Source organism: Myotis nattereri, assembly GCF_964212035.1.
Source record: "Myotis nattereri genome assembly, chromosome: 19".
Taxonomy (NCBI): Eukaryota; Metazoa; Chordata; class Mammalia; order Chiroptera; family Vespertilionidae; genus Myotis; species Myotis nattereri.
Window position 1 is genome coordinate 13,447,664 of NC_138095.1, and position 107,462 is coordinate 13,555,125.

At 52.0% G+C, this 107,462-nt stretch overlaps 6 protein-coding genes across 7 annotated transcripts; 3 read left to right on the plus strand and 3 right to left on the minus strand.

Annotated features, from left to right (window-relative positions):
- Nucleotides 1–19,571: 19,571 nt before the first annotated feature.
- ZNF74 (zinc finger protein 74) lies at nt 19,572–29,926 on the minus strand (the record flags this gene model as incomplete). Its single annotated transcript, XM_081113728.1, has 6 exons — nt 19,572–21,823; nt 21,974–22,141; nt 24,175–24,270; nt 24,708–24,834; nt 29,421–29,503; nt 29,893–29,926. The coding sequence occupies 6 exons, from the start codon at nt 29,924–29,926 to the stop codon at nt 20,481–20,483; spliced, it is 1,851 nt and encodes a 616-aa protein (XP_080969854.1). The 3' UTR covers nt 19,572–20,480.
- Nucleotides 29,927–35,152: 5,226 nt separating this feature from the next.
- Nucleotides 35,153–37,211, plus strand: FAM246C (family with sequence similarity 246 member C). Its single transcript, XM_081114038.1, has one exon. It carries the CDS (start codon nt 35,179–35,181, stop codon nt 35,881–35,883), a length of 705 nt encoding a protein of 234 aa, XP_080970164.1. The 5' UTR covers nt 35,153–35,178; the 3' UTR covers nt 35,884–37,211.
- Nucleotides 37,212–38,656: 1,445 nt separating this feature from the next.
- On the minus strand, nt 38,657–86,502 carry DGCR2 (DiGeorge syndrome critical region gene 2). 2 transcript variants are annotated; one of them, XM_081113600.1, is made up of 10 exons: nt 86,117–86,502; nt 70,096–70,218; nt 60,470–60,595; nt 57,267–57,477; nt 55,042–55,118; nt 52,358–52,534; nt 48,208–48,411; nt 44,231–44,383; nt 43,021–43,257; nt 38,657–41,500 (listed from the first exon to the last, which is right to left on the minus strand). In XM_081113600.1, exons 1-10 carry the CDS (start codon nt 86,193–86,195, stop codon nt 41,244–41,246), a joined length of 1,644 nt encoding a protein of 547 aa, XP_080969726.1. In that variant the 5' UTR covers nt 86,196–86,502; the 3' UTR covers nt 38,657–41,243. The 2 variants fall into 2 exon arrangements, with proteins under 2 accessions (XP_080969726.1, XP_080969727.1); XM_081113601.1 differs by lacking the exon at nt 70,096–70,218.
- Nucleotides 86,503–89,721: 3,219 nt separating this feature from the next.
- LOC308535065 (testis-specific serine/threonine-protein kinase 1-like) lies at nt 89,722–90,849 on the plus strand (the record flags this gene model as incomplete). Its single annotated transcript, XM_081113763.1, has 1 exon — nt 89,722–90,849. The coding sequence occupies one exon, from the start codon at nt 89,722–89,724 to the stop codon at nt 90,847–90,849; it is 1,128 nt and encodes a 375-aa protein (XP_080969889.1).
- Nucleotides 90,850–95,552: 4,703 nt separating this feature from the next.
- LOC308535239 (testis-specific serine/threonine-protein kinase 2) lies at nt 95,553–96,659 on the plus strand (the record flags this gene model as incomplete). The annotated part of the gene is made up of 1 exon (XM_081114039.1): nt 95,553–96,659. The coding sequence occupies one exon, from the start codon at nt 95,553–95,555 to the stop codon at nt 96,657–96,659; it is 1,107 nt and encodes a 368-aa protein (XP_080970165.1).
- Nucleotides 96,660–96,754: 95 nt separating this feature from the next.
- ESS2 (ess-2 splicing factor homolog) lies at nt 96,755–107,155 on the minus strand. Its single transcript, XM_081114066.1, has 11 exons — nt 106,988–107,155; nt 105,612–105,780; nt 105,418–105,519; nt 104,548–104,717; nt 104,319–104,436; nt 103,900–104,033; nt 102,992–103,094; nt 101,760–101,869; nt 99,541–99,656; nt 97,599–99,043; nt 96,755–96,989 (listed from the first exon to the last, which is right to left on the minus strand). The coding sequence occupies exons 1-10, from the start codon at nt 107,120–107,122 to the stop codon at nt 98,764–98,766; spliced, it is 1,437 nt and encodes a 478-aa protein (XP_080970192.1). The 5' UTR covers nt 107,123–107,155; the 3' UTR covers nt 96,755–96,989; nt 97,599–98,763.
- Between the last annotated feature and the right edge of the window lie 307 nt (nt 107,156–107,462).

Below are 107,462 nucleotides of genomic sequence, written 5' to 3' on the forward strand. Positions count from 1 at the left end.
AGCCGGAAACTCTCACCACCTACCCCGCTGGTCCGGGGGTGTTGGGGGTAGAGGGAGGAAAGTGGGCCTGGCCCAGAGCCCTGGCTGGCCTCAAAGGCAGTCCTCCCCTCCTCCCCGCCCCTCCCCACACACACACTCTGGCCTGACCGTCTATCTTGCCATTTGTCTCCCAGTGTCTTCACTGATCTGGCCTCCTAAGGGCCCTTGCACAGCTACGGAGCCTTATTTCTCTGTGGTGCCCACTGTCCTCCATCTATCTGAACTTCTGTCTCCCTGCCTCTGCCTATTGGGCCTCTTTCCCAGCAATTTGGATCAGGAGATTCTGCCAGGATTCTCCAACCACCTCCCACCCCCGCCCTGTGGACCACAGCACCACAAGAGTCTGACCAATGCTGGCACCTCAGAGATCTCACCTGGCAATTCTCTGGCTGGATACCACATTGAGGTCAACTTCAGTGACCCATACAGGGACCCAGCCATCTGAGTGGGGATAGCCTCATGCCACGGGGGGGACATCTGGCAGGGCTGGCATCAACACAGTCAGTCTCTGCATCTGGCCTGATGAGGCAGCACGTGGGCTCCATATCCAGGACACGCTGCTTCCCTCGGGCCAGCTGGGTATCCTCCCAGCTCTGGCCCTGCGGCTGGCTGGCCTCTGATCCATTTGGGCACCGGGCCATGCTGGCTGCTGGGGTTGAGAACACAGGTTCAAAGTCTGCCCGGAGGAGCAGATGACCAGCTGAACCTGAGGTTAGGGCAGTGACTGAGGGGGTGGGGATGGACAGTGCAGTGGCTCAAGCCACACTCTGGCTGTAACCCCCTCACCCCTAGTTAGCTCCATCTCTTCCTCTCCCCCCGGCCTGGACCAGTAGTGGTCACATCAACCAGGCCTTTCCTGGGGTCTCGCCTTCCCCTGCCCTGGGAGACTTCCAGGTGTTCCAGACCCCAACCTGCAGGAACCCCTCTGTGGAGGGGCGCTTCCTGAACTTTCGGCTTCCAACCCTTGCCACTTGCCTCCCTGCTGGTCAGATGCTGTGGTCTGTAGGCCAGGCAGGACCTAGGCCGAGAAGCTCCCCCCACACAGGATGACCCAGGTGGCCATCTGGGGAAGGAGCTGCTGGGACCCTTCAAAACCCCCCTGTCCGACATGCACTCCCTCCCCACCCCCTCGGGCCTGCAGCAGTGCCAGCTCCCAGGGCAGGCGCCACAAAAGGAACCGCGGCTGCTGGAACCTCCGTTGCCATGGGGACCAGGACCACAGGGCCCACATCTGGTAGCGATTGAGGAGGAAAAATTATGAGTCGTGGAAAACGCAAATATTTTTTGTAGCACAGAGCACAAAGGAGCGGGAGGAATGTGGGACTGGAGAAGGCCTGGGCCCAGCCGGTTCCAAACAGGGACGCAGACACACACAGACAGTTACACACAATGCCAGGCTCAGAAATGCTGAGACACCCACAACACAAACACCACCAGACCCACAAAAACACTGAGACTCACGCACTGCAGCATATACCCACACATACAACGAAACTCAAAGAAATACTCCTTCGCCAACACAAACACACAACCTACCACACACAGAAACACATCATGCAACTCTGCACACACACACCAAATGAATCAAGCACTGGGACAGACATGCACTGCAACAAGCATACATGTACGACCTGCCCACAGCAACACAAAGAGGCATCATCACCCCGCAAGACACACACACAGTCCAGATGATGCGCAGAACAGAAGAAAAGGCTCCCTCCACAATGCACACGATGTTTTACAGATACAGGAACACCAGGAGAGATGCTTGCCGCAGGGCACACACACACACACACACACACCGTGGGCCACAGGGAAACCACAACACAGGCACAACCCTGCAGCACACACACACACACACACACACACACACACACCACGGGCCACAGGGAAACCACAACACAGGCACAACCCTGCAGCACACACACACACACACACACACACACCATGGGCCACAGGGAAACCACAACACAGGCACAACCCTGCAGCACACACACACACACACCATGGGCCACAGGGAAACCACAACACAGGCACAACCTTGCAGCACACACAGACACACACACACACACACACACACCATGGGCCACAGGGAAACCACAACACAGGCACAACCTTGCAGCACACACAGACACACACACACACACAGCTCAGACTCACAGAAGCACCAAGAAGCACTCACTTTGCAATTACATACACCCTCCACCAGAGACACCCGGATGGACATGCTGAGTCACCTACACACATGCCATAAGACAAACAGAATCTCCGTGCAACACATATACACACCACCAGATCCATAGGAACATGAGACACCTTATAAACACACATTTCCTGATGCAGAGATACATAGAGACAGTCACACCAAGAAACATACACAGCCCACAACAAACAGAAACACAGGAACAGATAGCCAGCCTGCAACAGCCACACAGCCCACCAGACCCAACTAAAGGCTGAGACGGGCCCTCACTCTGAAACACACACGCATGGCTGATGGAAACAAAGAGATGAGTTCTGCACATGCACAGCATGCCTCCAGACACGCACAGTGGAAACACACAATCCACCAAGCACTCAGAAACTGACCATAGTGAAAGTTTCCTGAGCCCCACGCGTATATTGGGACGCAGGAAAAGCAGCGATGGTTGGGAGATGCCCCCATTCTTCTGTGCTGTGAGAAATGGCTGGGCCTAAAGGATCACTTTGCCCTCACTCTTCCTTGTGACTCCTTGTTTACCTGCCAGAGAAACCCAAGCCCCTCCTTTCCTTGCAGATGTTCCTCATTAATGAACGTTCTTCCTGTTACCGTAGCCTGAATAAAATCCTCTCCCCGAGTGTCTGCTGCATCCCCCCCCCCCCCGCCCCAGTTCTGGGGCCTTGACTTGGTATGGGTTGAACCTGGCCCCTGGGTCCCTGTTCATTCCCTCCAGGTAGTGGGCCTCTTGGAGGCCTCGTGTGCCACTCCTGACTGCCAGCCTGGACCTCCCCTCCCCGGGCAGTCCCACTCTGGTCCTGTGCTCTGGGCTCTTGTTCGTCATTATAGTTAGAAGTGGATTTTCATTCTTTTTTGAGGACTTGCTGATTTCTGGTACCAGATTCTTTCAATTTCATGATCTGACCGCGTGGTCTTTCCTCTGTTAGTCTTATCTGTTTGTGTGTTGTCTGTTTTGAGCTTGAATCAATTAAGAGTTTATACCCACTGGGAAGATGAGTTGGAGATGTGGCCAGTGTATGGAAAGAGTTGTGGCCCTGACCGGTTTGGCTCAGTGGATAGAGCGTCGGCCTGCGGACTCAAGGGTCCCAGGTTCGATTCCGGTCAAGGGCATGTACCTCGGTTGCGGGCGCATCCCCAGTGGGGAGTGTGCAGGAGGCAGCTGATGGATGTTTCTCTCTCATCCATGTTTCTAGCTCTCTGTCCCTCTTCCTTCCTCTCTGTAAAAAATCAATAAAATATATTAAAAAAAAAAAAGAGTTGTGCTGCCACAAAAGTTTCTTTGCGCTCTAGCAGAGAGGCTGTAAGATGAACAGGTGAGTGAGTGGGTGCCTTTGACATGAACAACAATCGGTACACTTTGGTGACACTCACCCGGATGCTTGGCAATGCCTCCTTCGAGGACAGGAGTATATGGGTGGGGTTAGGAGAGCAGAGGTCTGGGAAACAGAGAGCCAGCCTTGAAAGACAGGTGAGGTTGGGGCCCACGAGGAGGAAGAGGAGGGTAAGTGGGAGAGGAAAAGGAAGTCTAGGTGGAGGGGACATCTGATGGGGTACAGTGGGGCGTGAATCAGGGATGATTGCACCTGGGATCATCATCAGGGACAGTCCATCTTCTAGTGAGGTCCCATTGCAGGGCTGCGGTCACTTGGTTTAGTCAAGAAGTTGGTTAGTGCCTGGCCAGTGTGGTCCAGTGGTTAAATGTTGACCCATGCACCAACAGGTCACTGATTCAATTCCCAGTCAGGGCACATGCCCAGGTTGTGGACTTGATCCCCAGTGTGTGTGTGTGGCGGCGGGGCGGGGCGGGGGGGGGTGAGGCTATTTGCTCTTTGTATTGGGCTTGGAGTTGCCCAGCTGTGAAGCAAGGAAGGCTGGTGCTAGTGCCAGTTGTGAGCCTTTTATTAATAGGTTTGGAGTATGCTGTCACCAGCTGCAGCTTGTTTGAGAGATTTTAGCAAAGTCTGAAGCCTGAGCAAGGACAGACCATTCATATGGAAAAGCTGCTGCAAATAGCTTGGGTGGGGCTGCAAATTGGATGGGGCAGGATTCAGGGAATCCCCAGAGCAGAGCAAACAGTGTGCTCCAAGCTGGTTGAGACTCAAATATGGCTGCCAGTCAGCCCTGCGACAGGGGAGGTCCCAGCACAGGAACAATGACCCCTGCAGCACCCCTGTCTGGGAGAAAGTTGCCCCATCCGTGTTCCTGAGCCTAGCCATGAAGAGCCAAGCATAGCCCCAAAAAGCCGAGCTAACCTCAAAGAGCCGAGCCAACCCCAACGGGCCGAGCCTAGCCCTAAGAGCTGAAGCTAGTCCCCAAGGGATGACCCTAGTTCCTAAGAGCCATGCCAAGCCCAAAAGAGCTCAGCCTAGTCCCCAAAAGCTGAGCTTAGCTCCAAAGAGCCGAATCTAACCCCGAACAGCTGAGCCCAGTCCAGAAGGTCAGAGCCTAGCCCCTAAGTGCCTAGCATAGCTCCAAGGAGTGCAGTCGGGGCCTGAAGAGGTAAAGCTAGTCCCCAGCAGTGACCCTAGCCCCGAAGAGCCCTACTAGCCTGGAAGAGTTGAGCCCAGACCCAAAGGGCAGAGCTGAGACACTCAGAGGTGAACCTAGTCCCTAAGGGCCGAGCCCAGTCCTGAAGGGTGGACCCTAGGTCCCCAGAGCTGGTGCTCAGTTACGGGATGTTTTACCTCATTTGATTACTTATAGGAGTAGAGAGGTAGGCTTGGCTCTTCTGGGCTAGGCTCAGCTCTGAAGAGCCCAGAAAATCCAGTTCCTCCCATATGTGTCTGGGTCCCCCAGATGCCAGACAATCCCATTTCTCCCCATATGTGTGTCTGGGTCCCCCCCGAGCCACCCAGTGCTGGAGCTTGGAAGAAGCGAGACGGTGTAAGTTTGTGCTTGGGCCCTTTAAGAGGAACACTGGGATTCCAGCAGCCTCCGTGTCACTCAGCCACATCCCTGCTGGTTTTTACAGCCTGAAGTTACAGGGACTTCTCTTCCCAGGGTTCCAGAGCTGGTGTGGGCCTGGGACCCCTTGCTCCTCACGGGCAGCATCCGCAGGGACAGGGATGATCTCCCTCCTGATTTAAAAAAACGCCACCACCCTAGCCGGTTTGGCTCAGTGGATGGAGCATCAGCCTGTGGACTGAAGGGTCCCAGGTTCAAATCTGACCAGGGGCACATGCCTGGGTTGTGGGCTTGATCCCCAGTGGGAGGTATGCAGGAGGCAGCCGATCAATGATTCTCTCTCATCATTGATGTTTCTGTCTCTCTATCCCTCTCTCTTCCTCTCTGAAATCAATAAAAATATTTTTAGAAAAAAACAACAAAAACGCCACACACTGGTGCCAGATCAGCCCATTCTGCCCCTCCACCCCTCCTATCAGTCTCGCTGTGCTTTCTTCTTTACTTCTCTAGTTGTAGGACTTCCATTCGGCCAGCTTTCACGCGGTTCTGAATGATGGCTCTGTATTTTAGTTGTAATTTTGATGTGGTTGTGGGAGGCATTTACCTTTGCCACCATCTTGGTTCTCTGATAGCTTATTTCTTTTTAGCAAAAAGAAACAATTCCTATTCCATTGTCTTGATGTACCAGTTTACTATCCATTCACCTACTGAAGGACATCTTGGTTACCTCCAGTGGGTTTTTTAAAAATATATTTTTACTGATTTCAGAGAGGAAGGGAGGGGGAGAGAGAGATAGAAACATCAATGATGAGAGAGAATCATTGATTGGCTGCCCCCTGCACGCCCCCTACTGGGAGGTCGAGCCCATAACCTTCTCATGTGCCCTTGACTGTAATTGAACCTGGGAGCCTTCGGTCTGCAGGTGATGCTCTATCCATTGCACCAAACCAACCAGGACTCCAGTGGTTTTTTATTAATGGTCTGACATGCATTTTGAGAGGAGAGGTGCAAGCATAGGTCAAGAGACCTTACAATGGACATTTCTGATACATGTGCTGCCTTCTGTGGGCTGGCCTCCCGAAGTCTATTTAGAACAGCCAATAGGACTGCCTCCCAACACTGTAGAACCGGTTGCCCACCAGGTGGAAATGGAACAACGGTGCCATCTAGCGGTTGGCCGTGGCAGCACAGTGAAGAGCCCAAATAAGCCTGGTGACAGGACAGCTGTGATACAGCTCTCCTGCTGTCAGAGGGGGCCCCCATCTGACATGGTGTAGTGTGGACCAGTTGCTATGTAAGCCTCTCACTGAGGCACAGAGCCTTGTACCTCACCATAGCCCATCGCCTCTCCATGCTCTGTGCAGAAGTGACCGCTGAATCTCCCCAGGAATGTGCTCCCTGTGGGCAGTCAGGTAATGAGTGTTGTACCCCTTCTGGTCCCAGCATCACAAATGCATGTGGTCAGCCACAGGAGGGGAGGAAACTCAGCCACAACGTCAATGAGCCCAGAGGCCCACACTAGGCTGGGAGCAGGGGTCACCTTTAGCAGAATTGCTGAACAGTGATTCCCATCATCAGGCCCTCTAGGAAGGCCCCAAGGGAAAACACTTAGGTCAAAGTTGTTGTTGTGTGTGTGTTTTTAAAAATATAATTTATTTCTTTAGAGCAGTTTTATTTATTTTTTTTAATATATTTTATTGATTTTTTTACAGAGAGGAAGGGAGAGAGATAGAGAGTTAGAAACATCGATGAGAGAGAAACATCGACCAGCTGCCTCCTGCACATCCTCCACCGGGGATGTGCCCGCAACCCAGGTACATGCCCCCGACCGGAATCCAACCCGGGACCCTTCAGTCCGCAGGCCGACGCTCTATCCACTGAGCCAAACCGGTCTCGGCTCTTTAGAGCAGTTTTAGATTCACAGCAAAGTTGAACAACAAGTAGAGGTTCCTATAGCCTCCCCCACTATCTCTACCTACAGAGTGAGACATTTGTTACAACCGATGAATCTACAGTGACACATCATTATCACTAAAGTACAGAGTTCACATTAGGGCTCACTTTTTTTAAAAAATATATGTTTTTATTGGTTTTAGAGAGGAAGGGAGAGGGAGAGAGATAAAAACATCAATGATGAGAGAAAATCATTGATTGGCTGCCTCCTGCACGCCCCCTACTGGGGATGGAGCCCATAATCCCAGGCATGTGCCCTTGACCAGAATTGAACCCAGGACCCTTGAGTCCACAGGCCGACGCTCTATCCACTGAGCCAAACTGTCCAGGGCAGGGCTCACTTCTGGTGGTGTCCATTATATGGGTTTGGACAAATGTATAATGACAAGCCCACCATTACAGTATCTACTATGTGGACCCTGTCTTTTAACTGCCCTAAAAACCCTCTGTGCTTTTCCTACTCATCCCTTCCTCACCGCTAACCCCTGGCAACCACTGATCTTTTTACTTTCTTCATAGTTTTGCTTCATGCCTTCACGTTTCCTCCATGTCTGTCTCTGGCTTGATAGCCCATTTCTTTTTAGTGCTAAATACGATTGCAGGTCTGGGTAGCGGTGGTCACAGCTCTACCGCAATTCGTGTTTCTGGCGAGAGAGCAGCGATGTCTTTCTACCGTAGATTCTTTTCACTGCGATACCCCCTCACCAGACAGCACCTGGTGAAGGTTGGGGGAATTTGCGGGTTTTATTTAAAAATTGGTCTGAAGGTAACAGGACCGCTCACCTGGAAATGTTACTGAGGGAAATGATAGCACTCTGCTGCTGAACTTTTCCAGGGGGGAGCGACCTCTCATTTCACTACACAACTTTCAGCTGTGACTCTCCACATACCACGTCCGTGGGCATTTGGAAATCACTAAAAAGCCAAAAGAAGACCACGACAATCTTTGTATTCCCTCCACCAAAAGTTTTTTTTTTTTCTTTTTGAAAGGAAGGTCTCCTGGTTATACCACCTGGGGCACATCATTTTATTATTTTTTATTATTTTAAATACATTTTTCTTGATTTCAGAGAGAAGAGAGAGGGAGAGAGAGAGAAACATCATGATGAGAGAGAATCATCCATCAGCTGCCTCCTGCACGCCCCCCACTGGGGATCAAGCCTGCAACAGGGGCCTGTGCCCCTGACCAGAATCAAACCTGGGACCCTTCAGTGTGCAGGCAATGTTCTATTCACTGAGCCAAACTGGCTAGGGCCCAAAAGTTTTTTACAAAAAGACTTTATGATCTCTTAATGGAAGGCAGCTGTAACAAAGCAGTCACTAGCCCAGCTCTAGAGCGAGCTTCCTTTTGTGGAAAAATGAAGGAAGGTGTTTCAGTTTTTAAATACCTGGGTTTGCTATCTGTTGAAAAGTATGTTTCTGGCCCCAGCATCCAGATTTACAGTAATCAAGGTACTCAGTCTTTTCTGAAAATAAATGTGTAGTCTTGTATAAAAATAATAATAAAAATAAATAAATACTACTGCATTGTCTGGATGTACCACAGTTTATCCATTCACCTACTGACAGGCCTCTGGGCAGCTTCCAAGTTTTTGCAATTATGAATAAAGCTGCTATAAATATCCACATGCAGGTTTTTTTATGGACATGAGTTTTCAACTCCTTTGGGTAAATACCAAGGAACAGGATTGTTGGGTTGTAGAGTAAGAAAGAATGTTTAGTTTTGTAAGAAACTGTCAAATTGTCTTCCAAAGTGGCTGAACAATTTTGCAAACAGCAATAAATGAGAATTCTTTTTTTCTTTTAATCCTCACCCAAAGATATGTTTATTGATTTCAGAGAGAGCAAGGGGGGAAGGAAGAGGGAGTGAGAGGGAGTGGGGGAGAGAAAAAGAGAGAGAGAGAGCCCTAACCAGTTTGGCTCAGTGGATAGAGCATCAGCCTGCAGACTCAAGGGTCCCAGGTTCGATTCCTGTCAAGGGCATGTACCTTGGTTGCGGGCACATCCCCAGTGGGGGGTGTGCAGGAGGCAGCTGATCAATGTTTCTAACTCTCTATCCCTCTCCCTTCCTCTCTGAAAAAATCAATAAAATATACTAGAGAGAGAGAGAAAGAGAGAGAGAGAGATTGTTTCCTTCCCACCTTATCACTTAGCAAATTGCAAATTTCAGGGGTTTTAGGAGCTCTTTGCCAGAAAGAGAGCAAAGACCAAATATATACTTCTTATTAAAAATCACAGTGTCACAATCAGGGGTGAATTGAAATAAAGTCAGATTTTGTTTTTTTGTGTGTTTGCTGCAAAAAGCTGTATAGTTTCCATGTGGTCCAATGCATGGGAGTGGGCTTCAGGGCGGTTAAAAGAACGGCTAGGGGTTTTCAGGGTGAGGCTCAGGCAAAAGCCAGGCACCAGGGGATGCAGAGGGGCCCCTCAAAGGCCTCTGGGCTCCACAGGCTCCTGGTGGTGCTTGGGGGTGAGCCTTTCGAAGAGACACTCGCCCAGCCCAGCCTGGGGGCCGCCTGCGGAGGTGAGCCAGGTGTTGCCCATCTTCTTGCTGAGCTTCACCTGCTCACCCAGGAAGTGGTTCTCCCGGAAGTCACAGAGCTGAGGGTTGTTCGGACAGATCCAGGGCCCGCAGCTCCACAAGGGCCTGGTTCAGGTTCCTCTGCGAGGCCACGGCGTCCTGAGTTTTGGCCACTCGTCCTGGGAAGGCCTCAGCACATCCTGGAAGAGAACGCGGCCACCTCGCTGGTTTTGCAAATTCAAGAGACGCTCCGTGCCCTCACGCTTCTTCTCCGCCATCTCTCGGAAGCAGTGGCCCACGCCCCGGAGAGCTACATGGTTGCGGTGGAAATAGCAGCCCCCAGAGAGGTAGGTGTGGGAGCCGCAGAGGCAGGCTGGCCAGGCGGTGCACCGCAGCCTCCACCTCGGTGGAATAATTCTGACAAATTTGGGAGCTCGTGGTTGTTGGGCAAGGAGTTAAGGTAGATAAAAACCCGGTGTGTTGGCTGGTCTCGAAGGTGGTTCTGAAGGTGGTGACTGGATGAGACGCTGGAGGGTGGTCGGAGGCTGGAAGGAGGGGTGTCCCTGGGTCTGTTCCGTCCAAACACTGTTGAAGAGGAGACAGAGCCGGGACCGCCGAGGGCACTGCCAGATTTTGTTTTTGATGTTTGACTGCTAACAGTGGTCAAGTCCTCCTTTCCTTCTGCCCCACAGGCACTCCCATGGCTCCTGTGGAGCTGCAGACCGGGACCCCGGCCCCCACCCAGAACTTGCCCTCATCCCCACCCAGGCTGGGCTGAAGGCTGACGCACACTTGTCAGGAGCCGCTTGCGCCCACCTGCTCTCCAGAGTCCGTTGCGTGATTAAGAAGCTTCTTTCGGCCATAGCCCCGTGGTCAGCAAACCGCGGCTCGCGAGCCACACGCGGCTCTTTGGCCCCTGGACTGTGGCTCTTCCACAAAATACCGACTGAAACGTCATGGCCCATGCGCAGAAGTCAGTATTTTGTGGAAGAGCTACAGTCCAGGGGCCAAAGAGCCGCGTGTGGCTCGCGAGCCACGGTGTGCTGACCACTGCGCTAGCCAGTTTGGCTCAGTGGATAGAGTGTTGGCCTGAGAACTGAAAGGTCCCAGGTTCAATTCCGGTCAAGGGCACATGCCTGGGTTGTGGGCTCGATCCCCAGTGGGGGACTTGTAGGAGGCAGCTGATGCATGATTCTCTCTCATCATGGATGTTTCTATCTCTCCCTATTCCTCTCTGAAATAAATAAAAATATATTTTTTTTAAAAAAGAAGCAGCAGCTTCTTATGCCCTAACCGGTTTGGCTCAGTGGATAGAGCGTCGGCCTGCGGACTGAAGGGTCCCAGGTTCGATTCCAGCCAAGGGCATGTACCTTGGTTGTGGCCTCATCCCCAGTGGGAGGTGTGCAGGAGGCAGCTGATCGATGTTTCTCTCTCATTGATGTTTCTATCCCTCTCCCTTCCTCTCTGTAAAAAATCAATAAAACATATTAAAAAATAAAAATAATTAAAAGAAGCTTCTTTCAGATATTCCTGTTGTGTGAAATGTCATCAGCCTCGACAGCTGACCTATTAATTGGAAGCGAGTCCATCGCATTTTCATGGAGTGACCACAAAATAACTGCTGAACACTTGTCATGGTCCAGGCTGGGACTGCCAACTTCTGAGATCTTTTTTTTTTTTTTTTTTTAAATATATTTTTATTGATCTCCAAGAGGAAGGGAGAGGGGGAGAGAGATAGAAACATCAATGATGAGAGAGAATCATTGACCAGCTGCCTCCTGTATGCCCTCTACTGCGGTTCGAGCCCACACCTGGGCATGTGCCCTGGTTCATAGGTCGATGCTCAACCACTGACCACACCATCCGGGCCTGAGGTCTTTCTTCTCTTGCTCTTGGTCACGGAGTGAATTGGTTCCCCACTTCCTGGATGAGCTTGTGGTGAGTGAATTGGTTCCCCACTTCCTGGATGAGCTTGCCTGTTGCGCTGAGCTGTGTTCTACTTGCTGGTCCCTCCTGAGCCTGTTATGTATTTACTAGAGGCCCAGTGCACGAAATTTGTTCAAGATTAGGCCTTCCTTTCCCAGCTTCCCTCTGGCACCCGGGACCTGGGCTTCCCTCGCAGCCCTGGCTTCGTCCGGAAGGTCGTCTGGAAGGACATCCAGCCCAATTAGCATATTATGCTTTTATTATTATAGATGACCTGAGTCGCTCTGGGGTAAGAGTACAAGATTAGGGCCCCCTTCTCAGCATAAGGGGTCAGGGAAAGTCTCTTACTCTGTGTTGGTTGTGTGTCTCAACCAGGAGTGACCCCCATTCTATAGGGCACTCAGGAAAACTGGTATCCTGTGCAACTCGGGACCCCTGGGTGGTGGCTGTGTAGTGTGAAGACCACCAGTAACCAGGTGACATGCTGGCCCATACTCTTTTTAAAAATATATATTTTTATTGATTTGGGAGAGAGAGAGAGATAGAAACATCAATGATGAGAGAGAAACATTGATCAGCTGCCTCCTGCACACCCCCTACTGGGGATGTGCCCGCAACCAAGGTACATGCCCTTGACCGGAATCGAACCTGGGACCTCTCTGTCCGCAGGCCGACGCTCTATCCACTGAGCCAAACCGGTCAGGGCCCATACTCTTTTTTAAAAAATATATTTTTATTGATTTCAGAGAGAAAGAGAGAGGGAGAGAGAAACATCAATGATGAGAGAGAATCATTCATCGGCCACCTCCTGCGCACCCCCTATTGGGGACTAAGCCCACAACCCAGGCATGTGCTCTTGACCGGAATCAAACCCGGGACCCTTCAGTCTGCAGGCCAACACTCTATCCGCTGAGCCAAACCGGCTTCGGCATGGTCCATACTCTTAAGAACAGATGGCTCATTGGGACCCTACTCGGCCTACATGCCTTTGCAGCTGCTGCTCCCGCCCATACCTCTGCTATTTCCAGGTCCTAATTCTCAACATAAGTGAAAATGTGCGAGGTGTCCGGGGACACCAATACTTATAAAATGGCCCAAATGTTTCCCACTGGGCCCTCCTAGAGGGCAGAGGACACGTGGGCAGGAAATGACTCCGCAGTCCTGGGTTGCTCAAACCCACACATTCCCAAGACTGGCCTGTTTTCAAGTTACCACTGAGCCTCTGGACTATTTATTCCACAGCGTTTGTGTGCCTGAGGCCTTTGCGATTGGAATCTGTATCCTTTCATGGTAACAAACTGTAGCTGCTTCCGAGTCCTGTGAGTCCTAGTGAATCATCAAGCCTGAGGTGGTTTGGGGACCCTGACACACTATAAGCGATGGGATCACTATAAAACATTCCAACCGTGACTATGGGTCCACTTCCGTGCTGCTGCAGATAAACATGCTACAGGGAGTCTCTGCTCCCAGCCTCAGTCCAGGGCCCCTAAAGCCATCTCTAATAATAAAAGCATAATATGCTAATTAGACTGAAAGTCCTTCCTGACAATGTTCTGGACGAAGCCGGGGCTGCCAGGGAAGCTGGGTCCTGGGTACCTGCCGGCGGCCAGAGGGAAGCCTGGGTCCCAGGTGCTGGAGGGATGCCTGGGTCCCGGGTGCCAGAGGGAAGTTGGTCCCGGCAGCCGGGGGAAGGAAGGCCTACTTTTGCACGAATTTCGTGCATCGGGCCTCTAGTCTATATAATAAGAGCCTAAGTGACCATTAGGGCTATGATGAGCATGGACCACCAGGGGGCAGATGCTCAATGCAGGAGCTGCCCCCTAGTGGTCAGTGCGCTCCCACAGGAGGGAGTGCCGCTCAGCCAGAAGCTGGGCTCACAGCTGGCCAGTGCAGCCGCAGTGATGGGAGCAGCAAGCCAAGTGGTAAGGAGCAGTGAGCAGGCAGGCGGTAAGGCGCGAGGGGCCCCAGACTTCGAAAGGGATGTCCAGCTGCCAGCTTATGCCCGCTCCCTGCAGGCAGACATCTGCGGAGGGCTCCCAGACTGTCAGAAGGCTCAGGCCGGGCTGAGGGATTCCCGCCCTCCCCCCCCCCAGTGCATGAATTTTGTGCACCAGACTTCTAGTAGTAGTAATAATCCCCATGAGGTCTGTGTGACCTAATCCCGATGGTATTGACCGGACTCCCTGCAGGAAGATGCGTGCTACTGTGAGCAGTGGGAGAGGACGCCCCGGAGCCAACTCCAAAACCACCTCCAAAAGAATTCCACAAGGGTAGGAAACCAAACCAGAAACAGACTTCTCTGACTCAATTGGAAAGTCAAAATTTTATTGGGAGAACTGATGCAATTAGACCATGAAAACGGTGCTAGCAGGTTCTGTGCCTAAGTGACCTTGGCTCTGAATGAGCTTGAACTTCTGTTGAGAGGTGCAGTTTGGTCTGTATATCTGTGATCCTCAAGTAATTCCAGGGCCGCTGGACGTAGGGAAGCGGATGTGCAGTGTCCGCCTGCCCCCACACTCACAGGAGTGATGCCTGTGTTTATTCTCGCTCCAGCAGGTGCTCAAGACATGAAAATAGCCCACCTGCCTGGCCAGCGTGGCTCAGTGGTTGATTCAATTCCCAGTCAGGGCACATGCCCGGGTTGCAGGCTCGATCCCCAGTGTGGGGTGTGCAGGAGGCAGCCGATCAATGATTCTCTCTCATCATTGATGTTTCTCGCTCTCTCTCCCTTCCTCTCTGGAACAAATAAAAATATATTTTAAAAAGCCCACCCTCTTCTAACCCTAATTCCTACCCCACCCACCCTCTAAACACCCTAGGCAGCGTCCTCTTTCCTATCCCCCCAAAACCCCACCCCCAACCCTAACCCTCATCCTAACAAGCACACGGACGCTTTGACCTCCGGACAAGGCAAAGCGCCTCTGGTGCCAGGAAGGCCCCTGTGCTGCTTGGGGAAGGGAAGCCTGAGAGGCAGCCAGTGGCAGTCTGTCTGTGGCTGCCCCTGGCACCTGGAGGCAAACTGGCAAGAAACGTGGTTTGTTGCCAAACCCCAGAATCGTGGGGGGCCTGGCTGGGACAGTACGTGTGTTCTCCCTCCTGCTTGTCAGGACAGGACAGCTTTGGTCAGGACAGGCAAGTGTCATTCTGGAGCAGAGTCCTAGGGAGAGTGGTGGACCTGTACGTTACTGTTCAAAGTGGAAACTGTTCATTGTACTGACTGCAAGAGAGAAGTACAGTGGGGCCTTGACTTATGAGTTTAATTCGTTCTGAGACCGAGCTCGTTAAGGAGCTCGTTAACTCAAATTACTCTGTCAACTCAATGCAAACAATCGGCGGAGAGACAGCTGGTATCTCAAAAAACTCGGTAGTCGGGACACTCGTAAGTCAAGGCCCCACTGTACTTGTCGTTTCAATGATTCAGAGATGACAAGTCCGTTCTAACCCACCACCTGGAAAGTGACAGCACCTGGTGCATCTCCTTGCTGTGCCCGTATCAGGCAGTCTTCCCAGCCATCATGCCATGGTCTGGGGGAGGCCCCACCCCACCCCCACACTTATTTTTATTTACCTATTTATTTATACTGTTTAATCCTCACCTGAGATTATATATATATATATATATATATATATATATATATATATTTAATATATTTTATTGATTTTATATAGAGAGGAAGGGAGAGGGATAGAGTTAGAAACATTGATCAGCTGCCTCCTGCACACCCTCTACTGGGGATGTGGCCACAACCACGGTAATGCCCTTGACCAGAATCGAACCTGGGACCCTTCAGTCTGCAGGCCGATGCTCTATCCACTGATCCAAACTAGTTAGGGCATGAGGATATTTTTTCCACTGCTTTTCTGAGAGTGGAAGGGAGGGGGAGGAGAGAGAAAAAGGGCAACATCTATGTGAGGGAAACACATCCATTGGTTGCCTCCTGCAAGCATCCCAACCAAGGGCAGGAAGCGAACCCACAACCCAGGTATGTGCCCTTGACGGGGAATCAAACTTGTGACCCTTTGGTCTGTTGGCCGACGCTCTAACCACTGAGCACACTGGCCTGGGCTATTTATTTTTTTAACAAGGGGGAGGACAGATCCCATGCATGAAGCCACTGAGGAGCTGGCGTGGCCCCTCCTCCTGGCAACGGTCACAGGTGGTTTATTTCCAGGCCAAACTTGAGTGAAATATTGGGCTCACTGTTGGGCAATTCTGCTTGTTGCACCCCAAGTTCTAGAAAAGCGAGTCCACACGTAGTAAACGATGCACCGTTGCTAAGTGGGGTTTATTCCAATAATACGAAGATGGTAAGTTAGAAAACCTCTATAAATTCAACTGTGTCTCCATAACAAGGAAGGAAACCCATATAATCATTTCTGAGAAATGCCAAGAAGGTTTGGTCAAATTCAGCATCGAATGCTGATTTCTCAAAGCCTTAACAGCCCTGGCCAGGTAGCTCAGTGGGTTAGAGCATCGTCCTGATACGCCAAGGCTTACAGGTTCAATGTCTGGTTAGGGAACCATGAAAGTATAAGTGGAACAACAAATCAATGTTTCTCTTCCTCTCCCTCTCTCTCTCTTTCAAATCAATAATTAAAAATCGTTTTAGCCCTAGCCGGTTTTGCTCAGTGGATAGAGGGTCAGCCTGGGGACTGAAGGGTCTCAGGTTCAATTCTGGCCAAGGGCACATGCCCGGGTTGTGGGCTCAATCCCCAGTAGGGGGCATGCAGGAGGCAGCCAATCAATGATTCTCTCATCATTGATGTTTCTCTCTCTCCATCTCCCTTCTTCTCTGAAATCAATACAGAAATATATATATATTTTAAAATATATTTTATTGATCTTTTAGAGAGAGGAAGGGAGAGGGATAGAGAGTTAGAAACATCGATGAGAGAGAAACATCGATCAGCTGCCTCCTGCACACCCCCCACTGGGGATGTGCCTGCAACCAAGGTACATGCCCTTGACTGGAACCGAACCCGGGACCCCTCAGTCCACAGGCAGACGCTCTATCCACTGAGCCAAACCAGTCAGGGCTGGAAATATATATATATTTTAAAATGGTTTTAGCAAACGGGGTCTATAAAGGTAATTCACTAATGTAAACAGTCAGGGCCAGGGGCTGGCATTCTCTGAATAGTGAAATACTAGCTCTGTTTCCCTCAAGTCAGAATGAACACCGGATGCTGTGCCAGTGAGGAGGGCAGCAGCTGTGCGGACTGAGGCTGTTTTTTGGGGGTTTTTTTGACGCGGCAAGAACTCAGGGAGCTGAATGTCGGTGCTGAAACAGTTGCTCAAAAATTTCATCCAAGGCCTAGGATCCTGTAGTTTTCCATTTCACCAGGTGTGGCTTCTGTCCATCGTCTCATGGTTGCAAAATGACTACCACACCTCCGGGCGCTGCATCCAAGTTCCAGGCAGGAGGGAGGAAGGAATAATATTTCTATCAGGAAAGCAGAGGCTTTTTCTTCGTCTCTGGCCGACCTCCACTGGAGCCTCATAGGACAGAACGGGGCCGTGCGACCACCCCAGCTACAACTGCGTCTTAGAGGCCAAATGTTCTGAGATGGACGCACATCTACCTCAGATGACCACTGTCCCCAACGCAGTGGTGCTCTGGAAGTGCTGGCCAATGTGCCTGTGTTTTTTCTTAAAGTTTTTTAAAAATATATTTTATTGATTTTTTTACAGAGAGGAAGGGAGAGGGCGAGTTAGAAACATCCATGAGAGAGAAACATCGATCAGCTGCCTCCTGCACACCCCCTACTAGGGATGTCCCCGCAACCAAGGTACATGCCCTTGACCGGAATCGAACCTGGGACCCTTCAGTCCGCAGGCTGACGCTCTATCCACTGAGCCAAACCGGTTAGGGCAGTTGTGTGTGTGTGTGTGTGTGTGTGTGTGTGTGTGTGTTTAAATTGATCTGAGAGAGAAACAGCATTTGTTGTTCCACTTTTTTATGCATTTATTGTTCGATTCTTGTATGTGCCCTGACCAGGGATGGAACCCACAACCTTGGTGTGTAGGGACGATGCTCTGACCAACTGAGCCAGCCAGCCCCAGCCCAATGTGGGTTTTAAGAAAAAATGAAATAAAAGGCTGCCTATATGGAAAGGAGAGGCAAGCTTTTTATTTCCAACTGATACGACTGTTTACCTAGAAAACCCAATAAACTGAGAAGCTGTTAGAGACCTTAGAGCAGTGGTTCTCAACCTTCTGGCCCTTTAAATACAGTTCCTCATGTTGCGACCCAACCATAAAATTATTTTCGTTGCTACTTCATAACTGTCATGTTGTTACTGTTATGAATCGTCATGTAAATATCTGATATGCAGGATGGTCTTAGGCGACCCCTGTGAAAGGGTCATTCGACCGCCAAAGGGTTCGCGGCCCACAGGTTGAGAACCGCTGCCTTAGAGTAACTCCGTAAAGTTGTTAGGTATGAAATAAATACACAAGAAGATATATATAATCAACAGTGGTCCTATATATCTTAAAACAAAAATACCTAATTTACAAACCCCACAAAATCAGAATGAACTTAAGAATAAATGTGAGAACACTTATGTAGAAAACTGTAAAATTTCTCTGATGGTTAGAGGTAGATTTGAATGACGTTATCTACCACATTCTTTTATGTGAAGACCGTATTACATGGAACTTCATTTTTCACAAACTAGTCAATTCTAATCAAAATCCCAATGACATATGCAGGGGCATGAAGAAGTTAAGTTCTGAGAAAATGATACCTGGCTCACCTGGAGGAACAGATAAAACAAGATCTTTTAAAAGCTGCTGAAGATGTGGATGTTAAAGTGAAGTATGGAGCTTCAATCAAAGGAAAGACAGGCCTATGAACGGTGAGGAATGCAATTCAACAACGATGCAGGGACCTTAAATTTTATATCCCAAATAGATAGAGGGTTAAAAGATAAATATAAAATATTGAACCAAAAATAGACTTAAGAGGTTTTCTAAGAGCCAAAGAGAAACAGAAAGGAAAAAAATCTAATAGACCTTATCACACAGAATTTTAAAACCTCTGTACATAAAAAAATGCAGTAACAAAGGTAGAAAATGTATGTGCTAAGGTGATATATACGAGTGTGTATATATTTATATGTATATATATATTAAAAAACAACGGAATAGTGGACAAAAGATAGGAATAAACAATTTCATATGAAAGGGGGAGAAGGTAGAAAAAAATGAATAACATTGTAATGTATCAAAATGCCAAATATGACAAGTGAAGCGATCGTGTGCTTGCTATGGTGCCCATATACTAAACAACTGGCACTTCAGGGCACCCAGTGGACAAAGGGCCCAGGACCCATGAAGAAGGTTTTGTTTCTTTTAAAAAGAAAAATTAGGATGATAACCATGAATCAAGCCTAGACTGTTATTTGTGTTTTCCCGGAGCAGATGTGATATAGAACTTTTCCTATTTGTCACAGAGAAGGGCCTCTGACTGCCAGGTGTCCCCGGGGACCGCACGACGCCAGGCCAGCTCACAGACACTCGGAGGCAGGTGATGGCGCACAGGTGCCCAGGCTCATCGCTGTGTCGTCACCGTGTCCTGAACAAAGACCGTCTGACGTCCACTCTGAACAGTGCCTGCATCCAGATGACGTGCAAGGACGTTCCTACTGGTTGGTTCCTTGGTAAGGGAACGTATTACTTCGCAAACACACAACCAAAAACATCCTGAGATGATTCCTTAAGCTACTCATTTCCTTTATCTAAAAAATTTCACTTCTAGAAATCTACTCTACGAAAATGCTAAAGTATAACCCAAAAATGCTCCATGAAGAATGATTTATAATAGTGAAAAAAATAGAAATAACCTCAACAGCCAACAAAAGACTAATAGAATACTATGCTTCCACTTAGAATTATGACTCCACAGACAGTGCAGTCACTTGGAAAAAAATTCTACGCAGCTAAGCGGGGGTGGATTAAAATGACATATCTACTATGTTTAAAGTGATGAAAACAGAAATAATGTATCAAAGTGCGAAATGCAGCTTTATTAAGAATTATGGGTGTTTTCTCTCATTTATTCCACATTCTCTGAGATGTGGTTATCTTGCCTCCATAATTTAGAAAGTATAAGAAAAAGCATTTCATAAACTAGAGTGCTCTATACAAATGTCAAGTATTATCACGGAGAAGGCCTCTTATACTTGCTGAGAACTGAGTAGAAAGAACATTAATTCCAGATGAACACGGTCCTCCTGTCCCTGCAGGGAACGTGGGGATGGTCTGGGGGCTTCTCCCTCGGGGTGGCACTGATGAGCTGAGCCTCCTGGTGTGAGGGGAGGCCCCGCAGGGCAGCCCCAGCCTGGGGGGAAGGTGCGCTTCTAGGCCCATCTATCCGGACACTGCACCCACCCTCCCCGACCCACCGGGCTCTGCCTGCCACCGTGGGGCCGGCACGTCTGATGCTGACTGTGCTTCGGGGACGTGGGTGCGGCCTCTAGCGAAGGACTCTGGGTGGAGCCACTTGTGAGGTGAGTCCAGGAAACCCGCTTGTCCCCAGACTCCCGCCTCTAAGAGCATCCTCCTCGCCAGCAATAATGTTTGCTTGGAGGCACTACTGTTCATAATTCTGGTTTAAAAAATTCTTCCTGTTATTCTAAATATCAGTCCATAGATGAAATTCTTGACCTAAGTCATGCCAGGAGCCTGAGGACATGATTGACAGACCTTTTATCTGCAGGAAAGACCTAATCCCCTGGTCAGTGACTCCCAAACCCACCAGAGGAAGCAGGACCCTGGGACATCAACCCCACTCCCCACAGGGCGTCCCTTCTCCGGGAGGGCGGGCCGCTCCTGGGAGGGGTCTGCTGCGGCACATACAGGAGTCCCTGTGCTCCCCGTTCCCGGGGAAGCGGCCAGGTGACAAGCACACCAGGCTACTTCCCAGGTTTGCTGCCCAGGGGCAAGTTCCTGCTGGCGGAGGGCTGAACCACACACAGGAGCTCTGCCACGTCCAGGGAGTTGACGGGGTCCAAGCCGCCGGCACCCAGCAGGCCGCTGGGAACACAGTATGTGCTCAGCAGACGCTTGTTGAGCTGGATGGCAAAGGGCTTCTCCTCGCGGTGTGTCCTCTGGTGCTCAGCGAGGTGGGTGCTCCAGCTGAACGCTTCGCCACACTCGTTACATTTAAACGGCTTCTCCCCAGAGTGGGTTTTCTGATGTTTAATGAGACAGTGGTTCTGGCTGAACGCCCGGCCGCACTGGCCGCACTTATAGGGCCTCTCGCCCGTGTGGATCCGCTGGTGCACGATGAGGGACGACTGGCAGCTGAAGGCCTTCCAGCAGCGACTGCAGTCGAACGGCTTCTCCCCCGTGTGGACCCGCTGGTGCACGATGAGGTAGGAGTGGGAGCTGAAGGCTTTCCCACACTCGTTGCACGTGAAGGGCTTCTCCCCGCTGTGGACCCGCTGGTGCACGACCAGGTAGGAGCGGCAGATGAAGCCCTTTCCGCAGTCCCCGCACGTGAAGGGCTTCTCGCCCGTGTGGATCCGCTGGTGGAGGGTGAGGCGCGACCGGTTGTTGAAGGCCTTCGCGCAGTCGCTGCATTTGAAGGGCTTGTCGCCGTTGTGGATCTTCTCGTGCACGGTCAGGGACGAGTGGCAGGTGAAGGCCCTCCCGCACTCGCCGCACTTGTAGGGCTTCTCCCCTGTGTGGATGCGGTGGTGCCGGGTCAGGTGCGTCCTCTGGTTGAAGGCCTTCCCGCACTCGCCGCACTTGTAGGGCTTCTCCCCGGTGTGCACCCTGCGGTGCATGCTGAGCAGCGAGCTGCAGCTGAAGGCCTTCTCGCAGCCCGTGCACTTGTAGGGCCGCTCGCCGGTGTGCGTCCGGTGGTGCACGTTCAGCGACGAGTGGCAGCTGAAGGCCTTCCCGCACTCGCCGCAGAGGAAGGGCTTCTCCCCGGTGTGGCTCCTCTGGTGCTCCAGGAGGTTGGTCCTCCAGGTGAAGGCCTTGCCGCACTCGCTACACCGGTAGGCCTTCTCCCGGGCGTGCCAGCGCTGGTGCAGGCTGAGGGCCGAGCGCTGGTGGAAGGCCTTCCCGCACTGGCCACAGGCGAAGAGCCCCTCCCCGGCCCCCGCGCTCGGATGCCTGTGGGCGTGCGGCGTCCTGTGTTCACTGGCCTGGCAGCCGTTTCTCCCCGGGCCGGGGGACAGCCTCGGGTGCTGGGAGACAGCCTCCGGGGACTGGCGGTTCTCGGTGCGTCCGTGAGGAGGCCCTCGCTCTGTAGGAATGAGAGTCCCTGTGCTCTGCTGGGTGGAGAGGGGGCATCCGAGGGGCAAAGCCTCCACAGACACCCCGTGTGCTGGCCGCTGCTCCTCTGTGGAACTCTCCCCACAGCTGGGGGGCCCGCACAGCCAGAGCACAGCCTCACCTCTTGACAGAGCGGCCGCCGGGCCCTCCCAGGCCCACCCGGCGCCTGGACCGAGGCCGTGGAGACAGGACCTCAGCGGCCCCTCCACCACCGACTCCGGTGCTGGCTCTTCCTTGTGGCTGCCCTGCTGCCGACACAGCTCCTTCCCCTCAGGCCGGGGCTCCCGCCCTGCAAGAAGCGGAAACAACGTTTTCTGTAAGCAGGCGAGGGGGGGCACTGGCACTGGCACTGAGGCACAGAGACCCACAGAGGGCGCTGAAGAGCAGAGGTGGGAGGGGCACACACAGGACAAGACAGGCAAACAGGCTGGTAAGAAGGGCAGAGGAGAAACAGGGAAAGGAGACCCCGAAGGGTCTCCAAAAAGAGCCAGGGGGTCAAGGGTCATGGATATGATTCACTTTTTAAAAAATATATTTTTTTGTTGACTTCAGAGAGGAAGGGAGAGGGGGAGCAAGATAGAAACATCAGTTATGAGAGAGAATCATTGATCAGCTGCCTCCTGCACACCCATCACAGGGGATCAAGCCCACAACCCGGGCATGTGCCCTTGACCGGAATCGAACCGGGGACCCTTCAGTCCACAGGCTGATGCTCCATCCACTGAGCCAACCAGCTAGGGCTACGATTCACTTATTGAAACATCTACGGAGAGACTGTTGTGTGTCAGAACCAGGTCAGTGCTGGCTGGGGTAAATACAAGTCCGAAAACCATAAATTTAAAATGTCCGTCCCTGGCTGGTTGGTTAGAGTCTTGTCCCAGTATGCCAAGATTGTGGGTTCGATTCTGGTCAGGCACCTACAAGAAGCAACCAATGAATCCAATAAGTGGAACAACAGCCTGGCTGGCGTGGCTCAGTGGTTGAGTGTTGACCTATGAACCAGGGGTCATGGTTCAATTCCTGGTCAAGGCACATGCCCAGGTTGCAGGCTCAATCCCCAGTGTGGGGTATACAGGAGGCAGCCGATCAATAATTCTCTCTCATCATTGATATTTCTTTTCTTTCTTTTTTTTTTAAAATATATTTTATTGATTTTTCACAGAGAGGAAGGGAGAGAGATAGAGAGTCAGAAACATCGATGAGAGAGAAGCATTGATCAGCCGCCTCCTGCACATTTCCCACTGGAGATGTGCCCGCAACCCAGATACATGCCCTTGACCGGAATCGAACCTGGGACCTTTCAGTCTGCAAGCCGACGCTCTATCCGCTGAGCCAAACCGGTTTTGGCCATCATTGATATTTCTATCTCTCCCTCTCCCTTCCTCTCTGAAATCAATAAAAATACATATATTAAAAAAATTGGTGGAATAAATTGATGTTTCTCAAGTTAATAAATTAAAAAAAAAGAGACTCATTTACTTCATACCCTAAAAAAAAAAAAAAAAAGAACAATTTAAATGTCCCATGTTTCAGAGGGGAAAAAGAACTCCCCCACCACTCCCACTCTGAAATCAATACAAATATATATATTTTTTTTAAAAAAGAAAAAGCTGAAACTGGTTTGGCTCAGTGGACAGAGCGTCGGCCTGTGGACTGAGACGTCCCAGGTTCGATTCCGGTCAAGGGCATGTACCTGGGTTGCGGGCACATCCCCAGTGGGAGGTGTGCAGGAGGCAGCTGATCGATGTTTCTAACTCTCTATCTCTCTCTCTTCCTCTCTGTAAAAAATCAATAAAATACATTTTAAAAAAAATAAAAAAAGAAAAAAATTACTGCCTAAGCGGTTTGGCTCAGTGGATAGAGTGTCGGCCTGTGGACTCAAGGGTCCCAGGTTCGATTCCGGTCAAGGGCATGTACCTTGGTTGGCGGCACATCCCCAGTGGGCGGTGTGCAGGAGGCAGCTGATGGATGTTTCTCTCTCATCGATGTTTCTGACTCTCTATCCCTCTCCCTTCCTCTCTGTAAAAAGTCAATAAAATATATTAAAAAAAAAATTACTGCTGTTTCCTGCCAACAGAAGGTAGATGTCTTTGCCTGTTTTCTTGCTATATTCCCAGCACCGTGTCTGGCACACAGCCAGTGCTCAAGGAATGAAGGAAGGGAAGAGGGAGGGTTCTAGAAGGGGCACTGAGCAGGTGCAGGTGGAGCTGGGGCAGTGGACTGTGGAAGGAAAAGGGCTGTGACGGGAGGGCCACATGGGGGGGGGGTAGGAGGGGTGCTGGGGCGGGGGCTCCACATCCCTCCATTGCACCCCCCTCTCACCTGGACGAGCCCCTCCCGGGACTTCTCTGGGCACCTGCCATGGTTCTTCGCCTCGTTCCAGATGGGAGATCACTTCTGGCTTACAGACCGGAGGCCCTGCTTGGGGGGGGGGGGGGGGGGGGAGCGGCATGGCTGTGGGCTGCAGCTCTCCCTCCAGAACCAGCGATAGGACAGGAGAGCCCCCGGACAGCACGAGCTGGCACTGAGAGGTGTGCCATCCCCGAGGATGGGGGTCGCAGAATGCGAACCCAAGTTGAGGCATGCATTCTGAGGAACCCATGGGTATCTCCACCCCCACCCCCCAATCTCCCTTGGAAAGCTCCAGGGCAGGTTGGGCTTCCAGGACCCTATCCTCCCTCTCCCTCACCCTCTCCCTCTCGTTCTGGCTCGCCTGTGTCCAGCCACACCTCCAGGCACGGATGCCAGTCGCACCACAGAGCCCACCCCCCACGCCAGGCTGGTGCGGAAGGGGACTCAGTAGTACCTGAGGTGTGTGCCCAGACCACAGGCTCCGAGCCTCGGGAGCCTCTTACCCAGGGAGAGAAGGTTCTGGTAGTTCTCCAGCATCACGTCCCGGTACAGGGCCCTCTGAGGAGAGTCCAGCTGCCCCCACTCCTCCTGGGTGAAGTCTACGGCCACATCCCTGAAAGTCACCGATTCCTGGGATGACACACATTCTCAGTCACCCAGGGCGGGAGGGACTCCGACTGGGTTCCTGCTTCTAAGGGAATTAAGGGTTAACCTTGGTGACCTTCTCCCAAGCCTGGAAGGTTGTGCTTAGACGTCATCGGTCATACAGTCCCACGTACACACCACAGCTGGGCCAGGGATCGCCATCTGGACCTGGCTTTCTGGACCCACAGGGCCCAGCTAGCTGGGCAGCCCCTGTGCCTGCCACGTGGACAGAAAGCTGCTGTGAGGAGTTCTGGGTAAGAATGTCAAACTTAGAGAACTTGAAAGAATAACACAAAGAACCCAGAAACCCCTTGCAAATCTCACCGCTGCCAAAGGCTGACCCTAAGGAAGCAAACCCTGTGCTTATCAGCAAGTTCCGAGCCTAAGAGACCAAAGGAGCCATTCCATGTCCTTCCTGCCTGCCCCTCCCTCCTTCCTACTGACCTCTGCTCCCCGCCCTCCCAGGCCTGAGTCCTGGCCCATCCCGCCTCCAAAGCCGGTCACTCTGGTTCCAAGTGTTACAAATGCCCCTAATGACTCCACCAGTACTCAGCCCTCAAATCCTAGGCTTCTACCACCCAGGGCTCCTCACCCGCCCTGAGCCTCCAGCTGTGGCCCCCAGTCTCCACACTCATGCTCCCGGCCCCACCCCACCCTGTCAGATAATAAGCTCTCAGGCCGCCACAGCTCTGCCCTCAGGCAGCAGACTAACTGCTTTTTTTCAAGATGCTGGTGCCACCGCTGCCTGGCTTTCCCGTAGCTGGGATGTAGTTACGTTAAACATAAGAGCGAAGGACGGAAGTCTGGTTCCCACCTTTAAGCATCTGCTGGGGAGTGTCTGGCGTGGGGCCAAGCTCCCGGGGCCACCAGACTCCTCGAGAAGCTCTGGATCCACATCAGCACCCAAGTCAGGCGAGGGGTGCAGACGGTCAGCCTTGAGAAGAGGCCTCATGCCTACCAGGAGCTTACCAGGTAGTCAGCAAAAGTGGGGACCCCTCTGGGGTCACAGGGGTTTGACCTTTAGTTCTAAAAATGCTTAAAGCCCTGGCCTGTTTGGCTCAGCGGATAGAGCGTTGGCCTGCAGACTGAAGGGTCCCGGGTTCGATTCCCGGTCAGGGCACATGCCTGGGTTGCAGGCTCCATCCCGTGTGGGGCGTGCAGGAGGCAGCTGATCCATGGTTCTCTCTCATCATTGATGTTTCTCTCTCTCCCTCTCCCTTCCTCTCTGAAATCAATAAAAATATATTTTAAAAATAAAAGTAAAAAAAAAATAAAAGTGGCTTATACTTTTTACTTTATTTGTTGATTTTAGAGAGAGGTGATGGGGGAGGAGAAAGAGAGAAATATTGGTTTGTTGTTCCACGTATTTTCACATTCGTTGGTTGCTTTCTCGTAGGTGCCCTGACAGGGATTGAACCCACAACCTTGATGGATCAGGATGATGCTCTAACCAATGAGCTTCACGGCCAGGGCAGAATACACATTCAAGTGCACACAGAACATTTACCAAGATAAACCACATTCTGGGCAATAAAATAGGTCTTAGTACATTTGAAAGAATTCAAATTATGCGAAGTTCCTTTTCTGACTACCACAGAATGAAATGAGAAATCCATCAGAGAAAGACATCGGAAAATCCCCCAAATGTCTGGAAACTAAACAACACGCTACTAAAAAATGCACCGCTGAAGAAGAAATCACAACTATTTTGAACTAAAAATAAAAATGCAACATAAAATTTGTGGGATGTACCTAAGGCAGTGCTTAGAGGGAAATTTCTAGCAATGAATGCTGTATGCAGAGAGAAGAGTGTCAAATCAATATCCAAGATTCAACCTTAAGAAATCAGCATACTGCCCTAACCAGTAACTTCTCTTAAAAAAAAAAATTTCCCCCTTTATTGATTTTTAGAGAGGAAAAGAGAGGGATGGAGAGAGAGAGAAACATCAATGAGAGAGAAACATCATCAATTCGCTACCTCCTGTACAACCCCCCGCCCAATGGGACTGAGCCTGCAACCCAGGCATGTGCCCTGACCCAGAACTGAACCAGTGACCTCTTAGTTCATGGGTTAACGCTTAACCACTGAGCCACATCAGCCTGGCAACTCCTAAGGATATTCTATTACACAATCACAGTGCCAGCATCACACCCCAAAAAATTAATATTAACCCTTTGCGGTCATTTGTCTACTCTCAGCCACCAAAGCTTTTTTACCGTTCCGGTCGTATGTCTGCTCTCAGCCACCACAGCAAGGAACCGTACGAATCTTAACTCTATTCATTCATGTATCCGTTCATAATTTCTCTGAAAGCTCTTGAGCGTCTAAGCGACCTTGTCACGAACCAAAACACTGCCCCGACAAATTGGAGATATCGAAACTCAACATAAACAAACGCGGTCGTTCCACACTCGCCATGCAAAACCCCGTGGCGAGTCAGTCGCCTTTTGAGAGTGAAGAAATCGACAAGCTTCGGAGATACTTCGCAGAATTTCAAATGAAGCTTTACAAATTACGTTTAACTGTAATTAGGCACTCTCGCTTGTTAAGATATTTCAAAATAATACTCCAAAATGGCAAAAAGAAAGTTACCGAAAGAAGTGTACTGCGAATCTGAAAGTAACAATGAAGAGTTTTATTTTGGCGCCTTGAATACTGACTCTGACGTAGAAAGTGATAACGTTTGTAGTGATTCTACTAGTAGTGACGTAGTTCCAAAAAAGAATTAATAAATCTTGTTTATCCTTCATAATCTTGTGTTATGTATCTCTGCTCTTTCAATGGAAATTAATTCCGACCAGTACGACACCCATGTCCAAATTTAATACGACCGCAAAGGGTTAATACAATATGACCTAAGATACAATCAATCCATTTTCAAATTTCCTCAACTGTCCCAAACTGCCTTTGATGGAATTTTTGGATCTGTGAGGCATTGAGAATCATGTATTGCATTTGATTGTCATGTCTCCTGAGTATTTTACAGAATTACAGAACATTCTAACACATTACAGAAGCTGGGCACATCTCACAATATGTGTTTGATAGCTATTTCTACCTGTCTGTAATCAGACCTCACCTCTTTCAAGTGGGAGGTTAACAGAATCACAAAATCCTAAAAAAGTCAATCCTCGCCCTGACCAGTTCGGCTCAGAGCGTCGGCCTGCGGACCGAAGGGTCCCGGGTTCGATTCCGGTCAAGGGCATGTACCTTGGTTGCGGGCATATCCCCAGTGGGGGGTGTGCAGGAGGCAGCTGGTCGATGTTTCTCTCTCATCGATGTTTCTCTCTATCCCTCTCCCTTCCTCCCAGTAAAAAAATCAATAAAATATATTTAAAAAAAGAAAAAGTCAATCCTCTAGAGTAGTGGTCGGCAAACTGCGGCTCGCGAGCCACATGCGGCTCTTTGGCCCCTTGAGCGTGGCTCTTCCACAAAATACCGACTTCTGCGCATGGGCCACGAAGTTTCAATCGCACTGTACGTGCGCGCCCGCACGTGGTATTTTGTGTAAGAGCCACACTTAAGGGGCCAAAGAGCCGCAGTTTGCTGACCACTGCTCTAGAGCAGTGGTTCTCAACCTTGGCTGCACATTAGAATCACCTGGGAATCTTTTTAAAATCCTGATTTCTGGGACTCATCCCAGGTGATTCTAACGTGCAGCCAAGGCTGAGAACCACTGCTCTGGACCTTTTCACTCCCCCACACTCTCCTTATCAACCGTATCCTTCTAAATACTATGATGGGTAGGGGTAGTGTAGGTGGTAGAACAAAACCCGAAGTCTCTAAAGAAGGATTTGGGTCCTGCTTAGCTGCAGAAGTGGCCCCAGAGCCAAATCCTTGCTGAGCCCCCAGATCCTCTAAAACTCCAGGTTTTACATGAGGCCCCATGTCAAGGGCCCAGTACAGAGGAAAAGCACACAGGGACACCCCCCCCCGACCATCACTCTTACCCCAGCACTGCCACACAGCCCTTCCTTTAGCTGTCCCACACCAGATTTCACACCAGAAAACTCCCCCAAGCAGGTCCAACCACCACCACCATCTCCTGGGTCTTCATGTGGAGATGAGCAAAGCGATCTCAATGTGACCTGCTTGCTGGAGCTCTGCTAAAACCACTCTTTGGAGCTCCTGGCACAGTGTGGGTCCTGGGCAACTGACCCCGCTGTCCCCCACCCCCCCCCGCCCCCATTGGACACCCCCTGGGCATCACCTGAAACTGTTCCCAAGCCCAGAGCTTCCTGAAGAAGCCTGCCAACCCTCTCCATAAAGAACAAGACGTTAAAAAGCAAAAACAAAAACAAAACCACCAGCCTTAGTTAGTTTGGCTCAATGGATAGAGAGCATGGGCCTGCGGACTGAACGGTCCCGGGTTCAATTACAGTCAAGGGCACATGCCTGGATTGTGGGCTCGATCCCCAGTGTAGAGCATGCAGGAGGCAGCCAATCAATGATTCTCATCATTACTGTTTCTATCTCTCCCGCTCTCTTCCTCTCTGAGATCAATAAAAATATATTTAAAAACAAACCAACCAACCAAGATGTTCAGAAGTAAGAAAAGACAGCCACTCACCTCAGACCTGGCTTCCGGGAGACCCTGACCCCATTTATCCTCTGGATTATGTTTGAGAAGAGCAGGGTCCCGAGAGGACAGAGCTGGGAAGGAGAAATGAGTCACGGGCTGTTCAGTCACAGCCCCCAGGTGCGCTGACGGAGCTAAAAACCACTCCACACCCGGCACCCAGGGCAATCAGAGGCGTCAGGAGCCACCCGCGCAGGTGGGGTGGGGATCGAGCCCCGGTTCGTGGCATAACCTGATACAGAATCGGGGGTTAATTCTGCCACTCGGCGTCAGACACTGCAGTTTAGAAGGAAAACACTGCCATTTCCTTCCACTCATCAGCACGCTCGACAGTGGGAACAAACGGCTGGGCACGGTGGAGGCAGCACCCCGACTCGGCTGGTGCTCTGGGGAACCAGCCTGACCTGTCAGTACCCTCAATGCAAACCCACAGGCCCACTGCCTGAAAGAGAGTCTATTGTACCTGTCTCCGGGGGCTTCGGGGCAGGGGTCTCCATGGCGGCCCTTGGCAGCGTCCCCCGGAGGCGTGGGCAGCTCTGCAGCCACCTGGGCCCCCGGCCAGGCCCAGAGGAGCGGGTCCTGCTTCTGGGGCTCAGGGACAGCGGCCCGTGGGGGAGCCCCGCGGGGTCGCGCACGCACTCCCGGCTGCACGGTCACACAGGCCCTGCGCTCCGCCGCGGTCGGGGCCAGGCAGGCTTAGCAGGAGCCCCGCACCCCAGGCTGCGCTCACACCCCATCGCCGCGCCGCACTCCTCCCGGCACCGCGCGCGGGGCCAGGTAGGCCGGGGGCTCAGCCACCTGGAGACAGTGGGCGCGGAGCGGGGCCGGCAGACGGACCCCGGGGCAGATGGACAGACTGACCGACGGACGGACACGCGAGAGAGCCAACCTGCCTCCCACAAAAGGACAAGGACCATCACAAAGGAGCAGCCTGGCGTCCGCCGTGGGAAAGTGCGCCTGCGCGGACCGGACGCGAACTACAGTTCCCCGGAACCTTTGTACCACGCAGACAGCGCACTCCACTTCCCAGAGGGCGTCGGGGCACCAGAGTAGCCCTGACGTCCGCCCTCCGAGTGTGTAGCACAGCCTTCTGGGCAATGTAGTTCCGGGGCCTGAAACCATGCGCTCCGGCCCCGCTCCACTCACCGCCCTCCATTGCTCTGGCCGTTTTTTGTGTTCCCCGGAGGCATGGGCAGATCTGTAACCACCTGGGCCCCAGGCCAGACCCAGAGGAGCGGGTCCTGCTCCTGGGGCTCAGGAACAGCTCCCTGCAGGGAAAGCCGCGGGGTCGCACACGCACTCCCGGCTGCACAGTCACACTGGCCCTGCGCTCAGCCGAGGTGCGGGCCAGGCAGCTCGGCAGGAGCCCCGCACCCCACACTGTGCTCACGTCCCGCCGCCACGCCCCACGCAGCCCGTCGCACACTCCTCTTGTGCACCAAGCGCCGGGCCTGTGGTTCAGCCACCTGGAGCCAGCGGGCGTGGAGAGCGGCCAGCAGGGAGGCCCCGGGGCAGATGAACAGACCGAACGACTGCTTCCCACAAAAGCAACAGCCACAAAGGAGCAGGGTGGCGGTCGCCACGGGAAAATGTGCCGGCACAGACCCGACGCAAACTACTGCCCCCGGAAGCCTTTGCGCTTCGCTCTCGGCCGACTCCATTTCCCAGAGGGCGTTGGAGTACCGAAGCTGCTCTGACGTCTCGACCCCGTAGAGCCTTCTGGGAAATGTAGTTTAGGTATCGGAAACCGTGATCTCTGGTCCCGCCCCCAATTGGAGTCGTTCCTAGAGAAAGGTGCCCTGAACGTGGAATTGTCCTTTAGGTGTGTGGCTTTCCTATCTGTGTTGGCCCTGGCCCACCTCCATCTCTGCAGGAAAGTCTCAGGTCCCCGCTTAGGACACTAGAGGTGGTGAGTGGGGCCATCAGTGGTGTTTTCCAGGGGCCTGCCTAGGGACCCTGCCCATTCTGGAGAGGTATTTTGGAACCCCCTATAGGGGGAGGTGCAGAGGGAGGAGGAGTTAAAGCTCCAGCTCTTCTCTCAGACCAGGTGCCTCCGAGCTCTCTCTCTCTCTCAAATCAATACATAACCATTTAAAAGACAGGCCATCTGCAGCTCAGGGTCCAGACAGCAGAGCATTCCAGAATAGATAGACCTGCTCGTTAGGTCATAGGCCTCCCCCTGCCACTGCATGTCCTCTCAGCCTCTGTCACCTCTACTGCCCTTACCATCTCCTGGCCAGCAGTCTCATTCTGGGATCTGAGGGGGGGGGGGGGAACACAGTCGAGGCAACAGGGGTTGCAAGAGGTGAGATAGGAAGGGACTAACCCAGAACTATATCCTGAGTTATGGCTCAAGCCAAACCTTCTGGCTTAGTCAGCTGAGGCCCTGCTATATGGCCTGTACTTTGGGAACCCAAAGGACACAGTAGCCTTCCCTTCTTCTTTTTTTTTGTTCAAATATATTTTTATTGATTTCAGAGAGGAAAGGGAGGGAGAGAGAGATAGAAACATCCGTAATGAGAGAATCATTGATCAGCTGCCTCCTGCACACCCACTACTGGGGATCAAGCCCACAACCCGATCATGTGCCGTTGACCAGAATCGAACCTGGGACTCTTCAGTCCACAGGCAGAGGCTCTATCCACTAAGCAAAACCAGCTAGGGCGCCTTCCCTTCCTTAGAGTCCAATGCCCAGGATCCAGGCCCTAGCCACGCAGGCCTCATCCGCTCACCCTCCAAAGGCCCAGCCAGCCTAACACAACCTAACAGGTGTAGTGGAGGAAATGGAGTTCTTTGGGTTCCTTGGGGAAATAAGTTTCTTGAGGCTCCCATGGAGGATGGGGTTTCGTGGAAAGCTTTTTTGATGATGTAACATTAAAGAGGTCTGCTTGCCCTGACCAGTTTGGCTCAGTGGATAGAGCGTTGGCCTGCGGACTGAAGGGTCCCAGGTTCAATTCCGGTCAAGGGCATGTACCTTGGTTGCAGGCACATCCCCAGTGGGGGCTGTGCAGGAGGCAGCTGATCGATGTTTCTCTCTCATCGATGTTTCTAACTCTCTATCCCTCTCCCTTCCTCTCTGTAAAAAATCAATAAAATATATTTTTAAAAAAAATAAATAAAGCGGTCTGCTGGAAGCCAATTCCAGCATGACAGCAGGGCTGAATCTGGGAATGGCTGATGGCATTTCCCCAAACGTGAACAGGATACATTAAATTGTTTGCTGCCAGACAGCTCAGGGCATCTTAATCTACATGTTATTGCCTCCTACTGGCCAAACACCTGAACAGCAGCCATAGGCTAATTCTCCCCAATCTGACAATGGACTCTGTATAGGAAACCCTGACCCTTTGAAGTGTATATCTCTGCCTCGCCTCAGGACAATTTGTGTTAATAAAAAGCATGGGGTCCTGAGCCGAGGAGATCTTAGTTTCCTTTAAACTAGGCTCTTCTGACCCCCAAATGCCTTTCAAAATTATATTTTGTCTCTGGACTAGTTAATCTACTCACAGCCTTCTCCAGATTGCTGAACCCTTCTAGATGCTGGAATAAGAGCCCCGGTAGGGGTTCCCCTCCAAGGTCCCATCTATGTCCACCCTTGCCTCTCCTGGCTCTCAAAGCCACGCCTGTTGTCTCCCACAGCCACATCTGTCAGCAAATCCGGAGTCTCTACCGAGCCCTCTCCCCACACTCCTGGCCTCCTTGTCGGTCCCTCCTGGGGACCTGAGGGGTCTCCTTCATTTCACAGAACAGAACTTAATTTGAGCTCAGAGAGGGCAGAGCCTACAGGTTGCACAGCCTGGATCTCACAGGCTCAGGAGGGAATCCAGGACTTTTGTCAGCAGTATTTTAATTACTGGGACAGAGGGCAAGGGATGGTTAATGAGGCTCCAGGGATCAGCTGAGCCAGATGCTGGAGGGCCCAGCAGGCCAGGTGACTCGGGAGGAATGGGGCCACCTGAGGGTTGACAGCCAAGTTCTCACCTCCTCTGCACCTTCCAGAGAGACAGGCTGCAATGAACAAATGAGTAAATGAATGAACTAATAAATAGGGGACCCAGGCCTCTTGGTTGGGGCCAGGCAGGTCTGCCAATGAATAGGGTCCACAGCACATCCCCCCACCCTACCGACACACACACACACACACACACACACACACACACAGCTGCATAGAGGCTAGGCCCCTGTAGGCGCTGAGATCCCAGTCCAGCCTGGATCTACGCCAGGCCCTTCCCATGGCACCCGAAGTCCTAACTAGCCCCTAGGGTGCAGTGAGAACAACATACTGGGTGGGGATACTGCCCACCAGGGGGGCCCACAGTGCACTGTCCATGGCCCTGCAATCGGCAGCATTGCACGTGTGAAGGCACCAGGCACCGGGGTGAGAAAGTGGTACAGGGTGCAGTGGTGAAGGGCTCCCATAGAAGATGGCAGAGACAGGAAGGGCAGCAGGGATGGCCATAAGGGCCTCAAGTGCCAGGTAGAGGAGGTACACTGGCTGCCCTGGGTGGGTGAGGGAAGGGGGGAAGAAGTCCACCCCATAGAGGACCCTCAGCCCTAGGCTGCTTCTCCCAGCTACTCCCCCATCCAACATTCAGCATGATTAGCATCACTGAGTACCACGTGATCCAGACCTGTGCTCAGGGACCCTTCTGTGGCTCCAGGTGGACCGAGAACAGAAAGCCAGTTAAACTGACTGTGAGAGATGCTGTGGGGGAGGGGCCTGAACTATCTGGTTGGTGTGAGGTGGTCAAGGAAGGCTGCTCAAGTGAGATGAATGAGATTGGCCAGGCACTTGGGGGTGGGGAGGACATTCCTGCCAGGAGAACTGTCCTAAGCAAAGGCCCAGAGGGGTGAAGGTTATTGGGTTAGAGGAGGTTTAAAAAGTGTGGCTGAGCCCTGACTAGTTTGGCTCAGTGGATAGATCTTCGGCCTGTGGACTGAAAGGTCCCGGGTTCAATTCCGGTCAAGGGCATATACCTGGGTTGCGGGCACATCCCCAGTAGGGAGTGTGCAGGAGGCAGCTGATTGATGTTTCTCTCTCATCAGTGTTTCTAGCTCTCTATCCCTCTCCCTTCCTCTCTGTAAAAAATCAATAAAACATATTTAAAAAAAAAAAGTGTGGCCGAACATAAACAGTGTGAGATGGGCTGGGACCTCCAGCGCCTCCTGGAGTTGGACTGCAAGTGTCCATGACAAGGATGGATTGCTGCAGCTGTGTGTGGGCTGTGGGGGGCAGAGCAGGGAGACAATAGTGGCCTGGACTATGCTATGGAAGGAGGTAGCTCGAGCCAGTGAGGAGGGCTGCTGGGTCCATGACCACACCTGCTCTCCCCTGACTGTGATGTAGAGGTTGTGAGCTCGGATCCTGACTCTGGTCTCAGCACCTGGGCTTCTGCAGCTCTTGCTCCAAGCCCTGTCACCCTGCCCAGAGGCTGGGCCAAGCCCTTGGTTGGGACCCAGGGACAGCGCGTGGGGGGGGCGGGGGTTGCACAATTACAACACCCGAAGCCGGCGCTGTGCGCCCCCCGCCCCCAAAGCCCCCTGGGGCGCTGCCACACCACACGGGTGTCGGCCTTGCCAGGGTTCTCCCGGCCCCAAGCAGGATCCCTCGAGGCCTCGGATGTCCCCACAGCAGTCCCGGGGGTCCTCTCCACCGTGTGTTGCTCGGGCCCCACGGTTGCTAGGCTGCGCACTGGGGCTCTGGCGAAGCTGAGCGCTGGTGTCGCTGGCGCTGGCGGCTACAGTGCGGATGGCGGCGGAATCGGGGCGCTCGTGGGCCCAGGCTCGCAGAGCGTACGGTGCCAGCGAGGCCCTGCGGCGCGGCGTGGACCGCCGGCGGGCCCCCGGACCCCAGCCCAATGGGCCGGGCCCTGAAGAAGCCCGCGCCCCAGGCCGCCTGGCTCGCCTGCGCGGCCAGCTCCGGGCTGAGACGGAGGCGCGGGCCACCGCCCCCCGGCTGCTGCGGCTGGTGGAGCGCGCGGGGGCCGCGGCGGGGGCCAGAGACGAGGCTGCCGGGGTGCAGGCGGACGCGCGCAGCCGAGGCTCTGTGTGCTCGGTGTGCGGGGAGCCACGCGGCGGGGCCACCTACCCGGCCGGCGTCCTGGAGGTGAGCGAGCGGCGGCTGCAGGAGGGCCTGGCGGCCGTGCGTGCGGAGCTGGGAGCGGGGCTCGAGGCGCTGCGCATGGAGCTCCGGGCGGAACTGGAAGCCCTGCGCGCGCTGCTGCCGCCACCGCCCCCCGCCCGCCGCGAGCCCCGCATCGCGCCCCGCGGCCCGGCCCTGCTGCGGGCGCTCGGCACCGTGAACGCCCTGGCCGCGGCCACCAGGCCCACGGACGACGCCTCGGACGGCCCCGCGAACGGCCCCGCGAACGGCCCCGCGAACCAGGCCCCTGCCTGGAAGAACCTCAAGAAGACGCCGGTGCCCCCCGGGGCCCCGCCGGGTGGTGGGGATTGAGGGTGGCCGCACGGAGGGGGAGCTAGGCGCAGTGCTGGAGGCCCCACTGGCGGAGGGGTGAATGGACAGATCTGTCCCCTCGTGGACCTGGCTCAGGGCAGCCAGCGATAACTTCTGGAGACCGAGTCCGGGCTGGAGGAGGCCTGGAGCCCCTTTTGGCCTCTGAGCTGGGGAATATTTGGTCCTGGGGCATGTCAGCCTCCAGGGAGAGCCTAGTGCTTGCGGCAGGTGGGGCCCCTCGGGCTAGGAGGAGGGGGTTGCAGGGTTTTTTTCCTTTTCTTTAAGGGTTTGGGAAAAGGCCGGGCCTCCATGCACTGGGACATGGAGTGTGACCACACACCAAGCAGCAGACACCGGACACATGGGCGGCTGGAACAGCGTCTCCTGGACACAGTGCCACTCAGATCAGTGTCACCTAGATAGACAGCCGCATTCCACAGGCACCAACTGCACAGCGGCCTGACTGGCCAGCTTCGCTCTACTGACCACCAAACCCGCCTCCCACAGGACAGCGCGGCTCTCAGAGGCAGCTGGTCAGCAGCCACACGGCAGTCTCAGCTTTGCTTTGGACAGCGACACCTAGGACCCTTACCCCTTCATTAGCCTCCCACAGGCAGTCACCTGGACGCCGGTGTCTCTTCAGAAAGTGTCATGTACACGCAGACTCCACAGGCTAAGCTCCCAGTGTCGTCTGGGTGCAGCCGTCCCTGTCACCAGGACCCACCCACCCAGGGCAGCCCTGCAGTAGAACATGGAACCAGCGCTTCTCCCCTCCTGGCCTCCAGGGAACGTTACCTGGAGTCTTCCTTTAACCGCTCACAGTGGCCTGGGGTCAGTGCCTGCTCATTTTTGAAATAAAATGCATAATCTTAGGCTTTAGCAGGTGTTGGTGTTTTAATCTATTTTATTCATTCATTCCTTACCTGAAGACATGTTTTTATTGATGCTTAGAGAAAGGAGGAGAGGGAGAGAGAAACATCGATCTGGCTGCTTTCTGTATGTGCCCCAACTGGGGATAGAACCCACAACCTAGGTATGTGCCCTGACAGGGAATTGAACCCACAACCTTTTGGTGCACAGGATGATGCTCCAGTCAGCCGAACCACCTGGCTAGGGCAGCTGGTATGTTTGGAACCTGCTAACGTTTCTCCTTTCATCTGACCAGGGATTCAGACAGCGTGTAGGTTGGGAGTGGGGGTGCTTCTCCCTCTGGGAGACCTGGGGGTTCTGGATGGGGCTCTGAAGCTGGCTGTGGTGGGGTAGTGGAGGGTCGCTTAGGGGTCTCTCTCTTGTCTGAATAGCATGAAGGGACGGTCAGCCCACATGTGAGCCGGTGGTGGAAGTCCCCACTGTAGGTATGTGGCCATGTGCCAGGAGCTCTTCGCCCTCTTTCCCTGTGGGGCAGTCTGCCTGCAGGTGACTATGTGGGGATGTGTGGCCCAGGTCAGGGGGTGGGGATCGGGGATTCAGAGTCCTGGTGCCCACCCTCCGAGTTCGCACACACCACCTGCAACACCGTGAGGAAGGTGGACGTGAAGACAGGGCCATGGTGCGGCTGCTGTAGCAACTTGGCAGGAGGCTGGTGCAGCCAGGCGGCCCTGTATGTGTTGGCCAGGTGGGCGTGGCTACATTCTGTAGGCTTCTGATGTGGGTCAGATGTGGGTCAGAGGGGCAGTGCCCGGGCAGGGCCAACAGCAGGGAAGAGGGAGTCTGGGCTCACCAGGCTCTGATACTAGGGATGCATGCCAGTAACAGTTGCCATTTCCTGAAGCTGAAAGCTTTATGCAACTCTCCCTTGCCCCCCATTAACCCTCCTAAGACTGAGAGCTATAAAGATGCCCATTTACAGGGACCAGGAGTGACAAGGCAAGGCCACCAAGATGGAAATCCAAGGGAGAAGGCACCTGGATCCTAGTGGCCTTGACTTGAGGGGCTGGGATGGGGAGGGCATAGGAGGGTCTCCTACACTGGAGCAGCCTAGGATACCCCAAGACCAGATGTCCTCTGACCAGCTCCCTCCACTGACCCATGTGTGATGGAGCTTGGCTTCACTCTGCCTCCTTTGGAGGACCACCCCCAAAACAGGTCGCCAGGAAGCCACAGCTGGCCCCCTTTGACCAGCCCAGGTCAATGAGGGGACTGGGTTTCCTCAGCGGTTGTGGAGAGGACCCCAGGCTGGGCCCAAGCCACAGTTCACTTTCCTGGAAAGGGAGGCTCTGATTTCTCCTTTCAGGGTGGCCAGGAGAGAAGGCAACACTTTCTGGAAAGGGCTCGGTGTGCCCACAGGTGTGACCATGACTGTGTGTGTGTGTGTGTGTGTGTGTGTGTGTGTGAGGTGGGGGATAGGTCTGCACCCTGCGCCTCTTTCCAATCCCCAGAGGGCTGGGCTCATCCCACTTTGGGGTACCCAGCGGAGCTGTCCTCAGCGCTGACAGCACCCAGGGTGCCCGGGACAGCCTGCCATCCCACTGATGTGTTCAGGAACGAGGGGCCACCTCCTTGAAGCTCCTATCCCCTCCAAGGGACTCACTGGTCTGGCCAGGAAGCTGGGTTAGGAAGATGAGCACGAAGACCTGCCAAAGGTTGAGTGCCCTGGGTGCCCTCTTGTCCCACGTCACGTACTAGGAAATTATTGAAAGGACCACTGAGAAAAGAAGGGACAGAGGGGTCTCAGAGCCCCAAGCCTGCCCCTTCCCCCATCTCCGCACCCGTGCCTTGGCTCCATCTTGGCCAGAGCCTCTCCCAACATGAGTCACACCAAGGACTGACTATGCCTCTTCCAGAACACAAATTTATTTGGCATTTGGATGAAATGGTTCTCACAGCATCTTAAGGATTAGTGCCAACATAACCAAAAATAAACCCAAACTAAAAACCCTTAGTGAAAGGAAAACATAAAAAACAGGCATTGAGACAATGTACAGATTCAACTCCCACCTCCATAGGCAGGTCAGGTCCTTGGGGAGGAGGCCCTCCCGAGGCCTTAGCCTGTCCCTCTGGAGGCCCAGTGTGCATCAGGTGGGGAGTCCTCTCACAGGAACACAACAGTCTCAGCCAGGGTTGGACCTAGAGCACAATCAGATCTTACAAAGGGTGGTGACTGGACAGGAGGCCAAGGTCAGCCAGACAGACCACAGCTTTCCCCGATGTCCTCACAATCACCTTCAAGCAGAGCTCAGCTCTGGGAGACTCAGTGGGCAGCCTTCTGCCCAGCCCAAGAATGCCAGTAGGCGGAACACTCTGGGCCCACCCTCTGCAGCCCCATGATCTGATTCAGGGCCCTCCCCTTAGTACCTCCTGCATGCCAGTCCCCAGCAGTCTTTCAGTCCGCAAGTTCCCCAGTCCCACACATCTAGTGCCAGCCACTGCCCTGTACACACAGCTGAAGCCTGGGCCAGAGACACTGGAATAAGGGGACCCGGTGCTGTGGGGGCCAGACCCTACAGGATTCCATTGGGGTGGTCATTTCAAAGTAGGCCCACTCAGGACCCTAACCCACAAGGCTGTGACTGCTGCTCTGGAAATTGGAAGCCCTGTGTCCAGCACACGTTGGAGGCACCACCCACTTCCTGCTTTGTTTTCAGGAGCCAGCATGGGCACATGTGCCCAGGATGCCCTTCTCCAAGTAGCAGCCCTCTGGCAAGGGGAGCACCCACTCTGGCTTCTGCGGGCCGAGCCCAAGGACAGGCAGTTCAGTGACAAAACTCACATCTCTGGTCAGCCTTGTGGGACAACTCAAGAACAAAACTGGTTTCCAACCAAAGTATGAAAATGTGCCTAGAACTGGGCTGAGCCTGTGAGGTCTGTCGTCAGACCACCATGGAAGCTCCCACTGAAAGCCAGCTCTCCCTGCTGCAGGCTGGTACAGAAAGGCTTAGGGGAGGACCAGGAGCTGGGCGGCTGGGTTAGGAAGATGAGCATGAGAACCTGCCTCGGAAGAGGCACAGACCTGGCCATGCCTCAGTGCCACCCAAGGGGCCATGTTGGCCCAGGAAATTGAAGATGGAGTTCCTGTGTACCATCACCACCTGCAAACACTTGGACATATACGTACACACACACACACACACACACACACACACACACGCGCGCGTGCGCGTGTGCGCGCGCGCAAAAAAGATCTAGACATTCAACGTAGAAAAGATATGGATGTGCTAAAAAATCGCACAGAACCCGCTTAATCTCCAAACCTCAGAAATGCTAAAAGCCTGGTGTCAGGAGACAAGACCACTGCTCAGGAGTAGGCAACAGGGTCCCTCAGTCAAAAGGCCCCTGAGCAGGGCACCCAGCACCCTGTGCTAAGGACAGGAAGGTGGCATGCAGCCACCAGGCACTCAGCTCTAGTGGTGGTGGTGATGTGCAAGAAGTGGACTGACTTTCAGGAGGTGGACACAGCCCAGGATGTTAATTTCAGCCACCCCTCCTCCCAAATAAACCTTTATGGCACAAAAGAGGGGAGTGGGGCAGGTCAGGTCCAGGGGCAAATTCAATAGGAGGGGGCTCCAAAGGGTAACAGGAGCTGGCTTAGCCCTCAAGCCCAGTGAAGGGTCCAGGGCCAGGACACTCATGCATGGCTAAGGGCCTCAGCCCAGCTCCAGAGCTGCCTCCTGGGGGGCCATGCACGGTAATGTTAGGGAGAAATCCAACAGACTAGGGATAGGGATTTCTGGCACAGAACTGGGCTTTGCAGAGCCCTGCTGGGAAGACAGAGTGGAGTTCAACCTCCTTCCAAGCTCTTAGGGTTTGGGCACCAGAGCTAAGACAGGGTCACCCTCGATGTTCAAGCTAGACCTGTGAGGGGCCATCATCAGAGCAGCCATTGGAGCAACTCTCAAGGCTGTCTGCCCGGAAGCAGACTCACTGCCCAGACAATCCTGACAGTCCACCAACACTGGTGCCGGAAGTGCTTCCTGGGCAGCGGCCAGCGAGGCACACTGTGGCAGCTCTGGGGCTTGGTGGCTGGGCAGCATGCTCCTCTGAACAACGTGCTGCCACGAGCAAGCCCACCAGTCTGGTGTGGTCTGGTGGCCTCCACCCAGGCCCACAGTACCTTCTTTGTTCCCTACTTCTGAAACGTGTGGCATGAACAAACTGCCATTCTTCTGTCATTTGAAAAGAAAAAGACAGTGACCCAAAGCTATGCATGTGTTTGAAGCCCTCAAGGAGACTCGGTGCAGGTGCTCGCTCCCTTGGGAGGCTGGCGCAGTCTCTACAAGCACGGGCACACCTACAGGGAGTGTGTGCAGCAGTGCAGCCGAGTCCAGGCTCACATAGGGCCCTTCAAGTCTCCACGGGAATCAGAGTTTCCTTGACAGCAAACAGGTGCTCCATGCCCCTTGGGGCCACGGGCTGGGCGTCCGTTACACCACGGTACTGAGGGAACTGCGGCTGTGGCGGCCAACTCCTGGCAGTGCCTCTGTGGCTGGGGGCGTCCCACTCCGGGCAGGGTCGGGGGGTACGAGCAGAATGCTGCTGCTGTCAGCTGAGTCTTCCAGGTCTGCCAGGGTGACCCCTGCAGAGGGCAGAGGCTGCTCCAGGCACCGGGGTGACGCACCTTCACTGTCACCATCCCCTGGGGTTGGTGGGCTGGCCTCTGCTGGCTCGAAAGCATCGTCATCTATAGGAGGAGACAGAGGGGTGTCAGCAGGGTGGTGGATGGGCCTGGCACGAGGCAAGAGGGGAGGGAGACAGAACTGGGGGACACTTCTTTCCTGAATGTTCCCACTGAAGCTGTGGCTCTGCTGTGCTCACCCCTCAGCCCTGCCACAGTCGCAGCTGTCACGGTGCAAGGTGCAGGCGGACAGTTATGAGCAAGCCCCAGTGCGTGGCTGGTACACACTTTGACAGAGTTAGGAGAATAAAGGTAGGGGACGAGGAAACCCTTTCAGATTCAGTGGGGGTTGAACCAGGACCCACGTGACATTAGGGCATTACTGGGCTGTAGGTGGGCAGGTGGAACAGTGCTCACAGTCCCGACCAGAAGCTGCAGCTGGAATATGGGAACAAGAGCACGAGAGCATGAGATGGGGCCCGGGCAGCAGCCCCGTAAACTGTGCAGGGGCCTGCAGACACCTCTGGTCTGACAGCGCTCTACAGCAGCCCATTCTTTTTGGCGTGCCTGCTCCTTATCACCAGACTCTTTCAGCTCAGGCATGGCACAGGGCCCAGTCTGTGTCCCTTGCCTGGCCAACTCCCCATGGGCCCAGCAGTCCTGCTGCCCTGCCCTGGGACCATTTGCTCCCCTGCAGCCTGGTCCATGGAGGCGCTGGGTCCCCAGCAGCATCCCTGGTAGGAAGCTTGCTCTACCCTGGTCCCCTGACAGCAGATGGCGACAACCCGTCCCGAGGGGTTAAATCCAAGTTTCTCCTGCCCACACAGACCGGGAGAGGTAGTAGCCGACCAAATGAACCAACAGCACACAGATCACAGCAGTGCTGGCCTCACGCCATCCTGCTGTGCTGTGTGGGTATGCAAAGAGCCAGCAGCCCTGGGGTGGGACACTGCTTGCAATGTATGGTGGGGGAATGTGTGTGTTACAGGGTAACACACAGGGAAAAGAGTGGGACATCTGCACTACACACCAGGGACAGGGGCAGGCCAGGCAATGGGCAAGGCTCCTGCAATCCCTTCTTTGTTGCACAGCCCTGGGAGGAACACACTCAGATAACTGGCCCAACATCACCAAGCCAATGCTTGCTTCCCACGCCACAAAACTGCCTCAGAACATGAGAGAATGCCACGGTGGTGTCTCTTTGCTTACCACATGTGCACGTCTTTACAGCCCAGCCGTTGGCTCTGTGCCAGCCCCATCCCCACGACTGCCAATGCCTGGTCCCCAGTTCTCCACAGAGCTAGGACTGGGTGTCCGAGGGCTGCTTGCTGACGTGTGCTCCCAGGTGGAGGTAAGAGGCAGGGTGACCAGTGACCACTGTCAGCAGTCATCTGCACCTGCTCCCCTGGGAAGAGCCTGACAACCCACAAGTGGCAGTTCCACTTTAAAGGGAAAACCAGAGACAGCAGCAGAAGGCTGGGAGGGAGCAGAGTTCACAGCCCTGTGCGCTGGGGAGGACCCGAGACTCTGGACCTGCAGGCCAGGTGGTTGGCGACAGGCTGCTCCCTCCCCCTGTGGGGAAGCACCTGCAGGGTCGTAGAACACGCTGTCAGGGTTGATGGAGGCCTCATAGGGTGGCGGTGGGTCATCAGGCTGGTCAATGTCTGGGTACTTGTACGCAGTGTAGGGGGGCGGAGGATCATGGAAGTGGAAAGTCCCTCCTTCTCCATCATCAGAAAGATGTAGCGGCGTGAGGCCTGTGCCGAACCCGTCTGGGCCATAATCAAAGCCGGGGATCCTCCGGCCAAGGTTGAAGTGGTGCACTGGGCAATGGAAATGAGAAACAAGCAACAGGGTCATGTCACTGGAAGATGCACCACTCAGCTCCTGAGCCCTGCCTCCCCCAGGTCCAGGCCCTGCCCCCGCCCAGGCCAGACATTCTGACTGTCACACTTTTGTGCCTAACTGCCCACCAGTCCCGACACTCGCCCAGTGCCTCCTTCCCCGGTCGGTACATCCCTGCTCATCACTCACATGCAAGAGGTTTGCCTGCTGTGCTCCAGCCTCACCACACCCCTCCAGCTCTAAAATGTTTCTGGGTGTCTAACCCATGATTGCCTTGAAGTTTTGCCCACCCTGCAACTCAGTGAGAACTGAGGCAGGTGGAAAACTTGGTTGGTCCACACTTCAGACCTGACCTGGGCTCCCCAGGGACACCAAGGCCCCTAATGGAAGCTAGTGAGGGCCTTCAGCATTCTTGCCACCTTGATTCTGAATCCTCTCCTGCCTGCCTGCACCTGTCTTGTCCTGCCCCACCCAGGACTGGGGAGCCCTGGCTTGTTCGCTGACACAAGGGATGATTTCAGCTCTACTGGGGGCACAGGCTACTGCAGGCAAATTGGACTGAGGGGGAGCCGCACTCTCTAAGTTGCCTTATGTCCACGGGCATTTGCTGATTCCTTCTCCTCGCAGGAGGCCCGCACTCATGGTCTAGGCCAGACTGCTTCAGAGAGCAAGGGCAGGGAAGCGCAGAGTCAGCGGGCACTAGAGGTACGCCCTTCTTCCATGTGCTTATGGACTCTGATTTCGGGTCCTGCAAAGAGCTCCTCTAGTGCCCCAGGTGTGCACTAAGCCCAGGAGCGGTTGGGTGGGACAGGAATGCCTTTCGGCACCCTCCATCATGGCCTCCACTTCCTCCCTGCACCTTCCTGCTTCCTGTGTCCCCATTCTCCCTGGGGACACAGCCAAGGGCAGGCCTGCACTGTAGTCATCATAGGCAGGGGCTGGGGCACTCACGGTTTGCTCCAATCAGGGACTCAATGCGCTCCCGGCGCCTCTGGCGTAGCCGGTGGACCATGAAAAGCAGCAGGGACAGGATGAGAAAGGAGGAGATACAGCTAACAATGAGACGCATCCCACTGGCCATGGAGTCGAACAGGCTATTCCCATCTGTTAGAGGAGAAGGGAAAAACCCCACTGCTTCAGAAAAGGAGGTCCTGATCCCAGGTGCTCAGTGCTATGAGAGGCCACGGCCCTCCACCACACAACTATGTGGACAAGGCAACTTACTTCCCGATACAGTCTTATGATGACAGAAACAAGAAAGCTGAAAATCAAGAATCTATATACATACTAGAAAAGGCTAATATGCTAAGTGTCTGACCATCCAACCCGTTGCTATGACACACAATGACCACCAGGGGGCAGACACTCAACACAGGAGCTGCCAAGCTGCAGTGACTTGGCAGCGATGGTTCTTGGGTGACGCACCCCGAAACCAGAAAGGAGGGAACCCGATTCCTCGCGGGGCCGTGTGATTCCACCTTCGGCCGTGGGTTATGTTGTTGCTGAGGCACTGTTGGCCCCGAATCTGGTTTACTGCACACTTGCATTTGTGTTCCACACCCTGTATGACAGCGACTTTGCAGAGTGCCCTCTCGCACTCTGGAACCCCTTGTGGGATGTCGGAGAGCCGGTTTCAGCCCGATCCCCACAGGCCAGGCCGAGGGAGCCCACCTGCCAGAGGGACCCCACTTACTCCGCAGATGCTGGGGACAGACTGCGGGAGGTTGGCTCCAGGGCGTGTCCAGCCTGTCTCACCCAGTCCCACCCCACCAGCCACCTTCTAATTAATAGCATTTCAATGTGCATGAATCCGTGCACTGGGTCACTAGTACTATAACACCACCACAGGAGAGAAGCAGCTCGTGGCCAAGAAAAGTTTTTTAATATGAGATGGGCGATGCAACCCCCCGGACCCCCCCCCCCCCGCCTGCATCAGGTGTCACGGGAGCCCATCTCCCTGGTCAGGAGAGGGGGCTTGCGCCTCCCTCAGTCTTCCCCAGAGGCCCGCGTGCCCACTCATCTGTACTTCTGGGTGTGAGCTCCTGGAAGCCACACAGGAGCTTGAGAGGAGGTGCCAAACAGAACAGGACTGCAGGCAAACTGGACCGAGGGGGAGCCGCACTCTCCAAGTTGCCTTATGTCCACGGGCATTTGCTGATTCCTTCTCCTCGCAGGAGGCCCACACTCATGGTCTAGGCCAGACTGCTTCAGAGAGCAAGGGCAGAAACCGCGCATCCAGCACCTCGCTGAGTTCTCACAGCCCCACAGCGGAGGAGAAACGTCCCTATACAGAGGGCAGAGGCTCAGTGGGGCAGTGTGCCCGGCCCCAGCTCAGACCTGGGCTCCAGCCCATCAGGGTGCTCCCAGATTTCTTTGCTCCTCCCCAGTAACCAGCAGTGCTCGACGTGGAGGCTGGTGATCAGGGAGGAGAGTGAGGATGTGGCCTCTACTGGGCCCTCAGAGACCCTGTTTACAGCCCCTCCCCTTCTCTTGTCCATCAGTAGCTGCTCTAATTCTTGACCTCCCCATACCCTACTTGTACTAACCCTCTCTGTTGGTGGGGAACCCTGGATATATCGAAGTGTGTTCAGCAGTGCCAAAGGCTCGATTTTGGCACTCATGATCTAGAGCAGCAGTCGCCAACCTTTCGGACCTCATGGACCACCAGTGGTTGGTGGACCATCAGTTGGCAACCGCTGCTCCAAAGGTTTCCTTAAAGCAGTGGTTGCCAATCTTTCGGACCTCACGGACCACCAGTTGGCGACCACTGATCCAGAGGACAGGGAGGGGAGACACACTGAGAGCAAGTCCTCACACAGGGATAAACCTGAGATGAGCGGCTGATCTGCTCACCCTGCTCATCTCTACCCTGGGCCACAGTCCCTGCTTAAACGGGGATGAGGTCATGTCCCTGCTGTTCACCAGCTCCACGATGGAGGACCTGGTGTTCCACAACAGTTTCAGCAGAGCTGGAGTCTGGACTGTATCCAAAATCTTTGGGCAGAGGCAGTGGGGTCTCAGGGCACAGGCAGCATCTCAGTGGAAGGCGCTGGCCTCATCCTCCATCCTAGCATTCTTTTTTAAAAATTTGTTTTTACTAACTTCAGAGAGCGAGGGAAGGAGAGTGAGAGTGACACAGAAACATCGATGAGAGAGAAACATCATTTGGCTGTCTCCTGCACCTCCCTTATTGGGGATCGAGTCAGCAATCCAGGTATGTGCCCTGAATGGGAACTGAACCAGTGACTCCTGGGTGCATGGTACAACACTCAATCAACTAAGCCACACTGACCAGGCCAGCCTATCATCATCATCATCATCATCATCATCATCATTATTTTATGTATTTATTTTATTTAAAAATATATTTTTTAATAGTTTTTAGAGAGGAAGGGAGAGACAGAGAAAGAAACATCAGTGATGAGAGAGAATCACTGATCGGCTGCCTCCTGCACATCCCCTACTAGGGATCAAGCCCGCAACTGGGCATGTGCCCTGATATCCTATACAACCCTGAACAGAGTAGTGAGAGCAGACACTCTTGCCTTGTTAAAAGGGACACTTTCCAAGCATCTCCAGTTTTGGTGGCAGTACCTCTATCCTTGGGGAAGTGTGGACACTTCCCAGAAGGCACCTGACCTGGAAGGCTGTCAGGAGCCTGCAGAAGCAAGTCTGAGGCCAGGGGCAGGGAAAGGCCCTGGCGATGCTGTTCTGGCTACACAGGAGTGGCCTGCAGTAGCTCTGGGACTACCCAGATGTCCTGAGGGCCCTGGTCTCCTGAGAAGTCTTCAGGGCTGGGCGGGCTTCACAAGCCACTCAGCCCACAGACTGGTCATTCCTGTATACCTACATTTGGTCATACATGGTGTCTGCACTCTCCACAGCCAACTGTGCACCTTTGATGGGATACGGGCCACAGTAGCCCCTTTTGCTGAGCCTTAAGTAGCTTCTGACACTGATCTGCCCTCTTGCCAGCAGCCTTCCTGACAACTCTCTGGAACACTTGCTGTTGTGGCTCTCAGGTGCCAGCTCCAGTTCCCACTAGCACTAGGCAAACCAGCCTTTCACCCATGGGGCCCTAGGGGTGGAGAGAGCTACCACGCCCACCAAGCTGCTTTCCTGCAGGGCCTCTGAGTCCAGGGCCTTTCACAAGTCTCTGCCCACGTCACGCTCGTACTGTGGCAGCCAAGACAGAAAACAAATTTATGCTTTTTGTTTACATTTCTCTTGAGATTGTGAATTCATACAGAGATGTCAGATGCACTGGTGTGGTGAACCATCCAGTATATTATATGAATTTTAATGTATGTCTTCATGGTCTTACAGAGCAGGAGCCCCACCTGCTGGTCGTTTTTTTAAAGTGGAAGAAATATCACCCAGAGATCACATGGTTGCATAGCGTCCACCTGCAAAGCGCCACCTACTGAGGAGTTTTATATTTGATCTTTTTCTTAAAGATTCTAACAGCAGAAATCGATTACTGTTACGCAATGAAAACTGTCACTACCCACCACATCACCTCAGTCAGAGAACAGGAAGAGCTCAAATTGGGATATAAGTTGGAAGTCTTGCTCTTAGTCTTAAAAGGAGAGAAGAAAGATAGTTCTGAAGTCATCAATTACAGTTGATTTGTGAGCATACAGCCACACTCAAGTTCAAGTTCTTCAGTGAATACTTGTAACCCAAGAGCTAAAATGAGCCAACCTGAGAGACAGCAGTTAGAGGAGGCCAGGTTGTGTGAGACACACGTTTATTAGAGTATTTGCCAATCAAAGCCTGTGAGACAGCTCTGTGGGCAAATGCTGCCATCGCTGCTATGCCATGTGTTGTGGACTCTCACCTCTCACAAGCCCCTGCCACTGAGGAAGCAATGGGCCATGTAGCCTCTGGCCTTGAACGGGGAAGCTGACTTGTGACCCAAGTCTCACCTGGGTCCAGACACATGAACTTGCAGCACTCCTTGGGGTCCTTGCGGTACTGCTGACAGCCCTGGGGCCGTTCGCAGAGGGCAGCCACGCACATCTCTGGCTCCCCTCCATGGCAGGTGCAGCTCAGGCACGGGTCATCTCCTTTGGGGGTGAAGTAGAGCCCTTCATCCACCACATTGTCCTTGATGTCAACACATGTCTGACCTGCAACAGACACACACAAACACAAATGTATGTTACCAGCAGAACCAGCTCCGAGTCTCCCCACAAACAACAGAGGAGTTGGCAAGATCAACCTGAGAACCACCTCCTGTGAGTGCTGTTCAAGAGAGGTCACTACAGCTGTGACTGGTTTGGCTCAGTGGATAGAGCGTTGGCCTGCAGACTGAAGGGTCTCAGGTTCGATTCTGGTCAAGGGCATGTACCTTGGTTGAGGGCACATCCCCAGTAGGGGGTATACAGGAGGCAGCCGATCGATGTTTCTCTCTCATCGATGTTTCTAACTCTCTATCCCTCTCCCTTCCTCTCTGTAAAAAATCAATAAACTATATTAAAAAATAAAAAAAAGAGGTCACTACAGGACTCTGTTAGGACAAAGCACACCTGGCCAGGGCACACCTAGCTGCAAACCTAGAAAGCTAGAACAGAGGAGAGTGCCAGATTCCAGGGGAAAGCCCATGGAAGTGTCTGCTTTTACGATACCTAAGCCCTAGCTGGTTTGGCTCAGTGGATAGACCGTCACCCTGCGGACTGAAGGGTCCAAGGTTCGATTCCGGTCAAGGGCACATGCCAGGTTGCAGGCTCAATCCCCAGCAGGGGGTGTGCAGAAGGCAGCCAATCAATGACTCTCTTTCATCATTGATGTTTCTATCTTTCTCTCCCTCTCTGAAATCAATAATAATAATAAAAAGATGCCTAAACAGTTTAGTTTTCCTCAATTCTAAGATGCACCTGCTGCACGTATTAACCATTTTAAAATCAGAATGTGTTTTGAATGAGTCTCCCAAGAAGCTGCTGCTACTGCTTGGGAAGACAGTCCATTCAGTCCATTACTGAGGCACACACAGTAAACTCTGTGCAGAGATAACCTGGGATGAGAAGAAGAAGAATGCCCATGGTTAGAGTAAGGAGGAAGCTGAGAACTCAGAGCCTTAAGCTGGCAGATATTACGGATGCTTGGGAAAGGAACTAGGGATGAGGCAGAGGTGGTGTCTAAAGGGATGCATGCTCACTGAAAAACAAAGGGACATGAAAAGGAAGTTAGCATCTGTCTCTAAATAGGTAGGAATGTCTACAAAAACTTCAGAAATTCAACCACCATTGGTTGATGCCTCACTTAAGACTGGAATCAAATCTACAACTCAAGTGCTCAAGAACTTTCAGGGCAAGAAACTCAGATAAAATTGTTTTCTGCTTGAATAGAAAAGAAAAGAATGAGGAGAAATGAGAGCACACTGACAGCAAAATGGGACACATCAAATGAACCACTATACACAAAACAGAAGGACCAACAGGAGAAGGTAGGAGAAGGAGCAGGAAAAAATATCTGAAGAGACAATGGCTGAAGATTTCTTAAATTCATTGAAAATCTAAATCCTGTACATCTGAGAAGAGCAACAAACTTCAATAGGATCACTGCAAAGAGCTAATAGAGCAAAACAAACCCAAATCAAGACCACAAAATAAATTCTAACAAAGAAAAAACCCACATAATGTTATCTGACCACAGTATGATTAAGCCACAACATTAGAGACTACTAGTAAATACAGTGTATAATCTGTGATTAACCTATGACAGCATGGCTTCCTAGAAGGGGGTAAACATAATGACTAGGTAGGGGCATCAGGAGGCTCCTTCTGGAGTGCCGACAACACTCCACATCCTGATCTGGGAAGTGGTTCCGTATGTGTACATAAAACTTGCACTTAATATTTATGCACTTTGTTTGTAAATCTGCATGTATAGAAAAAACTGAGCCTCTTATTAGAGGAACTAAAAATTAAGAATCTAACTCTAGAACTCAGAAAAAGAAATTAATACCAAATGATAGTAATAGGATGAAAATTTGCAGCAGAAATGAATGGCACAGAAAACAGATGCAAAGCACCGAGAATCAATGACCATCCAAAGCTGGTTCTTTATCCTGTAGATGAATCAAAGAGGCAAGCAAGACTGAGCAATACGGCCCTCACCGGTTTGGCTCAGTGGATAGAGCATCAGCCTGCGGACTCAAGGGTCCCAGGTTCGACTCCGGTCAGGAGAATATGCCTTGGTTGCGGGCACATCCCCAGTAGGGAGTGTGCAGGAGGCAGCTGATCGATGTTCTCTTGCATCGATGTTTCTAACTCTCTATCCCTCATCCTTCCTCTCTGTAAAAATTCAATAAAATATATTAAAAAAAAAAAGACTTAGTAATACAGAAGGAAGTATAAATAATATTATAAGTCAAAAGGAGGTCATAATGACATGCCTCAAAAATGCAAAGAGAATGCTAACAGAAGTTTGTAGCAATGAGTTAGAAATTTTATATTGCATGGGCAATACCCTAGATCAGCGGTTCTCAACCTGTGGGTCGCGATCCCTTTGGCGGTCCAACGACCCTTTCACAGGGGTCGCCTAAGACCATTCTGCATATCAGATATTTACATTACGATTCATAACAGTAGCAACATTACAGTTATGAAGTATCAACGAAAATAATTTTATGGTTGGGTCACAACATGAGGAACTGTATTTAAAGGGCCAGAAGGTTGAGAACCACTGCCCTAGATGACTATGATTTACCAAAACAAACTAAAATATAACTAGAACATTTGAATACATTTAAATGATTTCTTTAATCATTAAAGGAACTAAATCAATATGAAAAATCTGTACCCAAGACATACGTATACACACACGTGCACACGCATGCATGCACACACACACATCTTAGCTCTGTCCACTGAGATGCTGTAAAAGCAATGAGCATAATTAGTGCATAGTCCTCCCTTGGAGAAAAGGCTAATTCCACAGAGTACAAAATTAACCTGAATGATAGGAACAAGTCAAAAGGACAGCTTGTGAAATAAAAACCAATAGAACTCAAAGGAGAAATAGACAATTTCACAATTCTACTTGTGGACTTCAACACCTCCCTCTCAACAACTGATAGAATGCCTAGACAGAACGTTGGCAAAGATATAGAATATTTGAACACCACAGTCAATCAATAGAATCTAATACACATACACACACACACACACACACACACACACACACACACTTGCTTTCACTCCCCACCCAACAGCGGAAGCCACATTTTTCTGAAGCATCCATGGAACACTCACCAAGACAGAGAGTCACCTGGAGGCATAAAATACATCTCAACAAATTTAAATAACTTATCACATAGAAGTTATTCTCTGACCATAATGGAATCAAACCAGAAATCAATAACAGGAAAATCTCTAAGCAGATGGAAACTGAATGATGACCTGCCCTTGCCTCCCAGGTTGCATCTGGGCACGATTCCATCCTCCCCTCATGGCAGAGGGGACTGGGTGAGGCAAGGGAGCCCTCCCTTCGGTCAGCACAACCACACTGCTAGCCCCCAAAGCTGGAAAAGACCTTGGTGTGGAATGTGGGTGAGAGAACTAGCACAGGGACCAGCTGACGAGGGTAAGCGGTCCAGACAGGACAGAGAAGCAGAGTGAGGGGTCTCACAAAGACCCCAGGAGAGGAGGGGGAGGTGAGCAAAGGAGTCAGAGGCACCTAGACACCACAGTATCTGGCAAGTCCTGTCACCATTCTCATTTAGTTTACTAACATCCAGGTGGGGAGGGAAGGATTTATCACCTCTATTCTGGGAAAAGAGAAACAAGGGCCAGAAATGGCCACTGCTGTCTAGGTCACAGAACTAAGTAGCAGGCCAGTCAGGCTCATACCAGCCCTGGGTCCCAGGCTAGGCTCTAGCCCTCACCCCCAAGGCACCTGTGCACCTTCAGAGTAAGGTGTGAGCCAGGCACAGCGTGCCTGCTGCCTACTATAAAATGGGTAAGTCCACTCAAAGTTGACATCAATCAAGGTCCAGAAATTAGAAAGCCACATTCTCACAAGAAGCATCATTCCTTCCAGCTCACTAAAGGAGTCAAGTTCAAGGTGGCTTACTTCTTTTACAGAGAAACGAAGACTTCTCATAGCAGTTCTCCGCATGCCAGCTGTGCAGGTCATGGTTGCGGAGAGTGGGGAAGTGGAAGCATTGCAGCTGGGCGCAGAACACATTGTCACTTTCAGACATGGCCGAGGCGAAGATGGGGTCTGGGGGCAGGAAAACCTCTGAGGAACCTATAGGGGAGACAAAAGGGAGGTCTGGCCATTACAACATAATGTCAACAACGTCAACATCCCAACCATGTGCAGTCTTCACAGGGACCGAGGCCTGCCCTAAAGTGGACCATCAATCAAAGAGCTCATGGACCACCATGAGCTCAGCTGTGCTGCAGTTATGGCATTAATTCACAACCTCCCTTAGCTCCATGGAGAGCAGGTTTCAGCACTGGGCGATGTGGGCCATGCTCCGTAGGCCAGGGAGGCAAGCGCACGAACAAACCCTACTGGGCTGAGAGCCAGAGGAGGACCATACTTAGATGGGGATGTTTAAAGGCAGAACAACAACATGAAGAGTGAAGCAATGGGTTCTAACACAATAATGAAAATGTGTAAGTTCATATGGATAAATTGAACAAATAATAGGGGAGGGGAAAGTTCTCCTTTACAATAGAGTTTTAACTGATAAACAGAGGACTCAAGGAGGAGCCCATTGCTGCTGCCATGAATGCATAATTTAGGCAGAAACGTGGCCCCTCCACCCACTAGGAGCACCAGTTGGCCTGGTGAACTCCTGGAAGGCTCCCTGGGACCCACTCCCAGCTCCAGAGAGACTGTCTGTAATCCACTCAGCTATTACATTTCAAGTTGGAAATCAGGCGATCAAAAACCACGCTACCACTGCACCCCCGAGTGGGGGTGCAGGGGCGTTGGGGGAGGGGGCCATGAACCTCTAAGCCTCTTTTCTAAGTCCCATGAATCTAGCACAGTCTCCTGATCATTCTCCCTCAGATATAACAAATATTAATTAGCAAGCCCTACTCCTGTAAACAGGCACTCAGGTGACACTGTGCAACAACTTGCCTTTTGGAGCTGACATTTGGGGGGGGGGGGGGAGTAAACAGTGAAGACAAATTCTGAACAACAGAATAAGTGAAGTACACATGTCGAAGGTCATGGCTGCTATAGCAAAAAGAAAGCTGCAGCACAGAGGCAAGCCTCAGAACAGAGAATGGAGGAAGAGGCTACACTGACATTTCTGACTGCTTGGGTTCAGTGGGTCTCTCGCCACCCACAGGCTCACTGTTTTGCTGGGACTCAAGGGACCCTGCATCTAGCCATAGTGATGGCTAAGATTTATTACAGCAATGCAACAATATACACCAGCAGCAAGGGAGGGACAGTTCAGGTGGAGTCTGGAATAATCCAGGCCAGGCTTCCTCATCCTCCAAGCAGGAAGGTGCCATGGAGTGGGCCACTGCCAGCAGCCCTGCAGTACATTTCTGCTAAGAAAAGCCTGGGTGCTGACCTCTGGTCCACCGCAATTCCAGACTTGCCAGGGAAGCAGGTGTTCACCGTAAATCCCTGTTTGTGCCATCTAGGCAGCCTGGCACAGCAGGCTCCATTTAATCCCCAAGCCGGTCCCAGACACTAGTCAGGGCCAGCCTGGCTACACTGCCTTCTCCTGCCCCACACTGGCATAAGCCTGAGCCGGGAAGCAGTGGCCCAGGGAGGGCTTCAATGGGAACAAGGGTGACCCAAGGGAAGAGAAGGTGAGAAGAGCAGGCATCCCTGTGGCTGAAGAGGAGGGCCAGGAGAGTGGTGGAAGGGATGGCAGAGGGAAAGGGCACTCCAGGCCTCAGTGAGGACAGCGTCTTTGCGGGAGGAGAGTCATAAACAGGTGGGGCAGAGGAGTAGAGGACTCTCGCACAACCATGTGAGGAGACTGGGCTGGGTGGGGGTGGGAGCAAGGAGACCAGGCTGGCAGCGGTGGCTGCAGTAATTTAGGTGACTAATGGCAGACCTGGTGGCTGCGATCTGGCAACAAGTGATGAGATTTTGGACACGTTTGAAAGGGGGTGAAGTATGAGAGGAGTCAGAGAGCATCCCTATGTCTCTGGCTCCAGCAAACTCCTCTATTTTAATTCTATCTGCCTGACAGCTTTCCTTCAAGTTTTCGATTTCCGAACTTCTCTGTCCTAGAAAGCCTGAACTTCCCTCCCTGACTCATGCCAGCTGCACACTTTGTATGCTCATTTTTATGCCCTAATTAAAGTCCTTACCTGTAAAAGGAGGATGGTGAGTCTAAACATCTGGCCAAGTAAGAAACAACCATGTGTTCCAGAAAAGACCCTAGCCTGGAAGAAGGCCTGCTGGTCACCAGAGCCCTCCTGGGCCCATCCTCTCCATGTCCCCTGTATCAGGTACCCTAACAGGCTAGGCACCATGGATGACAGGGGGTGGGGGAAGGAGGGGAGACCCTAGCAATATATCCTGTTCAGGATGGTATACCTCAATTTCATACTCAACAACTCTTTTCAGAAGAGGCTTACCCTTTTTCCTTTTTATTTAAATTTATTGATTTTTAGAGAGAAAAAGGGAGAGAAACATTGAATTATTCTACTTATTTATGCATTCACTGGTTGATACTTATGTCTTGATTGAGGACCAGCCCTGCAACATTGGCATTTCGGGACAACACTCTAACCAACTGAACTACCCGGCCAGGGCCCAGAAAGGCCTACCTTTGAATGCTACCTCCCAGTGGCCTTCTAAGGAGCTGTTCCGGCTGGTGACGACATACTGGTAGCCAACCCACAACCTGCGAGAGGGCAGAAATGCAAGGAACCTTAGCATGGCAGCAGGAAAGCAGCCACTGATTGTGCATGAGTGTATTTTAATAGTTACACTGACCATTAAAGTACTGAGCCTCTAAAATGCTAATGACTTTTTAAAGTTTTTAAATACCTACTTTTTTTTTAAAAAATATATTTTATTGATTTTTTACAGAGTGGAAGGGAGAAGGATAGAGAGTTAGAAACATCGATGAGAGAGGAACATCGATCAGCTGCCTCCTGCACACCTCCTACTGGGGATGTGCCCACAACCAAGGTACATGCCCTTGACCGGAATCGAACCTGGGACCTCTCAGTCCACAGGCCAACACTCTATCCACTGAGCCAAACTGGTCAGGGCTAAATACCTACTTTTAATAAAATACATTAAAATTCTAAAGAATAAATTCACAGGTCAGAAAAAGTTTTATCTTGAGTGACTCCTGCCACGACTGTCTTATTGATCCAAGAAAGCTTTCAGCCCGGCCAGTGTGGCTCAGTGGTTGAGCGTTGACCTATAAACCAGTGGACACAGTTTGATTCCCAGTCAGGGTCATGCCCTAGTGTTGGGTGGGTGCAGGAGGCAGCCAATCAATGATTCTCTCTCATCACTGATGCTTCTATCTCTCTCTCCCTCTCCCTCTCTGAAATCAATAAAAAATATATTAAAAACAAAACAAAAACACAAAAAGCCTTTCAAGTTCTAAGCAAGACCAACCTTATCTGCGATGGACATAGAGGCCCTGTGAATACACTAAAGCAGAGGTCGCCAACCTTTTGGACCTCACGGACCACCAGGCACAGAACAGTACCTTTAAAGGAGTGAATTTTATGGCATGTGAATTAATCTCAATAAAAACCAAACACCAGTAAGTATACACTGCAGGGGTGGGTAAAAGCATGCTCACGGCCTCCAGCTTGGTCACGTGCTCAGAGCCAGCGTGCCCAGGCCTGCCCAGAACACAAGTCACAGCACGGAGGGGGCGGTGCACGTGAACCTGGTCGACTGCCACAGCCACCTGTTGTGTGTGCCCCTCATCCAAGCCTTCCAGCCCAGCCCTGGAGATGCCTTCCGCAAGTCCCACCACTGTGGGAGCCATGGCATTGTGCCACTCTGCCCCTTCAGCCTACTGCCATGCACACGCCCACCTGAAGGAGACAGGGTGCTTCCCTACCTACTGGGCTGAGCCCTCTTGCTTTTCCATGAACTTATAACCACCCTGTGAACTAGGAATTATTTTTCTCACTTGGTAGCTGCGGAAGAAAAAACAGCATGGTATCATGATTTGCCAAGGTCACAGGATATGATGGTGGAGCCCAAAACCCAGCTCAGGTCTTAAAATAAAGGCTCTCTGTCCACTTGACATGGTCCTCTTGTTAATACGGCAGCTTGTGCCTTTGCTGGGAGGTACTGGCAGTCTGGCAAGCTCTGCAATTCCCACTCCTGCCCCCAGCAGTGTGGATGGGGCAGCATGAGGCCACACATCACAGGTCATAGCACACGGCTGCCCGCACAACCCGGGGCCTGGGAGATGCTGGCAGCTGGCCATTCCCACACCTTCTCCTCAGTGCACAGAGCCGGGGTGGGGAGCCAGGTTCCGGAGTCAGACTGCAGGGGCTGGAACCCAGACACACGCAGCGAGTGCGCCTGTGGTCACGTGCTTGTCCACCTGGGCCTCAGTCTTCTTGCCCGCTGGTCTCCTGTGGTTTCTGGGAGACGGAGTGATCGAGCCCATGGACAGCACTAAGCAGTGGGCCTGGCACAGCCTGTTTTCTTGGAAAGAACTACCACCCACCTGTGCACCCCTTGTGCTGGGCCTAGAAAAGCCCACTGAGCAGCCCCTCCTGACACAGGCTAGGTCTCCTAACACGTCAGCAGTTGCAACTGAACCTACAGAGGACCAACAAAAGAGACTGGCCCAAGGTGGCAACCCATCTCTGCCCTTCCAAGACCCCCCACCCCATCTCAACGCCCACTCTAAACCACTGAATCTCCATTTCCAGTGGGTGGAGCTGCTCTTCCCAAAAATGCCGGCTGCTGGCTATGCCTTAGGACTACCATGGCGGCCAAGAGGCCATGTGCTTGGTGGGCACTGGTCTGAACTCTGGCCCCTGGGTTCCCACCCAGTACTCACTTGTGCTGGTCCTGCCAAGCGAAACTCCGCTCTGGCTGGTCCCATTCTTGGGCCAGGACGAAACGCAGCTCCTGGTCGGTGGAGAAGGTGGCAAGGGAGCCATTGACGCGTTGGCAGGTCTGTGCAGCGTCCCAGTAGTTCTCTCCACTCAGGTAGACCCTGTAGCAGCTGGCCGTGCCTTCATAGTGGTGCCACCCTGTCGGACACTTCCCTAGGAAACATGAAGGACAGAAGGGGAGTTGTCCCCCCAAATTAGGATCCTCACTCCAAAACAAAATTATATGTTGCTCAGAAATCACCCTAGAGAAATGGGGAAACTGAAGCTCAAGAGGAAAATTTCTGCCCCTAAGAACCACATACTTTGTGGCATACTCAAGTTTCTCTACAATACAGATGCAACCTAAAGTACAAGTATATTCAGTGGTGAGTCTTCCCATTTGTAAAAGGTCTTTAATTTACTTGGCAGTAAAGACTCACTGCTGGATTCTTTGGATAAAGTGGAGTTCATTCTCTAAATAAGTCTGGTTGACCAGATGGCAGAACTGCCCACACCAGCTCACCGCAAGTCCTGGTAGGAGTGAGCAAGGAGGTTCCCTGCCCACTTTGCCCTCACTGCCCAAATGCTGGCTCTTTTGGTCACCCTGCCAGCAAGCCCACGGCTTCTTGAGCCTACTCCTTGGTTCTCTGTTCACATAGGGGCTGGCTAGCACTCCCCTAAAACAGAAGCTCAGGAGATCATAGCTGGAAGGGCACTGAGGTTGGGGGAGCAACTCCTGCCTTCTACAGATGAGAAAATGATGCCCAGGTGGTTCCATAGTGGGCAAAAGCCAAGTAGCCAGTTGAAGTCATAGTCTCCGCTAGATGAGATGGGCCAGATATCTTCTTGCCAGGTGGACCCACCCTGAGGGTGGCAAGGCTCCATACCAAATGGCTGGCCTTGGGTAAGGGTAATGACCTGTTCTACAGGATGTATAACCTTCAAATGCCAGGGTACCTAACTCCTAACTAAAAGTACACTGATGGGCCCTGGCCAGTTTGGCTCAGTGGATAGAGCGTCAGCCTGCTGACTGAAGGGTTGCAGGTTCGATTCCTGCCAAGGGCACATGCCCGTGTTGTGGGCTCGATCCCCAGTAGGGGGCGTGCAAGAGGCAGCCAATCAATGATCCTCTCTCTTCATTGATATTTCTAACTCTCTTTCCTCTCCCTTTCTCTTTGAAATCAATAAAGATATATTTATAAAGAAAAAAAAGTATACTGATCGGCCCTAGTTGGTTTGGTTCAGTGGACAGAGCATTAGCCTGCAGACCAAAGGGTCCCAGGTTCAATTCTGGTCAAGGCCACATGCCCGGGCTGCAGGCTCGATCCCCAGTAGGGGGCATGTAGGAGGCAGCTGGTTAATAATTCTCTCTTATCATTGATGTTTCTCTCTTCCTCTCCCTTCCTCTCTGAAATCAATTAAAAAAAATATACATATACATATATATATATATATAAAGAGAGAGAGAGAGAGAGAACACTTATGAAGAGTAACACTTTTTTTTACAAAGCCAGTTAACAAAATGCAATTTTTTAATGCTTCAACATCTTGTGGAACTAGTAAAACTTCTTAAAGACTGATGGCTTGTGTTTTTATTATTTAAAAAAAAAATATATATATATATAAAGTATATATCTATATTTACTTTATATATATATATAAATATATGTATATATATAAAGTATATATTTTTATTGATTTCAGAGAGGAAGGGGGAGGGAGAGCTAGAAACATCAATGATGAGAGAGAATCATTGACCAGCTGCCTCCTGCATGCCCCTGACTGGGGTTTGAGAGCCCACAACCGAAGCATGTGCCCTTGACCGGAATCAAATCCAGGAACCTTGAGTCAACAGGCCGAGGCTCTATCCACTGAGCCAAACCAGCTAGGGCTTTTAAATATATTTTATTGATTTCAGAGAGTAAGTGAGAGGGAGTGAGAGATGACACATCCATGATGAGAGAGAATGATTGGTTGGCCACCTCCTGCATGCCCCACATTGGGGATTGAGCCCACAACCCAGGCATGTGCCCAGACCGGGAACTGAACCATGATTCATGATTCACTGAACCCTGGCTCATAGGTTGATGCTCAACCACTGAGCCACGCTGGGTGGGCTGTTTTTATTATTTAGGACACGTGTGTGTGTGCGTGTACCTTATTATGAACAATGGGAATGAGATTACATGAGAGGAAAGGTACCCCTGGCCCCAGAGCCAACAAGGCATGCCGTAGCACTGCTGCAACGCCGACAGTGGGACAGCACCATCTGCCACGGAGCTCATAGGAAGGCGTTCACTGTAGACAGGAGCCAGCCCTCAGGGACCACCAAGCAGGAGAAGGGGAGGTCTATGGAGTTCATGGAATGGGTGTGAGGATAGGGGGACTACCAGGTGGCCTTTTACTGTATGTTTTCTAAGCTCCCTACCACCACGATGTGTTTAACCTGCCAAAGCCCCCATATGTGGGTTCCATCTGTCCCAGGTTAGAGGTGGGAACACCAAGGTGTGCAGAGGCCAAACATCTCGACTGGCAAGTGTCAGCTTGGGCTTCCATCTTGGCTCCTCACCCACATCTAGGAATGGGTTCAGAGGAAGCCCTCTGGGGACAGAAGCCAGTGAGTGGGGGCAACAGGGAGAGGGAACATCTTTTTCTACCCGTTGAACTTTGTGTAATTATTCCCTACATAGATTACCTATTCAAAGAAAAGTAGATTAAAGATGAAAGGACAGTGCATGGAGCTGAGAGTCACGATTCCAGGGGCTGCCCCATTGGCTGTGTGAGCTCTCAGAGGCGCAGTTTCCTCACTCACCAAGCTTGCACTACATCCCTGTGACAATCCCTGGAGTCCACAGCTCAAAGCCGAAGGGACCTGAGTGTCTGTGTGGTGAGAAGACTTCTGCAGTCCAGCTCTGAAAGGCAGCCATCTTGTAAGCAGCCGATTCCATAGCCCAAGTTGGTGTCAAGGATTCACCACTCTCAACCTGGATGGCCTTGGCTGGGTCACCGTGCAGCCTCATACCAAAAGAGGATTATGCCAGTCTGCCCTGAAGGGCTGTTTTAAAAGACACATTGTACCCCTCACACAGCCAAGTGGCACCAGGAGAGCCAGGGAACATATAGGGTTATGAGGCTTTATCACAAACAGGGCAGGTCTGCAACTTACTGCTGAAGCGAACAGGCTGCGCCACATTCACTGCGTGGAAATGCGTGGGGTCGCCACCTCGGGCCCGCCCCTGCCTCGGATCCACAGCTTCCTTCCCATGGTAAGATCGAGAATCCCCAGTCACTTCTGAAAGCAAAAAGAGAAGTGGACTGTAAACACTGCTCTCACAGCAGAGTGGCCAGACTACTTGAGGCTGGGAGACCAGATGTGGTTGAGCATAGATTACATTTATTCAGGTTTTCTTAAGAACTCTATAAAATGTTGCTATTGGTATCAAATGGGTTACACGCACATCTTACTAAAATTATTCCTTAGCAGTCTTCATTTTTTTACTACTATCATGAAATGAGGTTTTCCCTTCATTGTATTTTCTAACAGGCTATTGCTGGCAAAGCACTGGGTCAGCCATTCCTGCTGCAAATCCCTCAGTAGCTCTAGCCCAAGCACGCCAAACTCACGGCCAGCAAGCCGTATGCCTTGTTTAACCATGCTTGCTCTATCTAGCCCAGGGGTGGGCAAACTTTTTGACTCGAGGGCCACAATGGGTTCTTAAACTGGACCGGAGGGCCGGAACAAAAGCATGGATGGAGTGTTTGTGTGAACTAATATAAATTCAAAGTAAACATCATTACATAAAAGGGTACAGTCTTGTTTTTTTTAGTTTTATTCATTTCAAACGGGCCGGATCCAGCCCGCGGGCCGTAGTTTGCCCACGGCTGATCTAGCCCCTTGGGGTTTCTTCTAGAACATAGGCTGCCCTCCTGCCCTGACTACCTGGGAGCCTCCCCTGGGAGCATGAAGGGGGCATGGCATGGGGGGGTGGAGGAACATGGTGTGTCTAGGGCAGCCGTGGGCAAACTACGGCCCGCGGGCCGGATCCGGCCCGTTTGAAATGAATAAAACTAAAAAAAAAAGACCGTACCCGTTTATGTAATGATGACTAGGGGCCCGGTGCACGAAATTCGTGCGCTGGGTGTGTGTGTGTGGGGGGGGAGAGTGTCCCTCAGCCCAGCCTGCCCCCTCTCACATACTGGGAGCCCTCAGGCGTTAACCCCCATCACCCTCCGATCGCCTGATCGGCCCCTTGCCCAGGCCTGACGCCTCCGCCAGAGGTGTCAGGCTTGGACAGGGGACCCCCATTTCCCCCCGATCACTGGCTCTGGCCCCTGCCCAGGCCTGAGGCCTCTGGCCCAGGAATCATGCCTGGGCAGGGGACCCCCATCTCCCTCTGATCGCTTGCTCCATCCCCCGCCCAAGCCTGACGCCTCTGACCCAGGCTTCAGGCCTGGGCAAGGGGACCATCATATCCCCCCAATCCCCGGCTCTGCCACCCACCCAGGCCTGATGCCTCGGCCAGAGGAGTTGACCCTCATCACCCTCCGATCACCAATCACCGGATCGGCCGCCCCTTGACCAGGCCTGAGGCCTCTGGCAGAAGTATCAGGCCTGGGCAGGGGACCCCCAGCTCCCCGTGGTTGCAGGCTCCGCCCCTGCCCAGGCCTAACGCCTCTGGCTGAGGCGTCCGGCCCGGGCAGCGGGGACCCGCAGCTGCAGCGGCCCCGCGATCGTGGGCTTCGCTTTAGGCCCAGGCAAGGGACCCCTAGCTCCCGGGACTGCCAGCTTCGACCGTGTCCAGCTCCCATCGCTGGCTCCACCCCTACTTCCTGCTATCACTGGCCAGGGCGGCAAAGGCGCCTGATTCTCCGATCATGGCTGGGGGGCAGGGCAAAGGCGGCCCCAGGGCCACCTTTGCCCTGCCCCCCAGCTCTTAGCTCCCCCCTGGGTTTCCGATCACTGTCAGTGGCAGGGGGCTTCTTCCTGCTTTCCCTTTTGCCTCCCTGCATTGTGCCTACATATGCAAATTAGCCGCCATCTTGTTGGCAGTTAACTGCCAATCTTAGTTGGCAGTTAACTGCCAATCATAGTTGGCAGTTAATTTGCATATAGCCCTGATTAGCCAATGAAAAGGGTATCGTCGTACGCCAATTACCATTTTTCTCTTTTATTAGTGTAGATGTTTACTTTGAATTTATATTAGTTCACACAAACACTCCATCCATGCTTTTGTTCCGGCCCTCCGGTCCAGTTTAAGAACCCATTGTGGCCCTCAAGTCAAAAAGTTTGCCCACCCCTGGTCTAGGGCAAGTGGTTGGAAGGTGAGGTGGTGTCCCACAAACCCACCTTCCCAGACTGGCTGGCAATTAGCCCCACTGACTAAAGTTTCTCCAGCCATCTGGCTCTGCTATTATTACAGACTCTGATACTCTTTTTATTTCATAAATAATCTATTTTTTCTCATTATAAAATATTCAATGCAAAATATTTGAAAAATACGTTTGAAAAGACAAAGCGTATTAGCCCATTACTATGTTAGGGCCCACCCTTCAGTGTCTTTTTTTTACATAAATCCTTAAAACTCTATTTTAGGATCTGCTTTGTAAGCTTAAGACTATATACAGCTTCCCATATTCTGAAATAAACTTAAGAAGACCATTTTTAATGGCTGCATGGTATTCTGTGAATGAATTTCTTTAATTACCACCATCTCCTATGGTGCAAAATTTAGGTTGTTTGCATCCTTCCAATACTCTAAGAAGGGTTGCACTGAACGACTTGGACATAAATCTGTTTGTGCCTCATTATTTTCTTTTGAGACCTGAGAAGTCATGAGCCCTACCAGATTTGGCTCTCCCCCACTAAGTATCGAGGAGAGTATTTCCAGCTCCTTCTCTGGCATATGATGGGAAGCGGGTGTCCTTTGATTGCCAATCATTCTAAAATATAAAATGTGCTACCAGTGTCTGAGATAAACTCAACATAAAGCAAAGACCTCAAAGGAAAAGCATCTTCGAGGCCTTGGAGTGACCTCATCATCAACACAACCACCTCATTTGCTGCTGCCCCTGTGGAAGGTGGCCTGAGGCTGCAGCTGCTCTCTTCCAACACCCAGCCCTAGGAGCCACTGGCACCATCTCTCTAGGACTGGAGTGCCCCATGCACACATCCTGAGCACCACTGCTCCCGGGAGGAGATGGACAGTTCTGGCACAGGGACAGCGCTACAAAGCCCTCCTCCTCCCTTCTCCAGGCAGGCAGAGGATGGGGAAGAGCCACAGTGCCTCCTGAGGGAGGGTGGACTTAGGATCGGGAGATGAGGGAAGGGAACAGAAGGGCTTCCCAGCAGAGGGCACACAGCTTGGGCAAAGGCAGGCATGTCTGGGACAGGCTTCAGGACAAGCTTGGGTGTGGTAGAAGCCACACCTAAATTTCATATCTCCCTTCTGTCTGCTCAAACGAGCAAGACCTGTGATTCCACTTGACGTCTTGGCCCCTTCCCCAGACCAAGAGCAGCATCTGGTCTATGACAGGCCACAATGCTCACAGACAGATGGATCCAGGACAGCGATTTTCAATCCTTTTCATCTCATTAAAATTCTGTGGCATAACAAAAAATATATATAATTTTTTGCCCATCTGACAAAAAAAAAAAAAAGAAACAATTTTGATTCATTCACACTAGATGGCTTTTGTTGTATTGATTGCTGTCATTTTTAATTTGACAATCTAAGGTAAAAGAGGCCAGTGCCCCTGACTAAATATTGCATGCTTTAAAAATCTTGCAGCACACCGGTTGAAAATCGCTCATCTAGGACATGGGGGAAGAGAAAGAAAGGTAACAGTGTTCTGCTGGGTTACATAGGTGCTGACCATCACCAGGTGGCCTGGATGCTGACTGTGCAGAAGAGAAGCCATCTGCAGCATGGGGGTGAAATAGTTAAGGAAAGAAAGCCTGGTGGTGATGGAAAAAGCTACTTTGTGCAGAGCAGGCTTCTCCAAAGTTCAGAAGGCAATTTTGAGCCCTTCTCTTTTCTAGCATTTCTCTTCCTACCCAAATGCCCACATCCATCCCATCACTCATTTATTCAGTGCCCATTACATGCTGCCAAGGAAACCTACCAACACAGACATGGGCCTTTGCCAGCAAGAAGGGGAAGGGCGTGGCTAAGGAGGTGGGGGGGGGGGGGAGATGCAGAGCACAGGATCAGCATCCTTACAAACCTATCAGGACCCCTCTGACAATAAAAAATTTGCTTCTGAGACCCAGTGTTTCCCCATTAGGGCCAGCTGGAGGGTGTGCAGCTCTCACAGCTGAGCCAATTTATGTGCAGCTATGCAGACACCCCTCCGTTCCCTCTCTACTTTAGTGTGCCAGGCACTGTCCGAGGCATGGGGAATACTGTAGTGGGCAGTGAACACAACAGAGAATGATCCTGTCCCCGCTTAGTGATAAGACATGCCCTCCTGAGCCTTCCTCTCCCATCCAGCACCTGGCCGGGACTGTGATTGTGACGGGGCCCAAGCCCAGTCCTGCAGTCCTGGAAAGAGTGCTCCCTGCAACACAAGCTGCCACTTAGGCTCTTCTCTCCTCAGATGTTCTCACCAGGACTCCAGAGCAGCTCCGCCTACAAAGACTGAATGGGAACCCACAGAAGATGTGAAGCCAACATGGTTGACTTGCTATTGAAAAAAAACAAAACAAAAAACAAGGAAAAGGGAAATGTTATACAGATGGGAAAGCAGGCTCAGTAGTGTCATGAGACTTGCTTCAGAGCAGAAGTGGAACACAGAAGAGGTGGGCCCTCCTCCTCCAAGTTCACAAGACCTGAGTCACCCTGTCTCACAACCTGGCCACCTGAAGCCTGTCTCCACCTGACCCCCAGGGCAGCTGCCTCCTCTCCAGGCTTTCAGATCCACTGGGCACCAGGCTTTCTGCTTCCCCAGCACATGTCTCAAGGGAAAGCTGGGCAGCTGCTCGAGAGCCCAAGTCCAACATGGAAACTGAGTCAGGGCAGGTACTGGCATGCTTGCTTCCCAATAGCATTTGGCCAGAAATGAGTATTATATGTAAACTAGAGGCCTGATGCACGAAATTCATGCAAGAGTAATTCCTCCCCCACCCCCCTCCCCACTCCGCTGCCAGCACAGGCTTCCCTCTGGCACCCGGGACTAGGGCTTCCCTCACAGCCCCAGCTTCCTCTGGAAGGTCGTCTGGAAGGTCATCTGGTCTAATTAGCATATTATGCTTTTATTATTATGGATAAAATACAAAATATGAGTGATTCTAACTTGTGTTTCTAGAACTTAAACAAATATATTAGGTCCAGATGAGCTTATAACTTCTCTGAATGGAGAGGGCAAGAATGACTGGAGCCTCTTCAGCACACACATCACTTTCCTACTTTACACCAAAACAGGTTTAAATCATGGTAAAAATCAGACGTTAGTAAGTCAAATAACACTTACTTACCAAAATGGGATTTCTAACATGAGAACCTAAAACATGTATTCTGCCGTTGTTGGGTGATCCTGTAAGTCCCCAAGGCTCTGTTCACTTTCTTTATTGCTACCTTTTGATAAAGGGAAGATCTTAAGTGTTCTATATTATCTTCTAGAAGTTTTTCTTTAACTTGAAACCAATTTTCCTGTATGTTGTACATTAGGGATCCAATTTCTTTCTTTTCCGACTGTCACAGCACTACATACTGAAGAATCTAACCTTTGCCCAGTGACATGTAATTCCACCTCTGCCATATATCATGTTTCTGGCAGCTCTTCTGTTCTACTGGCCAATTCATGCTACCCTGAGCCAACTGTAAAGTAAGCCTTGACATTGGTAAGGGAAATGCTCACTCCTGACTCTTTTTCAATATCAGGACATTATTCTTCCAAACCTTAGAACTGACTTGCCACATTTCCCAAAAACCCTTTGGAGATGCACTGAGTCCACAGATCAGTATAAGAACAGGCAGCTTTAAAACATTAAGTCTTCCTAGCCAAGAACATCCTGCCTCAAGTCTTCTTTAATAACTCTTAATAAAGTTGTAAATTTTTCTCCATTAAAAATTTTACACATCTTCTGTTAGTTCCCATTTATATCAAATATGGTTCAGTTAGAAGAACAGAAACCATGCCAGCTATTTCAAACACAAAGGGGTTTAATATAGGGAAGTTGTGCTTTAGAAACAACTGAAAAGGCTGGAGGTTTGTGTCAAGTGGGCCACCTCTAACTGTCGATTTCACCACTGCAGCTGCATCCAGAGAGTCAGGAAGCTGCTGTTGCCATCCACAGGTGAGGAAACTGCAGAAAAGCGCTGCCAGACCACAGCTGCCCTGCAGCCCTGAGACAGTTGGCCAGTGAGGGATGTGGAAGCCACTGCACTCACTCATCTAGGTCTAAGCCACTCATCCATGTCAGAGCCAGAGGAAGAAGGATTCTTCTACCTCTCTTCCACTTTCCAAATTTCAAGGGAAGGATCTCATGGGCAAATGATACCCAGAAGCCTACTGGCAGGGGATCTGAGCCTTCCAACCCCAAAAGGCAGGGAATGTACTACCGAATGCCCAGCCTATAGCATACCACCCATTTTCTATCTTACAAAACCACACTGATATTATGATCCACTGCTACATGTTTCATTTTATTTGACCCTGTGGCCTTATATCTTATTGTAATTTTAGCAGGCTTTTAGCAGGGCAAAGAAATAATCTCGCATGGTCACTCCAGAGTCCTGAAGTCCATGTTCAAAAGCAAACTAAGTTCTGGCCGGAGTGGCCCGGTGGTTAGTCCTTGGTGAGTTTGTGCATGCACACTTGTCGTCATCATGCACTCAATGGTCTGGGTCTAGAACAAGCATGGTCAAACTCGTGTCCGGTCGTGAGTTTGACATGCTTGGCCTAGAATATGCCATCTACTGAGAACTCTGGGCTCTGTAGGATAGACTTTATTTTTCTATCTGGGGAGAAAATACAGGAACCTATGTAAATTCAAGTCAACACTTACACTGAGCGGACTTGTAACCCTTTGTGCCAACCAAGTAACCCAGAAGAGAAATCAGATCTAGTTCCTGCCTTCAGCAAGTCCACTGAGCATTGAAAGATGAAGCTGAACCATACGAGTGCCTATCATTGCTTCCAATTATCTATAATAGGGCAGTTATTACACCTAACCTTCAAAGCTAAGCCAAAAGGTGCTTTGAAAACAGCAGATAAACCATGCTCCCATTTTAAAGCAAGCCAGGAATCATTTGGTTCTTTGTTCAGAAAACTCTCTAGGAGGCTACATATGAAGCCTCAACCTGTAAGTCACACCAGGGGAAGCTCACCAGGCCAACCCAGCATATAGGAAATTCTCAAACACTGGGAAGTTCACACTGTCTGGTCTGTGACCCAAGGAATGACCAGGTGGTCTCCCAGACACAGAACTATCCCAGAGGCTCCTAAACCAGCCACCACTATTCAAACTCTTATTTGGAAAGGTAGGCGCCTCAACCACAGACTTGCTCATCTAATGAAGGAAGAACAGGCCTAAGGGATGATTAAAAAATAAGTCCCGCCCTAGCCAGTTTTGCTCAGTGGATAGAGTGTCGTCCTGTGGACTGAAGGGTCCTGGGTTCAATTCCTGTCAAGGGTACATGCCTGGGTTGTGGGCTCGATCCCAGTAGGGGCATGCAGGAGGCAGCCGATCCATGATTCTCATCATTGATGTTTCTCTCTCTCTCTCTCCCTCTCCCTTCCTCTCTGAAATCAATAAAAATATATTTTTTTAAAAAAAGAAATTCTTTAAAAAAATGGGTTCCTTTACAGGGGTCATTTTTTAAAAATATATATATTTTATTGATTTTTTACAGAGAGGAAGGGAGAGAGATAGTTAGAAACATCGATCAGCTGCCTCCTGCACGCCCTCTACTGGGGATGTGCCCGCAACCAAGGTACATGGCCTTGACCGGAATCGAACCCGGGACCTTTCAGTCCGCAGGCCGACATTCTATCCACTGAGCCAAACCGGCTTCGGCTACAGGGGTCATTTTAAAAAATATATATATTTTATTGATTTTTTACAGAGAGAAGGGAAAGGGATAGAGAGTTAGAAACATCGATGAGAGAGAAACATCGATCAGCTGCCTCCTGCACACTCCCCACTGGGGATGTGCCTGCAACCAGGGTACATGCCCTTGACTGGAATCGAACCCGGGACCCTTGAGTCCGCAGGCCGATGCTCTATCCACTGAGCCAAACCGGTTAGGGCTACAGGGGTCATTTTTATAGACAAATACATTCCGAACAGACCACCTCCATTTCTTGTTTTGGAACCACCCCTCAACTGTCCCAAGCTCAAATGTCAAATGCTAATTGATGTCCCACCTGATCCCCTAGTTGGAGTTTTTTCCAGCACCTGGCCTATAGGAATTACAAGACTCCTTTCATTTACTGAATGCTGAAAAGGACCTCATCCCACTGAGGAAGAAGACAGGTCTCCTGCCCTCAGGGAACTCAGTCTGGAAGGAGAGATCAAGCATGGGCACAAGTGATGAAGAATTACCAGTGGTTCTATGTGCTGCCAGAGAGGGATAGAGCAGGTTATTAGCAGAAGCCAACCTATAGCCATGGAGCCCACAGATGCCTTCATGTTGTGGAATCATCTAGCCAAGCCTTGAAGGATAGGCAGGATCTGTCCACATAGAAACAAACCAAGAGGATCCCAGGAAAAAAGAAAGGCATAAAAAAAGCATGTGGCTAGGAAATTCTTTTTTTCTTTTTATAAAAAACATTTTTAAAAAATTTATTTCAGAGAAGAAGGGAGAGGGAGAGACAGAAACATCTATGATGAGAGAGAATCATTGATCGGCTGCCTCCTGCACACCCTACACTGAGGATCGAGCCCACACCCTGGGCATATAACCTGACTGGGAATTGAACCATGACCTTCTGATTCATAGGTTGACGGTCAACCACTGAGCCACGCTGGCCAAGCTAGAACATTCTTAATGGGGTGGGCACAGGAAATAGCCTAGCTGAGTCACAGAAGGGAAAATAATGATAAATTGGATTGGCAAAAAACAAGCCAGACTGTGAAGAAATTTGAGTGTGAGGCTGAAGAGTTTAGGTCTGAGATTCCTTCCTCTTAGGGCTTTTATCAGAACCACCCGGGTCTTAAACATATTCCATGTGTATGTGTGTGTGTCTCTCTCACATACTCATGCCGGAGTACACGCAAGACACTACACTGTCCATCCTAACCAAGTTGAGAACCCAGGGTGTGGTGAACACCATTACTCATGGGGTGTTATATTCTTTGAGCGTACTGGAACAGAAACCAGGTAGAGAAACAACAATTTAGACTCTCTGGCATTCTGTCTTTGTGAGCACACACATCATCAGGAGAAAGATTACTAGTGACTGAGTGAGCAGGGCAGATAGGCAGAGCCAAGGCCAGTAAAAGTGACCCTTGTCAGGATTCTAGCCAAGTTTCACAACACCTACTTCCAAAACCAGGCAAGAGGAAAGGGAAGAAGCTACCATACTTCAGGTGCTGCTCTCAGGGCCAGCAGCACCTCCCCAAATGTGGTATCATGGGCACCTCTCTTGCCTCACAACGCTCACCCTGCCATCTTAAAACTTCTGAGATCTACCTGTGTTAGGCATTAAAAAAAAAGGACAGAGAAAGAAAGAGGACAGGAGGAGCTTAAAATAACCTTCCAGCACATGGATACAGCACTGGATACCAGTTGACAGCATCTCCCCTGATGGGAAGCATGGGCCACATGCATCTGCCTGCCCAACACTCACCTGGACAATTGGCTTCGTCGCTCTCATCCTCACAAGTCACCCAGCCGTCACACTGCCAGGGGAGAGGGATGCACTGGATGGTACCACTGCGACAGGCAAACTGCCCAGGGTTGCACCGCAGCTCTGTGAAACCAAAGGGCAAGAGGCCATTGAGGAAGTGGCAGTAGCAGCGGAGACCAGGTGTGGTCAGGCCTGCCACCGCCTGGCCCTGCCACCACCGGTCTCCATGTGCATGGGCCAGGCAGCCTGCCTACAGCCCCACTCCTTGGAGGCTTGCATGTACGCCCCAAGGAAGAGCCAAGAGCTGTGCCCAAAACGCCACAAATACCCAGAGCATCATATCCCCCCAAGATTTTGACCTTTATGTGCGACCATTCAAACATACACTGTGGCATTTCTGTTCAGCATCAGGCTATGCAGTGCACTGCAGAGGGGACAGAAACAAGAGGGTATACCTCTCACCTCCTGAGGGATTCTGGGTCAATAGAGAAGACACACATACACGGTTTTCTGACAAAGCATAAATGGAGGTCACCACCACAGAAGCACTCGAACAACATGCTGAAACAACATGAAGGAGAAACTGCCTCCACCTGGGGGGCTCAGGAATGCTTCTTAAAGAAGGTGGGATGTAAACAGGGTTCCCAAGGCAGGTGATGGTTTCAGAGGTACATATAACATAACAGGAAGGGACGAGCGATCCAGAAAAAGCAGGGCTTAAGGAAATATTACAAGGCAGGAGAACATGCCAATTAGACTGTGTGAGCTGACAAATGCAGAATCACTGGAGATAAGATTGGAAATGTAAGAAGAATCAGACTGTGGTGGCTTTCAGGGTAAGATAATGCTGACCTTTATTTGGTATGTTGTAGGGGACCAACAAGTAATATGGTAAGATCCGTGTTTTAAGCAGGTATCACTAGCAATGATTTCTGGAAGCAATTAAAATAGAAGGCCAGACAAAAATATTAACTCAGCCAAGTAAGGTCTTGAACTGAGGCAGGGGTCGGCAAATTTACAGCTCATGGGCCAACGCCTGTCCTTCCCACCGTTTTTTTAAAAATAAAGTTTTCTTGGAATTGTGAGCTGTGGGACAACTTCAAGCATCCTTAACATACTTGTACTTGGAGGGGGGGGTCAGACAAAATATTTGAAGAAACAATGGCAGAACAACTTCCCAATTTGATGGAAACTATAAACCTGCAGATCCACAAGCTCAATGAACCCCAAACACAAGACATATAAAGAAAATTACTCCAGGCCGGGACCGGTTTGGCTCAGTGGATGGAGCGTCGGCCTGCGGACTGAGGGGTCCCAGGTTCGATTCTGGTCGAGGGCATGTGCCTGGGTTGTGGGCACATCCCCGGTGGGGGGTGTGCGGGAGGCAGCTGATCGATGTTTCTCTCATAGATGTTTCTAGCTCTTTGTTTCTCTCCCTTCCTCTCTGTGAAAAATCAATAAAATATATTTTTTAAAAAAGAAAAAAAAAAGAAAATTACTCCAAGGCACATCATAATCAAAGTGCTTAAAACCAGCAATAAAGAAAATTTTAAAAGCAGCCAGAGGAGAAAAGACATCACACAGAAAAACAGATAAAGACAACAGGTTTCTCATTATAAACAATACAAGCTGGAAGACAGTGGAGAAACATTTTTAAATTCTGGAAAAAAAAAGAAATAGCTGTCATCCCGGCCGGTTTGGCTCAGTGGATAGAGCGTCGGCCTGCGGACTGAAGGATCCCGGGTTCGATTCCAGTCAAGAGCACATGCCTGGGTTGCGGGCTCAATCCCCAGTGTGGAGCGTGCAGGAGGCGGCCAATCCATGATTCTCTCTCAATATTGATGTCTCTCTCTCTCTCTCTCCCTCTCCTTTCCTCTCTGAAATCAATAAACATATATTAAAAAAAGAAAAAGAAAAAAAAAAGAAATAGCTGTCAACCTAGAATTATTTAAAGCAAAAACATGTATACTACATTGTAGGGTTTATAACACGTAGCAGTAAAACTGTGACAATAGCACAATAGCTGGAAAGAAGAAGGGAAGCATACTGTTTTAATGCTTTTATATGCCACAGGTAAAGTGGTCTGTCATGTGAAGGTAAACTATCATAAGTTAAAGAAAAATATCACTAAACTAACAAGAGTTATAGCAAGTAAGTCAACGAAGACAACAAAATGGAATAAAAAGTCAATTGAAAAGAAGGCAGAAAGAGAAAAAGAAATTAACAATAGATGGTACAAAAAGTAAAACAAATAATCAATTTTGCCTAATCAGTAAACATATGGGATGATCTAAACACCCGAAAAGACAAAATTTGGCACATAGGTAAAAAAAAAACAAGACCCCACTATGTATTGCCTAAAAAAACCTCTTTATATAAGGACACAAATTGGTGAAAATAGAAGAATGGAAAACATGCTAACACTGATCAAAAGAAAGCTGGAGTGGCTATGTTAATGCCCCACAAAGTAGACTCCAAAGCACTTAATATTACCAGAAATAAAGGTCATTTAATAATGATAAAGAACATAATAATCCTAAATGTTTATGAATCTATTGCAGAGCTTTAAAATACGGATGAAAAATTGCTATAGCTGCTAATAGACAAATTCACAATTACAGTCAGAGATTTCACTCTCCTCCAAACAACCTGAACAACACTATCAACCAACTGGTCTGAACCAACACTTATAGAGCTCTCCACCCAAAAACAGTGGAATACACAACTATTTTCATATGCATACATATATAACATTGACCATAATAGAGAATGTTATGGCCATAAAACAAATCTCAAATTTATGACTGAAATCATATGGAGTATGTTGTTTGACCACAATTTAATTAAAAAATTAAAAATCAACAACAGCCAGGCTAGTGTGGCTCTGTGGTTGAGCACTGGCCCATGAACCAGGAAGTTATGGTTTGATTCCTGGTCAGGACACGGACACATGCCTGGGTTGCAGGCTTGATCCCCAGTAGCGGGCATGCAGGAGGTGATGTTTCCCTCTCACTGGTGTTTCTCTCTCTCTATTCCTTCTACCTTCCTCTTTCTAAAATCAATAAAAAATATGTTCTTAAAAAAATCAACAGCAGAAAGATACCTGGAAAATCTCCCCAACTATATGGCAACAACTCACACACTTCTAAAGAGCCTACGGATCAAAGAAAAAATATGGATCAAATAAACACATTAAAAAAATTCCTTGTAAGTCACAAACTACTAAAGCTCACTCAAAAAGGAATCAATAACCTGAGTAACCATGTGCTATAAAAGAAACTGAATTTTTAGTTTAAGAACTTCACACAAAGAAAACTCCAGGCCTAGATGGCTTCACTGGAAAGTTCTACTAAATATTTAAGGTAGAAATAACACCAATTCCATACAAACTCTTCCATAAATTTAAATATTTAAAATTCCATAACAATAATATCAAGACCAAGAAACACTTAAGGATAAATGTAATGACAGATGTGCAAGTTCTATACACTGAAAATTACAGACTATTGCTAAGAGAACTTTTTTAAAAATCTAAACGTGTGGGGATACATGAAGTTCTATGGATCAGTAAGCTCAATACTGTTAAGATACCAATTCTACCCAAATTCATTACAGATTCAATGCAATCCCAATCAATATTCTAGCAGGCCTTTTTGTAGAAATTGACAAACTGATTCTAAAACTCATACAGAAATGCAAAAGACTTAGCATACTCAAAACAACTTTGAAAAGTAAGAACAAAGCTGGAGGATTCACACCACCTGATCTTGAGCACTAAGTTACAGTAATCAAGACGGCATTAAAAAACAAAACAACAACAAAAACAGCATGGCATAAGCATCAAGACATACATTAGGACCAACGGAACCAGAACAGTGTGTCCAAAAATAGGCCCACATATATGTGAGCAACTGATTTATGAGGAAGGTGCAAAGGCAATTTCCTGGAGAAAGAATCATCCTTTCAACAAATAGTACTGGGACAACTGGGTATCAAATTTTTAAATTGATTATTTTTTTATAATATTTTATTGATTTTTTTTACAGAAAGGAAGGGAGAGAGAGAGAGAGAGCTAGAAACATCGATGAGAGAGAAACATCAATCAGCTGCCTCCTGCACATCCCCCACTGGGGATGTGCCCACAACCCAGGTACATGCCCTTGACCGGAATCGAACCTGGGACCCTTGAGTCCGCAGGCCGACGCTCTATCCACTGAGCCAAACTGGTTTCGGCTTTAAATTGATTTTTAGAGAGGAAAACCTAAAACTATAAAATATCTAGAAAACATAGGAGAAAATCTTTGTGGCCTTGGCCAAGATTTCTTAGATACATATACCAGAAGTTCAATCCCTAAAAGAAAAAGTTGATAAATTGGACTTCATTAAAACTGAGAATTTTTTTGCCCTGGCCGGTGTGGCTTTGTTAGGTCGTTCAGTGCACTGAAAAGTTGCCAGTTCGATTCCCTGTCAAGTCACATGCCAGGGTTGTGGGCTCAATCCCCTGTGTGGGGTGTGCAGGAGGCAGCAATTCAGTGATTCTCTCTTATCACTGATGTTCCTATCTCTCTCCCCCACTCTCCCTTCCTCTCTGAAATCAATAAAAAAAATTTTTTTAAAGGGAGGAAATTGACACATGCCACAAAATGGATGAACCTAAAGGACATTATGCTAGGTAAAATAAACTAGACAGAGGAGGACAAATGCTTCCACTTATAGGAGTTCCTTAGAGTAGTCAAATTCATAGAGATAGAAAGTAGAACATAGGTTACCAGGCGCTGGGGGAGAGGTGATGGGGAGTTCCCTTTAAGGGGTACAGTTTCAGTTTGGGAAAATGAAGAAGTTCTGGAAATAAACACTGGGTGATAGTTGCACAACACTGTCACTGCACTTAATGCCACTTAAATGTACAGTAAACAATGGTTAAAGCGGTAAGTTTTGTTATGTGTATTTTACCACAATTTTTTTAAAAATCCTATTTTTAAAAAAAGTAGAGAAGAAATCCCAAGCACACATCCCATTAGCCGTCAATACATGTCAAGTAGCCCTTGGAAATGCCACTGTGCATTTGTGAGAGAACAAGAGAGAGAGGCAGATGACTCCTTGGTATTACTATGAAAATAGTTTTGACCTCCTGAGCCCCTTCCCCTAGACCCCTGACCACAATGAAAGAACTACTGCTTTAAACTATGCATTGTGTGAGGTTTAAAGGACTCATGCCTGTAGAAATGTACAAGTCTCTGCAATAAAATATTTGTCTACATTCCATTTATTCTTTGTCAGCAAGCCTTGGCCTCACTCTCAATTATGTAAACTGAGCTGTCTCAAATTACTGTGTGAAATTTAATATGCTGCCTAAATTGTTTGGAATTGATTTTGCAACATTTGCCCACAAAGAAATAGAGGGAGACATAGTACAGCAGAAGCACACGCATCCAGTCACGTTGCTCAGGAAATAAAAAAATTTCCTGCCAACAAATGCAGGAGAGAATTCTACCCCATCTCTTCGCACTACCCACAACCCACTCCATGGCCTCCACCAGCGGACGGAGATCTTAAGGCAGCCCCTGCACCATGCTGGAGCGCCCACCCAGGACCAGGAGGCCCCAGCTTCCCAGTGGGCAGTACAGCCTCCATCAGATTGCTGCAACATTCTTCCTTGGAAAGCGCTAACAGCTGCTTCCCAGCAGGGCAGGATGTTCCCACGGGTTCTCCTTCTGCCCACTATACAAGGCAGTACTGGGACAGAGATATTTATCCAGCACAACACTTAGACCAGAAGGGAGAGGATCTGAAAATAAGGGCAGGCTGGGCCCGCTGTTCAAATGCATGACAATTCTAGGGGAACAGCTCTCATGGGAACAGCAGCATAGAACTTGGGCCAGCTCTCTTCTCTAGACACCTTCAAGAGGGAACAGAGATCACTGATGATAACATAGACCACTAAAAATACACAACAGAGGGCCATCCCTGCTAAACAGGCCTTCTCAAGAAGAGTCACCTGTGTCCTGAGGTAAGACGGTGGGAATAAGGGGCTTGAATTCAAGTAGGATGGGCAGCACCTGAACCACCAACAAACATAATAAGGCCAAGGGCTCGGCCTGGACAAGTGCCACTGAGCAGGAAAGGAGCACTCTGCACGGCTAGAGCCCAGCAGGATTTAAAACCAAAAGGTACCGCAGGACCAGATGGCTTCACGGATGGGCTATGGCTCCGGGAGTGGATGCTGCTGGCAGTGGAGGAGAGCTTCGCCAGAACACCAGCAGCAGGACAGAGAATGGACTTGGGAGGGCAGAACTAGGTGAGGGAAAGCATTACCAGGCATTTGAAACAATTCATAGGAGATCATTCTAGAAAAAACTGTGATTATGTCACAAACTCCCCACCTTCTCTAAGTGTTCTAAATGCCATTTGTCCTTTCATGAGGTGAAGAACCACCTCCAGGCTCCCCCCAACACCCCATCACTCAGGTTCTTGGGATTCCCTGGCTCAGCAACCTTTCAGTGCACAGCACGACACTCCAACCAACTGAGCCACCTTGCCAGAAGGATGAAAAATTTTCATAAGAGATCTCTCTCAGAACCACACCCCAGAGACAAAACAAAAGAAGACTGAGGAAAATTTTCAGTCTTATTAAAGAAAAGATAAAGAGAAAATATTATGAATAAAGTTTTTACAGCCCCCCCCCAAAAAAAGAAAAAGAATGAGGCAACTTACAAGATCCCCAAACACTGTCAAATGAAAACGTCAAAAAACTGTGTAAAAAGTATTAATTCCATTTATGTAAAACACTGTGTATGAATGTTTTCCCAACTGTCCTGGGCTTTCACTGTGGGTCGCCATACCGGTCTGCATCCTCCACACCAACAGGGGTAGAGGGGAATTTGAAGACTGTCTCTCTTCCCACAGGTGGCCAACAAACCACTAAGGGCTAAGCAAAAGCCCGCCTGAGCCACAAGAAAGCCTCATTCCTTTCACGTACTTCTAATCCTCTTCAGTCTTCTAAGACCACAAGCTTTGTAGCTACTCTGACCAGGGACTCTAGAGGTAGCCAGTGGCACTCAATAGGACTGTAACAGGAGGCCTGAAGTCAGTCTAAGTGTGTAGGTCCCGGAAGCTCACATCTCCAGTCTGGCCCTCTGGGATGCCTGCCCTCTGTGGTGGTTCCTAACCCTTGTTCAACACCCTGGGAAGCCCCGAGCTATTTCCTTCACAGAAATGAACTCCAAAGGAAAGTCCCCCAGGGAACAAGACTTCTGAGACAAAGGGGAGTGCAGGGTGGACCTGGAGGCCATGCTGGTCCAGCAAACCCCACAGGGCTCTGCTCTCGCTCTGTCCTGTCTAACATGGAGCAGTCAACAGCTGAAACCAGACAGACAAGAAGCTGATCAAACTGATGGTCGGCTGCCAGGGATCCACAAGTCAGCCTACAGAGAGGGACTGGAGGGATCAGAGACACTAAGGATAACAACTAGCCCAGGTTCACTGAAGCGACAGCCATACCAGGCAAGAGGAGAGGATGAAGGCCAAGAGGTGAGTGTGTGCAGTCCCTGCATCATCACCTCTCAAGAAAGGCTTATACTGTGCAATGGCCTATGGAAGGGCAGGTCACTTCCTGCTGCAGGGGGCGGTCCAGTTTAAAGCCTCAGTGCCAAGCAAGTCCATCAGAGAGGCCTCCAGGCCCTGAGGCTCCAAACTGCAGGAGCCCTCAGTCCCTCTAAACCCCAGTCTGGGAGGCTGGTGAACTTCAGGTGAGGATCCATATTTGTGAGAAGCCCTCACCTGCCCTCACCTCTCAGTTGAGCCAATATCTGCAGAAGCGAGCTTCCCCCAGTGTGAGGCCAAGGCCAGCTGGCTCTGCAACAACCCCCCACAAGTCTTCCATAGGCAATCAGCCACAAGGTCCCTGTCCTCACCCCCACCCCCCACCTAGGGACAGCTGCAAAGCCTGCTGGCTAAGGGAGCTGTTGCTCTTTATGTCAAAATATAAATAGCCATTTGTGTATTTATTCAATAACTGATTTCTGAGTGCCCACTCTGTGCCAGACCAGACTCAGGAGGCACAGCATGAACGTGACAAAGAGCAAAACATGTCAATGTGAACAATCCTAGCCCTGTCCAAAGTGCTGCGGCTGTTTGGTGGGCTTTCAAAAACTATACCCCCACCCCCTGACCATCAAAAATGGCTCCTCATTCAGCTGTATGTATCAGACACTGCTGAAAGCCACTGTGCTCTGCTGCCTGGTGGGGGGAGGAAGGGAGGACATGAACCAGACCCTCTCCTGATAATATTCCCGTGTGTGTGTGTGTGTGTGTGTGTGTGTGTGTAGTCCTGCTTACAGTTTAAGGTGATGTCCCTACACTCCCTGATGTCCATTCATGGATAACATTTACTGTTGGCCTTTATGAAGCATTTGCTTTATATCCGACATTTCTTAGGACTTTACACTTAACCCATTTAATTCTCACAACATCTTTATGAAGTTCTGCTGTTATGTCCATGGCACAGATAAGGAAACTGAGGCACAGAGAAGTCACAAAGTGGGTAGCAGAGCAAGATCTGACACCAAGCAGTGCAGCTGTAGGGTCCAAGTTCCTTTTTGTTGTTGTTGTTGAATCATTGATCAACTGCCTCCTGCACACCTTACACTGGGGATAGAGCCTGCATCCCAGGCATGTGCCCTTACCAGGAATTGAACCATGACCTTCTGGTTCATAGGTGGATGCTCAACCACTGAGCAACACCAGCCGGGCTCTGGTGTTACTTAATTTTATTTTATTTTTGTAATATATTTTATTGATTTTTTATAGAGAAGGGAGAGGGATAGAGAGCCAGGAACATCGATGAGAGAGAAACATCGATCAGCCGCCTCCTGCACACCCCCCACTGGGGATGTGCCCGCAACCAACGTACATGCCCCCAACCGGAATCTAACCTGGGACCGCTCAGTCCGCAGGCTGACGCTCTATCCACTGAGCCAAACCAGCCACGGCTCTGGTGTTACTTTAAATGAGCTGTCTGTAGAGGAGCAGCTGCAGTTAGATCAAAGGGAGTCCAGTGTTGTGGTTTGAGAACTTGGACCTTATGCCCTTGCCACTGTTGCTCAAGGGTTTTGGCAATGGCCCACACACCAAAGGGTTGTGTGTTTGGTTCCTAGTCAAGGGCATGTACCTGGGTTGCAGGTTTGCTCCCCGTCCCCAGTCAGGGCATGTACGTGATGCAACCAGTCAACATCTCTCTCTCACATTGATGCTTCTCTTTCTCCTCCTCCCTCCCTTCCTCTCTATAACCAATAAACAGCCCTAGCTGGCTTGGCTCAGTGGATAGAGTGACGGCCTTTGGACTGAAGGATCCCAGGTTCAACTGAGGTCAAGGGCACATGCCGGGTTACAGGCTCAATCTCTAGTAGGGGGAGTGCAGAAAGCAGCTAGCTGGTCAATGATTCTCTCTCATCATTGATGTTTCTATCTCTCTCCTTTCCTCTCTGAAATCAATAAAAATATATTTAAAAAACAAATAAGTAAAATAAAATCAATAAACATATCTTTGGGTAAGGATTAAAAATAATAATAAAGTAATGCCAGACCTGGGCTTTCCTGTAGGGCGCGGCTATAGGGTTAAGCCTCGGACTGACCTGTTGACAAAGCCATAAACAAGTCCCAGCTTAGAGGGCACAGTCCTCTTAGCATAATTAGGCTTGACCTGATGACGCTCCAGAGATCCTTTCTAGGTAGCTAATGGGCTGTGCCAGGTGCAAGTCCTGCCAAAACAAGTGAAACTCACAAGAACATTGTAACTATGGTGACCACTACCTTGTTTACCTCTGGCTATAAAATAAAGGCTCAGCTTGCCTCTGGATCTCTCTCTATGGCCTCAGCCAGGCACAGGAAGATCCACCTAACCCAGTGATGGCGAACCTTTTGAGCTCGGCGTGTCAGCATTTTGAAAGACCCTAACTTAACTCTGGAGCCATGTCACATATAGAAATTTTTTGATATTTGCAACCATAGTAAAAGATTTATATTTTTGATATTTATTTTATATATTTAAATGCCATTTAACGAAGAAAAATCAACCAAAAAAATAAGTTCACGTGTCACCTCTGACACGCATGTCATAGGTTTGCCATCACTGACCTAGACCCAGCTTATTCTCTTTGTCATTTCTTCATCCTTCACCGCCCTCACTCAGGCTTTCGAACCCTTGGCTGAGCTGGCTTGGCACACTTTCCTTCCTCCCAGGTGATGGCCCATAAGCCCCAGGTCCCCAGCCAGCTGCACTCTGCCCACATACCATTCACCCTCCCCTGGACTTGCCCTGGCCAGACTGTGGCCCATATTGGAGTGGCAGGACTGTCATTTACTAAACATCCCAAGTCAATTGGTAAACCACACAGAAACAAATTTGTTACATAAAAACCACACTGTGATCCCACCCTTTCCTCTGGCAAAATGTTGGCCCAAAATTGGGCTCTTGGGACTACTGACCTGCTCAGCATACAGGAAGGAGAAAGGACTACTGCCAACTCTTCAGCAACCCAAACACAAAAGCACATGTGACAAGGGAACAACCTAGCAGCACACCAAGGAAAAGACATTTAATCAGTCTGTTGCTATCTACTAGGTTCTAAATGTTGTCACTGACACATTCCACTTAGGGCCGAGAATCTACTACGCTTTTCCCTATGCCAAGGAGAGGAAGAGGAACAGAGGTAAGATATCATGGGTACAGGGAGTGCCCACAACTAGGCCACCTCCCATGATGTATGCGTTAAGTGCTGCGGAACTGCCAGAGGAGGGCAGGGGGAAGACAGTGCTAAGGAGCTAGGTCTGGGAAGCAGGACCAGAGGGCTGCAGGCAAGAGCAATCTGGACAGGAAGAGGAACAGGGGGAAAAAATAGCCTAACAAGAGCGAGAATGTACATACCCATTGGCCAAAGTGTACAACAAAAGCACATTATTCATTCCTAAGACTAGAACCACTAACTGAAATATTAACCTTGCTAGCTGCCACCTGGGCAAACCGGAGCTTTAACCACAGCACATCCTGTGCCCGCAATACCATCTGTGGTGACACAGTGCCTGGCACACAGCAGGTGGCAGTGAGGGCTTGTTACAGGGTGAATGCAAGCAATGGGATGGGAAGCATCACCTTTCATCTTTCAGGGAAGCTAAGTACCAGGCGCCTCCTCCTGCTCTCTGAAGTGATCAAAGTGTACAGGGGAAAGGGCCATGCCATACGCAACTTATTGTCAAATGGTTCAGAAAAAAAATTGTTAAAAATAATTACGTCCATGCATACATTTCTATGCATGAGTATAAACACACAGGGGAGATACAACAAATAAAATAAAATGCTAACAATAGGTACATCTAGTACAGGATATGCAAGTGTTCTTGCACTAACTGTATTCTTGCAATTTTTCTGTAAGTTTGAAATTATTTTTTTAGGAATATTTTTCTTTATGTCTTTTTATTGATTTCAGAGAGGAAGGGAGAGGGTAAGAGAGAGACAGAAACATCAATGATGAGAGAGAATCACCAATCGGCTGCCAACCACCAACTGAGAACTCCTAGTTTATATAAACATTTCCTACCAAATGTTTACTTTAAAAGCAACAACAAAACAATTCATTAGCTAGTGAGGTTGGAAAAGTATCATCTAAAAAGAATGAAATTATAAAATCCAAAGCCCAGTGTGCTAGTAGGGCAAGTTCTATAGTGTTACAAGGTGGTAGGCCAGTGATGGCGAACCTTTTGAGCTCAGCGTGTCAGCATTTTGAAAAACCCTAACTTAACTCTGGTGCGTGTCACATATAGAAATTTTTTGATATTTGCAACCATAGTAAAACAAAGACTTATATTTTTGATATTTATTTTATATATTTAAATGCCACTTAACAAAGAAAAATCAACCAAAAAAATGAGTTCGTGTGTCACCTCTGACACGCGTGTCATAGGTTCGCCATCACAGTGGTAGGCTGTGGAGGAAAGAACTCCAAACTCAGTAAGCACCTGGCCAGCCTAAGTGCAGGCTCAACTTCCCCGCTACTTCTACAAGCTTCAGCCAGTTCTGCTTATAAAACATCCACGCGCTTCCTATTCGTTAACCCATATGCTGCTCCAGTGCTGTGGCCACTTCTCGGCTCACTGAGGCTTTATCAGTTCAACATACCCAGCCGGTCCCTCATGGCCATGGGGAAAGAACCCTGAACTGGGAGCCAGGTCCTAGTGGTCTGAATCCCAGCTACTCTGCCCTCCAGCTATGTGACTTTATACAAGTCACTTGCCTCTCCCAGCCAGCTTTCTTCATCCCAAGGAACACAGCTCCAGTCCTGCTACATCACCTATAGGCCGGGGAACTCAGCCAAGACCATGCTCACTTAGGAAAGGTTAAATGTTTTCTCAGCTAAGTATGGTGGAGTCACCCTGGACGGAGCTATGGCTAAACCCATGGCATGATTTTCTTTCATAATTAATGCTTAGAAAAAAACAGTATTAGAAATCAGCAATTGATGTTGCATTCCCTGTATAGATAAAGGGTCAGGGAGATGATACTTCAGTCAATGAACCTAAATGCCCCTGTATGTTTGTCACCCCTCAGCAGAGATCCCCAACCCTTCTAACATCTCGGGGAGACAATGCACATCTTCATTGGTCATTATGGTTAACCACAGAAGGAATTTGGGGGGAGGGCTGGTTCTATCCCTCAAACCAAGGTATTCAGATGGAAAAGGCTTCAGAATCCTGGTGAGCCACTGGGTCCATCAGAAGAAAAGCGGCCTAGGTCTCCACAGCAGCGGTTAAAGATAGGACGTACATAAGCCCCTGGGAAAGGTGCACAATGGAACCAGGCCAGACTTCTAGGACCGAATCTCATCTCAGCCACTTAGCTTGATGAGCTCTCTGTATTCCAATTTCCCTATCTGTAAATGGAGCTAGCACAGGGACCACCTGAGAGTTAACTTAACACGTGTTCTTACTACAAAAGCTCCTGGCATGTAACACATCCTCGATCAAGCCACATCAGACATGCATTTAAAATAAACTTTGGTGAAAGGTCAAGTCCAGCACTCTTGTGTTGCCCATTGCCCCACTCTGTGAAAGGCCTGCATCAGAGAGGAGCCAAAAATGGCTTGGTCCCTGTCCTCAAGGGTTCCACCTGGGAGAAATCAGAAGACACCCTCCTGCCTACTTGCCTGCCTCCCTCCCATCTGGGAAACAGGTTCTGACAGGTGCCCTCCTCACACCCGAGTATGGATCTAAGTCAGGATTCCAATACAAGGAATGCAGGCTACAACCAAAGAAGCACCCCCTCGAAAATGCCAGCCAGCAAACCTCTGCTGGGAAGGAGACACAGCACACAAGAACACATGACCCAGAGTGAGACTTGCCCTTGCTGCCCAAACAATGTCAGGGAGCCCGTTGGAGTCCCCCAATTGTCAGGCAAGTCAAGATACCACTGGGGCCGCTGCAAACTTCTAATATGGAGTGTCATGGAGTGAAACAGGTAACTGCTCCCTCTGCCACAGGTGCCTCCCTGCCCCAACTCAGACCGAAGTGTGGTGTCTTCTGTGAAGCCCGCCCCTGCTTCACAAGTACAAAAGGTTGGCGATCTCTGACACCTGCCTAGGCCAACACACTTAATGGACTGATTTACACCTTGACTCTTTCCACACCTAAAGGGCACTCCCAGAGGAAGGCGTTTATTCTCTCCATTTGAGCATCCCTAGGAGATGGGCAGGTATCAAGCACTCAGATGCTTGTTGAATTACTGCTGGCCAGTTGGCAGGATATGTGAACAGACAGGAAAGGAGTTGGGGACGTTGGTCACCTCTATCATCCAGGTAGGAGATGCTGGACCTGGAACCAGAGGCACCCCAAGGAAGATAGCATGCATGGTACACATGGCTTCAGTCCAGTGACCTAATGTGCAAAACTGGGACCCACAAGCCAGAACAGGATGATGTCTCATCTTTCTACAGGTGTAGACTTGTGTTTTTGTTGTTGTTGTTTTAATATATATTTGTACTGGTTTCAGAGAGGAAGGGAGAGTAAGAAAGAAACATCAATGATAAGAATCATTGATTGGCTGCCTCCTGCACACCCCCTACTAGGGATCGAGCCCACAACCAGGGAATCGAACCCGGAACCTTTCAGTCCACAGGCCGATGCTCTATCCACTGAGACAAACCAGCTAGGGCTAGACTTGCTTTCTAAAGCACCTAATCACAACACACAATCCATTGGCTCTCCTCCCCAAGAGCCCATACAGTACCCTCCTAGATAGGTGGCCCCTTTCCTGGCTTCCTTTCCTACCAAGGCTATCCCAGAACCAGTCATCCTGCTGCCCATAGAACAGCAAAAGCAGTGAGCAACCAGCACTACTCAGGGAGCCCAGAGAAGTATCACTGGAGAGACTCCAGGCTGAGCGTGGGCCTAGGGTCTTGGCCACTAGATGGACAGTCAAGAGGTTCAGTGTCTAGGGTGGGAGCCTGGCTAGGGCAAGGTGGAGGATCAGCCGCATACCACTGTGCTTCCCAGCCTGCCTTTACCCGCTGAGGCCTGACAGTGCTCACAGAAGACAGCCCTGAGCACTTCCACCTTCACTGACCCCCCTTCCTGCTCCTGGCTACCTGGCCCCAGTTGGCATGTGTGCGGGAGGCAACCAATCGATGTGTCTTTCTCACATTGATGTTTCCGTTTTTCTCTCTCAAATTAATGGAAAAAATAGCCTCGGGTGATGATTAACAACAACAAAAAAGTTAAGAATCATACTTTTTGCCCCAGCTGGGTGGCTCAGTTGGTTGGAACATCCTCTCATACACCAAAAGGTTGCAGGTTTGATTCCTGGTCACTGCACATACCTAGACTGCAGGTTCAATCCCCAGTAGGGGCGAGGATGGGAGGCAACCGATCAGTTTCTTTCTCTCTCTCAAGTCAATAAAAACATATCCTCAGGTGAGGGTTAAAAATTAAAAAACACACACACAATTTTATAGTTAAAGGAAATCATACTTTTCAACTGCATTGTTATAAAAAATGAATGCCTATAATGTGTACATTACATTCTCTTTTACCTAAAAGTTCGATTTTCCTGCTGATTTGAGAAGAAATCAAACATTTTCACGGACTCCTAAAAGCACTGTGGGCCCCCAGCACTGCCTCTCCTCTTCCTATTAGATAAACCAGCCCTGAGTTTGGGGATTTTAATTTCTTGCTGCAGTTCAGATGGGTACACCAGAAACAGAGGTTAAAAAATTCTCTGGGGCCTTCTAGCTGCCATGAATGATTCTGAACCCGCACCACAGGCTTTTTATAGAAACACAAGTTCCACGGGGACTTCTAAAGGCACTTAATCATCACACACAAGGAGCAGTCCTGAGTACCTGCCACTGTCCGGGCTCCCTGGACTGCGACACACCTGCGGGGCGGCGCGTCCGTCTCGGCCCCAGGACAGCCCCGCGCGATGCTGGGCGGCCTCCTAGCACCTCCTCGGGTCCAGTCTCTGGGCTGAGTCCTTCTCATTGTCACCGAGTGACCATGAGCGACACGGCTACTGCTCTCCAGCCGCGGGGTTTCCAGGACTGAGACGCTGGCATCCACCCACTGCTGGGAGGAAGCAATGGGAACCAGGTGCCTCCACGAGCTGCCCACTCGACCTAACCCCAGCCTAGCTCCAGCCGCTGGACCAGAAACGAGGGCGCAGCTCCTCGGCGAAAGAACTCCATCTCTCGCTTCCAGCGACCTCGAAGCAGGTAGTGGCTCCACAGACGTGGACCCAAAGGCCACCGCCCCGAGAACAAAGTTTCTTGATGTACGAGGCGCTCGAGCCCACCAGGTCAACTCACGGCATGGTCCCGGGGGTGCACGGTCCCGGGAAGGAGGACGCGGCGGACCGCGGGTAGGCCTCGGCAGGCGTCCTCCCGGGACACGGCCCCACCGAGCGGAGGGAGGTCCGGGGCGACCCCGGCCCTGTTCGCCCCGCCCCCGGCCGCCCGCCCCGCCCCCCCGCCCCGCGCACCTGGTCGCAGCGGCTCGGTGACGGTGAGCACGAGCAGGAAGAGCAGCAGGAAGGCACCGCTGTCTGCCTTGGGCACCATTTATCCTCCGTTCATCGTCCCCGGGGCGGCCGCGTGACCCCGCGGGGAGGCCGAACCGGGCCTGGCTGAGGGTCGGGGGGCCGGGTCGGGGCCGGGCGTGAAGAGGTGGCGGGAGGGGGCTCCGACTGGGCCGCCGCTGCCCTGGGCCGTGGGTTCTCGCGCACTCTCGGCTGCAGCCTGAGGTTCCAACCGCAACCTGAGGTTCCGACCGCGGGCTCGAGCGCACTCTCCGCCGCAACCTAGGGTTCTGACTTCGGCTCCGCGCAAGATGGCGGCCGTCCTGTTCAGCTCTGCGACGCCCTGCCTCCCGCCCCCGACGCCGGTGTCGGCCAATTAGCGCCAAGGAGGGGGCGGGGCCTGCGCGCTCCCAATGCTTGCGGACCTTGGCCGAGCTGGGGCGGGGCCTGCACAGTAGTGCCCGAAAGGGGCGAGGCGTAAGGTCGGGGTGGGAGGGGCAGGCCCGGTGGGAGGGCGGGGCTTAAGGGGTGAAGTGCCATTGGCTGAACAGAGAGGTGGGGCTCGGGGGTGTAACCTGAGCCGAAGGGCCGGCCCTAGGATCTTAGGGCGCCGGGAAGGGACGGGCGATGGGACCAAGTGGACAGGACACAGAAAGGGCGGGGCCCATTGAAGCCGGGAAAATGGGGAGTGGCCCCGGGGTGGGGGGCAGGGTGGGAGGGAGCCAAGGGGGACGGACACAAAGGGTCTCACCCCTTGCACATCTGCAGCCCGAGGTCCGGTCCATGGCCCAAGAGTGGGCCGGAAAGTGGCCTTTCCAGAAGGGCTGCGCCCTGGCTGAGTGCCTCCGTTTGTTAGAGCATCCTGCCGGGCACCAAAATGGTTAGAGTTCGATTCCAGGTCAGGGCCCAAGGATCAATGTTCCTCTCTTCCTCTCTTTCTTTCTCTCTCTCTCTCTCTCTCCCTTCTTTTCTAAAATCAATAAACATATCCTCGGGTAAAGATAAAAAAGTAAAAATAATTTTTAAAAAAAAGGACTGCAAAAAAGGGATGAAGAAAACTATCAGGCCGAAACCGGTTTGGCTCAGTGGATGGAGTATCGGCCTGCAGACTGAAAGGTCCCGGGTTCGATTCCGGTCAAGGGCATGTACCTGGGTTGCGGGCACATCTCCAGTGGGGAATGTGCAGGAGGCAGCTGATCGATGTTTCTCTCTCATCGATGTTTCTCTCTATCCCTCTCCCTTCCTCTCTGTAAAAAATCAATAAAATATATTAAAAAAAAAAAAAAAGAAAGAAAACTATCAGGACACAACTTTGAGGAGGTGGAAAGGAGGATCGATGCTGTCAGGCACAGGTTGGTGTGGCTTCACTGGTAAAGGAAGTAGTAGCCTAAAGGAGTATCATGCATACCCCCACCCTCCCCCCATAGATATGGCTCTGGGATTGAGCTTCGAGCTATGAACCAGGTGGTCATGGTTTGATCCCTGGTCAGGGCACATGCCCGGTTGCAGGCTGGATCCCCCGTAGGGGATGTGCAGGAGGCAAGCAATCAATGATTCTCTATCATTGATGTTTCTATCTGCCTTCCTCTCTGGAATCAATCCTATCCTATATAATAAAAGGCTAATTAATATGCAAGTTGTCCCCTCCACCAGGAGTTCGACTAACCAGAGGTGGGCCTGGCCCACCAACTCCCCGTGGCCCCTCCCCCATGCACGACGGGGCCTCTAGTAAAAATTTATTTAAAAATAAAAATAAGGAGTCATTTTAGAAAGACCCTGTAGTCAAGTTGGCCTCTGGAGGAAGGGCCCTGCCTACACAATGGGGGAGGAGAAGGAACGCTGGGCACATCAGACCAGATCTGCATAGAATAAAGCCACTGGGGACAATGCTCTAAGTACTGACTTCATAGCTGTTATCTGGAACAAGGAGACTATGGGAGGGGACCCAGCGGATAAGGTGTTCTCAGTAGGAGAGAGGAGCAAGCTGTCCAAAGGACAACCAGCCAAGCACACAGGACCTGGCACAGGGTGTCAGGGCTGGAAAAGAGGGTGAAGGGCCAGTGTGACTCAGTTAAACATTGGCTGTTGCAACAAAAAGTCCCTGGTTTGACACATGCCTGATTTCGGGTTCAATCTCTGGTTGGGGTGCGTGCCAGAGGTGATCAGTCAATGTTTCTCTCTCACATCAATGTTTATCTCCCTCTCCCTAACTCTCTCTCTAAAAAAAAAAAAAAAAATCAACAAAAACATTTTTAAAAAATAAAAAGAGGCCCTAGCCGGTTTGGCTCAGTGGATAGGGCGTCGGCTTCTGGACTGAAGGACCCATCCACTTCCTCAGGGTGGATATAATTAAGGTTCAATCCAAGACTAGGCCAGACCTGCCTGCTCCTGCCCCTCAGGGTGTGATCCCGAGCAGGTGCTAGACACACTCCACTGCTGGCAGAAATTGGTCCCTGTCCAATGCTGACCTCTCCACTTGCACCATCCTCAGGGAGCATTCCCGGAGCAGCTGATGGCACTCAAAGCAGGATCAAGGTCCAGCTTCTGTCCCAGCCCCAGATCTGCCCTAGGAGCCCAGACCCCCAAGAAGGAACACACAGCCAAGAGCAGAAATCCCTGCCAGTTGTCCCCACCAAAGCCACTATCAGAGAAGCAGGCTGGCAAAGCTTTGGAAGAGGAAAGTTAAGTCCAGGGAGGTGAAGAGTCCAGCTAAACTATTCAGGAGAGGGCAGAGTCCTGGCTTCCTAAAATCAGAGACCCTGGGCCTGGAGTCTTGACCCCAACTGATTCATCTCTTCTTCACCCTGCTGCATGGCCCGCAGGCCACCTGTGTAGACAAAGGCAAGGACTTCCAAGACTGAAGGGGAAAAATCAGGGATGTTTCTCCCCAGCTCTTTGCCTGTGGGTCACTGTGGCCTCTACCAAAGGTCACTGCCTCTCTCAAGGTCACCCTCTCTGCTATCCTTCCCAGGCTCCAATGATCATCCCTCCCTTTCTCCAGGAGTGTGTGACTACTGTTGGTGTTTCCTACACTCTGCTCCCACCTTTGTAAGTTATGCCCTTATTACACCCTCAGACTGCCCCCAATTGGAGTATGTCCTGTTTTCTGCTGGGACCTGGACTGATACAACACCTGCCCTGAATTTCCAGGATTGCAGTCACCAGCCCCACCACTGGTCAAGCAGTCCTAGCTCCACATTTGGAGGCATGGGTAGACCAGGGTGTCCCCACAGCCCCTGCTACCTCCAGTCCCAGCCAAGTGTGAGGTCACTCTCTGTAGACATTTGGTCTGCAGCCTACTGGCCAGCCTTCCAGGATTCTGAGTCCAAGGGGCTCAAGTCAGGACCTCGCTACCCCAGATACTCCTCCTTTATGACTTCACCCACTGAAGTCATCTGGGAGACAATGCTGAACGTTCCACCCCAGAGTCTGGGCCTCTAGGAGGCAGGGACAGCAGGCCAGGCCAGCCTAGAGGACTATCCGTCCACAGTGTAAATGAGGACACGGCTGGCCCATGTCTTGCAGGGATGTAGAGGGCAGCCTCAGAGGCACTGGGTGCTCCTGGCACCATGGATGATGCTGCCATCCTCAAGCGACGAGGCTATATCATGGGGATAAATTTAGGAGAGGGCTCATACGCAAAAGTCAAATCCGCTTACTCTGAGCGCCTCAAGTTCAATGTGGCGGTCAAGATCATCGACCGCAAGAAAGCCCCCACAGACTTCTTGGAGAAATTCCTTCCCCGGGAAATTGAGATTCTAACCATGCTAAACCACCGCTCCATCGTCAAGACCTATGAGATCTTTGAGACATCGGACGGCAAGGTCTATATTGTCATGGAGCTTGGGGTTCAGGGTGACCTCCTTGAATTCATCAAAACCCGGGGAGCCCTGCACGAAGATGATGCTCGCAAGAAGTTCCACCAGCTCTCCTCCGCCATCAAGTACTGCCATGACCTGGACGTTGTCCACCGAGACCTCAAGTGCGAGAACCTTCTCCTTGACAAGGACTTCAACATCAAGTTGTCTGACTTTGGTTTCTCCAAGCGCTGCCTGCGGGACGATAGTGGCCGACTGGCACTGAGCAAGACCTTCTGTGGGTCGGCGGCATACGCGGCCCCCGAGGTCCTGCAGGGCATCCCCTACCAGCCCAAGGTCTATGACATCTGGAGCCTGGGCGTGATCCTCTACATCATGGTCTGTGGCTCCATGCCCTACGACGACTCCAATATCAAGAAGATGCTGCGCATCCAGAAGGAGCACCGCATTAACTTCCCGCGCTTCAAGAGCCTGACCAGTGAGTGCAAGGACCTCATCTACCGCATCCTGCAGCCGGACGTCAACCGGCGGCTGCACATCGACGAGATCCTCAGCCACTGCTGGGTGCAGCCCAAGGTCCGGGGCCTGTTCTCTGCAGCCATCATCGACGAGGAGGGGGAGAGCTCAGGGGTCTGTGAGCCCTCAGGGGTCCATGAACCCCCATGGGTCCCTGAGCCTGGCTCTGACAAGAAGTCTGTCACCAAGCTGGAGCCCCAGGAGGCACAGCCTGAGGTGAACCCAGAGTCACAAGCCAAGGAGGAGATTCTGCAAGAGGTGTCGAGGCCGTTGGATACCAGAAGCCCAGCCCCTACAGAGGGGCAGCCGAGCAGGGACACCGTGGAAGGGGGCTCCCTGAAGCCTCCAGACACACACACCTAGTGAGCCTCTCACATGGCCCAGGGGCGGGCAGGGAATGAGGCAGAGCTCATAGCTTCGAGGCTGAGCTCCAAAAAAAAGCCAAGGGACAAGCCACTGAAGGAAGACAGTCCTGGGTGAGCCATTATTTTCGTTTCTTTTCCCTCCCTTTGAACTTGGTAACCCACATGGTAAAAAAGCAATAAATAACTATATTAGTGCAGATTGTAAGGTGCATGTCTTTCCCCAGCTGACTGCGGTCGTCTAAGGAGAGGATCCATCCCACCACACCCCAAGTTTGGAAAATATATCCCAGTGTGCCCAGCCATGACCATGACCTCAGGCCTTCAACCAGAGCAGAGAGCTGAGTGCGGAAGATGCTGCTTCAAGAGGGAGGCTATGAGTGTGGTGCTGGGGGAGGGGGGGGGGACATGGAGAGCACAGGACCAAGGAGGGCTGTGTGTACAAGGCTGCTGGTGGGGAGGGGCCTGCGGAGGGCAGAGGCACCAGCTTCTCAGCCTCTCTTCATCTCCCCACCTTAAAGGGCAACTTAGTTTTCCTGCTTGGTCCACCAGGGCTTCTCCGTGTCCAGCAGGCTCCCAGTTCTCAATGGCGCCGAGTCACCCCACCCTGTGGCCATTGCCCCAGCTCAGGTGAAGCAGGAGGCTCTGCTGGACAGCCCAGCCACACTCCAGCCCACATGTCCCACCGCTGTGTGGCCTGGCTCTCACCCTGTTCCCCTCTAGTCCCAGTCTGTCCCAGGGGTGATGCTCCCTGCCAGAGTAGATAAGCTGATACTGGTAAGAGACAAGACAGGTGTCCTCACAAGGCATGCCTGACCTCTGTGGCATCTTTGTCCCACAGCAGGAGCAGGCTTACACGTAACATCACCAACCACCGTGCTCTGCAGGGCCCTGCTTGGCCTTTTCTATGCAGTCCTCACCTCTGCTGTGATGGCCCTTTCTCTTCCTGCTCTGCACTCAGACTTCTTGTGGACCTGCAGGGTTAACACACCAAAAGGGCAAGAGCCTCAGACTCACCCCACCCCGACACATCCGTTTTAGGAAAACCTGAACCCCAGCCCGCTGGGAGAAGTGAGACCCCGTCAGTGTCCCAGACCTGCCCTCTGCAACGCTCCCCATAGTTAGTCCACTGCTCTGCCTGGCTCTGCCCTCCCCACAGCCCCCTTTCCCACGGTATTCTCATATGCCCTGCCATTGCCTCCCACAGCACCCAGTCTGGCTCCCTCTGCTGAGGGAAGGATCCCAGTGTCTAGCCTTGGAGGTCCTCCCAGGTCTGACCTCTTCCTGGCCACCCAGCCTCTTCCCTCACCCCCACCCCCCACCCCCCACATACATTTTATAATCATCCCTGCAAACCTTGTCTCTCTCTCCAGGCTCAGCTGAGGGGCCATGGCCTCCACAAGGCCTCCTGGGGGCCCCTACAGCACTCAGCAGCCAGCCACTGAGCTCCACCAGGCAGGCCAGTGAGTGCCCAGGGTCCAGGCACAGAACAGGCCTTGAGTAAGACTGGAGCAGTCCCCCAATTTTTTAGTGAGGACTGCAGGCTCCAGGAGCCCAGCCATGCAGCTTGGCTGATGGTGGAGGGCAATTACAGTGTACACTTGAGTGGAACTGACATAGGGACATCCCGAGGAGAGGCTCCTAAGCCGCCTCCTCTTGGTCCTCTCTGCAGCCTGCTGCATCCTCCAGGCAGCGGGCAGTGTGCGGCAAGAGGGCCTGGAGTCTCACTGCAGCCCAGCGAGGAGGTGAGCCTGGGTAGGAGGGGCTGCAGGAAGGAGCACCTACTGTGTGCTTTGCAAGTGGGGAAACAGCTCAGAGAGGGGAGACTTCTTGACTGAAGCCACACCTCCCCAGGTGGCCTCACTGGGCTCGACCCTGGCATAGACCTCCTCAGTGACTCTTTCACAAAGGTTTTAGGATCAAGACCCTCAACATGGATGCTGTGTTGCCCTGACCGGTTTGGCTCAGTGGATAGAGCATTGGCCTGTGGACTGAAGGGTCCCAGGCTCGATTCCAGTCAAGGGCATGTACCTTGATTGCGGGCACATCCCCAGTAGGGGGTGTGCAGGAGGCAGCTGATCGATGTTTCTCTCTCATCAATGTTTCTGACTATTCTTCTCCCTTCCTCTCTGTAAAAAAAATCAATAAAATATATTAAAAACAAAAATAAAGAACATGGATGTTGTGACCCACAGTATTCGCTCCCGCCCCTGCACTCTCGCCACATCATGTGCACTAGCGGTCCTCGTCCTCCTCCTCCTCCTCCATGTGGCTAACTCCTAAGACCTCAGCCTTCCCATCCTCCATTCTGTCCTCACAGCTCCATGTTCCCAGTGTCAAAGCACAGTCACTACTGGGCATTCCCATTCATTGGTGGGACACTGAACCTCCTGGGCTTCAGGAAGGCCTAAGTCCTTTCTAGTTCACCAATGCATCCCAGCACCTGGAACGGACCCTCAAATGCCTATGGGGTGAATGGACAAATGGGGGCCCACATTCATGGAGAAAACCAAAGCTCAGAAGTGACCTTCCCAGAGTCTACAGGTCTCTGACCCACAGGACTGCCGGTTGAGACTTCCGCTGGAGGTCCTCTGGTCCAACCTAACACTCCGCCCCCAACACAGCAGGAGTCCCTGCCTCCGTGTGCACATCTTGGGCAAAGCTGCCTGCTCCACATCCCTGCATGATGCTGAGACCTGCCTCCTCCATCACGTCTTCTAAGAACCAAAGAAGCCCCACTGTCCAGAAAAGAGCAGGGTAAGGGGCAGAGAATCCACAGCGTGGGTCCGTGGATCAGTCAAGAATGAAGACATCCAGGAGCACTTCGGATAGAACATTTGGGGCACAGGAGAAAGTGGGGCTGGGGTCATCCTCACTCAGCTGTGAGGACAAAACTGGGTCCTGGCCTGCAAATCCTCACAACCAGCCCCTGCTGGGACACAAAGGAGTGAGTACTGGTCAGTTAGGCCAAAAAGATCCCCCAGGAGAAAGGGAGCCCCAGGGAGGCCTGGCTGCTGGAAGGCAGTTACCACTGGGCTCCTCCTGCCGGGACCAGTCATTCCTGCCTGGCGCTGGGACTCTGGCTGTCCTGCCACTGCCATCTTCCACATGGACCTCCAGACACATCCTCCAAGTGCATCCACAGAGCTGTGCTCTGGGCAACATGTTACATCTGCCTGCCATGTCTTGCCCCTTGTCACCTGGTGGATGGAGCGGTGTTGATCCTCTGCATGCCGGCTCCACTGTCAGCCCCTGACCACCCACACAGAAGCAGGTCTTCCTTCGTCTCCCCTGATCACAGAGTACATGGCACACCTGTCCTGACAACTTGCTACGTGTGGGCACGGGATGCCTGTGACAGGAAACCAATGAACAGCAGGGCTTTCAAACTACCTAAGGCGTATACAGGAGGCCACATGTTCCAAAGCAGAACTCCATACACGTGCCCTGAAATAAGGTTTTCACATTGTTTCCAGGCGCAAAGGACAGTTTCAGACGCAAACAATGTTTTCCCAGGGTTCCAACAGCTGTGACGTGCCAGTCCTCACAAAGGCCCACACTGACATAATCCACCCAAGTGCGTGCTCCTAACAGGGTGCTGGCTCTCAGCACCCCAGAACTGCCAGCACCCAGGCTCCGCCCAGGCCCTGCCCAATCACTGACCAGCACACTGGCCCGTTGTCTCCCTCTGTCGCCCAGAACCCCCAGGCCCACCCTAGTCCAGCCTCCTATTGCCTGGTCAAAGGTACTGGCCTCCACTCGCCCCAAAGCCTAGTCTCTATGCTGCCATCGCAAAATGTGACTTGGGCCACAGCTCTTCTTGCCCTGCGCCCTGCAATGGCTGCCCATCCCTCAGGGAAGAGCCCCCACTTACCTTTCCCCCCAACTCCCTCCTGTCTGTGGGACTCAGCCATTCCCAGAACAAGCCCTCTCCTCTCTCAGGCTCTTTCCTACCTGGATGCCTATCACCTCCTCTACCTGACTCTCAACCCATCCTCCAGGCCTGCCCCAGTCCTCAGAGCACATCTGCCAGTCTGGGGCCTGCAGCATCCCAGAGCCTGCCTGGCCTTCCACCCCACACACGTCCTGCTCACTACAGCACTCACCCACCCAGCCCTCTACCCCAAACAGAAGCTGCTCTTGTCCACTAAGCTTAGAACCACTGCCAGCCTGGCCAGACCAGAGCAGTCCCTCCCAGACACTGCCAGTTCTGAGGACACAAGCCATAGATGGAGTTTTCTTCACACACCCAAGAAGCTGCAGGAAACTAACCCTAATGAGACAGGAACTAACCCAGGGTCAGTCCCGACAGCTAGAAAAGGAAAACTAGCATGGGACTGGCCTTCCTGGGCAGCCCCCACCTTCGGTCTGACTCGTGACAGGGAAGCCCCGGCAGGGAGGAGCAGGGACGGTTACCACAGTCCTAGGTGCTGGCTCCCTTAAGTGGGTGGGGAGTAGGCACTCCTGCCATGCCAGCTGGCTTCCAGGGTTCCAGGGGCCCTGTTCCCCCCGGCCCAGTTCCCACTCCCGGCTGCCTGGCTTTATGACTTCACATGCTGAAGTCACGTGGAGATAATGCTGAGCATTCCACTAGTCCAGGGCAGCCCAGCCAGACGGCTCCCCACACTGTAAATGAGGACAATGCCTGCTGGCCCACGTGGGGAGGGGATGTAGAGGGCAGTGGCGCCCGCCACTCCTGGCACCATGGATGATGCTGCGGTCCTAAGGAAAAAGGGTTACATCGTGGGTATCAATCTTGGCAAGGGCTCCTACGCAAAAGTCAAATCAGCCTACTCTGAGCGCCTCAAGTTCAATGTGGCGGTCAAGATCATTGACCGCAAGAAAACGCCCTCCGACTTTGTGGAGAGATTCCTTCCTCGGGAGATGGACATCCTGGCGACTGTCAATCATCGCTCCATCATCAAGACCTACGAGATCTTCGAGACCTCAGATGGGCGAATCTACATTGTCATGGAGCTTGGGGTCCAGGGCGACCTCCTCGAGTTCATCAAGTGCCGGGGAGCCCTGCATGAGGATGTGGCTCGCAAGATGTTCCGCCAGCTCTCCTCCGCCGTCAAGTACTGCCACGACCTGGACGTCGTCCACCGAGACCTCAAGTGCGAGAACCTTCTCCTTGACAAGGACTTCAACATCAAGCTGTCCGACTTCGGCTTCTCGAAGCGCTGCGTGAGAGACTGCAGCGGGCGCATCATCCTCAGCAAGACCTTCTGTGGGTCGGCGGCATACGCGGCCCCCGAGGTCCTGCAGGGCATCCCCTACCAGCCCAAGGTCTATGACATCTGGAGCCTGGGCGTGATCCTCTACATCATGGTCTGTGGCTCCATGCCCTACGACGACTCCGACATCAAGAAGATGCTGCGCATCCAGAAGGAGCACCGCGTGGACTTCCCGCGCTCCAAGAACCTGACGGGTGAGTGCAAGGACCTCATCTACCGCATCCTGCAGCCGGACGTCAACCGGCGGCTGCACATCGACGAGATCCTCAGCCACTCGTGGCTGCAGCCCCCCAAGCCCAAAGCCATGTCTTCCGCCTCCTTCAAGAAGGATGGTGAGGGCAAGTATCGGGCCGACTGCAAACTGGACACGCGGCCAGGCTCATGCCCCGAGCACCGGCCTGAGCACCGGCCCGACCACCGGCCCGATCACAAGCTGGGGGCCAAAACCCAGCACCGGCTGCATGTGGTGCCCGAGAATGAGGACAAAATGGAGGACAGGCTGGCCGAGACCTCCAAGGCAAAAGAACACCATGTCTGCGGAGCCGGAGCCGAGGTGGGGAAGGCAGGTACCTAGGGTGCAGATGGCTGGGGGGCGTGGTGCACAGTGGCGCCCACGTAAACTAAGTAGGCAGGTAGGAGCTGAAGAAGGCACAGGTGCAAGGAACAAGTAAAATCTGTCAATTAAACCACTATTTTGATTACGTTCTATTAGCTTTCTTCTACTTGGTAGCAAAGACATTAATGACTAACCAGCAAATAAACCACAAAGTGTAAACAAGCATTGAGAGTGCCCCCTGAGGCGTCTTTCTCTCCAGGACTCGGCCAACCACCCTCCTTGCGGCGCAGCGTCTCCAGCATAGGGGTCCAGGGACCGGGGCTCAGGCACAGGTTCTCACGGGGAGGCCTGTGGACAAGGAAATTGCAGCCATGGACCATCTTGCCAGGCTCCCACTGGTCTCCCTGACTTGCCGGTGCCCAGAGCCTCCAGGGCTCGCCAGGTGCATTGTTTCCCCCACCTCGGGTGCAGCACAGCGCTCTCTGACCCCATCCCACTTCCTCAGACAGCCCTTCCTCCAAGTTTTCCTCCCCCTCCCTCCCCTCGCCCCAGGATGACCCCTTTCATCCTCCAGGCAGGCAACCCCAGCCAAGGCCTCTGAGCTGCACCCCCTCCTCTGCATCCTGGTCACCCCACACAGCAGCCCTATCTTGTCACCCAGGACACACTCCCAACAGGCCAGCCACGTGCTGGAAGTGGTCAGCACCTGGCCTTAGGTGGCCCTGACTGGACGTCTCTCTCTGCATCTCACTCACGCCCGCTCAGACCTCTGCTTTCCCATTTCCTGGGGGAACCCTCAGGCCCAAGGCCACTCTTCCCCATGCGGGAAAAGTATCAAAACCCACACTTTGCAGTCCCAGAGCTTGGTCCAAGCTCACCCACTAAGCCCACCCCAGTCCCCTTGGTGGGTCACAGGGCACAGCCAGGACTTGGCCCCTGGAGTTTGCAGGAACTCACCGTCGAGGAGTGCAAGCTGGCGGTGTCCAGAAGGCAGCAGGCCCTGCACCAGCCTCCGGAGGCTACTGGCACTCAGGAGGGCAGAAGAGGACCAATGCAGGAGGACTCAGGAAGATGGCCTAGTGCAAGGGCTGGGTGTCCTCAAAGCAGGACTCCAGTCTGAGGGGTTCCTGGTTGCCTCCCTAAGCAGCGAGCCCCCAAGGACACAATCTGACCTCACTTGAGGCAGAAGAGACCCATTTAGCAAGCAGCCATGGTCTTGGGCCCCCCAACTCCATGTGAAGCAGCTGGTCCTAGACCTTCTGGGAGTTGGGCACCAATACACTCAGACTGCCAAGCCAGTGCTGGCTGGTGGTATAAATGGTGCTGCAAGAGGCAGGCCCCATTGCTTGACACTGTGGCCCAGGTTACTGTTACCTGGGGCTATTACTGGTGGGAGTGACGAGGTGAGATTGGTGACTCAGCATCTTAAGACTGGCAGTGCTGGAGCATGGGGGAGCTGGGGGGGGGGGGGGGGGCAGGAAGATGGAGACAGCCCTGCCCCATCTGAGCTAGAAACCAGGTGCTTAGACATCATGGTGAAGCCACTGGGAAGGAACCTCACACAGGAGTGTGGCCTGACACCTACGTAGGACCCATGCCCTGGGCCCAGAGCTCCAGGTGAACCCTAGAGGCTGAATTCCCAAGGGCTCCGTCCTTCCCTCAGAAGAACAGAATTTGAGGTGGGGGTCACAGGGGACCAATATGCTGTGAGCTCAGCTCAGGCTGTAAGCCCAGGAGTGCCACAGCATGCAATTCAGGTGGCAACAGGAAAGGTGAGACACCTAGCCCTCCACGCGTATCTTCTCCCATAATCCTGAGACCTCGATGCAGGCAAAGGGACGGCCCTGCAGACTGTGCTATGTGTTCTTTAATTCCTGTTAAATAGAAATGGGCAGGGGTTCCATAGAAAAAAGTACCAGCAAAGCCCTGGGATGCATCCAAGGGCCATGGGGTGGGTCCTGTGCCAGCCTGGCTGTGACATGGCACCTTTCTTCTGTGGCTCCTGGGACAGTCACTGCTTTTGGCCCGGGCCTGGGTCCCCAAAAGGCCGGAGTCCTCTGCTGAATGGACAGCTGCCCTGCAGGCTCCACAAATATCCCGTGAGCCCAGCCCGGGCCTGGCTCTAGAAGAAGTCGGAGGCTTTGCGCCGGGCAGGGAGCTGCAGCAGGTTGTCTGTGATGGAGGCCGGGTCCTGGCTGAGGGGGGTGCGTGTGGCCGAGCCAGGAGCTGGTGTGCTCGTCGGGGTCTGGGGCCCGCCGGCCGGGGTCTTGAGGTGGGCTGAGCGTGCTGGGGACGGTGTGTAGCTGGCCCGCAGGGCCCGGTCTGTGTACTTGCTGGCTGTTCTGCTCACAAGGCGCTGCAGGGCTGGGGACATGGCGGGGCTCAGGCCTTTGGGGGTGAGGCTGGGATAGAGGGAGTGAGCAAGAGAGGTAGATTAGGCCTGATGGGGCACCGCCGACAATAGGGCCTATCACAGCTCCACAGGAAGACACATGGGAGACTCATGGTCATTCTGGGCTGAGGACCTCAGTGACCTGGCATACAAGTGTGGCCAAACTTGAGGTGGAGTGCTGGTGTTGCCCCTGGCCATGGGGCTCGGGTAGACCCCAATTTTCTCTAAGGGGAAGGATGACGTCCATGATCACAGGTCTAACAAGAGCTCACAGTGGGACAACAGGCCTTACGGTACCTTTTAGGGATGTGCCTGAGAGGTTGAAGGAAAAAACGATGGGGGCCCCCACATCCCGGTTCATACAGGGCCTCACTCCGGGCCAGGGAAGCTGCCACAGGACCCATCGAAGGACACCTGGGACTGCCCTGAAGACCGAACGTCCACACTGTTGGGGGTGGGGTTGAGTGGGAGCAGGGAGAAACCCCACGAGGGTCAGACAGCCCTCACCTGGCCAGGTTCTCCGTCACTCTCCGCAAGGCCTCCTGCTTCTTGGCCCGGTTCTTGGCAGCAGCCTCGTTGGCCATCTTCAGCCCCAGCCGCTCCCTGCGGCCCGGCTCCAAGATCTATGAAGTAGGTGTGCGGGTGCTCACTGAGCTGGACAGTCCCTCGCTGCTGGAAGGGCTGACTCTTCCCATGGCCCCCACCATCTCAACAACCCAACATCACCTCTCCTGAAAGCCCCTGAAGGCCTCCAACCGGCTAGCCCAGTGGTCGGCAAACTGCGGCTCGCGAGCCACATGTGGCTCTTTGGCCCCTTGAGTGTGGCTCTTCCACAAAATACCGACTTCTGTGCATGGGCCACGAAGTTTCAGTCGCACTGTGCGTGTGCACTTGCACGTGCTATTTTGTGGAAAAGCCACACTTAAGGAACCAAAGAGCCGCATGTGGCTCGTGAGCCGCAGTTTGCCGACCACTGGTCTAGGCCAAGCGGCTCCCCTGCCATCACGGTGCTCTCAAAGCTAGCACTGCTGAGTTAGGAACCTCACAATCTTTTAGAAAAGAGGGCCTTGTTTTAATCTGCTTCCCTCTGATTATCTTTCTGTCTTACCAACTTTCTGTATTCCTTTGGAGAACTTCCCAAAATGTGTCCTTGGCCTATTTTTCTAACAAGGTGCTTACCTTGGTTTTTTTTTGTTTAGCTTTATTTACTTATTAGAGGCCTGGTGCACGAATTTGTGCACAGGTGGGGTCCCTCAGCCTTACCAGCAATCAGGGCTAATTGGGGCCATCTCACCCAGTCCTTTGTACCTTAAAATCATATTAAATATTGACCACTATTTTCTTCTCATTGTTTTATACTTATTGTTTTCCTACTTAACTTTTCCAAGTTTCTGGAATACAATCTGTGATACAGATTAAGGACCTAGTTTACTTCATTTCCAAATTACTACTCAGCACAATTGGAGTTACCATCTCTAACACACCCTAACTTCTGACTTGAACTGAGGTTTGTTTCAAAATTTTTCTTCTTTTCTATTGACCTGTAGGTTCTAGGACCAGTGACACTCTCCTGACAGATCTATTGCTTTAGTATTGGACAGCACAGGTTCCTATCTTTCCTCTCTCAAATTTTCCTTGCAACCCAGAAAAATGTCAGAACCGAGGTATGAAAAACCTCTGTGTCCGAACTGTCTAGACAGGCGACCTCTCTGAACTATCAAGGCAACATGAACTGTACTGCACTGGGGAGGCCGCCCGGCAGAGCCCACGCCCTCGGGTGGGGGGAGGGCAGTCGGTGTTCTCCTGTGGTTTCCTTGGAAACTAAGTTACTCCCGGTTATTCTAAATTTCTGCTGCTACAGTGAGTGATACCAATTTTTTTGTTGCATTTCAAACTGATCATTGCCAGCATCTAAGGGACGGGTTCAAGATGACTGACCCAGCCTTTTACGCAGGCCTTCCGCATCAATCCCAGACTCCAGGCCCAATTCTTTGGGGTGTCAGAGCAGACGGGGTAATCCTGCACTCTTTGTCTCTGTGACAACACCAACCTCTGTCTCCCTCGACCTCCCGGCACCCCACAGTTGGTACAGGCAGCGGCCCAGCACCCAGATAGCAGGACTGCATGCTTCCTCCTTTCACACCATGCCAGTCACTCAGTTTCCCCAACAAACTGCGTGTAGACCAGAGAACCTCATCTTCCCAATACCTCTCGGGGACCCCACCTGCTTGCCCATTTGCCCACACCATCCTGGGCCACCCCCATCTCTGTAGGAGGCCTCTCTGTGGAAGTGCACAGCCCTTCTGAGGACATACACCCCATCCCACAGAATGCTGGGGTTCCAAGACCCTTCCCAGCCCTCAGCCTGCAGCATAGCCCGAGCTCCGGGTCTGCCTCTGGAACCACCGGTCATCTCTGGGCAGCCCCATCCTCTGGGACTGCAGGCTCAGAGGAGCCACAGCCATTCCCTGCCTCGATGCCTCGGCCCCACCCCACCAGTTCCTCCTTGGCAAAACCATCCATCCACCCACACCTGTCTTCACGGCCCTGGCACCATTTAGAAGTGCAGTGCCTGAGCAGGTGTGCGGCCTGGCACGTGGCTTGGCCCACTGGTCAGTTCTGTTTTGACAGTGGCAGCTGGGCCAACCTCTGTGCACTGAGCTATGGGTGCTCAGAAGACCACACATCCACCTGAGGTCCCACCTGTGCTCCTCACCACAACTCACCTTGAAGGCTGGCCCTGGTGTCCTGTCCACGTAGGGGGTTTCTGATCCTTCAACTCTCACTGGTGTGTTCTCAACCTCTCCCCAGGTCATCAACGGAGACTCATTCACACCTACAGATGGAGAGCCCACAGACACCTCAGGCTAGGGGACCCAGGTGGGAACACAGCCTGGGCCCTCCCCCGCCATGAAGTCCCCCCATCCACCCCAGCTAACAAACACCAAGGCTGGCATCCTTCCACAGGACTCTGGAACCCTGGCTCTCTGCCCTCTGAGAGGGAAACAAGGCCACCATGGGCCCAAGGCAGACCCAAGCCCCTACAGCCAGGCTTAGGGGAGCTCCCTAGAGAAGCTGGGCTGGGTCAGTGAGGTCCCCTTCCTAGCACAGGGCCACCCCAAAGGAAGAGACACTCAGGGGCTTCCAGAGATGCCATATCTCCCAGGACCCTGGGCAAACCCCCACATGCCCTTGCCTAGAGCACAAGGACCAGTGCATGGGAGGGCAGAGGGACAGTGTGTGCACTGCGAGACCGTCCCCACGGCTCATACACCTCCGTGTGAGGAGATGCAGGGCCCAGAGGATCCTCCTTACAGTGCTCTCTGGATTTAGGTTTGTAAGCACGGTGCTAACATGAGACCCAAAAACATTACCCTAGGACTGAGGGGGCGTCCAGCCCCAGCCAGGCCAGTGGCAGGAGGTAGGCAGCCTGAGAGAGGAACACAGGCTCCTGCAGCTCCCCAAGACCTATCTTGTCCACCCCGCACAGGCCAGGCATGGCCCTTCAGGCCCCAGGTGTAACCAGCCTCCTGCAGACAACAACTTGCCTTCCATGCACATCTACATAGGAAGATGTCTGCCTGGCAGCCCACTGGACTACATTGCCCTCACTGCAAATCAGGCCCCAGGCATCCCCCTGCACCCCTCAGCATGCTCACCACACCAGTCTGTCCAGCAGAGCCCCAACGCCCCTGGTTCTGACAAACTCAGTCTGTCCTGCCCTGCTTAGGGCAAGGGACAGACCACCCGGCTAAACAAACCAGGTCCCACACATCTCAGGTCAGGTCTCCTTATAGACCAGCCCTGTCCCTGTGGATGGGACACTGGGTCCCTGAGTCACACATGGTGAGGGGCAGTCCCTAGGGGAGCGCCAAGAGTGGCCAGGACCAGCCAAGCAGCCCACCTCCCCCCGGGCCGTCCACAGGTGGGCCAGCTTGGCAGCGGGCGCATTTCTCACCAGGGGCAGGAGAAGGGGTGGCAACAAATCCAAATCCGCCCACTCGAGGGGATTCCTGGGGGATCAGCTCCTTGCCATCGGGGCCCACCTTGCCCTGTTTGTGCTGGAACAAGCAGAGAGACTGTGTCAGGGGGCTCACAACCACCTCCCCACTGGCAGATGGGCAGGTGCACAGGAACAAGTGGAAACACTTCCCAAGCCCCCAGGAGCAGAGCCGGGTCTCTGTGGCTGGTAGCCCCATTGGGGAAAAGTAGGGAGGCCCCTGGCCGTGCAAAGACCTTGAGGACCTGTCAGAGCAGGCCTCCAAAGAAGGACGCGCCCCCGTCTCCCCCTCCATGCAGGGTGGGGCTCGGCCACACCCCACCTGGGATATTTCCAGGGGCTACACTAACTATGGGTGCCTGCGCTCCAATTTCTCCCCATAAGGCCCCTGTAAGAGCCTCCAGAGCAGTCTCCCCACGTCCTGTCTCCACCCTTCAACTCCATGATCACCAGAACCGCCGTCACACGGGACTCCCACGCTTGGAAATCTGTGCTGTTTGCCACACCAAGCCCCCCTCCACAGCCTACCCACTCCCTGCTTACCCCCTCCCACGCCCAGCCCTGCCTGGTGCGGGGAAGCAGATTCGGCCAGATTGGCCTGGCTCTCAGCAGCTGACTTTGTCTCATGCCCTTGCCCCCCAAGGGAGCTGGCACCGATCTGGACCCACAGAATGTGTCTGACAAAACAGAGCCCCAATGGGAGACCACATGGGCCGAGGACACACAGGACCCTGCCACACAGGGGCCCCAAATACTTCTGCACTGCTGAGCGCTGCCAAGTCCAAGAACTCAATTAAGAGGAATAGTCAAGATCAAAGAAGTCATTTCTGCCCACAGCCAGCCTGCTGCTGGCTCCCGCCACTCACCTGGGCATTGAGGGCAGCAGCCTGCTGCAGCTGAGACCTGCTCAGGGCCTGGCTGAAGGGGTCCCTGAGGAAGCGAGTATTCTTGTGCACCACCTGCCGGGGCTTCTTAAACAGCTGCTCCTCATCAGGGACGCCTGGCAGACCGAGCAGAGATGGCAGCAGGTGTCAGAGGGGTGCTCAGGGCCTGAGAGAGGCCACACCATTCCCCGCTGAACAGACACATGGAGCCTACTTCAGTCTCCACATCACAAAACCCGAACAAAGCTGGGGAGAGCCTCACTCCCTCGCTGACTTCCCACACAAACCCACCTGCCCCAGACAGACCAGGGCCCCTCGGAGGCCCAGAATACTAGCGAACAGAGACACACGCCTTGGAGGCCGGATCCAAACGCCCAGCCCTGCCCACGCCGCCTGCTCACCCTCTGGGTAGTACATGAGGGAGTTCTTGGCCTTGTATTTCCAGGTTTCTACGCCGGCCTGGCTGCTCTCAATGGCTTGGTGCTCTGCCGATGGGAGTGCAAGATTGTCTTTCTGCCTCTGCGTCACATAAGGAAAAGCGAGGGTCAGAGCGCCCTAGGCACTGTGCCCTGGCCCCGGGACTTGGCCACCCCAACAGAGGGTGCTGCTGCCCCATGCGCCCAGGCATACCTTCTCAAACTCCTCCTCGGCCTGGTAGAGCCAGGCATGTCGTGCCCGGCTCTTCTCCTTGGCCACCTCCATGATCTCCTGGAAGGAGGCGTTGTCCTCGCTTGTGTACCGGCTCAGGAAGACATCCAGGCTGGGCAGGGGCTCCTTCTCCTCCTCCTCTCCAGCCTCTCCTGCTCAGGGGTAAAGGGAGGAGGGGGGTGACACAGAACCATAAATGGCACAAACACCACTTGGCAGTCTGTGGGTCCCGGGAATCGCACTTACCTACAAGCAGGGCTAGAACTCTCACACCTGATCCTGGGTCTGGTTCTGAGAGCTCACACTGCCAGACAACTCCCCGCCCCGGGGGGCAGAATCAACCACCCCAAGCGCCCAGGGAGCCTTCAGTGGCTCTCCTCATCTGCTGGATGCCAAGTGAAGAGTGCGATCTGACTCAGACTGGAAGGGGAGCACCCACAAACAGGTTTGCTCAGGGTCCTGGGAGACATGGCAGCTCTGGAAGCCCCTGAGTGTCCCTTCCCTTGGGGTGGGGTGCCATCAGTGACCCAGGTGGGGGTGAGTCCAGAGCCCTGCCACCCACTGCAGCCATCCCCCCAAACCAGGGTACATTCCAGCTAACAAACACCAAGGCTGACAGCTGGCCCTCTATCCTTCCCCAGAATTCTGGAACCCTGGCATCTCTGCCCTCTGGGAGGGAAACAAGGCCACTATGAGCCCAAGGCAGGCCCAGGCCCCTACAGCCAGGGGCTTAGCTTGGAGGAGGGGTGCTCCTAGAGAAGCCGGGCTGGGTCAGCGAGGGCCCCTTCCTAGCGCAGGGCCAGGAGACTCTCCTAGGGGTCACTGACCATGTGGCAGAAAGAGGGCACTCACCATCACCATCCTCCAGGCCCTGGCCTCGGCCCTGGGGCTTCTGGCCCCCGACTCCAGTCCCTGTGTGCACCTCAGGGGTTTCAAACGTGGCTGGAGTGACATCTGGGGAAAGGGAGGAAATGGGGATTAGAGCGAACCTGAGGCAACAGTTCAGAGTCTGATCCCGGCTGTGCCACCCACAGGAGTCCTCTTACAGGGCGGCGGGGGCTCTCGGGACATCTTGCCCAGAGCAGAGCCAAACTTGATGGCAATCTGGCGCATCCGCTCCAGGTCTCCATTCTCCTCGGCCTCCAGATATTCCTTCTGTGCCTGCAGCTTCTCCACGTCAGGAAAGAAGTCCCTCTGGATGACTGTCTGGAGGCCCTGTCAGGAGAGATCAAAGCAAGAGTCAGAGCTGCCATCCAGGCTCACCTGCCTCTGTCAACTGATGCACACGCTAAGGCCATTGCTGACCATCCGCCCCCCACCTCTGTCCAGCCCAATGCTCCCGAGTTTAGGGGCATCTTCTGATGAGGACAACATCCCTGCCATGGTCGGGTAGCTCAGCTGGAGCATCCTCCCAATGTGCCAGGGTTGTGGGTTTGATCCCCGGTTAGGGAGTCAACCAATGAATGTATAAGTGGGTGGAACAATAAGTCCATGTTTTCTTCACTCTCCCAAGTCAATAAATTAAAAAAATAGCATTTTAAAAAAACATCCCATGTGGCTGTAACATCTAACGTTGCTAAATGCTCCTCTGATTCCCATGAAGCCGTTCTCCCTCCCTTATTAACTGGTCATTCTCGTTCTCATCTGCTGGCCCCACTTCCACACCTGCTGGACCAAGGTTTCCATCAGGCTGGTGCAAGTGAAGCTGGGGAGAAGGCGGACTGCCACCTTCACTCCAACAGTGAGCTCCTGTTTCCAGTATAAGACCTCAGTGACGCCTGGGTCCTCCTTTACCTGGATGACTTCAGCCACTCCCCCCCCACACACACACACACACCCGCCACCAGCACGAATTGTGATCCCCAGCCCTGCACCTCCAGCCAGACCTTGCTCCTCAGCTGTACATTTGTGCACCCAGCTGTCCACTAACGCCCCGTCTGTACAGCCTAGAAGCCTCCCAAACTTAACCGGTCCCACACCAAACACATCCTCCAATCGCCTCCTCTTGCCTGTTTGCGGTAGATTTCAAGATGCCGCCGCAATCGCAGGACTCCCAGCCTTTGCACTCGCCATCACCGCTCTCTAGAAGGTCGTCCTCTTTGCCACTGGCCTTCCAAACTCACTCACGCGTCCATAGAAAACCTTGTTTCCCGAATCCCCCACACATACGAGCAGCGCTGCCTCCTCTCTCGCCTACAACACTGCTTCCTCCATCACGGACACCCACCCGCTTCTGCACTGTGCTTACTTGGCTCTCGGACCGTCCAAACCGCAAGGGCAGGGACTGGGGCTGCTTCACCTCGGCGAGAGGAGGAGAGTGCCTCAACCAGTGGGGGGCGGGGGGGTGCCCCAGAGGAGCGCGAGGGGGGTGGGGTGGGAGGGGAGGACCCAGAAGTCGCTGGCGTCCGCGCCGAGGTCTTACCTCGATGTACTCTTCCTCGTCCAAGACCTTTTGCTTCCTCGTCACAGCCCCGGCCTCCCCAGCCGCCCGCTTTCTCCCGGGCCCGGACGCGGTGGAAAGCAGCAGGGCCCGGGGAGACGCGCCGGGCGTCTCCATCGCTGTCCCAGGACTGCTCAGAAGGCGCGTCACAGCGTCAGAGGGGCGGGACTGTGCCGGCTGCACCAGCGCTTCCAACTGTTGGCCAATGGGAGAACTGCGCGTTTCGGAGGCCGACCCGCGCGCCGCAATGACGTCACCACAAGCCCTCGCCCTTATGGGAATTGTAGTCTTCTCCCCACCCCTCGCTATTCTTATGTACCTGAGTTGTGGGCACTAGGCGGCGCTGTGGTGGTGGAGGGGTTAAGGGGCGTGTCATTCACTCTAATCGTGAAAAGTTCCTGTATTAAGTAAGGCTCTGGCATCCCGATTTTTGGCAAATAATCACTGCATACGCTTC

What these genes read in the sequence shown, in the direction of transcription:
- DGCR2 (XM_081113600.1), bottom strand. Translation starts at nt 86,195, where the DNA reads ATGGTGCCCAAGGCAGACAGCGGTGCCTTCCTGCTGCTCTTCCTGCTC. An exon ending in GCAGCCTGTTCGCTTCAGCA is followed by an intron (nt 57,478 to 60,469) that starts GTAAGTTGCAGA and finishes CATGTTTCCTAG; the next exon opens with GGAAGTGTCCGACAGGGTGG. An exon ending in TTCGTTTCTCTGTAAAAGAA is followed by an intron (nt 48,412 to 52,357) that starts GTAAGCCACCTT and finishes TGTCTGTTGCAG; the next exon opens with GTCAGACATGTGTTGACATC.
- ESS2 (XM_081114066.1), bottom strand. Translation starts at nt 107,122, where the DNA reads ATGGAGACGCCCGGCGCGTCTCCCCGGGCCCTGCTGCTTTCCACCGCG. An exon ending in CCGAGAGCCCCCGCCGCCCT is followed by an intron (nt 105,520 to 105,611) that starts GTAAGAGGACTC and finishes CCCTTTCCCCAG; the next exon opens with ATGTCACTCCAGCCACGTTT. An exon ending in CACCCCTTCTCCTGCCCCTG is followed by an intron (nt 101,870 to 102,991) that starts GTGAGAAATGCG and finishes CTCCATCTGTAG; the next exon opens with GTGTGAATGAGTCTCCGTTG.
- FAM246C (XM_081114038.1), top strand. Translation starts at nt 35,179, where the DNA reads ATGGCGGCGGAATCGGGGCGCTCGTGGGCCCAGGCTCGCAGAGCGTAC.